At 42.4% G+C, this 112,513-nt stretch overlaps 5 protein-coding genes, 2 long non-coding RNA genes and 5 other non-coding genes across 14 annotated transcripts; 6 read left to right on the forward strand and 6 right to left on the reverse strand.

Moving 5' to 3' along the window:
* Positions 1-1,561: 1,561 nt before the first annotated feature.
* Positions 1,562-7,670, reverse strand: LOC122817782 (uncharacterized). The gene is made up of 2 exons (XR_006367354.1): positions 6,830-7,670; positions 1,562-1,972 (listed from the first exon to the last, which is right to left on the reverse strand). It is a non-coding gene; the product is annotated as an uncharacterized LOC122817782 (long non-coding RNA).
* Positions 7,671-8,251: 581 nt separating this feature from the next.
* On the forward strand, positions 8,252-20,668 carry LOC108027396 (homeotic protein deformed). The gene is made up of 5 exons (XM_017098834.3): positions 8,252-9,562; positions 10,630-10,730; positions 10,796-10,973; positions 18,792-19,168; positions 19,882-20,668. The coding sequence occupies exons 1-5, from the start codon at positions 8,773-8,775 to the stop codon at positions 20,176-20,178; spliced, it is 1,743 nt and encodes a 580-aa protein (XP_016954323.1). The 5' UTR covers positions 8,252-8,772; the 3' UTR covers positions 20,179-20,668.
* Positions 20,669-22,250: 1,582 nt separating this feature from the next.
* On the forward strand, positions 22,251-23,175 carry LOC108027125 (uncharacterized). The gene is made up of 2 exons (XM_017098342.3): positions 22,251-22,630; positions 22,979-23,175. The coding sequence occupies exons 1-2, from the start codon at positions 22,350-22,352 to the stop codon at positions 23,064-23,066; spliced, it is 369 nt and encodes a 122-aa protein (XP_016953831.1). The 5' UTR covers positions 22,251-22,349; the 3' UTR covers positions 23,067-23,175.
* A 7,252-nt stretch (positions 23,176-30,427) lies between these two features.
* On the reverse strand, positions 30,428-37,197 carry LOC108027418 (uncharacterized). Its single transcript, XM_017098860.2, has 3 exons — positions 36,904-37,197; positions 31,058-31,285; positions 30,428-30,933 (listed from the first exon to the last, which is right to left on the reverse strand). Exons 1-3 carry the CDS (start codon positions 36,979-36,981, stop codon positions 30,808-30,810), a joined length of 432 nt encoding a protein of 143 aa, XP_016954349.1. The 5' UTR covers positions 36,982-37,197; the 3' UTR covers positions 30,428-30,807.
* A 2,536-nt stretch (positions 37,198-39,733) lies between these two features.
* LOC108027117 (uncharacterized) lies at positions 39,734-40,907 on the forward strand. Its single transcript, XR_006367366.2, has 3 exons — positions 39,734-39,871; positions 40,041-40,357; positions 40,415-40,907. It is a non-coding gene; the product is annotated as an uncharacterized LOC108027117 (long non-coding RNA).
* Trnak-uuu (transfer RNA lysine (anticodon UUU)) lies at positions 40,429-40,501 on the reverse strand. The gene has a single exon. It is a non-coding gene; the product is annotated as a tRNA-Lys (tRNA).
* Positions 40,908-41,110: 203 nt separating the features above from the next.
* Positions 41,111-41,183, forward strand: Trnak-uuu (transfer RNA lysine (anticodon UUU)). The gene has a single exon. It is a non-coding gene; the product is annotated as a tRNA-Lys (tRNA).
* Positions 41,184-41,973: 790 nt separating this feature from the next.
* Trnak-uuu (transfer RNA lysine (anticodon UUU)) lies at positions 41,974-42,046 on the reverse strand. Its single transcript has one exon. It is a non-coding gene; the product is annotated as a tRNA-Lys (tRNA).
* A 3,136-nt stretch (positions 42,047-45,182) lies between these two features.
* Positions 45,183-45,255, forward strand: Trnak-uuu (transfer RNA lysine (anticodon UUU)). The gene has a single exon. It is a non-coding gene; the product is annotated as a tRNA-Lys (tRNA).
* Positions 45,256-46,047: 792 nt separating this feature from the next.
* Positions 46,048-46,120, reverse strand: Trnak-uuu (transfer RNA lysine (anticodon UUU)). The gene has a single exon. It is a non-coding gene; the product is annotated as a tRNA-Lys (tRNA).
* Positions 46,121-46,212: 92 nt separating this feature from the next.
* Positions 46,213-74,095, reverse strand: LOC108027353 (homeotic protein Sex combs reduced). Of its 3 annotated transcripts, none has more exons than XM_017098772.3 (3): positions 73,678-74,095; positions 64,979-65,958; positions 46,213-48,716 (listed from the first exon to the last, which is right to left on the reverse strand). In XM_017098772.3, the coding sequence occupies exons 2-3, from the start codon at positions 65,922-65,924 to the stop codon at positions 48,409-48,411; spliced, it is 1,254 nt and encodes a 417-aa protein (XP_016954261.1). In that variant the 5' UTR covers positions 65,925-65,958; positions 73,678-74,095; the 3' UTR covers positions 46,213-48,408. The 3 variants fall into 3 exon arrangements, with proteins under 3 accessions (XP_016954261.1, XP_016954262.1, XP_016954263.1); XM_017098773.3 differs by lacking the exon at positions 73,678-74,095 and adding an exon at positions 71,987-72,573; XM_017098774.3 differs by lacking the exon at positions 73,678-74,095 and adding an exon at positions 71,690-71,823.
* A 16,245-nt stretch (positions 74,096-90,340) lies between these two features.
* Positions 90,341-92,112, forward strand: LOC108027051 (segmentation protein fushi tarazu). Its single transcript, XM_017098259.2, has 2 exons — positions 90,341-91,109; positions 91,229-92,112. Exons 1-2 carry the CDS (start codon positions 90,365-90,367, stop codon positions 91,714-91,716), a joined length of 1,233 nt encoding a protein of 410 aa, XP_016953748.1. The 5' UTR covers positions 90,341-90,364; the 3' UTR covers positions 91,717-92,112.
* The last annotated feature ends 20,401 nt before the right edge of the window (positions 92,113-112,513 follow it).

Genomic DNA, 112,513 nt, shown 5'->3' on the forward strand with positions numbered 1-112,513 from the left:
AAGATAACCCTTAAAAATTTGCAAAGGGCGAGACGGAAACCTCGAAACTAAGCTTCACCTGTCTGTCAACTTGGTGTCTCACATTTCGGGCGGAGAAATGGAAACGCGACAGTCTTTGGCTTTGGGGGCGGATGAGTGATGGTCTGGGGAGCGGGCTTCTCCAGTTTCCAGACAGATAAAAGATATGCCAGGCATCTGCTCAGATGCAGTCGCCAGCAGATGCACCTGGAAAATGGAAATGGAAACGGAATCGGAACCTTGATCTTCAGGGTGCGGGAAAAGTCTTTCTCTCACGTGTCTCTGACGTACGCACGTCACGTTTGTTGCCGGAGAAAAGATACGGATACAGAAAAGTGACAGTTTGCCAGGAGCTGGGAAAGAAAGATGGTGAAATCCACAACCAAACAGTCGATGGACATGCTGGCGGTCCAAGTTCTTAGGGAGGGAGACATGGGACCTACACCAATGCGTAAATATGGAGCACATCATTAATTACGCCCCTGGGCCTGTGTTTGCCGCTGAGCCGATTTATCTGACATTTTTTGGTATTGAAAAGTTCTTCGTGGCTCGGCCGCTCTTCCTGTGGATTTCTTCCCAACAAAAATAAAAGAATTTCACCCGCCTGGGTTCCTCCTGCGAGTCGAGATCATTTGTTTCCCGGGCGACACATGCCTGGACCTTTGGACAAGCACTTACAAAAGTTACTCCTCCCGAGATGGGAAACACAGAGTGCATTTGGCCGAGGAGATCAATTGGATTTGGTGCTAGGACTTTATTAGGGACTGCCGAGAATGTTCCCTAAATTGAGCTGTTTTTAATGGCATCTCCTAAAGTCATTTCAGAGAAAGCACTGACCAACACTACCATTGTCCACAGACCAACCAAGCATTCCGGGAGGTTTACCAAGCATTTCTTATCATTCAAAGTAAAAAAAGCCACACTATAATAAGTTTAAGTATTTTTAAAAATGACTTTTCTTACCAAAAAAATTATTCTAAGAAATTTTAGTAAATGAAATACATTTTTAAAAGGGATATATCGGCTTTTGGAGTAATCTGGTTTTTCTGCTTAATACCAATCTTATCTCGACAAAAGTAAACCAATTTTAGACCTAATAAAAACGTGTTTAGTTATTATTTGATTACTTGTTAATAAAAACATTGCTTTTATGGCTTAAAATGATTGTACAAAAAAAGGTAGCAGTCCTGATATACTGTTTCCCAATATTTTATTTATCCATAGAGGGCACTTTTAAAACGTAGGAAAACCAAGGAAATCATTCGAGTTGCGTGACTCGAAAAAGCGAATCGAAAAAGTGCAACCTGAGCATCCGACAATTAGGCTTTGTTCATTAATTAAGGCGGCGAGCTCCGAACTGCAGTTGCAAGTGCTTTGCGGGCCTCCAATCTGCACATTACAGACAAGTACTTATCGCTATGACGGGCCAAATGAATTGCTCAATTGCGAGGCGCGATGATAATTGCGAGTGCTTGAACCGAGCCTGAACTTGATCGGATTTCTAGGTAGGAGCGGTGCGAGAGTCGCGTCGTGAGCATTGCAGTCAATTAAATAAACATTTATTAGGCGAGCCACTGCACAAAAGCTGTTAACAAAGCCATTTGGCCATTTCAGAAAATGAAAACGTTCTCAAAGGTGTTCGTGAGTTGGGCTGGCTGTTCCGGAGATCGGGGATGGGGGACCGGGGTCGAGGGGCCAGCAGCGGCGACCGAGAGTGTCTCTGTGTCTCTGGGTCCGGGAAAAAGCGGTAATTGATGGTCTTGGCCAGGACGGCGAGTGCAGTTGTTGCTTTCGACCAGCATGGAGCCCACATGCATTTGCAGTCGCCCTCTCTTTTTCTGGGCGTATCGCCGTCCCACTCCTGGCTCGATTTCACGCATGGAACTCGGTCGGCGTCCCGTCTGGTTCGCCTTACACTCGGAAAAAGAGTCAAGTGCTTACTCCGTTTCTAAATCTAGCATAGATCGAATTTTGGGGAAGATTAATTCATATAAACAAAAAAGGAAAAGGAATTACGTTTCTAAAAATACGATAACATAGGTTCTTTCTACTAACATGCTAGGGAATTATATATATTATATTTGTTGATCGAAAAATATATCTTTATAGACAGAAAATGAATCAAATCAATCGAGGTGTTTTAAGTTCAACTTAAGAGCACATTCTTACGGAACTCTAATAGCTTTCTTTCTATACGGTGGCTATTTACCATCTCAATGCTTTACCACTCAAGCGAGGACTTCACTCCGATCCTCTTCTTCGAGTGTGCGTTCGGTTTTTTCGGCGAGTCCCAGGTTCCAATCCCTCCCGGGCCAAATACATAGTAAATTCGAATTGAATTTTGGCGGCTCGTTCATTAATCATTATTTCAATCATGAAACAAATGTGCTCGCTTGGTGCTGATGCTAGTTGTTGTTCCCCCTGCGATGTATCTTGTGAAATTTCGTTGCTGTTCTGCCAGCCCCGCATCCACAGTCCCATCCCCCACCCCAGCCCCTCCCTTTCGCTGGCCATCTCCGATGCGCTTCAAAGATTGATAATCCCTGGGATATCTTTAAATTTAATTAGTCACATTCATAACAGACCGCCAGCCAGCGAGCCGTACCAAATTACATGTTACAACAAACCGGGCCTCGCTTTTAGCCATGTTTATGCTCCTCCCCTTTTCCCTCAGATTTACTAGATGCTCCCGATCCACGAGGAGATACGTGTGAGAAACCGAATGCTCCGGTCTCCGGTCTCCGGTTTCTTCTCCGGAGCTGGAGCTGCCGTTCGATATTTCCCTGGCCCTTTAATGAAAAATCGCCGTTGTTACTAATTATGATTGACACAGACGTAATTGGAAATTTGAGCACAGCTTTTCGGCCCTACCGCTTCCATCCCATCCCATTCCCACTTCTGGCATTTCGGCTTCGACTTCGGCAGTCTTCAAAAAGTTTCACTAAATTAAAGGTTTTTGGCTCGAACTAACCGAAAAGAAAAACTTTCTTTGATGGATAAGCGCGAGTTTTGGGGGATACCTCAAACTTGGTGTGAAAAATATTTAAAGAAAGTTTAGTAACTTCCTGGATCATGGTATTTGGGTCAATCGATGGAAATCTGATTTAGATACAACTTATGGGGTTGGTTTCAACTTTATACAACAGGGAATCTAGTGTGTAGTTTGTGTTCGTAGTTTGTTTTAAATTTGCAATCGATAATTCTAGAAAGGGTCTTAAAACAAAAAAAAACATAAAAACGACTTTAAGTTACCAGATTTTACTTAGTATGTTTGCTTTCAATTAATGCAACCACTCAAAACGGAAAATAACGAAAGGATTTATATATTTATAATTATTTATTTTAAATATTTTTAAATGAAACGGTTTAAGAAATGGTATATGAAAAATTAAAATTAATTTTGATCTTGCCTACTCATCATTTAATTACCATTTATTAAAAACTTGATAAACAATATTATTTCTAGCCTATCGAATGCTTCAATCAATTCAATTCAATTTCCTCAATCAATTCCATCATTAGATGAGTTTCATTTTGATTCTGTTGAAAAAATATTACAGTCATTTACAAAATTATGGATAATTGCTGAGAGCTTATGAGAGATGAGGTTCTTAAAAGCAATTATCCTTTTATTGTTGCTAATTTGATGGCTTAATTACGACATTGGGAATGACAAATTTATAGTGATATGTGAATATTTTAATGGCCCTTCAGATGAAGGGCTCGATAAGGCGGCTTCCCAAGCCCCAGAGATCTTCTCACTTTCTTGCAAGAACTCAGAGACGCGGTATTTCCAAAAAATGGTAAACAGCTAGCATCATTAAGCATCATTTGGAGGAGATTTCTTAAGTTTTCGGAGCTAATGCGAGGCAATTAGGGTTTCATCTTTTCCAACCAATTGGCGGCAAAAGGCGATCGATGGCCTGCTTTTGGCCCGAAGCCTTAGTCTGGTCCACATGCAGCAGATATCGCCGAGGTACTCCGAGTCCCCATCGGAGGCTTCATTATGGTGAGTTGTGCAGCAAAATTAAATCAATCAGAGATAATCTGTCATGGTAATGGGTGCCTGTCCAGTTCCAGTCTCCGCTTTTTCGTATAGCCCCCAGAGCGATCGGCTTCGACTCATTTAAGAGATTCGTGTAATTATTTTAAACAGCCGCAGTGTAAATTTCGTTAAACATTCATCTCCGCTCGGGACTTGGAGTTCATCTAGGCCCGATTTGGGCATAATATGACAGGTAAACAGTTGAGACCGGTGATAAATGGCCAGAGTTGTTTTGAACCACATTTAATTGTTTCAGGTCTCTGGGGAAGTGAGAAGGTAAATGCAAACTTTCGATTGGTATTGTAAATATGACTTTAATGACTATAAAAGTCAAAACTGGCTTTAATTCTGAGAGCCACACACTTGAAGGGCCTTCAGTAAGCTAGTCAGTCAATCATTAATCACTCAATCAATCATTTGGCAAACGATTCCTGGCAGCCTTCATTGTCCTGCTGTTTTCGTTGGAAGAACCTCCAGCTTTTCGCCTGGGTCTCGAGCTAATCAACATCCCTGATTCTCCCGTTCCCGGTCGTATCCCCAGAGTTCCCCTGGTTAGGCGAAATCTTCGTCGACTTGTCAACATGTCGTTAACACAATTTCCATACCAGATTGATTGGAATTCCAGTCTCTAGCTGAAGGCTGTCTATGTGGGGGAAGTGGGTGGCTTGGGGGTGGCGCAAACAGAAGGGATAACTTCAAGATTCCTCTAGGTATAAAAGTTATCTTAGGGAAACTCTTTTGCTAAGACTTTTTGAAACTACATACAATTTTTTGTTGGTTTGTCTATTATACTTCAAAAATATGTATCATTGTATGTGTACAGTAAACATTGATGCTTTATATTGACCAAAATGGATATTCATTTTGAGAATAGTATTATTTATTAAGTATTTGCCTGCTACTATTAATAGTACACCGACTATTAAATTACAATTGCAACTAATTATAAAATGGTATAGCGTAGTTTGTTGCGAGAGTAACTTATGGGCCAAACTGAGAATTTAATGGTTTGGGTACACTCAATTACTATTAATTAGAGGTCTATTTGGCCACTTTTTATTTTTGTGTTGTAAATGGCTAAGTTCTTAACTTATTAATACCATATTAACTTATTATTCATATTTATAAACGTAGCTTACAATAAAAACATTTATCGAATTTCTAGAAGAAGGTTCGAGAAGATAAAATTAGCTTAAGTTTACCTTAAAGAAAAGAAGTCTGTTATATCACAAAAGAATTTGCGTGCCCCTTCCCATGATTAGCATATTCCAAATTGCTGGTATTAGTCAACTAATCACTGGCTGTGGATACCTCCCATTTCGCAAAGTATTGTTCGATCACACACTCCCGTCTTCTTAATTTTATATCACAAACTTTTGATGGCTGGCTTAAAGAATCGAGCTGAAAACAAAGAAAATCCTATTCTCAAGGCATGGTGGCTCCCTATATATACACATATTCGCATTGGTGGTCGTAATGTGTCTCGGTGGGTGAGGATGCGACATCATTAATCACGTTTCTGTGTGTTGCCTCGTGCAGCAAGTGAACTTCCTTCTGCCGCCGCCTGACAGTCGCAACTGATTGCTGGATCTGAATTGGGATTTCGGACTCAAATGCCCCGGACAAAGAGCAGGCAATAGCAACAAACACGCATTCCCCCTTCGGAGCCGTCCTTCCTGTACCACATCGCACCCCCCGCCGACGAAAAGCTCTCAGCGAGTCCTCATCCCTCCGAGTCCGGGAGGGTAACCCAACCACCCACCTCGGGCTTCCATCCACCTAAGGAGCTCTGTCAGAGCTGGGAAAATTCAATGTAGCAGCCACTAATGCGAGTGAGCTCGGTAGTTCATCGGCCAACGTCTAGGAAGGATATAATATGCTAAGGGTTCAATGAAAACGACTCAAGAAAAGGCTTTAATTCGAAAATGGGATAAAGAAAATTCAAATATAACCATAAAGTAATTTAAGGGCCAAGTCACTCAAAAGGTTTGGATTAGTTTTAAAATGGTACTCTTTAGGAAAGCCAAAATCAAACATATTTAAAGAAGCTTTTAATCAAATTTAAGTGTTCTTAAATGAGCAATGTAAATTTTAAAGAAGCTGAAAACATATAAGCTGTGTTATATGGATTGGAATCAATGGTAAACAAAAGAAGCGTAATGAACCACACAATAATAATAGTTAACATGCAACTCCCTTTAGTTAACATTGGCTAGTCAATTAATTCGAACACTTTAACGTGGAGTGAATTCCTAAACCAACATTTACACCCATGAACTGGCCGACGAGTAGCAGACTAAATTTAAGTTTTATTCACTTAACTGGCCTAATGACGTTTTGATGGTGACCATCAAAATCGAATCAGTTGGAAGTCGATTAATTAGTGGCCCAACCTCCTCCATCGCCTTCCTCCCGATAACATATGGTATTGACGGCGGAGGTGGCGCGGCACGTGGACCCATTTGTGAGGGGGTTAAGATATTTTTGGTCAGTCTATGGGCGGTTCCATTATTCGGCAATTAGCCGAAGTCACATCCAGGAACACACTCCAGAAGTGTGGCACGAATTTATGTTGCTATTAGAGCACACCCCTTTCGTCAATTGGTTTATCTAAAATACATTCCTGAAATCTCCGACCGTCCAACTTATTGGAAAATAAAATTAACGGAAGGTAAGGATTAACTACCTTCTGAGTACGGAATATTTTTCAAAAACAATACAATTTTGATATCTCAGTAAGAATTCTAAGAAACAAGCATTTATCACCTTAACTCGACCACATCCATCTTGACGCGCGTTCTGATTCTGTCTAAATATTTACTAAAAACAATATTAAAGCGTTAAATGCCCGACCTTCTCGACGTGCATTATACAACAATCATTCTATCGATTTTCCATGTTTTGCCTGCTTCATTTGAATAAGTGCCCGTCATCGCCATAACAACAGCTTCGGAGGGAAAATCACGGTAGTAATGATAACAACAATAACAGCCTTAACCCCAGCGAGACCACAACAATAATCACACAGGAGAACATTGTGCCAAAGTGATATTCGTCGGTTGTTCAATTGAAATTATTGCAAGTCAGCCCAGACTCTCCAGCTCGGTAGCGGGATTCAGTCGGAGAAATCGGCATCCAGTAGTTCCTTTCCCCTCTTCAAGATCAATGCGGCTGTTATCCAAGAGTTCGCTGCATCTCCACTCGCTCCTATAGGAACCCACTTCCGAAAGTGGAAAATAAATGGTCTGGTCCATATCCACACTTTCGTCTTGTCGGGGATCGATGAAAGCCTCTGAAAATGGGCGGTGCTTCTGGAGCCAGACGACTTTTTCGCCGACTTCAGTTTTCGAGCGTGCGCCATGGCTGCCGACCTACCAACACAGGCGCAGCCAAAAGCATCCAAAATGTTGTATCTGTGAGAGGGTCGTACAGTCGAGGCTGGGTAAATAGGCAAGTATCAGCATACAGTGGTGGGCGAAATTTAAAACAAAGACTAAATAAACTATTATAGTTTAATTTAAGAGTGTATTTTAAAGTAGGCAATATACATTATTTTTCTGAAAGCTGCACGGAAAAACGCTTATAATTTATTAGTTATTAAAAAATATATTCCTTAAAACTCTTTTTATTTAAAAAAGTATTTTTTTAGTCTCTCTATCCTTTTTCATTTCTAAAGAATGGAAATAAATTATTTTACAATAAATCCGAAGTAATAGATGTAATTTATTTTATAACTCATTAAACCAAGAATACGAGAATAATTTAACAAGAAACTGTAAATGTAATAAACACAAGATCCCAAATGAGCACCCTGAGTTTTCTTAAGTAGTACTTCTTTTAACTGTATCAATATTCGAGGCCCTCACTGTGCCGGCGACTCTGAATGGGTGTGACTAAAGCTCTTGCCATCTCGCTCTGGCCGAGGTGCTCCCTCTCCTTCGCACACGGGAGAGAACGCCGTGCGGTGGTGGAAAATGGCGCCCGAGGAGGAGGGTGAGAAAAGAGCGAGCAGCATGGCTGCGACATGCATGGCTCTCCTTCCATCGCGCTGCGTGTGTGTGTGGGCCGTCCTTCGAGTGCTGCCGCAGTGAAAACCCGTTTTGATGGCAATGGCGGTGGGAGAGAGCGAGCGAGAGAGCGAACGGCCGAGCGAAGAGTGGCGAAACAGGTTCGCTCGCGCGGAGAGCTGTCGCCAGCGAGCATAACAAAAAATCGGCTCGAATGGAACGGTTCGTGTTCGCAGCGCACTCGTAAACCGAAGCGTCCGACTTTTCTCCCAGTGTGTGTTTTAAATTGATGAAAACCGCTTTTTGTAACCGGAAAAGCGCTATAACCGAGTTTCTCAGAATCCCAAGGTTCAAAGGCTTTCGAAAGTGCCAAAAATCAGTGCAACTCAGGCTTAAAAGTTTTTAAAACGATTCAAGTGAACAAGCAGTAGTGTTGCCTTAAGATAACCAAAATTCTTCCCTGTAAAAGTGGTTACAGTCTGAGGACAATCGTTCCGGTATAAAAAGCTTTCATTTTTAATAACCAATACAACCTGAAAGGAAATCACTACTCGGGATAGTGGTGCATCCAACCCATAGTTTATAACTAAAAGAAAAAGCTACAGAATATGTGCAAACCGAGTGAAAGTGCCCAAGAAAACGCCTAAAAATAAAAAGCCGAAAGAAATTCCCTCGGAGAACCACGACCCCCGATCTTTCGTCATGAGCTCATTCCTCATGGGTTATCCGCACGCCCCACATCATGTCCAGAGTCCCATGTCCATGGGCAACAGCCTGGACCCGAAGTTCCCGCCGGTGGCCGACGACTACCATCACTACAACGGTCACTACTCGATGACCGCTTCCACGGGTCACATGAGCGGTGCCGTCGGCGGCGGGGCAGTGACAGGTGTAGGGTCGGTGGGTGGCGCCGGAGCAGGCGGGATGTCGGGTCATCCGCATGCCATGCATCCGGCGGACATGGTCAGCGACTATATGGCGCACCACCACAACCCGCACAACCACTCCCATTCGCACAGCCACTCGCTGCCGCACCACCACAGCAACAGTGCGTTATCCGGGCACCACCAGCCATCCGCCGGCGGTTATAGCTCCAATTACGCCACCGCCACTCCGCCTTCACATCCGCACTCGCATCCGCACGCACATCCGCACCAGGGCCTCGGCTACTACGTGCACCACGCCCCCGAGTTCATATCCGCGGGGGCGGTGCACTCCGACCCCACGAACGGGTACGGTCCGGCGGTAAATGTCCAAAACACGAGCAACGGCAGTGGCGGCGGAAGCGGAGGAGTGGTCGGAGGAGGAGCAGTGGGTGGATCGGCAAATGGATATTACGGCGGATACGGCGGGGGCTACGGGGCGGCCAACGGGAGCGTCGGCAGCACCCACTCCCAAGGACACTCGCCGCACTCCCAAATGATGGACCTGCCCCTGCAGTGCAGCTCCACGGAACCACCGACGAATACGGCTTTGGGACTGCAGGAATTAGGTGAGTCAATATTATTATAGCCGTTGCTTTGCCTGTTCGATTAACATCTCTTTGTTAAACTTGTGTGATCCGTAGAATGCCGGTTTCGAAGCTCTACGATTCGGATTCTAATTGCATAGGAAGAATGTAACGAACAGACGTGTTTTTTGTAAAAGTTTTTATCTTGCCATTAAATTAAACTCAATGAACGTTCTCAAAATTGTTCTTAAAATTTAAAAATCAAGTCAATATCAACTAAGAATTAAGATGCATTCTCAAATCCTTAAAATTTATATGAGACTAAAAGGGACTCCTTTGATCTCAATTTCGCAAGCAAGATCAAAAGTTCTTTCATCTGGCTTTCAAGAACGTTTCTTCTCAAATAAGGCGAAGCCATTTTGTATACTTAAGAACAATTCATCTTGGCATTTATCCTCTCTCAATATTTTCTGGGTAAATGCATTTTAGTAATCAATTTCTCAGAAAACCTACTATATTTATCGTAATAAAAAACTCACAGAAACATTACATTTTGAAGTAACTAAGCATAATTTAAACTATTGGGTAATGGATTTGGGTTTAATCCACACCCCTTAAGTAAAAGTAATTGTATTATATTTAGTGGAAAAGATCGCACCCTCATGGTGACAAAAACATTTTGAAATAAATTATAGAAATAATTTAAAGGCGCTATTTTATTTTGCCTGTGACCTAAAAAGTTTTACCTTGAAATTGGTCGAAACTTTCATTAGAAAGCAAACGGTCGTCTAATAAAAATGTCCCTTGTAAAACCGAACTTTCAACTTCGAGACCAAATTTCAGGCGTACGCTCAATTTTTATTGTCTTGTTATGGATACAAATTGAATAGTATAGCTTCAAAGTGTTTTACTAAAATGTAGTACTCTTTAAGTTTTCAAGTCCCAATAGTAAGGTAATGGAAAACAAATCTTTTTCCTTTCGCTACGACAGAGCTTTCAAAGAATTATGTATTGACAATTATTCTACTCAATTCGTACTTTTAATTAGATTTTATCCTGCTCAAAAGATTTTTTCTGTACCAAAATAAAGCAATATGCGTTTCCTGCAGGCTTAAAACTAGAGAAACGCATTGAAGAAGCTGTACCTGCTGGACAACAACTGCAAGAGCTGGGGATGCGATTGCGCTGTGATGATATGGGATCCGAAAATGTAAGTATCCTGAAAAGATACTCCAAAAGAGAACGCGTAATCGAGGTTTTGATTGACTTGTTTAGGACGACATGTCGGAGGAGGATAGGCTTATGCTGGATCGCTCTCCAGACGAACTAGGCTCCAACGACAACGACGACGATCTCGGGGACTCAGACAGCGAGGACGATCTGATGGCGGAGACCACCGATGGCGAACGGATCATCTACCCCTGGATGAAGAAGATCCATGTGGCAGGAGTGGGTAAGTCGAAAGTTTCTCTTTTCCCTCCTCCGTCCCCGCTGTGTGCGCCCCCATGGTGTGGCCCCTTTTTCGGGGTATGCTAATTAAATTACTTAGCTGCCAACACCCACTTGATCCACTGACAGGCCCCTGTAATGTTCGTTCTTTGGCGAAAACAAAAATGAAAATAAACAAAATAAAAGCCAAAGACACCAGCCAACCGGGTACCAGAAAAAAGAAAACTGCGACTCCAAGCTCATTAATCAAAATCAAGAGTGCCACGCCTTGTGTCGGGGGCCCACCGTGCTCACCAAATGACAAGTTCCTGAACATACTGCTCCTCTGTACTGCACATTTCGCCGAGTGTGTTCCATTCCCTGCAATCAGCACTTCAGGCGGCTCCTGGTAATAAGGCCTCTTCTGTGGTTCTTTCAGCACTCGAAGCGACTTAAAGTCAACTTTGACTGCTGAGTGGTTCGGTGCCAATTGAAATATCTTGTAAACCAGTCTGAGGAATACTGTACTGGACTGCGTGTAGAACCCTATACGTAATAAAACTGAACAGGAAGGAAAACATTTCTGTTGAATCAATAAGATCATCATTTGTTTACCCTTTGCAACACAATTTTCCACCAACCGACTGACTACCCTCATTCTTTAGGGCCAACAAGCAAAGCTTTTATGATTATTGTGCCGCTTTATTCCTGGTACAAAAACTGAATGCACCGTCGAGTAAACTCAGACGTGGAGAACAGGTTTCTCTTGGCTCCATTCACCAGATCCAGAGACCACTGAATGGGCTCCGCTGAGTTGAGGTGACAGTGTTGGCCTGGCAGATATAATTACCCTTAATTGTCGCGCCCAACACGGGGAATTCATCCAGCCATGTGTCGAGTGTGTTACCTGCAATATCGCCTGGCCAACTGGCGATCGTCGCCGCTTATTGTTTTAATAACCCCGAATTGGGGATGCCTCGGGCGGCAAGTAGGTGTCGAATGCATTTACAAGAGGATCGGGAGGAGGAACGAAAAACTGATAGATTGCTTTTTAATTAGCACAGCGTCGGGGTACTCCAGTTCGCCCATAACCTTGACCCAAATGGGTAATTATAACGTTTCGCTTAACGCCACTCTGACTCGCTCATTGTCAAATGGCTCATCGGTTCATCGGCTCCCCAGTACCCACTCCAGGTGTTGGTCTCACTGGGGATTTGTCGTTGCACTGTACAAAAATTGGCTGAAATCTGTAAGATCTAAGTCTATAGGGAATTGTGTTTTAATTCCTACTATACGAGTATTACAAATTACTTATATTGTAATGTTTTTAAAATATTACATTTTCAAAAATGTACGTTTGATATATGCACAGTTGCGATTATATTTGATTTAATAAATGTGCTCCATAGATTTCTAAGGGTAATATTTAGTTCTTGGAGACCATGTATATTTTCTATGTTTTACAAATGTTTTCTTCAAGTGACGGCACCAAAAATCAAACTTCAAAATAACAAATCGAAGTAGTGCGGCGGACAGTGGGACAGACAGACAAGCGATCGCTCAGGGGCATTTTTGACACAGTCGCAAGGTATACTAAGCGACTCCGCTTCGGATTCGGATTCGGATTCCGATAGCGCACTCCCCTCACCGGCGAGGTGAAACTCCGACTGAGTGACGGATGGTCCGTGTCATTTGATGTTAATGTTGTGACATTTATCATGAGCGCACGACCAGAGAACAAGACGAAGCTTGATTATCGCCAGTGCATCATCTCAGCCAGCGTCTTGGCATCGGTCTCGTTATGCGCTGTGCCCCAAAACCCGTGACCCCGGATCCCCTCCGGTGTCGTGTGGTTCCCTTACAAATGACTACACTCGCTTAGCACTTGCCCGAAACTAAGGCCCATACTATGCCTCCGATGTGGCGTGTGGTCTCTTGCCCAATTTATTTTGTTTTGGCCCGAGGCGGCCCAAAACTTGTTCAAACTCCGTCGGCGGAAAGAGCGAGGCTAGGTGTGAAACTGACTTGGGGAGCAATTTGTGGATTATTTAATAGTTGCCATTAAAAGTGTTGAAAGGTAATGAAAAGCCAATGGAGTCGGTCTTCATCTGGGTCCGATTTAATTACGTCCTGAATTGTAATCGACTATTAGTTGAATTGAATGATGGTAATAATGTTAAAATAATACATATATTTAAATATGCAGTGTTATTCGGCCAAATCCAGCATTTTTTAGGGACTAAAAAATAATAATCATTATCAATATAATTGCTAAAAGTATGAAGTATGAAAATTAAAAGAGATTGGGGGTTACTGTAAAATTAATTGAGTAATACATTTTCAAGAAGATTTTACTAAGTAATACTAGATTTTGCTATTTATTTTGGTCATTAAAAATTAATATAGGAACCCTTGTTTAGGAAAATATGTAGTCACCTTGATGAAACTCCGTTCATATCTTTTAAAGTTATAGTGTTCACCGGATGAAAAGCGATTGATTTACGAATTAGGGTAAATTATCTAAATGACACCTTTTTCTCCCAAATTATTAGCCCAATTTGAATGAAATAAAGAATTTATGTAGGAAAAAAGACAACCAATATTTATTTTTCACCTAATAAAATGGTTTATAACTTTAATCATTATATTAAGAGTTTCGAAATGTAAATTATCTAAATGACACCTTTTTCTCCCAAATTATTAGCCCAATTTGAATGAAATACAGAATGTATATAGGAAAAAAGACAACCAATATTAATTTTTCACCTAATAAAATGGTTTATAACTTTAATCATTATATTAAGAGTTTCGAAATGTAAATGCAAATATGACCTTAGTTCTAAGTAATAATCTAGACAAATGTATCTCTGAAATATCTACTTTAGGGTCTCAAAGCGATATAAGGACTTATATTAGTTTAAAAGGTTTATTGACTTTAATCTAACCTAATGAGCAAGTAACATTCCTTGAAAATTAAGATAAGAAACCAGGCTTTGCATTTCTACCTTTTCAACGGGTATCCTTCTTTGAAATGATCTTAAATATTTTGCATTACTTTGAAGTAATAGCAGCCATATTTTACTGAAAACCATTTGAGAAACATTTTGAAAGATTCTGTGAGGGAGTTGACTAAAAAATATTGATTTCATGCACGACGTGGGCTCGAGATGAGGCGGCTAAAACCCGTACAATTTTCGTGTTTATACAGGGGATACACACAGCTACAGATACGGTGTAGCCGCTTTCAATGAACAGTGGAACGTGAACAGCCTTGTAACTGAATTTCAATGGCAAGTCCACGATTAAGTTTCCACCATGAGGCAGATTTGCCTGAGAGTCACAGTTACCCGATGACTTGCGGAAAAGCCTACGAGGCGGGCAAAAAAAGTGCAAGCCGCGGGTACAGATACAGATACAGATTCGGATTCAGATACACGCGGCCAGACACAGATGCTGTGTAGCTCGGAGGGAATTGCGCCTTTGCAAAAGTGCAAATCGGTGGGAAAGGGGGTGGTACGGGCGAGGAATCAGGGGAGTTTCACCGGCGGCCCATGGCATGACAATGATGAAAATGACGCAGTAAAAATTAAGAAGTTTGCCTTTATGACAGATGGGGCACGAACAGCTGAGTCTCAGCTGGGTTCTTCACAAAGCATAATTAGCGATCCCTGTGGCTCTCTCTTTCACTCCCCTCATTGCCGTCTCTGTTTTGGTTCGGCAATTTACGCCAATAAAGTTCTCTGGAGCTGTGCAAATTATTGAAATTGGCTTTAATTAGCGGAGCTTTTATTGCTGCTGCCACACTCTGCCCATTGTCCAGCTGGCCATTTGTGCAAGAGTATGAAACACACATCGACGCGGTGGGGTTTTGTGGGTTCTCGTCTCGAAAGCAACGATTCTCCAAGGTCGTCTTACGCGATCTCCATTGTTCGCCGGACTTCGAGCTTGGGTCGTGAGCTTCTTAGCTCGGCTTGTCTTTCTTCTGGCACTCTGCACTTTGGTGTCTTTTCGGTTTCGGTTTCGCCCGATTTCACGGATCCATTCTATTTCCATTTCGTTAGCACAACAAAACCAAACGATTCCGTCTTGGGACAAGTGCTGAGTTTTGGGCTTAGTTGAATAACAGGGTTGATGGTCATTCGACTGGCTTCTTTTATAGTTGGGTGCCAGAATCGAAAGTGAAGCGAATACTTTTTAAATAAGAAAACGACTGCTCCGAAGCTCAATCAAGTTGGTTTTGAGTTTGCTATGAAGATTTTACTTACACGAAATGGAAAGCATTTTAAAAGCATTGCTCTTTGTTTAGTTGGTTTCAATATAACTTAGATATTTTGTGATTTACTTATACAGCTTGGTTATTAAAGCTTACAAAAAGCTTATACCTTAATATTAAGAATATTCGGAAGAAGTCTCACCCTGAAACATTCAAGAAAACAAAACAAGCTTTTCACATATTTAAATAATTTTATACGCTCATAATAAAAAGCAGGAAATGGGTAAAATATTCCCCTTTCGTAATTAGATTTGCCTAGTATATGCCAAAAATCTCTTTCTGCAACTCTTTTAACTCTACTTAAATTAACATATTTTTCCATTTAGTTGTGCACTTGGCTTAAAGCCATTGAAAAGCGCCCAAAGTATTTGCGCTTCAACTAACAAATCTCGAGCTGGAGAACGATTCTCCCACAGCTCGACAACCAGTTCAAGTGCTGCGGGCACTTTACTTTGGATACACGATTCTACCCATGTGTAAGCATTTATATACGGTGTGGTATATATGTCCGAGGGTTTGGGTGTTCTGCCCGTACATGTGTAAGTAGCATGAGCTCATGTTTATTTTTATTATTTGCCTGCCACAAACTGCAAGTCACTTGACAAGCTGCTGATGCAGCTCCCGCTGTTGTTGAAATGTTGACTTGCCTTTTTCTTCTCCTCGTTGTTGCTGCCATGAGCTCACACACTTTAATAAAGAAACAAATTCACAAAAAACACCGAGCTTCGAGTAAAGTTTTAAACTTAGAACCCAGCTGGATAACGCGGCGTATGCGCAATCTCCGCCGGGGCATTCATTAGTGCAGACCAAAAATTAATTTCTAGCCATTTGTTAGCTGCATTCGAAATGCGATTTCCTCTAATAGGTGAACAGGTTTTGTCGTTTTTTCCACGCTGGCTCTAAGTGCCTTTGATGAATGTTTGTATAAATGAATTATGACAGCCGTTAAATATTTTGGCTGATTTCTTTCTATTTTTCATTACAACTTTTGAGGTTTGTTTTCGGGTTGGCACGAGTCAAATTTCTTTTTCGGATTAATCACAGACATTTACACACTCTCAGCTGATCGGGCCGGCAATAAATCATTTATATTCGGGCATCTTCTCGAATCGAATGCAAAATAAAAGAAGTAAATGAATCGAAGCCCGGAAGTTGTCTGGTGGCCACCGCACCTCAAAATCGGGTTGGCTTGAGCCCACAAATGAGGCCGCCAGACAACAGCGGATTATGAAATAATGCCTGACATAGTTTTCATCCGCCTCCCCGCCATGGCAGTATGAAAATGTAGAGTCACAAACGCATGATAAATCATATGAAATTTCGGATGGGACAAACATGCCGACAGCCCGATCCAGGGCCCAGAACGAAAGTGCGGGATCGAAAGGGACAGCTGCTGCCTACGCGCCAACCCACCCGGGGGCGCCAATTCTTTTTCACAGCTCTTTAGCGCTGTTCCACCTAACATCCCCTCCGAGGAGCGACTCTCTAGGGGCTTGTGCAATCTTGATTTCCTTGGCCTTGTATGATCTGGCGTTTTCATAAATTGGCTGCCATTCTTGCCGGTTTAAATGCAATTGGCACTCTTTCTCGTTTCGTTTTTCGTCTTAAGCCATGACACTGCGGTTTCCTTTGGACTGCCTAAACCGAAGTTCTTCCGCTTCGCGGGCCCGGCAGTTTCGTTGAAATGTTGAAATGAAATGATACGCACTTATTAAAAACGAATTAACGCAGCATGCCGCCAACGCCAGTGCCGAGTTTTCGAGCAGCTGACATTGAAATCGGTGTGTTGTTTCGTTATCTGATGTACTTCCCTGCTCCTTTGGGGTTTTTGTAATTGATATTGCAGTTGGCTCGCCTCAGTTCTTTTGATTCTCTTTTAATTTTCGATTCATGGTTTCTCCTGCAGCCCGAATCAATAACTGATGGATTAGCCTAACACGATGGACTTAAGCGAAATGTTGTCGATAAAGTTTAAGCTGTAAAACGTAATAGTGGCAGAGGTTTAAGAAAAATATTTTGATATCTTTCAAGGTAAGCCTGAGGCTAAACAAATGACGGGAAAGAAAGAATAGCTTGCAACTCTATATTTTTAATGAAAAACAATGTAAGAAAAAGTTCTCAATGATCACTCACGACTTTAAAACTACTTGAGTCTTCACAACTGTTCGTTGACTAGTAGTTATATTTATTCTTAACATAGTAATTTATAATGTGATATATTATATTTTCCATATTATCAACACATTTCATTCATTTTGGCTTGATCTAGTATCTTCTAGTGTATAGTATCTTCTTTTGGAACTCTCTTCGTTAATGTTATCTACTCGAATAGCCACATATTATAGACCTAATCATCCAGAATAGCTATTGCTGGTATACTATTTACTGGTACTAATTTATTTTCCATTGCTGACCCATTTGAATGATATCCTCAGAACTTTTAGATCCTATCTATTACCTCTCAAGAGGGAAACTTTTAACACTGTTTGACCTGTCACCACGACAGAAGGAAATAAAAATAAAAGTTGTCAGCAGCTCTTAGGCGCATCTGTTCCGCTCCCCTCTGTAGTTCTGCAGTGACCTGACCCATGTTAGTCCATCTTTTCTGATGGACCACCCAGCCCAATGCCCGCCCCTCCTCTTTTTGGGGGCCTGTCAACGGCTGGCTGGACACATATCATTAATCTAAGTTTCGGGCCGGCCTAGCTGGGATTGAAATATTTCTATCAAATCGAAAGCTGTCTGTCACAGAGCAATGAAATTTTTATAAATGCACAACTCCGGACGGGAAGTGCGAGGGCCTGTAACTCTGATGGAAACATCAGCGGAGACTGCAGCAAATTGAAATTGATGGAGCGTGTATAAATTTGGATGTCCATCTCGGACGGGCGGCAGGTGCACGGAATTTATCTGGCAACGATAAAAAGGAAAGAAAACGGGTAAGAAAGTGGTGGGGGAGGGGGTCAGCGGAAGGATGCAACCCCCAGATGTGTTTAATTTCCCAGCCGTGAAAACTAACTGCGGCCGCGTAATTTTTCGGGAGGCCCAAGGACAAGCCCTGACATCCTGGCAGTTGCGCGCCATTTGATTTTGATTAATTATGCCGGGCCCAACTGACAAGGCTCTTTCATGTGCCCGCGGGCTAGCCCTGTGACCCGCCCCCTCAGGCACCACCCCTCCCCACCGGCCTGTCCGGTTCCAAGGTGAAGGCGAGAAAAACTTTGGCGGGGCTTTTTAAGGGTTGTCAACTTATCTGGGAGATTTATTGAGAACTTGGCCTGTTATGAAACGCAGTTTGAAGTGTATTAATTGTGGTGCCCCACCCCACCCCCGAATATTGTTTATTTCTCCGATCATTAATTATGGAAATCCTGGGTTCTCCCCGCATGCGTTACACGGAGAGAACAGGGAACTCTTCGGAGATGTTTAAAATTATAATAATAATCACTAAGAAGTGTCTTGACCCATTTTTAATAATAATATTAACAAGTCGGTTATTGGCTGGTTTACTTGCGAAGCAAAGCTTATCTTTTATATTTATTTTGTTTTTTTTTTTCGTTTTCCGTGCAGCGAACGGGTCCTACCAGCCGGGCATGGAGCCGAAACGCCAACGCACCGCCTACACACGCCACCAGATCCTGGAGCTGGAGAAGGAGTTCCACTACAACCGCTACCTGACGCGTCGGCGGCGCATCGAGATCGCCCATACGCTGGTCCTGTCGGAGCGGCAGATCAAGATCTGGTTCCAGAACAGGCGCATGAAGTGGAAGAAGGACAACAAGCTGCCCAACACCAAGAACGTGCGCAAGAAGACGGTGGACGCCAACGGCAACCCAACACCGGTAGCCAAGAAGCCCTCTAAGCGGGCCGCCTCCAAGAAGCAGCAGCAGTCGCAGCAGCAGCAGTCGCAACAGCAGCAGTCGCAGCAGACCCCGGTGATGAATGAGGTGAGTGGAGCGTGCTGAAAGTGGACAGGAACAGGCACTTAGGACCATCCACTGCCCGAATCGGGACTTTGCGTGCCCATTTATTAAATGTTAATAGTACATTGAAGCAAATTACGCTATATTAACTTCGGTACACGCACGAAGCAGGCTTGCTCGTTAAATATGTTTTATTTATTAGCGCTGGTTAATAGTTAAACTATTTAAAAAAAAATATGTTAGTAAAAGCACACTTTGGGAGTCTATAACATTGTGGAAACCTAGTGGCTTTCATAGCGAATGAAGGAGTTTAAAATATTAAACATTTTTGAGAGTTTGATGGGAGTTTTAATGATGGGTAAGTAATGGACTAAAAATGGCTAGACTTGGCAGAGTTTAAGAACTAAATGAACTAACAAACTTAAGTCCATATAGCAGTCTATAAGCTCTTTGTCCCGTTTTTAGTCCTATATATATGGGAGGCACATTTTAAAGGCAGTAACCACAATGTTTACAATGTCTACTGTTCCATATCAATGACTTATTCCTTAGGTTGTAATATACAATTGGTGACTAATTACCTGAAACGCAAACATTGAATACATCTCAAAGAAACAGCTTTTAAGCTCGTTCAACCTATACGAATTACTGACAGTAAAGCTCCGTGTATAGATTACACAATCAATTGCTATGCAATCATATTTACTGAACTACTTTATCATTCTTTCCCCTTTCAGTGCATTCGCTCGGATAGCCTGGAGAGCATCGGTGATGTCAGCTCGTCCCTGGGCAACCCGCCCTACATTCCGGCGGCACCTGAGACGGCCAACTCGTACGCGGGACCTCAGCAGCACCACAGCAGCAACAACAATGGCAGCGGCAATAACAATAACAACAACAACAGCAACCTCAACAACAACAACAATCAAATGGGTCACACGAGCCTGCATGGACACCACCAGCAGCAGCAATCCGATCTCATGACCAATCTCCAGCTACACATCAAACAGGATTACGATCTGACGGCCCTGTAGGACTAGCAGGGAGATCTTCAAGATGACTTCAGCATTGTAAATTAGCTATCCCTATCATTCTTTGTAGAGTTTGGTTTCCCATTTCGAACCAATAGCCTTGCCCTCGAGGCAAGGTTACAGACAAATCGGAGTATACAGTGAACGTAGTTAGATAAGGACCGACCACTAGGTAGACGACCCACATTTATACAGTTGTAGTACCGATTCCCCACAAATGTTGTACATGAGTTCCACCTAAGCACCCTAGGATTCAGGTTTAAGAGTTGTATAAAGCCTAGAACGATTCGTCATAGCTATAAGTGGCATACCCTTAGCACTAGAATTGATTATTCGTATGACTATGGTAACTTTAAATACTATTAACGAGTGTAGTTGGCATCTGTTGTGCGTATCTAGATGTATGTAAGTTCGTACTTATTTTATTGATACAAATAAAAGTATAAAGTATATCAAAATAAAGAGAGTATATTGTAAATGCAAACGAAAATAAGCGGAAGCCTTTTACTTACAAAAACTAAAATGTACTGCTCCTGCTTAAAGTACTGTACCTTAGCCACATTAACTCAAAGAAGTATTCGATGAACACCCAGAACTTAGGAACCTTCGCGAAAGGCAGATTCCTGAATGGGTTAAACAGCCCCTTTGATTGATAGCCCCGAGGACAAGTTTCTTAGCCCGCCTACACGAGTCCGCGCAGAAGACTGCACACTTGTGAGCTCGCCTATAATCCGCTGATTCATCATCGCTCATTGTCAACTAATTAGGACAAATTTAAACATCATGGCCCAAACGCTGCTGGGTAGCCGAATCCAGAGTCGACTGGACCCGAGAGCCTTTTGTTGGGGGCTTTCGCGCTAAAGAATTCAACAGGCCTTTGTGGGCAAACAACTCGGCTGCAGGAGAGGAGCTGGGGTCGCCAAATGCTAACAAGAGTTCTTAATTAAAAATCGACTCGCCCATGATTGATCACAGCACATTGGCACCTGTTGGCTTCTGGAAACATGTCGAACACGAAATCCTCTCCGAGAGTGGGGATCCTCCGCCGATGGAGTGTGTGCGATAAACTGGTCTTAGCTCACTTCCCCCGAATCGGCTCGAATCGGGCTCCTATTGCGAATCGTGGCTGGTCAGTCAGGCGTGGCCTCCGTTGACAATGACCCGAGTCCGAGTTCGAGTCCGAGTCGCCGGGAGAGTGTCCACCGACGTGGGGACATAATCAATCTACCCCCGATCCCTGACAGTGGATTGTCGGGCGGGTACATGGAAACACTCTTAGCGCTTAATTTATCATTGCGAAATGATCAGCAGTGCTCCTCGGGACTCGGGACCCCGGACCCGAAACTGGAAATTGCGCGCCCTCGTCCCCAGCGATAAAAGGATTAAGACCTACTTATAGACCGGAACGAGCCCAGAACTCGTCGAGGGAGCCAGCTAAAAAACTGAGAGATTACGTCGAGGACGGGACGAAGTCGAAATTAGCAGCTCAAAGTGATTACGAGAGCATGAGCACGTGTTAGGGAAGTAATTTAACACTCTGACAGCGACTGCAGGGTCCTCCAGACAGGGGCAAAAGGACCGAAAAGGAACTCGTAATTATGACCAACGGTAGCTTCACTTGTCACTTGCCACTGGCGAAGGACCCACCGCAAACAGTTTTCAGGAGAGCGGGATTTATAAGAACATTTCTGAGTTTTTAATAAACAACGAACATTTTAAAGAAGGGGATAGGCATGACCCAAACACTTAAGTTTGTTTTTATAAATTTTATCATTGTACGTATTTTTAAATATCTCTTTAGATTTTGTGCGACATTGTGGCAAGTTTTAATGCAAAAGATCCACGACAGCGGGAGCAATAGCAACACGAGATGAATTTGAAAAAACATGTAAGGAAACGGATTCGGCAATGAAAGTGGGAAATATTTGTACTTCTTGTTTTCAAGTTTTTTTTCTATCGCCGCATGGCGATAGAAAATCGATAAGTGCAAGCAACCGCGATCAAAGTAGTAGTCTTTGTGCCGAACGTGTTTAGTTTTTGATTTTTTTTTTATTTTCGCTGAGCCAAAGCCCATGCAGTGCGAAAGCTTTTAGTTGCACTTCGTAGTTTGCAGTGGTCACGAGAGAATTTTTAACAACTGCGGTGTTAGTTTTCCCTTTTATATATAGTATATAATGGACACTGAACATGGGGACTCCCCATCGTATACATATTTTGCCACCTCTCCTTCGGCAGAGACGGTCCTGAACAAGCAGCCGCCCTTCAACCCTACGCAGGTTCCTCCACCGTCTCGGACTACGTCGATGACACGACCCGTACGGAACGAGATCCACATCACCATTCCAATCCATGCCAATCAGGGAATAGTTTGTCCCTCCTGCCAGATCCCCTATAGTGAGAAACCAGTCCGCACCATTAGGACTTACTTTTTCTCGGCGTTGCTCTGCCTTTTCCTGTAAGTACATTTGAACATTTAATAGCAACAAAAACACCTGAACGCCTAGACAATATATATGTATATATACACATGACGTCGGACAGCAGTCGTCACTCACTTTTCGATAAGCTCACAATTATGTCATTGTATTATTTACTTGCTGAAACCTCCTTTATGGATGCCCCCATTTTAACATATATATGCACACTTACAATCAAAACAAGATCTCATTTCCGAGATCTAAGCTTCTCCCAAGTTTGTGGACGTTACTGTATACCCTTTTAATCTACGATAATTTGCCATAAAATTTGTATTCGCCTATCGTGCCTGATAACAAACTTGTGTATTTTCTACTCTTTTCCCCAGTTGCTGGCCCTGCGTCTGCCTCCCTTGCTTGTTTAAACTGGGCTACAAAACTATAAAAGTCTGTCCAAAATGTAAGGAAAAATTGTGATCGTTTTGAAGACGCCAGCAATAACCCTCGACGATTTCATAGATACATATTCATATGTGTAAATATACATAAATACAAAGAATGAATAAAGAAAATATTAATTCATAAACTGAATTTATTTATTTATGATAGTCGAGGCAGTCGACTTTGTCAGTCGTTCCAGTAATGTTCGTTTGTCTACGTGTATACGTATACTGTATAGTAAGCTAGAAATTTTTCGCCTGCGCAATATTCTTTTAAGAAATCTGACATGCACTTTAGCTTCCAAAAATTTTTTGTGTGAACGGGATTTGTTTTGTGAATATGCAAAGCACTGAAGCAATCTAATCATTTAATAACAAGTTTTCACTAATCAAAGTTTCGGCTCTAGGGAGCACTTTGCATTTTAATTTTCCCCGTGTGTTCCTTAAATGTTTATGGATAGCATCAAAGACAATTGATACAAAAACAGATATTTATCCATGCTAAAGAGACATGCGGCATTTTGAAGCGAACTCAACCTAAAGAGATTAATAATCTTCTGGGATATTTCGTAATCCATTACCCCCACAGAACAGTCTCACACCTTCTGACAACAATTGGATGAGACCACAAATCCTGAAACCATTTGTTCTAAATGATTTTTAATAGACAAAACTCAGCGTAGCCATTCATGTGGCCATTTATATCCCAGTCCGGCCTCAAAGAGCCAATCCATTGCCTGGGCACTCGCATGCCCAACATAATACATGGGTTAATGGTTACAAATTAGGCTGGATCGGTTGCAGGCAGCCAACACGCAAGTGGAGGGAGTGGCAAGGTGGACCAACCGCAGGCATCCCTGCAAGAGTAGTGGGCACACAGCCTGGGTCGAAAAAATATATTTTATGTTCAAATATTGTTTATACTTCAGATGCAAAGTCTAGGACGCTTGTGAAAAATACAAAGTATTTAAAGATAAATAATCCTTTTTACGCAGAACATTTTATAGTTAATAATAAATAATTAAGTAAACTTTATACTTACACTTCAGTATTCGGTATTAGTTCTCTGATTGCAAGAGACACATCCATTGCTACAGGACTGACCCGAGGTGTGCGTGGAAGGAGACTAAGCTGCCAATTTAATAAATGGCCAAGCATTAATTAAATCGGAAAGGAGAGGGACACGCAAGAACAGGGAGGGAGGACTGGAGTTGCGACTTGAGTGATGAGACTTGATTGATTCCTGCCGAGGGCCACACTTGAGGTGCATTGTTGCACATAATTGTGGCTCTGGCCTTGGCTGCACACTGGCTTATTTATGCGGCGCGCTCTCCTTTGTCCCTGGAATTTGTTTCCAATTCAAACTTAATGAGAATTGATGCCTCTTCAGCTTTTTGATACCACTCGTTGTTTGTTTTGGCTCCGGGTTGTTTTGCCAATAAATGGCCTACTAATTGGCAAGGTGAAAACAATTAGTTGACATTTCTCGGAACAGTCGACCGGCCCCGGAGAAAAAACGGTAGCCGGCGAGGGCCAGCTATGTCCTGCGGCATTTATCAAACGGAGAACGGGCAGAAGGCTAGCTGGAGTCCCTGAATCCCGAATCCCATATCCCAGCACGAGAGCTGCGAGTCCTTGCCGTTCTAATCCCTTCACTAGTGCCGCCCGACGGCGCGTGGGCGTTTTCCGAGGGCGTGCCGCTGTTTCCGTATGCAAAAAAGGTTTGTCCGTCCAGCGAAATTAGCAACAGTAGACGCAGTTAATTGTTTCGCTTTGTTTCGGCCCTTTCAGCCTGCCGGGCTCTCACGAAAAATGTGGGTGCACATTTTGGGCCCTAATCAAAGGGTTGAGACAGTGGGCCGTGCCGTGTCCCTTGACTTCTGTTGGGATAATCCAGGATGAAAGAGGATGAGACTGGATTAGCCAGGGAGAGAAGGCTGTGACTGCCGCTGCGAAAAGTCAAAAGTTGGAAGAATTGAGCTGTTCGAAATCGAACTCAAAGTATTGGAAAAACAAGGGATTTGCGAGAATGTAAAATTGCATGGAGGCTCATTGATCATGTGCGGGGAATTCGATTGCACTTGCACTAGCCAGGCATATTTAATGATTAATTCAAGAAATATGTATGTGAAGTATAAATATTATAACGTGTAAGTTATTGGAAGCATACTAGACAACATTAGCTCCATTGTTTACAAAAATTATATTTCTGATCACATTTCTTCTATTCACTTAGGAGCAAACGCCAAATATAGTGCGCCTCCATCCTAAAACGGATTCCATTTGTTTTTGCGAGTTCTTTTTGGATGTGGAGTTGCAAAAGTATCTGCGGTAATTGACATTCGATCATTAATCAAACTGCACAATGCAGCAGCGCGTTTTCCTTTCGATTTACTTCAGTCCGTTTCCATTCGTTTGGCTTGGATTTTTTGTTCGCGCTGAAAGAAAGATTCCCAATGCGGTGGACACTTTTTAAATTTTTTACAAACTTAAGGTTTAGCCACCGGAACAGCCGTCAACACGTTTCTTAAGAAAAGCAGGAGTGTAGAAAAATAAACAACATCGTTGAAGATGTGGAATCCCCCAGACACTGAGGAAAGAGTATACCAACTTAAAAAAATTTTAAAATTAAATTCATTTAAAAATGTACCAAACTAAGATAAAGAAAACATACAATTTAAATTGCAACTACTTTTAGTTAGTCTCCTTATGGTCTAAGAACAAAATTAATCTGAAGTTGTTTTGCAACGAACCTCCATCGGATGCTTTTTAACTGTGTACGTATCATGGCTGCCATCTGAGGGCTTTGTTTTTGCCACTGACAGCCCCTTGACAAGGCTGTGGCAGCTGGAGAAGACCTGAAGGGTCCGCAAATCCTCATATATGATGTGTGCTCTCACCCTCATCCCTCACATCCACACTCGCTGGCTCGTCAGCCACCCTCGCCCTCCGGCTCCTTACCACCCCGGAGCCTGAGTGAAAGTGCCCCGTGAGCAGAGTCCAAAAAGGACCCAGATGAAAGCAGCAATTCCAACCATTTGCAATTCTTACCCTCGCGCGGAGTGTGTCTGTGACAGTGGCATTTTTGATGAAATTTTATTCCGTTCACATAGCCGTCAATGTCATTTCTGCCGCTCGCTTAGTCCTCTGCCTTTTTTAGGTCTTTTGTTGATTATTTCGTTGACGTGCTTCTGTCTCAAAGTCCGGGAAAAAAAGATACATTCACACACTCGCAACACCAATTTTTCGAGCTTTGCGGCGGAGCTGTCCTTAAAACCATATCCTAGGAAAATGGTGTTATAATATAATTAAGTAACAAAAATTATGTTATATATTTTTATCTTAAGGCACAAAGAAATTTAGGATTTAATTTATATTCCCATTGATATTCCTTTAATGTATAATTTTAATCACCAAAAATTAAGTTTTAAAAAATATATTTTACTTACTCCCTTTTGAAAATTGTGCAATGTCGAAAAGAAAACCAACACAAGATGGCGACCGAAGACATATTTGAGAAGTTTCTCAAAAAGCATCAAACACCTAATTTTCTTAAGTTCAATTCCCAACCGGCAACCAATTATTATAATTTTTTGTCTACAACGTATTTTGTTTATACAATAAAATTTCCCTAAATCTTTTAAACTCCCAGGGCTGCTGACTTGGTCCGAATAAGGTATGCTTATTTTTTCCTAATTGTTTGTTTATAATTGTAGTTTTCCGTACTTTAAGTTGTTTTTTATTATTTTTCACTGATTTTGAAAAGTTATTCATAAATATAATGGTTTAGGCGTTAAGGGCGCCATCTATTGGTATACTATTCTCAGGTGAATTCGCTCGGTTTCAATGGAATTCGCCCAGTTTCGTTTCAATTCGCTTGTAAGATGTAGAACTTTATAATCTCCATCTGACGTAATTGTCAAATGTAAGCTGCAGCCATGGTTGTGATCTTTGCTATCTGTCGGAAGTTTGGCAACGTTACAGGTGGTGAGTTTCCGAAGCACAAATAGATTTATTTGGTAGTGTTTTGTATACATAAGAAAAGACATTTCAGAAATGTGTAAAACTCTTCCGTTATCAAAAAATACAATAACTTGACGAGCGTAACAATTGTTTGAATTTATACTTCCTGACACATAAAGAGAGCTCATTAAATGCAAAAGAGATACCAAAAAATCGACGAAAATTTAGAAAAATTCGCAAAGTTTTGGTTGATGTTTTTCAACGACATTCTTCAAGCCTCCCAAAAAAATAATACTTACATTTTCTTAAGCTATCGGGTCATAATGCGTTGGATCTCTTACAATTGCTGGAGACAACAGCCGCGAATTTTTTGTTAAATTTTCAACTTTTGGAACAAGATATTTGTGGTGGTGTCTATTATTATTTTTGCAGATCATACTTCTGGTGAAAATCGTCCTTTTTTAAGACGGTCGGCCAAATATGGATTAACCCATCAAGGGTTAACACTGTACTCTAAAAAATAAAGGGCTGAAAATAGTATTTTTTGTCCAGTTTTGGTTAGACTGAGTAGTACGCCTTACATATCTTAGTTTTCAATTCAAGCGCCCGAACCATAAGGCACTTTTATTTATAGTTTCTTGCTCTATGCTTCTGGTATTTGAAAATCCCTCGATAATTTAACACGTGGCCCGATAGGTCACCTACATAATAGCCTATTCACACAACTCGCCCTAGCAGAATAAAAATATTCTACTTGAAAAATATCAGATTTTATTTGAGTGTTTTATAAAAATCAAATAATAAGGCCTATTCTTTCGGTCTTTTTATTTCGGTCTAAAATAAAACTCGAAATCATATTCATATATTCGGCACAGTTTTTTAAAAAGTTAATAGAAAAATTACCTGTTTTTATACCTTTGCAGAGGGTATAATGATTTCAGTCAGAACTTTGCAGCGCAGTAAAGGAGACGATTCCGAGCACATAAGGTATATATATTCTTGATCAGCATCACTAGACGAGTCGATCTAGCCATGTTCGTCTGTACATCTGTTTCTACGCAAACTTTAAAGCTATCGGGCTGAAACTTTTCCAAAAGTCTTCTTTCTATTGCAGGTAGTATACATGTAAGTCGGATCCAACCAGATCGGACAAATGTTTCTTATAGCTCCCATAGGAATATTAGGGAAAAAAATTAACAAAAATTATATTTTCGGTGTTTTTTAACATATAACCTCCTACGCTTGGAAATAAAATTTTTAAATTAGTTCTGAGTTTCGGATATAATTTTTTCAAAATCAAACGACTGTGTCGTAAAGCTGTCAAAGGACAGATCGGAAAATTGGTGGTAAAATAATATGAAACTAATTATAGGTTTGGTGTTTTTTGACATATCATTTTTTATGTTTTTAATAAGTTCGAATTAAGTTTAATTAAAACCTATAGCTGTCAGTGAAACGGTTAGAAAAATATGAAGTAATTTATTTCTAATATCACTGATGCTAGCAACAATCCTTAAAAATGTAACATGGTGTTACTTACGTTGATTATTTTTTAAAAGTGCATGGATATACAAACTTCGGCTTGCCGAAGTGAACTTCCTCTAAGCGTAAAAAGTAACTAATTGCGTCGGAAATTCTGACCATAAAAAGTACATATATGTTCTTTAACAGGATCACTGGGCGAGTTGATCTTGTCATTTCCGTCTGGAATACCCAGAATGTTGGGATTTGGCATGTGGGTTTTTTGGGCTGGTTATAATCGCTTTGCTGCTCCCAAATCTCTTTCTCCGTCGCACTTTCCTTAGCTGAGTAATGAGTATTTGACAGGCGACGGCGTTGTTTGACCTACAAATTACTATGGTGCAGTAAATAAAGCAACAATTGCAATATAATTTGTATAATATATATAATTTTTATTATTTACTACAATACAATTACATGCTATTACAAATAATTGTTTGTTAAAAAGTACACATCATTTTGTTTATGAACTTTTAAAATAGAAAATGTTTAAACCATTTTTATTTACCCTTTATAGCTAACGGTTGACGAACTTTATGTCTAAATAGGTTATTCTGAAGAAGAACTTCTGAATTTTCTTTGAGGCTTCCCAGGGACTATAGGTGCCCGTCTTACACGGACGAAATTTCTTTCGGAAACGTATAGATACCCGGGCATACCGCACAAAGGATGTGTCTCAAGTGGCGTCCTATGCAAATTGGGCAGAGTGCAGGGACATTTTCGGAAAACTGCAAGCTTCGACAATCCTGCCCCACGAGCTCGACCAGAAATCGACGCCACACAATCGACTTGACCCAAATGGCTTGGCTGGGCACTCACACACACGCATAGCCTGTGTAGAGGAACCGCACCCACACCCTCTGCGAAACTGTAATGGCAATTTGTATGCAAAATTGTGAAAATGTAAATTTCATGCAACACATCGCATAAATTGAAGTCGGCCGGAATATAAATGAAAGCGAAAGAATTCAGCAATAACAGCGCTAACTACCCCGTGTCCGGTAGCCAGAAACTTGAAATGTGGCGCTTGATTTAATTGGAGGATGTTCAAGTTCTTTGGGAAGACGGTTCGCCTGAGGGCTGGTGATAAGAAGTTTATTACTGACTACAAAATTAATGTGTTCCTTCAAAGTGTCACCCCAATGTGATTTGGTCGGTTTTCCCTTCAAAATGTAAATTTAACATCAATAAAACATGAATCATACATTGAGTTTTTAAATAAGCCAGTATTAAATAAGTATTTCCATTTATAAACTAATCCATTTCGGCAAGGAAGTTTAAAAGGATTACTGTTTCCTGCCGGACTTGTGACACATTGCTTTCGGTTCTTGGATTCCTTCGCCTCTGAATCATTGTCATTGAAAAGTGAAACTTTAATACGCAGAACCTTATCTATTTATGTAAGACGAAGAAATTGTGCCAAGACAGCGATTCATTATCATGGATTTTATGGTAAGCCCTGAAAGTTATCTATTACTTGGCAACAGTAATTGGTGTTATGGCTGGAAGTGAGTCACCCTGAGTAGGTGTAATAATTATATTATTATCTGGGCCCATTACTACACTTTATAGATGGTAAAAATAATCTTACCTCTATTTTGTAGTTTTTGTGTGTTTTTTGGTAATTTACATGAACTCCTTAATTAAATTCAATTACTAGTGAAACATGTTCTCGGGTTCACTTTATCACTCCATTTCTTTTTCACTCAAAATGCGTTTTACGATGGACATTGAACCACACAAACCTCTCTAGAACCGAATTTGTCCTTAAAGCTAGTATACAACAAATTCGGATCTACAGGGTAGACGTGGAGCAAACTGGAGGCGAGCAGTCGCAGGGGCGAAGGGAGCTCAGGGCGCGCAATCACGGCTGCAAAAAAGTGAAAATGTTAATAAACATATACAATGTGTGTGTACAGGGCGGGGTAATTTAGGCGGAGCGGCAATTACATGCGCCTCGGCAAATTATATTTATCGTGCCACACGTGATGCGGCGATGCCCGCGACTATACAAGCGCTTGCTTTATTCCTTTCGAAATTATGGATGACCCATAAATGTGATTACAAAGCTCGCGGGGCCCTGCCAATTAAATGGAGGCATTCGCGAGGTCTCCGTCTCCGAGACCGCGTCCGTGTCCGTGTCCGGAGAGTCACGGAAGCCTTGCCGCCGCGGTGCCAGCTCCGTGTTGTCTTCGCCCTCGCCTCTGGAAACCAACTGAAGCCAAGACCTCACCGAGGGCCCCGAGATTAGGCAGTAGTCCGAAAAAGCAGAGTGCGGAAAGTAAGGCCCGACCTTATCGGAAGAAGCGGCGATAAGATAAGATACAGCGATGTCTTCGGGAGTGCTTAGTGCGCTTGTATCTAATTGATTGCCCGCGGATTACGGCACTTTCTTCGCGTCGATAAAATGGGTGCGCGGCCTGGAAATTGGATAGACAAGAAACACATTTAATGAGTGATAGATCTGCCCGGGGCAGGGGCTGGCTGCGGGGCCCTCTGTTTGCACTGAAATCAATCAGAGAGTCGCCTCGCTAAGCTCCCGACCTGGATCGCCGTCGCCAGTGGAAGAAGCAGGGCCCAGCGTTGGGCGCCACTTCTTAAGCCCTCTCGTTCCTGCTCCAAATCGGCAAACGGGTAATGGGTAAATTGGTATATCGGTAACGAGGCGGCCGGTGATTCAGCACTAAGCCCTGCTAAGACTGCTGAGTAATGGCCGGAGGAGGACGAGGGGAGGGGGAGCTCCGGCAGATGCTCCGACGTAGTTCGTGCGTCCTGTAATGAAATTTCAATTAATTAATGACTTTTTAGCAGGATTCATTAGCACTAAACGGCTGGCCCTAGCCAGTACTAAGCTGGCAAAGTCAAAAACCTTTTCGGGGCCGGCGGGCCGGGGTTACCCTAGAAATCCCCGGATTAGGGGCCGTAATGGCAACAAATCTTGCGTAAACAAAGGAGAAAGGACGAATCGCTTGACTTCGCACACCCCTGATGCTCGCTCTCTTTCTGTCTGCCTGCGGTGCCTCTTTGTCTGCAGCCCTTGTTGTCCTTTTTGCAGCCTCAACATGGCTGCTCGGGGTTTTTACCCTGCCCCGCAGAGAGGGAGAGAGTGGAGAGCGCAGAGGGCTCTCCAAATGTGTACACACAGTCCACAAGGGGTAGCAAGGACTTCCTCGGGCAGCGAAACAGGGGTGAAGGACCACGCAGGCGAGAGGCAGCTGGGCCCAAGTCGCGTTGCCTCTGCGATCGCCCAGCTGAAGCTCGCTGGCGAGGTGCTCCACATCTCAACACCTTGCCAAATTAACGCCGACTTGCCAAAAGTCCGCAAAACGTATTACATCACCCCAGCCCAGCGGCACCCCCGAATCAGAAATGCTAATTGATTTCACGTGGTCAGAAGCCAACACTTAGCGCCAAATCGCCAGGAAATATACGGCCCAACGGCCTCCCGGGGCCCGCTAATGCAGTGCAAATATTTGGCAACATCAAATATATCACGGAAATAATACTCGCAGATCTGTCGATAATTAGTTGCGCCCGGGCGAGCGAAGGATTTTGCGGCTGGCGGCGTTGTAGGCTGACTTACAATTCACGGCCACTGGGTACAGTCATGCCGAGATGCTAATGAAAGTTGGGTTCTAGTGGGGCATTGTACAAGTATATTTTTAGACGGGGGTGTCACTCGGCTTTTTTCAAGATACCCAGTATTACAAGCGATTCCCCCTTATGACAAAGCAACACACTGAATTCAATATATTCGAAGTTTAAACCTGAACCTCCCATTTATTAGTTGGTTATTTCGAGTTCCCGGCTTTTATTTGTGTCACTTACTAGAAAGTTGGGGAAACAACATTAACCTTAACTATTTATTGTTAAGATTTATGCTTCCTATATTTTTTACTGCCCAATCATTTGGTTTTCCATCCAAATGGTTCGACTACTTGGTAGTGCGACAACGAAACTTTATATCTTGGCAACGTAAAACGTTCACCAATCGCAAAATGCCTTTTGTAATGGCCTTCATATATTTGATGTCTAATTTCATCTTTGACTCGAACACCGATTAAATCGCCCTTTGTTAGCTAGAAACATTGATTAATTAACTTACAAAGTGTTCCCCGATACCTCAGAGCCTATCTATCCTGATAAGTATGATGTACGAGCGAGTCCGATATAATTTCGGCAGTCTTTGGAAATTCTTTTGCTATTTTTGTTTGCTGATGGCCACACCGAAACGGTTTTCAATCGAGCCGCAGGCTTGGGAAGTCCATTAATTACCTTTGGCTAACCTAATAACTCAGTTTTGTAAGCCACATGAATCACTCAATCAACTCGGGTTTTCGTATGAAAGTTCCTAACTCCTCGGGCGCTTATGTTCTGCCTTCAGATGCAATACCGGGAGGAAGGTACAAAGAGAAACCCCAAAGCAATCCCCTCCGGAAGTAGCGCGGAAAGTGTACAAAAGGCGAGTAAAGAATGCGTATCTTCTCCACTCACCTGTGCACTTAGAAAAATTAGTAAAGTATCATTTATAAATTATCGGTAAATATAAAAAATATATTTCTCTTGTTTCTATGCGAACATGCAAAACTATAGCGGTGTTGTATTCATATATCATGTTAGAACTCCAGTAAATTATTTCATAACTTGGTATTTAGTGTTATATTTTTGGGCCTGAAATACATTACAATTTGGCATTTATCTTCGTTCTTTGGGTTCTAAACTTAATTTAGTAAGCTTGCTGAACTTAATTTACTAAACTTCAATTGAACCGACTTGTGAACAATAGGACTACCTATACCTAACACGATTTCGGGAATTTTCCCCAGTGTATCCCCTCCTGCCATCCTCTAACCTATTCCCTGACCAGACCCATAAACCATCGACCATCCAGCAACAGATACGCGGCACAAAGGGGCAATGACTGGCTAAATTTTCGCAATGTTGCTTTTAGCACATGAAGACAACTTCGCACATAAATCAAAGTCCCTGTCTGGGCGCGACGGGGTGTGGGGAGGTGGCGGATCATTTACCTTGGTCAGTTCGGTGCCAAGTGTCACTGTGCATCGAGCTCGCGCGTCACTATTCAATCGCCTTGCCCCACTGTACCTCGCCATGTTGAGCTGTTTGCATCGAGCGGAGCTCCGGAGGCCAAGGTTGTTTCAGCTTGCTGAATAATATTATTATTGCTACTTCACCTTCCTGCTATTCGCCGCGAGTATCGAGGGGCAGGTAGAAATGTTCAAAGAGAGCTGAGAAAGAAATTCCGAAAGCGGTTCGCGTTCGCGATTTTTTGCATTTATTTTGAACCTGCCCAGCTTTGCGGCATTTTGTATCTGTGCATCCGTATCTGAATCTGTGTGGGTATCGCTGCCTTTACCCCAAATCCATCGAATGGGGCTCACCGGTCTGCGCCTCCGTTTTATTCTATCCCGGTACTGTCGGTGTCTGTTTGTTGTTTACGAAAATACGCGCCTTCCCTCGCGATTCCTGTTGTTCCTTTGCCCCGCGCGTTTTATTTATTTTTAGTGTCTTAATTTATCTTTTCACTGGCCCTAATGAAAATGCGCGGGCAACAGAAATGTGCTCTCAGGTGGCGGAGTAAGGAACAGTGGTCCCAAGCTAGGGAATGCACAACAAAAACAGCTCGACTGCATTTGATAACTCATGACAGTTTAAACATTTGATAGTTCCTAGATACATATCAACAGAGAAGTCTGTAATGAGTTGCTAAACTTTCTAGTAATTATAATTTTATATACTTGATTTATTTAAGACTGACACACTTTATTAGCTACTTCTTTCGGTAATACTTTTAGTTTTGATCACTGTGCTCTCTACAAACTGCAGTTCCCAGGCCAGCCGCATTGCCCCGGCTGGCTGATTGTTTGAAATTAGCATGAAATTCCAATAAATATGTCATACTGCAGTTACCCCAATTTAGGTGGAAGCAGTTTTTAGCCCTGTTCGGTTCGGTTCTGAGTGGGGTTGTTTGAAGCGTAGTCCTGGGGTATGTTAATATCGGAAATTCGATAAGGAGGCATGTCATAAAAAATGCAGCATGTGGCAAGGTCGACTCCGAGGTGAATGTGTTTTCTCAGGGGGTTTTTGGGGCTACCAAAACGGTTGTGGTGCCTTGTTCTGACGTAAGAATTAAGATTGTAAACAGTTAGCAGATGAACCGGTTTGAAATCGTTAACTACAATTTTTATTGTTTGTTTGTTATTGTGGGATTTTTGTGAATCAAGTCAAAGTCAAGGCACTGCGCCATTTATTGAAATGCATTTCAGATTCAGAGTCTTGAATGAAACATAAAACTATTCATTGATTCCTCGCTTTTATGCTTGCACATCTGCACCTTATGACTTATGCAACATAGCCTCAATTGTTTGGTGACCCATTGACACAGAACAGTGTGAACTGTGAAGAGACTTCTCGTAAACAGTGAACAGATTCGCATCCGAAAACGCTCGACACTTTCCTCTGGCCTTTCATATTTATGAGCAGCACCCTCCCAATGCAAACCGTTAAAAATTCATATCTAATCTCAGGCATCCCTCCGCCCAGCTTTCCCAGCTTAGCTCCCTTGTAAACGCTTTTAATTGCCCAGAGGAATTTCAGCCAACATTGCATGCATTTGCGGGCCATGTGGACCAGCCGAATGGTTATACAATGGCCCAGGCAAATTTATGATTCATATTGAGGTCAAGCCCAAAGACAAGCAGACTTGTTGGCACAGCACCTTCATAAAGATACCAGCCTAGCTCCGAGACGAACAGGTCTCCGAATTTGTCAAAAGGCACAAAGCCCCTGGCCGGCTGTCCGCGGTTTCAATAGCCGACGTCAGCGAATGCATAAAATAGCCATAAAGTCTTATTTACTCGGCTTTTCCTACAAGCCTGTGACCCAGCAAGTTTCGAGCGCCGTCACCTGCTCATTAGGTTAGTCAGTTGCCGGTTTTAGTTCGAACCATTTGCATACTAAATGAGTAGAGAAACAATTGGTAAAATCGAAGAACGTAACACGGCCATTTGGTTTTTGGGTGCAACCGCTTTCTCCTAGTCTCGCGCTCATCCGAAAGAGGGGATTGTGGGGGTCTCCCGGAGCGAAAGCGTCGCCAAATGCTGCGCATCCCTGGCCAGAAATCGGATGACACGCATCTACGCGCAGCCCCACGCAAAAGCCGCACAGAAGCTCCATGTGAAGGGGTATGTGCAGCCCACACAGAGAAGATCGCCTTTCACGAAAACACAGAGGATGAAATAATAACTGCCTGGAAATGAAACCCAACAAAGTATCGATGTTGTATCTCAAAGTCGCAGTATTTTATAGTGCTGTTTTAGATAAACAAAACTTAGTTGGGGGTGAACGGAAAGCCGCAAGCCAAAATGGGCATATCTTTTTGCCTGTTTAGCTACCTATTGTAAAATATTTTTGCTCTATTTGGACAGTAAGTGACTAATAATTCCATCCAATAGTAAGATAAGTAATTCTTACAAAGTGCATTTTCAAATCTATCAGAAATAACACCTGAAATTCTTGGTACTTTGTTCTGCTTTTTCCCAGTGTGTGTAATGTATTGCGTATATTGTGTACGCACTCGCATTAAGTGCAGCCGCCGCAGGATTCTCGGGGATGGGTCACCGTCACCATCGCCACCGCCATCACCATCATCGCCATCCCGTTCTCATCCCGAGGCTTAACACTTTGCCACTCGGCGTATCTGGACCCGATAATCACCGTCTTGGCCACCCCACCGCCGCCCCCCGACGCCATTGCGGGACTATGATGGGTGGGTGGCCTGCAGCAGCTGTCGCCGCCTCCTTGGGCAGAGCCAGCGCCAGTATTTCGGTATACTGCTTAACCCATGCACTAAATGGCGGGACAAGTGTTTTCCACCAGGAGCGGGGAAGTTGAAATTGGTAAGCGGCGAGGGGAGTGGCGAGAGGGGAGCGGCGAGAGGGGGCCTGCCTCTGCCAGGGGTTGTGTTGCCGCTGATAGCGCGACAACGAGGCCGAAACTCGGTTTCGGGTTTTTCTCTTTTTCGCGCCCGACTTTCGGAACCGCAGGGGTGGGGAGAGTGTGTGTTTCTGCGCAAATGAAAAGTGGATGAAAGGAGCACATTTCCGGGCGTTCGCGACACTACCACACGCTCGACGCGCAGCACACAGATACACTTATGCAGAGGCGACGACGAGTCAAAACGAGGACAGGCGCAGGCTTTGGAAACGGCAATTGACTGTGGCCACCCACCAACCCCCAGCGCACCGCCCCCCAGCGCCCACTCAGCCCCCTTTGGTGCACATGCGTAGTGGCTCGGTGACTTTTGCTCAGCTTACATTTCAAAGAAGTTTTGCATAAATATTTGTACAGACGGGAACTACCAAACGTACCTGCTCGGAGGGCAGCCTTAAATCCAACTGACTTGGGTTCTGCAAGATGGGCAACCAATATATGCTGGGAAGACGCATCCCCGTATTTGAACACTTTGGCACCGAGTTTTTGTAGAATTTCTGGCGCTGCTGGCCCTTCGGCTTTCGCTTGCTCCGCAGCCATGTTAATTGCACGGCCCAGGGACCAGGTCGCAGCCTCCTGCAGGATAATGGCCGCTCTGCTGCGGCGACGCCAGCAGAAGCAGCGGCTGCCGACGGCCCTTTCAGTGAGCAGAACGCCCAACGTTCCGCCGCGCTCGGCGTCAAATTTCAAACTGAAACTGAAGTGAGCTCAGCTCACCATTTCAGCGCAGTCGACGGCCGCCGAGCGGTAAGCGGTGTTTTTGCCAAGTTGATAACAGCCATAGTGCCCGCTCTCCCGCTCCCGCTGCCACCCCTCCCCGCCCTGCCCTACCGGGATCTGGATCTGGGTTGTGTGTGGCCCGAGCCCGCCACTCAGGGGAAAGAGCCGGGAATCGGGGCAGGAGCGCTGCGCGGAGCGCTCGCGGAGAGAGCCAGGCTGCGGGAGAGAGCGCGCGAGCACACTGCAAGAAAATTACACAATAACTTCGCCAATTTTCTTTTGTGTGTTTTAGAGTTCGATGTGCAAATGGGTTTAGCGATTGACTCCTTCAGTGGTTTGGAATTAACATATCTCTCCAATATCTCTTGGTCATAAGTTTCCATTCTTTCTATAGGAGGGTGGTACACCACTTTCTGTTGATACTATTGCAAATTAGGGGCGTGCATTCATAATTTTCATTAGCACTCGTTAGTGCTTTCAACTTTCCGAATTATATGTTGGCATTAATTAAAATGATGTCATTAATCAATAATTTACTTTTCTAACCATAACTAGCCGATGAAAGAGCTAATCAAAATACTACAACTTCTTCAGGTGTTTATATAATTTCAACTATTAAACTCTGATTACAGCTTATATAATAATGATCGTTATAATGATGAGCTTTTACCTCATTTTACCTCATTGTTTAATGAAGTATTTTCCATAAATTTAATATGTTCTGCCATTAATTAGACCTACCATCATAGTTGACTTACACAATTGAAATATTTTGTTAAGAAATTAAACATTTATATTTAAATACAAAAGGCATACAAAATATTTTAAGATGGGCCAATGGTAATATAACCTCGAATCACTGCGTTAATGGAAGTTTTTAAAAGAATCTTCGCAGTATTAGGACAATCTCCTTAGCCGGTTTTTGTATTTTTGTCCTCATATTTGTATGTTTAATCCTTGACTGTTTCGCGGAGTGTAGCAACGCTTGTTTAAGGTTTTCCAGGACACAACACTGTGGGTTCGTTCTTGGGAGAGTTCGAGACCGTCCAGCTCGTTTGTAGACTTTTGTGGACTCTGTTTCCAGCGTTCTCAGTTGTCCAATGGACGTCCGTGTGTGTGCGCAGGAGGACCTCGGTTCACTCGGCGATTTACGAGGCCAGCTCAGCATTGTACATATACGTGTATCTATTTCAGTGCCACCTCCTCCGGCCCTTTTCGCACTCTCCAAACGAGCTGAGAGTCAATGAAACTTCTTTGTCGAGGAGCGGCGACGAGAACACTCCGCGTGTTTTCAGAATGAAATCAAAGTGGGATATTTAAAGCCTCATTAATCAGGCGGTCGCTTTGCTGAGGAAAGTCCTCGCTGGGGAGACGCGGGTCCTCGAGAGGTCCTGGAAGACCCCATTCATCTGGGGATGGATCAGGGCAGTGGGCGGAGTCTGGTGTTGATGCGCCCATTAAATTCAAATTTGTTGCACTGATAATTACACAGTTGGCCATCGAAGGGGACACCATTAACGGTGGCTATTTGCCAACTCAATTATGAAAGTCAATATGGGGAATATTTTAATTAGCCTCTTTTCAGTGGGAAGAAGTATTGGTTGAACATCGGAAAATGCAGCTTATTTTGGTTGCGTATTGTCTAAAAATACAGAACAACCATTACTTGCTCAATACTGGCTTTTATCTTTTAATCTTAGCATACTAGATTAAAGTCAAAGCCAACACTAATGAATGCAGTTAAAAAGTAAATAACTTACAAGAGCTAAAAGTCTTTTTTTAACTCAAGTCATTTTGCAATTAAAGGGTGTATTAACCTTCGACAAAATAAGGTTTAAAATGAATTGTTTTTCCTAAAAACTGTAGAAGTTGCTCATGACCATTTCTTACGCAACATTGTGGAGTCAACCCATTTAGTATACTCTGATAATTCCTCGCACTATCGTAAGGCAGATGCCATTCTAAAAACTTAGGAATATTTTGACAGTCGCCATTTGGTTTTGGAAATCTGTCATAAACGGCCGAAGAAAATTGTAAATGAGAAATGCAAGCTGTTCTCCGGGGCCAAAAAGGGAAACCCATTGTCTCGTTCTTGTGTGCCATTTTTAATTTATGGCCCATATTTCCTCTATGATTTTCTTTTTTATGCGATGGCTACCTGAACGTCCGGAGCCCGGGCCCAACAACAGGTAAAGGCCGCTAATGGTCGCAGCTTTGGTGGAATTTCTCCCAGCACATCATCCAACGTCATGGAACAGTTTTGAAAGGTCCCTTGACTTTGGTTTATCATCTAAATATTTGCGTTTGTTTTGTAGATTAGCATGCACACCAAACGTTTTCTCCTCTCGGGCTTCGTCCCGGCGGGGCAATTTGATGATTCGTCGTAATGAATGCTAATTAAACGCATTCGTTTTCTAGTTCACTTGGCAGGCGGCAACAAACAGCCAGCATCCAAGTCCGTGGCTAAATCGACCAGAGCCGCCACGATGTGGTATCGGTACAGACTATATGTACCCGCTCTCTTTGTCTTCGGCGGAAAGTGTGTCAAAAATTCTTGAGCGTGTCCAGTAGCACTGAAAAAAATGCCACGTCGCTTTACACGTGATTGGATAACGGAGCAACAAGGTAAAAGCTGGCAGTTCGCTAACTACTCTTACTTCTTATCTGTGGAATGTGTTAATTCTGTTTAAGCATTATAAAAACTCCATTTGCTAACGAGTCTACATTTTGAAGTCCCATGTATTTGCTTATATAAAATGTTTTTCTCTGTACTCCAAAAACGTCGAAAAATAAGAGCCGGATTCTTCGCTTTGCCGACGGAGTCTAGCAAACATCGCACTCACACAATCTCTAACGAAAACTCGCAGACACATATCCGTACGGCAGTATCTACAGATACAGAAAGCAGAGGGAACGCTGTACTGCACTCAATTTGGGTATATCCACGACGTCGACAGTAAATGGAAACTCAAATAAAAGGTGCTAATTTCATGAGGGTTCAATTAGATGTTGGCCTGGCTGCTGTGCGATTTCTCTTCGAGTTTCTAGTTTCGTTTCTCTGCTATGCACGACTTGCTAGGACAGAAAGATGGCTGAACGCATTGCACAGAGGTGATCTGAATTGAGATTTATATTTGACAAAGCCAAAAACAAAACATTTTTTGTTAGATTAAAAAAAGGGCCGCCCGAGCAGGGACTTGAACCCTGGACCCTTGGATTAAAAGTCCAATGCTCTACCGACTGAGCTACCCGGGCATTCCGCGCAGTCGTCGTCAAAGCTTCATATCTGGCAAGCATGAGAGCAAACCAACAATGTCAAGCTCGAAAAGCTTTCCGAGAGCTTTAGAAGCTGTCTAATTTTGGCGTAGACTATTTTCTGTAAGATATTATTATTTTACAATTTAAATATTAAAACTGCAAATTCTGTAGTAAGCAAAATATAAGGTTAATGACAATTCTGCATTATCTTTAATAATATGACGCTGTTTTAGTTACAAGGCAAGGCGATACTGGTATCATCCCTTTGAGTTATACCTTCCAGCAGATCGGGTGACTATATCCTACAGCTGCCAATGAGCAATACATTATCATATTACTATTTCTAAAGCAAATTCCAATAATATGTTCAGTGCAAGATATGGTCGAACAAATACATTTAATTAAAAAACTGTCCTGTTTGTAATTTTATTTTATTTTTATTTAATAATTGCCATATACTTGGCACATGCATTCCAATAAAAAGCAAATGAAGACAAAAAATAAAAATAACTTTTTATTATTTATGAAATATACAGTGATCTTGATTTGAAGAAAAATGAAATTGCGTTCCTGTAAGTAATGTTTTTGGGTAGCCATCGTTCGAATGCCCGGATAGCTCAGTCGGTAGAGCATTGGACTTTTAATCCAAGGGTCCAGGGTTCAAGTCCCTGTTCGGGCGGCACATATTTTTTTCTTTTTTTTGCAGCCCCTATCGCGAAATGGAAATTTGTATAACTGAAAATAGTGTTTCGCCATAAATATTATAAAGTTTTAAATAAATTACATGGGAGGAATATAGAGTTCCACTACACTGCGTTTTTCTTGTTCTGTTCGATTTGACCCCCAGGCGGGAAAGTACAAGAAATGAGATGACTTTGTGTTGAGCAAAAAAGCAAAAAGAAAACTGGTTGGAGCTGCAGCAACATGGCAAAAGGATTGTGGTCCAACCATATTGGTTGGGCTGATAACGGCAGTCCACTCCGGTACGCTATCCCACTACTGCCTACCACGGGAACTCTTGGCTGCTGGTTTTCACCCCTGGCCCGGTTCATCCCTCCTTAGCCAACCTGAATGCCACGGACTCCTCCATGGCACCCATATTGATGGCGAGCTTAGTGCGGACGTTCCGTCAACATGGGCTGGTCCGCTACACAGTAGATCCCAGCCTCAGGCCATCCCACAATCGGACCTCACAGAAGCGTGATTACAGAAGCTGCCAACCTTCCAGTCGGAGTGCCTGCGTCTCAAACTCAGCCACACGTCACCGCGTCGCTTCCATTCGAAGAACTGCCTTATCGGCGCACCACCTTATCGACGCGAAGCAGTTCGCCAACTGCTTGATCGCAGCCGCGTTGCCAACTGTGGCGGTGGAAGTACGCACGGCGGTACATTCTTTAGTGATTTATCTGGGTTTCAATAAAAAAATAAAATCAGAGTTTGAAAAACAAGAACAAAAAGAAAAAACGGATCGCCCGAACAGGGACTTGAACCCTGGACCCTTGGATTAAAAGTCCAATGCTCTACCGACTGAGCTATCCGGGCCTTGGGCGAATATGTAACAAACCGCCTGCGAACGTTCAGGAAACGGATTAAGTCGTATCCCTTTTCCTTTTAAGAAGGTATTCAACATTCTACAAAAACTTTATCAGCTGAAATCATGCGCGGATCTGTTGTGGAATGAATTCAAAAGCCAAAACAAACAAAATATAGAAAGGATATTACTACCAAAAAAGGTTGGTGATAATATATCAAAATATCAATATATCGATATTTATTTTGGAAAAAAATATATTTATATCGTAATAATTTTTCCAAATATTGAGATTGCGATATTTTTTTTATTTTCTGTTTTGTTTGTTGTGTTTAAGTATAACTTATATAACCTGTATCATTAAAAACTAGAAAATATGAAATTGGATTTGAAATTAAATGTTGTTATACCATATTATTTTTATTTGTTTAATTTAAATTATAATGAATTTTGAAATCTAAAGATCTATCATTTAATTTCTATTACATTTTATTCTAAGAAACTTTTTGGGAAACTAAAAAATATCAAAAATATCGATGTTTTATAAAGATATTATATATGTATATATATATTATTATATATATTATAATTATTATATATTATTTTGATATTTTTTAAAAATGAGAATATCGTCGACACGATATTTTAAAAATATTAGACTTTTCTAGTATTTTATCCCACATTTCTTATTTCTACTGAAAACATTTTTTTTATATCCCCCACAAATGAATCCTTAATCCGCCACTGACTGCATTAAAGTCTAAGAAAACTAAGACATTTCCCACTGATAAGGTCGGTGGCGCAAAACGTCTAATCGAACAAATTTCGGTGCGGACAACTTAGGTACTAAGTTGAATAAAAAACGCTGGAATGCTCAGCTATCAGATACGCGTTAGGGTGCTCACCTAGGGGCAATGACAATAATTGTTCATAATTTCTTAATGAGGGTATTGATTAAAGCCATTTTAAAATAGGTATTAATAATCAAAACATAATTCTATTTATACTTGTTCGAAATCTATAGATTGTGAGTTCCAGACAGATTTCAGCGCTATGGGTTCGAGTTATGGGTTAGAGTTAAAGGATGTTTACTTGATATGCGCTAGGGTGTGGTGCGAAATTTTTGGAACAGTAGCGTTGCTGCTTAACTGAGTAATGGGTATCTGATAGTTGGGCAATCGACTAGTGATTCCTTGTTATAGAGGGTAGATAGGTAGAGGGTAAATTGATTTCAGTCAGAAGCTTGCAACGTTTCCGACCCCATAGAGTATATATGTTCTGGATCAGCATCACTAGACGAGTCGATATAGCCGTGCCCGTCTGTCCGTCCATCTATCCGTTCGTTCTACGTAAACTAGTTTCTCAGTTTTAAAGCTATCGGGCTGAAACTTTCCCAAAAGTCTTTTTTCTTTTGCAGGTAGTATATAAGCTCCCATAGGAACTATCGGAAAAGTATCAGCAGCTATATGATATAGTCCTCCGATTTGATAAAACTTAATTCGAAATTCATAACAAATTAAAAAATGTTATTTCCAAGCGTAGAAGGTTATATGTTAAAAGAACACCAAAAACATATATATATATTTTTTTAATTTTTCCCCGATAGTTTCCATGGGAGCTATAAGGTATACATAGTTGTTTGATCCGGCTGGTTCCGACATATATTCTACCTGCAATAGAAAGAAGACTTTTGGCAAGATCGACTTGCCTAGTGAAGCTGATCAAGAATATATATACGTTATCGGGTCGAAAACGTCTCCTTCACTGCGTTGCAAACTTTTGACTTAAATCCTTATACCCTCTGCAAGGGTATAATATGTTTTGAAAAATTCTTTTTGCAGTTGATATTAGTTTGGTTAAGAGAAATATTTTGAATAAAAAGATTTAAGTTTTTAAGACGAGGAAAAAATTTTAAAAGTAGATTTTCAATACTAAATGGGTTAAAAAAGTAGTGCATCATTCAAGCGGCATTTAAATTACCTTTTGTTTCGTAAAAATACCTATGCCGACTAGTGTATTTGCGGCAGGGGACTTTATGTGATGTAACCCTTAAATACACTTTGACTATCAATATGAATCTTACAAAGTATTAAGTTACACATATTTCAAACTTAAGAAGAATAACAGGGATGAACGCTATAGTCGAGTGCCTCGACTATCAGGTACACGTTACTCAGCTAATGGGAGCAAAAGGGAAATGGAGCGGCAGCTATATTTTACGGCGCCACCTACCGGCTAATTCAGTAGATGTTATGGGTGCGGCAGAAAGATTTAAGTTCTTAAACCGTTTGTATGCGTTAGAGTGGACGTGGCACACGGCATATTTTGTATTTGATTTATAATTATTGAATTGATTTGTATTAAAGTATAGTCGATAAATTTAAAAAAAATGAGGGATGTCTTTCTATAAATTTAATTTTTCAATTCAACAATTTGATTTGTACTGTACTGGGTGGCATCTTTTAGATTTACATTTCCAAATAAAGTGTCAATAATATCGTTTAATTCATTGTGCATTAGCCAATGAGTTAAGACTCCCAATAATGTTTTATATCTGAACGTAAAGTGTATATAGTCGGTAAGCAACACACGGTATATGACGTGAAGATAATCAACACGATGACAACCGTATAAGTGTTATCCATATCCGGAAGTCTCTGAAATATTTGGCTGAAAGGGGCAGATTGAGAACGTTTTTGAAAACAGTTTTGTTACATATTTTATGGCTGTGTATATTGTTTTTAAAAAAATAAAACAATGTTCTTAATGTATCTTTGCCATTTCATATTTATATTCAATAGATCGCTTTGGCGTACCTACTGCAGCTAAAATTATGTTAACCTTTAAGCGCAGTATCGCTTGTATTTTCAGTTACTCCGGTAATGCGTAATAATGTACAGCTCCAAAGAGTCGCTGGAGACTGGCAGCCACGTCTCTAAGAGATCAATATTTTTAAATATTTCTTAAGATTTTAATCGTGACTTATTAAACACATAAAAACATTTTTACAGGCGATAAACACTTACCCAGGCTCTGCTGATTAATTGCGGAACTGCGCCACTGAAAAGAGCAAGGGATACGACTTTAATAGTTCTCTCACGTACACACAAGTACATGCCTAGGCAGTTTGCCGCGCTCTGGCAGAATGCCCGGATAGCTCAGTCGGTAGAGCATTGGACTTTTAATCCAAGGGTCCAGGGTTCAAGTCCCTGTTCGGGCGATCCGTTTTTTTCTTCTTGTTCTTGTTTTTCAAACTCTGATTTTATTTTTTTTATTGAAACCCAGATAAATCACTAAAGAATGTACCGCCGTGCGTACTTCCACCGCCACAGTTGGCAACGCGGCTGCGATCAAGCAGTTGGCGAACTGCTTCGCGTCGATAAGGTGGTGCGCCGATAAGGCAGTTCTTCGAATGGAAGCGACGCGGTGACGTGTGGCTGAGTTTGAGACGCAGGCACTCCGACTGGAAGGTTGGCAGCTTCTGTAATCACGCTTCTGTGAGGTCCGATTGTGGGATGGCCTGAGGCTGGGATCTACTGTGTAGCGGACCAGCCCATGTTGACGGAACGTCCGCACTAAGCTCGCCATCAATATGGGTGCCATGGAGGAGTCCGTGGCATTCAGGTTGGCTAAGGAGGGATGAACCGGGCCAGGGGTGAAAACCAGCAGCCAAGAGTTCCCGTGGTAGGCAGTAGTGGGATAGCGTACCGGAGTGGACTGCCGTTATCAGCCCAACCAATATGGTTGGACCACAATCCTTTTGCCATGTTGCTGCAGCTCCAACCAGTTTTCTTTTTGCTTTTTTGCTCAACACAAAGTCATCTCATTTCTTGTACTTTCCCGCCTGGGGGTCAAATCGAACAGAACAAGAAAAACGCAGTGTAGTGGAACTCTATATTCCTCCCATGTAATTTATTTAAAACTTGATAATATTTATGGCGAAACACTATTTTCAGTTATACAAACTTCCATTTCGCGATAGGGGCTGCAAAAAAAAAGAAAAAATGTGTGCCGCCCGAACAGGGACTTGAACCCTGGACCCTTGGATTAAAAGTCCAATGCTCTACCGACTGAGCTATCCGGGCATTCGAACGTCATGCAGCAGAAAACATTACTTAGAGGAAGGTACTCTCACGTCCTGCCAGCCCAAGATCACCACCAAAAGAGAGGATGCGTGTACAATTTAAAATAGTTTTTATTTTTTATGACATATTCATACATGTTTACATACGTGTTTTGTTTTCGTTATATTTGTATGGTTTTGTGGTTTCATAGTTGAAGTTTCTCCGATTTGTTTTCGATTCCATTTTGTTGTATTATAGTTGCCCTTGCAATCGCACCCGGATTAAGGTAATACATACATGCGAATTTCATTAAAAATTAGATGCGTAATTTATTTTTTACATGGAATGCAGTTAAACTCTTGCGCCCACTGAGTCCTGGCGGACGGTGAGTGCCCCTTAAACCGAAGACTTCAAATGGTGTTTCAATTCAATCGACAAATTGCGTGAAACAAACAATCGAGATGTACGAACTAAGGTTGAACAAATGTACAAAATGGGAAACAAAAAACGATTAATTAATTTGTGCTAGGTATTTTTGTTTGATTCTCTCATTTTCCATAGTTTGTTCGATTTGCTTCGCCTTGCTCTTGATTTGCTTTCTCTAAAATTTGTCTTGCTAATTCGATATACATAATTTAGGCTTACGAGCTAGGTTCACGTAGACTACCGATAGTTCTAGAATGCACTAACCTTAGCTTAGCGAAAAGTACAGCATAAATAATTACTTTACATTACGGTTATGGGTTTCCTTTAGCTTAGGCTTTAACAACGCTCGCCTCAATCAAATTTCGTTGGCTTGCTGTATCGATTAACTACCGAATTAAATATACAGACGTTGTGTGGAGGCCTTTGAATAAATAATGTGGAGGGTTCAGCTGCTGTTCTAAAGAAAATCCTGATTACCTATAGCAAGTTCTAGGCTAATTTGAAATATTTTACTTCCTGTTTGTCTTCCGAATTTGTTCTTCAGTGGAAATTAAAAACGATTGATTTTTGATAAAATTAGTAAAGCATTTTCCGAGCTGCTAGAGCACTTCAACAACACAAACGCGAACACACGAAATAAATTGAATTAAACAGTACAGATATTTCCAGATTTTCTCCATTTTCTCCAAGACGAAACACAAACATAAAAAGGCGGTCCCCGAGCCGGACCGCTCTGCTATTTACAAACTAAACAAAGCCTTATGTGGTTAACTAGCGTTAGGATCGCTACAAGCTAGGAATTAAGTACACTCTTTAGGACTCCCTGGAGGGTGCTGGGTGGGGTTTGGTAGGGATCGGGGTTGGGCGGTACAAACGAAGAACTAATGTTAGTTAGAAATCACTTTGAAGTTATTGCAGATATTAGTTTTGTTCAACTCGACAGCTCTGTCTGCCATCTGTGCAGCTTACGGGCTAGAATTATGCTAGGCTTACGAACTAACAGCTTTTCGAATACTGCTTAGAGAAAGAGATTCATCATACTGCAGGGACCTCGAGCACTCGCCTGGGCGCAACATACTCAAGTAACATCAATCACATCTGAACGAGCCCACTCCACATCGACATCAAATATCAACGAGAAACCGATTCATAAAGACGTGAAAAACATGGTCCTGATATGCAAAATGGAGCCCTTTAATTTTCGAAAGTGTCACCGCAACGAGGGACGGCGATTGCCCGGGGTTCCGCCTCCAGTATCATAAACCCAAACGAACCATGCGCATATGGCTCGTTTCTTAGCTTAACACGAATCAGTTGCAAACAAGAAACATCACTGGATGTTGGTTGATCGACGGGCGGCGACAGGCGGTAGGCGATGGGCGGTAGGTGGTAGGCGGCAGGAGGCAGAGGCGTGGCCTGGTCGGAGCTCAGCAGCAGGACAAATTGCAGCCGACAATGTCCGCCTTGAAGTCCAGCTGCAGCTGCGGATCGGGCTCACAGTCCGACCCCAAAAGCTGGTCAAGGCCCCGATCCTGGCTCCGATCGACGGGGTTATCCTGCCGCTGCTGCTGCTGCCTGATGATAACCTGAGATCAGAACTCCTGCGGATACTTGATGCAGTCGGGTGCCTGGGAGCCGGAGGCGGTGGAGGCGAACAGGGAGTTGGGCCCGTTGCCATTGGTGCCGCCGTTGGCCAGCGAGCCCGGCCCTCCCGCACCTGCCCCTGCTCCACCCACGCCCACTCCCACTCCCACCCCCACCCCCACTGAGCCACCGTCCTGCGACTGGTAGCCACTGGCCGCCGAGGCCGCCGCCGCCGTCTGATATGGTTCCTGATACAACTGATTGAGTCTCTAACCAGTACCCGAAAAGTGCCACGCGTCCTATGCGCTCAGGTGCGCGAACTGCGACGGATGGATATCGAACTGGTGGTACGGGTGGCCGTAGGGACCCATGTGGTAGGGCACGATGTTCATCGAGGCCATCTTGTGCTCCTTCTTCCACTTCATGCGCCGGTTCTGGAACCAGATCTTGATCTGCCGCTCCGTGAGGCACAGGGCGTGCGCGATCTCGATCCTGCGGCGGCGGGTCAGGTAGCGGTTGAAGTGGAACTCCTTCTCCAGCTCCAGCGTCTGGTAGCGGGTGTATGAGGTCCGTTGTCGTTTCGTCTCGCCATTGGCATTCACAGTACCTGCAGGGGAAATGGGATGCAATTATTAGTGGGGTTGGAAAACGCTCGGAGCCAGTTTATAAACTGGGAAATAAATATAGGATAATGATAATAATATATGTCCCAATGTTTTACCCAAACTTTAACATTCGATTTGTATTTATTTAGAGATAAATTAAAACTAAGTTCCTTTTGGGATTTGCAATATTTAAAGGACTCCCCTTGCAATATTTAAATACATCAGCCTAAGGCAAAACAATAGTTTAAGTCTTAACTATGTGGCAGTAGAAGCATAGTTTAATTAAGTAAAATCAATCACATTTAAGTATACACCTTCTGTTCAAATGTTCTTTCCCGACTTTTCCCTGCCGAACCGCCGAAAAGTATTTGTTTCTGCCAAAAAACCATTTGGAGGCGTTTCTAGGCAATCGTCAAAAGTTCAAGTGGACAACACCACCCGATCCCCCAGGCGCTTTCCCAGCTTTCTCGCCGCTCCGAGGCAGTTAATTTTCCCATTTATATTGTGATTTTCTGCAACGTTGCGCATTTCATAAATATGACGTGTCAAACCGCCATTTGGAGGCACCCGAAAAAGTTCATACTTGGTATTGCGCCCGGCCAAGAAAGGGAAAGGGCCGCGGGAAGTTTGGCGAAGGTATCTCGCCCCAGACAGATGTTTGTCGCTTGCCGAAAATTTCTATCCTTCTATCTGCAATCGTCGGAAGATAATGACAATTTCCCGTTCCTGGCGGTCGCCCCGAAAACTATTCTGTCATCTGTACCGGGGTTTTTGTGAGGCAAGGCGCACGAGGGCGTTCGCAGCGCGTCGTTCATAATGAGGGGGCGTGCTGTGGCAAAGTAGACTTTTAAAAGCCATTTACCGTGGCGTGTTATTACGGCCAACTCAATTGGCCCGCCCGCTTCGTTTTGGCTTTCCAATACTCGGCAAAGAGGTGAGGTTGGGGCAGCTCTGCCATAGACACTGTATCTGTATCTCTAGTATTTATATCTGTGAAATGTGTGGCAGTCAGTCAATGTGATAGACGGCACCGCTGACTTGTGAGTGCGTCCCGCTCTGTTTTCGGGCGACTGCTGTCTCGCTCGGCTCCAAGTTCCCCAAATTGTATGTGGGTCATGGCCCATTTGCTAAGTGGGGAGTAGTTTACGCTGGCTGCTTTATTATTAATCAAGAGTCGAGTTCACGTAGAGCAGTATCCTATTATCTAAACCCAACTTGCGGTACAAATTATTGATAAATTGTCTTAATAATTTTAGAGCTACTTAGTACAAAACAAATTTTTGTACCCTCACTATCTGTATGCTTACTGTATTACCTTTGAATACATAGCTTTGTAAACTTTGAATTTTATGTACCATTGTCTTCTACTCTATCTAACATAAAATGCTTTTACTTTGTCAATATAAATGCTATAATTAGAATATCATAATCATCTGTTTAAGTACTAACTTTGTTTTCTGGTAAGTTCTTGAATAAAATAAGTGAATCTAGGTTCTCCTTTAAATCAATGTGAAGTAGAGCTATAATTCGAACTTTTGCTTGCTTTAAACAAAAAGAGAGAGCCAAAACCACCAACACACTTCCGAAAGTTTTCCGCCGTTGTTGCTGCTGTCACAGTTTAGTGGTCTTCGATGTGACGTTAGCGGAAGATGTCGGGTCACATCAATCAGCGGCCAAAATCTAAATGGAATTTCTGATTAAAGTTGAAATTAATTACCGCTCGTTTAATTAAGGCGGCTTCAGCGCGGCCAGGGCGCGGAGAGGGCGCCGACTTCAAAGCTCCTGCACTTCCCTAGCTGGCTGCCATCCTGAATGGGCCCAAACTAATGACCAAGTAAACAGCGAGCAGACAGTAACCAGACAACGGGCATCGGCTCCATCAGTCATGTGGACCGGGGCAGTGGAGGGGCTGTTGGTGGGCCAACTGTTGTGGCCGTGGCCACAAATTGAATTGCACTAATCTTGACCCATTTCGTGTTGCTGCAACTGTCAGTCAGGCCATCAAATTGGATATTGCAAGTAATATTTCTGGCTGGCCATTAGAGGGTCCCCTCTTCTGCTGGGGAGTAAACTTTTCCCAAAACTTGGCAGACTTCCGACTTCTGATGCATGATGTGCAGACGTTTTCGAGTGCCCTTTGCTATTTTATAAGCAGGGATCCTGACCTTGCCCCCGGGTCCGGCCAAATCAATATGTCCTGTGGCCCTAGCTCTCCTCGGGGGTCACAGACATTTCTTTTTCGGGCTTTTGGTTTTTTATTTCCCCGACAGGGAGACAACAAAAGACAAGTGAACACTTGCACTGCCGCCAACCATTTACAATTGTCAAATGCTGCTGTCATATGTTGCAATTTGTTTACACCACTCAGGGCTGAATGGAGGGGAAAGTGCCGCCCAGGCCTCAGCATTGCGAAGTGTATCTTTGGGATGCGTGCTGCTATCTGCAAGATTTTGGGGCGGCTGGCAAAAATATTTAGTTGGGCTAATCTTTTAGTTATACAGCTTCTCGAAGCTTTTTAAATTTAAAAACTAGCTACCTAAAGGCGTTTTATTAGGGGTCCGGTATTTATTTAAATATTTGGTTTAAGCTATTTAAAATCACATAGTAATGTTTATATTACGCATATATTCACATGGAAAATAACAATTCACATAATCGACAATTTCCCAGAAATCAAAACATCTCTTTTGCCAATTTCGTGCTCTGCTCTTTTTGTCTGAATCAGCCCCATCATCTTGAATCCTCCTCCCTCCATCACAGGCATCACCAGCCACTAATTCCCACTCAGATTTCGTTTGATTTCCGACTAAAGATCAACACACATCCGCAACCCGTTGAGTCGCAGCCGAGTGTCAACACTACGGTCTCTGTTAGCCCTTCCCTAGTGGTCTTCCGCCGAATATGCTTATTTTGCCTATTTTTCGGTTAACTACATGCGAGTAAGTAGCGCATCGCTGTCGTCATGGCCAGGCGCAATGTCTAAGGCGAAAGCCCCAATGAGTTGACAGGGCAGAGGCAGGGGCAGAGGCAGCTCCATCCGCAGCAGCCCCATCGCACTCGCATCCAACGGCACCTGGCATGTCATATCACTGGTGCTTATATCACTTGCCAGGGGAGGGCCTTTCGAAGGGGCCAGAGCTCTTGACAGCGCCAATGAGCGAACATTCGAAGCGTTTTACAAGTTTGTTCCCATTTCCCTGCCACCTCGGTGGGATGGGATGGCATGGTTTCGCGTTGGGATGCGGATTGGGATGCCAGCGCCTCTGTCCGCGCTGCGTCTTTGTCTGGGTCTGGGCATTTGTGAAATACTATATAGACATATTGGATTTTGCATGTACAAACATATATGTGCACATGTTTTTTGGAGACAGAACGCCTGAGGAAAAGAATCTGCCTGTGTGTGACTTTTTTCTGGCGTTGGCTTCGAACATATACCCTTTACTTGTTTTTTTGAAGGAATGGCTACGATACCAATAGTAATGCGATTTTTAGACTTAGATTTCAGATTTGTTTCTTGCAGCACAAATATATCGTATCAACTCGAGTGACCACAAAAGGGCATTAATACTTCGGCTTGACCGCGCGTTTCACTACATTGTTGGTCGTTTCATTTGCATTTCGCGTAAGATGACGTCAAGTGTACTTGGCTAAGAGAGCCTGGGCTGACAGCCGCTTAACATATCAGTTGGAAATTTGAAATTTTCGGTGCATCCCATTCCGGCCTGCATGCAAAAATCTGTTGCAGAATTTATTAAGTGACGATCGGTGCTCGAAACTCCTTCGATCTCAGCGGCAGCGGATCGGTTCTGCAATTCAAATCGCCATTGTCTGGCCTGGACGCTCGTGTTCCCTGCGATGTTTCGCCTGTATCTCTTTGCATACTCCCCGATCGACCCGTGATTGACACGGGATTAGCATACTTTGCATCCATCGCTGGCAGGTTCAAAGTTAAGCTGAAAACCTTTGGCGTAGGTCAGACACCAACCAGTATATCTCTCGAGCCGAAGTTTAATTGTTTTCTGTTGCCGCGGCATAGAAATGAAAATACGACAAAAAGATACTTGCGGCTTGTCACAAACACTTGTACTGGTCATTTGTCAACGGTCTGGCGTCTGGTCAGGCGCAAAATAAAAAACACAACGACTGAACATCGTCATCGTAATCAGCAACGTGTGCGGCACTCCAAGATCCCAGCACCTGGGATCGCTTGGTGACGGCATGGTATTGTATGGAAGCGCGGGGAGCACGATCATCTGGCGGCCTCAGTTTTGATCTTATCATGCAAAAACAAATTTGAACTTGTTGCACTTTTTACAGCGAATTGTAAGTTTTACACAGGGAAAAAGAACGCAACACAAGATATCTTATCCCAACATAAGACTAAGGGCATATACAACAAGGAACTTCTTTATGAGGAATTGGACGGTATACCAAAAACCAAATACCCCATTGACTGATATTTTTCGCTGTGCAGATCTGCTTAGTCAGGTTGATGTCCAAGCGGAAAGTTCATAAATCAACGCACTTCCGATCATCGCTGCAGATCGGTGGCTACTTAAGGGCCCGTGGCTAATGAGTCGTTTAACCAAAAACCATTATCCACGTCACAATTCCGGTCGAGGGTCATTACTCATAAGAGGCGGGCGAGTCGAGAAAGGAATTTTGTCACAAATTGAACTAATTAGAGACAACAAGTGAACTTGGCCAAGATCGCTTGAACTGCTCGGAATTCCGAGCAGTTTTGCGGCTCTCTGAAAGCTGAAATTCCCTCAAAAATATGTTTCGAACTCGAACAGTTCCAGAAATAAATCAGACGTAGAGCCAGAGGTGCCACGCTTGAGGTCTGCTGGAAGAGATAAATCTTGGACCCTGGGACGATCCGATCGGTTAGGAACGGAACGGAGCGGAGGGATGTAGAATGCTGATGGAGGAGTCAAAAGGGCCGCCGCGGGGGTCGCGAAGGGGACATGTGCAGCGCGCGGGTTAATTTCTTTCGGAAAAAGAAAATTAATCAAATATGCGGTCGCCGGGGCTATCTGAGAATGTATCTGGCCCTCTATTCGGCAGGCTGTATCTTCGCTGTGCGTTGCATTCCTTAGGTGATAAATGATGCTGCCCGGCGGTTTGAGTCGTTTTGTGTGTGTTTTTTGGGGGCAGGCGACAAATGATGTGACATTTGTGATAATGAAAGTGTTACCATGGCCTCCACCCACTCGCTGCCATCCAGCACGCGCTGGACAACAGGTGTTTCGGGTCCATCGATGTCCACAGACCATTAAAGCGCTATTAAATCGTAGTCACAACTACTGTCTGCCCGGCCTGGGTATATATTTGTCACACCCTGCGAATGAGGGATGGATAGTGTGTGGAAATTCCCGAAAAAGGAGCAGAACAGCAGCCAGCTCGGTCATTAATCACAATTCAAATAAAGGAAGCGCTGCAGTCACAGGATGGTGGTCAGAGAAATGGCAAGAATATTAAAAACACTCCAAGAAATGGGATGCAGCCAATTTCTGGTGCCTCTGGGGGGAAACTTTGTATTGTTTTTCTTTCCTGTTTTGTGGTGCGAATTGTGCGTGGCCTTGCCCTGCCCCAGCCACTATCCACCCCATGCCCGCCCCCTCAGGTTTTTTGGGCATTCGCGTGGCTGCCTTTGCTTGGTTTCGTGAAAAATGGAAATTATGTCAAGAAGTAAATTGATTATTCGCTTTAAAGCATTTTTCAATTTATATTCCGTGTTTGTTGTCAACACGAACACATTCAGTTTCGGCAGCCCGACAGCCGCCACAATGCCCAGCGTTTTATTTCCAGCTCTTTTTCGCCGTTCCTTCACTTACTCAAAGGCACTCGAGTGAAATGACATCATGTGGCACAAAGCTCTAGTTCTCGACTTTTTGGGCAACAGCTGATGGTTCTTTGGCAAACCGAACCATCGGAACCTTGAAGGTTTGCGGGGGCAAACCGAAGACCTGGGACCTTTGTCCAGATAAGGCAGCATATGGTTTCCGGTCGGCAAAGACGACATCGATTTACATAACAATGTGCCAAATTAAAATTTTGCAGGCATTATAAGTTAATTTTTTAACTTGCGGTTTCAAAATGTGTGATTAGGCTTTTCAAGTATACTCGTAAAAGAATTCCAATTAGTTAAAAATCTCTTGAAGTGAAAATCCAAAAGAATTTATTTTTGTAAGCCCCTTCTTTAAATAATATAATTGAATTGTTTGTGAATTGCTACCAAGTTAACTTTAAAAAGAAATGCATTTGCTTTAAAGTCTTCAGTTTAAGGTACTCAGATTAAATTGTTAGCCTAAAAAAGTTTAATCAAAAACGCCGAAAGAAGCAAGCGTTACTTAACCCCAAATTGAATTTATTTCGGCCCCAATACCAACGTTTGCGACCTTTCAACTCTATAAACCTTCTTAATGTCTTGAACTCGGGCCCTCCCTTCAGCGAATCCCACCAATTAAGCCAACCATCGAAATCAAACTGTTAATTGGACACTCAGGAGCTAAGTGCTTTTCGGGGATTAAGCCAAGCAAACGCCCCCGGGAGACACGTGACGCCCCGTCCAACCCCCTTCACCTGTCCCCGCCCCTAAAACTTTCCTGTCCCCGCACTAGACAATCAACCCTTGGAGAGCTTTCCATAATTGTTTTCGATTCGAGACAGTTGCCAACCCCCAAACACCATTCTTCAATGCTCCGCTGGCATAATAAGCTGGGTAACAAATTATGCCGCTTGTAGCTTGTATTGTGTTGAAAATATAATAAATGAATTATCTGCATAATTAATGAGCTTTTAATTTTTAATGGCGCGTCGCAGGCTCCCAGGGTCCGGGAGTCGGGAGTCGGGAGTCCGCGAAGGCAGATGGACCGGCCGAGAGCCAGCATAAAACGCACCGAGGAGCCAAAAGCAACCGAGTGGTATCAGCCTGGCATATCTCTTAGATACAATTTTAATGTGACTTCTTGCAAATTATTTATGCGCGCCTTTTCGCTCAGATAATTATCGTTTATCTCTGATTTAAAGAGTTCTCTCCCGCCAGAAGAAGATGCTGGCCATGTACACACTTGCGGGGCGAGGAAGCGAGGAGGGAGTGTGTTCGTGTTCGGATCCAAAATGACTACCTCAGTTAATTATGGGGCTCCCGAGTAGGGAGCGAGCGTCGCGCATGCGCACATAAATTAGCCGAGCTGCGCAGGAAACCGGTTTGCCCGTACTCGCCCTCTCTCCTGCCCCGTGAAAAGACCGCGTAAACAGAGATACCCCTCTGCATCGAAGTACCCTGGATCGGCGGACCGGTGCACCGTGCACCCATTTTTAATGAGTGTCCTGTCGTCTGCAGTTGAATGAACGCGCTACAAAATGCGGCATTGTCGTTGTCTGGCTTCTGGACTTCTCGCTCATTTTCATTTTCCCGCAGCCCCATGATTAACTGCTCGGGGTCTTTGACTGGCGCTGATGACCACAGGTCCTGGCTCTGGCTCTGATTCTGGTTCTGTTTCCAGAGCCCCAGCCACCAAGTCAGTAATCAATCACGGGCACGTTGAAGAATTTTTTGCTCGGCGATTTTGATTTACTCGCGTCGCACTCATTGACTTTCCATTAATAACTTCCTTTGTAAATGGCATCCTGTGGCAATTGTTGTAATTGTGATGAATTCCTTATTAATGCAAAGTGCGGCGGGAGCGGGTTTCAGCTACTGTCAATGGCGTTAGGTTCAATTATCTTCCATATTTCTTGCGCCGCCGAGGCTGGGCAATTTATTCGCGATCCATCAGACGGCTGGCCAGCATTTTGCATTTGAATGTAAGTTCGCCCCCCGGATTCTCCACTATTTAATTTGCTAGTTAATGCGATTTTGATGAGGCATTTAAATTCAGTTATCTGATTGGGTGTGGGTTGCACAACAGCCACCTTGGGCAAACAGAACAGAAATTGAGGCATTTAAGCTAGCCTAGGTCAAAGGGGTTGAGATTGAGTGTTCTACATAAGCCATTAGCCGATATACTTATAGATCATTAATCAAGCTGAACGTATATTCAAATTACGGCTAATAGAGCTGTAGAGTGCGGTTTAATTCACCAGAACTCTTTTGACGATTATTTAAAGACGCTCTCTACCGGTTCTGGTCTCAAAAGAAGTGCTCAACCCACGGCTTAATATGGCTGCATAGTTAATTAAATGGAAATACGAAATACACAGCCGGCTCTGCCAAATTAACTTGAAATTTAACTTGACGCAGTAAGGAGATGTATTTGCAAGCTTCATTTTTAGAAAACAAAAGTATTCAACATGGCCGCCCCGGCAACATGTCAGAGAAGATGTGAACACGAAACAGTGTACAAAAAGCGAAAAGACGCAAAATTAAAACCCAAAGCAGCGACTCAGCGACGGAGGCTGAAACCGAGGCTGTGGTGATGAAGATGGAGATGGTGAAGTCAGGGCGCGGAACAAGTTTTCAAAACTTGCTACAAAGGTGTCTTTAAAAATCTTTTAATTTCGACTCATTCCCCTTTTTTGCTCGTTCGAGCAATGTGCAAATTTGCTGTCGTCAGTGGGGAACTGGAAACTGAAAATGGAGCTGGAAAAGGAGCTCAAAGGGCCTGGGAGCTGGGAGTCGCCGCCCGCCTTTTAATGAAGCGCGAAGTGCAGCAAATGTATCTGTATCTGTGACTGCACAAGGAAAAATATCTTATCCGGAAGGTTTAAATATGTAATATGTCATTTGGGAAACTAGCAATATGGTTTGAAAAAATATTATTGCAACAATAAAATTGTTTAGTAATGTCCCAAGCAAGTATGTTCTTGAATAAAAGAATTTGTGACCAACGCACGTAAAAAAAGAATTGCTTATTCTTAAAGCGTTGCGTTATTACAATTTTACTTTTAAATTATTTGAATTGGGTAATAAAATCATTTAAGTAAAGATTCACTATTAAAACAAAATATATCTTAGGTTTATGAAAATAAAGATTTACAAGATTGTTTTCAAAAGCAAGAAATCTGAAATTATTACATTTTTTTCGGTGCAACCCTGAGCGCATTGAAAGTAAAGCAAGCTCGGACTAAAGCGGTCCTGGCCCTCAGGGCAGAACGTTGCCAACAAATTGCAATTGTTGCCATTGCATTCGGGCTGTCACTGGAAAAGAGAGACAACAACACACACACAGCCACAGAGGGACGGCGAGGACCCAGAGCTGACCCCTGAACCCGGCGGTTTAGCACGCCATAAACAGGAAGAAAGCCCCAATTCAGGGCCTGGTACGAAATATGGCCAGGAAAAGCCAAGTGGAAGTGCCAGACATTTAAATCGAATTGGCTTCAGGTGGCACACCGGGCTGCCCGGTTTTAATCTGCGAAATGTAAGCCAGTTCGAGGCACGTAGCCGCAGACAGCAGAAACATATGTATCTGCCAGATACATTCGCACACACCCGGACCACGCGTGTAACTCAATTTTCAATGGAGGAGGTGGCAGCACACGTTCCTCCGCCCGAGTTGGCAAAATCCGAGGAGGGGAGCCCAAAAACACGGCTCACTTGTGGGTTTGTCTACTCAGCCAAATAGTTTTGCAGCCTGCATTAATAATTCACAATTTCATCTCGGATTGTATGCGATTTGTGATGGTTTTCGTTTATCTTCGGTTATGTTTGCTGCCCAGCTCCAAGGTCTGCGGTCGAGACCAGGTCCCACTGTACTGGATCCGCGCCTGTTGCTGGTTAGGCTGAGTAACAGTGGGCAGTAGGGCTTAGCAGGAAAATAAATGTCTTATGGTATGGATAGTTGAGAGCACTTTGAGTTTAAGGGCGTACAAGTTTCTAAAAATTCTTTTAAAACTAGTGACTTCTTAAAAAATTGCAAATTTATTTTTAAGGATCTCAAACTGAAAACTATATATTTAAAATGGTTCGAAAATCTATGATGATATATAACATTGACTTCAGTCATTTGTATTTGACTAAAGAAGATATTTGCGAAAATGTATTTCAGCTCGGATAATGGAAATTGATTTCGTTTTTAAAATTCTGTGTGTAGGTGTTAGGAACCGCTAGATAAAACTTTGTACTTATATTGCTAGATTTCAAATTATAAAAAACAATTCAGATAGTTTGAAAAATCTCCAGCAGCTTTCCCCGGATTTCCCAGAACTAAGCACTCAATTCTACCATGCGGCCCACTGTGTTCCGTTCGCTTATCGCCATTGCGTCATTTCATTTAAGTTAATGCGCAAAGAGATTAATATTCTATGCGTATCTCAGCGAAACCGACCAAAGGAAAAGGGGAAAACGGTAACTGGGTGAGAAGTGGATACTGGAGAGCTGGGGATCCGGCACTTGGGGATTCGGGAATCCGTGGCCATCTGCAGATGTGCGCCAATTTGCAACTGAATTTGATAAATTCGCATTGCAGCGCTGCCGTGACACTCGGTTGAATTTATGGCTCGCACTTTTTCACCATTCAAATCGCAATTACTTTGCTTGATTCGCAATTTAATTTCCCCCTCCCCAGCCGGCAATCGAGTATCTGGCAGATATGGATATACATATATGCACTGACCGATCCAGTAGTTCTCTAAACAATGGAGAAAGAGTAAACACATTTTGGATGCTGTGCAAGTCCATTAGAATGTCGCTGCAAGTGAAATGGTTCTCTGGGGGCTGGGGCTGCTTCCTAACTGTATCTGTGTCCGTTCCTGAGCTGCATCCGCAGATGTATCTATATCTATCAGCGCTGGCACATCATCAGTCATTAGTGGCGCCATTGTTGGCTCTTTAAATATTGCCGTCTTTGTTGCCGGCGAGTGGCCTCCATTGTTACTGTCTCCCTCGAATTCTACTCCCCTACTTCCCCCGTTTATGCGCTTTTATTAACTTTGGCCAAAATGTGGCCGACTGCCACTTGAAGGCATCAATGGGCAACTAAGTTTCATAAACAACAAGCTCTTCGGGCCATCATTCATCTTTTGTGTGTGTCGAGTTGAAGACGCTTTAAAAGCGTTCTCTTCGCCGACTGATTTGGACTGTACGATGAGTGATATTTTTGAGGCAGACAATGCCTTCGGGTGCATGTATATATAGAACTGCACTAGAGTTGACCTACAAAAAATCTAGTCGCTAATGAGCAGCTAATTTTAAGAACACTGTGCTGCATATTAAAGCATCTTATTTCAGATTGAAAAAAAAATGTAACGTACGCTTTTTGTACGTATTGTCTTTATGTTGAATTACTAAGCAATTCCAATAGTGTACAAACTTAATGAAACTAAATGGAAGAAGAGATGTTTGTTTGGTATCGTGAAAAGCACACACTACACTTCTATGTAGCCCAGTGTGATTAGGCGTTCGTTCCCTTTTCAGTGCCCGTATCTGACCGACTTAAAGTCGAATGAATTTCAATTCAAGCAGAGTGATGAGTTCGCTTAGCATCCCTCGGGAACTGAATGGTGCACCGCATTCATTAAGAACAATCGCCAGTAAAGACACTCTGCGTTTCGTGTGCCAAAAAGTTACGCTTGGTGCGAAACAATTCGACAGGCACTTCTGTTTTCGGGCTCCCATTAGCGGCCCAGAATACCCAGAGTTGGCTAATAATAGGCCTCGGCTTGGGCAAGAGCCATCCTCGCCATCTGGGAACCGGAGGAGCAGGCAAATAAATTTATGTTCTACTGCACTTTCAGCACCTTGCGATGATGCCTGGCATTTTGCATTCACCTCGCGCGGTGGTCATTATAAAAATCATTTTCATTTTGGGGGGACCTTAGAACGCGCAGAGCACCAAAATAAAAGTAATAACAATCATTATGATTAAACGTAGCTATTTGAAAAGTCGTGTTCCAAGTTAATGAAAATGTAATTGGGCAGCAAATGCCGGGCGCGTTTGTCTTCCTGGCCCTGGATCTTCAGGTTCTCCATCTGCAGCTCCGGGTTCTGTTGTCTGGTGTTTGGTGTTTCCATTTTATGGGCGGGGGCAGGCGCAAAAGCATTATGGCGGCAGGAGCTGGAGCTGCAACAGCAGGTCCACAGCAGACAGCGACACCCCAGACCCCAGACCATTTCCGAGATCGGGAACACAACCCCAGTGCCACACGCAGCAGAAAAGGTGCCCTATAGTAAAGCTATTCGAGTTGAAATATTAAAAAAGAAACAAACAAGTATTGCATTATTTTTCCCGATTGCAAATAAAATGTTATTTTAAATTTAAGAAAGCCTCTTTTTGATTTCGTAAGTAAAAACATTGTAGTTTGCCTTGAAGTGAATACGATTCTTACTTACTACTGCAGAATTAAGAAAAGATAATTATTTTTAGTTGAAGATTGTCAAGCGACTCCTATGTCCTGCAATATTTTCATTTTTAATTATTGCTCAAAAGGGGCAATATAAAATAATTATTCGATTTTTTAAGATCTAGCTCTGCCTTTTTAAAATATTCCTGTTCTTTTTCAACAAAAACTCAAAAGGATTTATTTTTAGTGCACTGGAAGTGCATTCTGCTGCCTTGCAGCGACCGTCGCGTATCTTGTATCTGGCGTTCAACTCGTTTGCAAACTATTAATTTTGTGTAACATCCTGGCATCTGCGGCATCGAGAGGCCAGAGCCTTCGGGTTGAACGGCACGATCGGAAGGGAAACAAAACTGCAGATATTTGCAATTTAGATTTAGAAAATAGACTTTTCGCTGGCAGTGTTTTCCACCGCGTTAGATTTATTTTCCCGGAGTTTCAATTTTTGGTAGAGCTTCTGTTCTGTTTCTTCTGTTACGTTACCATTATTGACACGATATTCGGTAATTATACGAGTTATGTGCAATTTATGGAAATTTCAAAAGCTAAAATAGCATGCAAGCCCCAAACATATTTTTATGTGCAATTAGGCACTAAAGGCTGTTGTGGAGCCACTCCAAAAAAAAAGATTTAAATATATGGCCAAACAGATTGTATAAATAAACAAACAGCCCACTAATTAGGGAGCGGCCTGTCTGAATAAAAAATGTTCAGAAAGAAATGTCAACAAATTGTTAAATTGAATGGGGAAAGGGGGAGAGGCGATCTAATAGGCATTTGACATTTCGGCAGGTAGCGCGAGTATCTTTGTATCTGAATCCAAATCTGCAGGTATCCGCTGGCTGCATCTTTTGATGATCTGCTTGGAGGTCTGCCAGCTTTGGTCTTGTCAATTAGGGAATGAATTCCGAATGCCAAGCGACTTCACAAGACTGCATGCGATATATTAACCAAACATGCAGCCATGTATTCTCGTGTGTGCTTATTGGCAGATACTTGATGCCAGGAGCTGAAAAACTCTTTTTGCGAAAAGTGTTTCGCGGAACTCAGACAGCCTCGTTCGCTCTTTTTCTCTCTGAAGATGGCGTTCGAGCTGGCGTTTTTTCTTTGCATTATAAAATGGTTGCCACAGTAACAACTTGACGTGATTATATGCAATCAGCCGGGCTCCCTGCCACTCCCCCTAGCCCTCCACCCCCCGCCCCATGAGCAACATGCACTCCAAATTTGCATAATTGTTAACATGATGTTGCTGTTGCCTTTCCTGCTGCTGCTGTTATTTTTACTGGACTTTAATCAGCGCCTGTTTCCGATGCTACCCTCCAGATTACCCTTTATTATTGGCATTTGCGCTGCTTGGCACCTGCAACAACGTTTTTTAATAGCGATTCTTAGATCGGTCGCAATTATAAAAATCCTGCACATGCCATCACGCCCGGCAAAAACTTCTAATAAAGACATTTGCTGTCGAAAATTGAGTTGTGCTCTGGACGCTGACGGGGCCAGCCTAATTGCCAGTCAGCAGGCTGTTGACTCTTGGGTTCCTAAAAAATATGGGAGTGGTCCCACATATCTGGAGCTAGGAAAAAATCCTAGCCTCTCTAATAATTGAAATCAAAAGTTTTCACGACTTAAGTAGTTGACCTCCTCAAAATGTTGGCAGTTATACATGAGTTTGAACAGTTCTACGGGGCTTAATGTGTAAATGTTCGTTGCCTGTACTCTAAATAGATACACCTGGATGTACAATTACTATGCAGATATAGTTACACAAAATTGTAAGGCCTCAATTTATTATAATTAACAGCTCCAAGAGCAAACTATTGTAGCTGTATCTAGAAGCTATAATTATATATTTAAAGATATAGCTGCACATAGTTGTATAGATGGCTGCCTTTCACATTGCCCTCAACCGAATATGATTAAGAAAGTAATTAAATCTCGGCGATGCATGAAAACTCAAGGAAAATGGCAAAGCCAGACGGAGATGCCCAGATACAAGAGCTCTCCCCCAGAGATACATGGTTTCCTGCGTTCTCGCACTGCGTCTTTTGCATATGTGATCTGCAAATGTATCTGCATCTGAGCCCGTTTCATTCATGCCTCTTCCAGGCGAAGTGAAGTTCATTACTACACCCCGCTGCAATCAATTTCTTGTGCGCTTCCACTTGCTGCAATTTGCATAACAAATACTCGCTGTTCTTGTTGTTATTGCCCGGCTGCCATGAGTAACAGATACATAAATAATAACAATGTGAGCCATTGATTGGAACCGAGCGGGGACGGGTTTCCCCACGAATCGAAATGGAAAATCGAGCCAAGTTGCTAGTCGATATGTATCTGTATCTGCTGACTTGCTGGCAGTGCGACTGTCTATAAATATGGGGCAGCACTTCAGCGTCTCTTTAATTGGCTGACATGTTGTGATTTGGGGTTGTCAAGAGCCGGTTGAACGAGCAAATATGGAAATGCAAAATGCAAGCCAGCAATTAACCCTTTCGTCGAGCGAAATCGCCTATATTAAATTCTTTATAGAATATTTTCAAGCGCTATTCGGTTATACTTCAACGAGCTAATGAGCGCGGAATGTAATTTATGCCAAGTCAAAAAACATTTCCCAGAACCTGAGTCGAGTGATTTATACGCGAACAGAAATATTTCATTATTTTTTAGCTAAAATAATAAACGAGCTGCAGGTAAGATTGCAGCCAGGTAGATCCAAGCAAATGTCAAACTATTTGCAACCCAATTAATCTGCCCCAACCGACGACGAATATGAAGAATCTTTTCAATAATTTGATTATACTTGGGATCCCCAAGACGACTTCGTGAGTTTGGCCTGTCGAAGGGTCAGAAAAGGTGGAAAAATTGGGGAATCCGAAAGGTGGCAGGGGGTGGCAGAAAGATAAATCTGTGTGCACGCCAGAGACATGATGAAAAATCACTGAACAATTTTTCGTTCACAATTTTCCAGCCCAACAAATTTCGGGTGGAAATTTGTTCTGTTAAATTTAAATATAAACCGAGCGAGGTGCTGAGATTTATATCAAGCCGCAGTATCTGTCTGCCTAGATTGCTATATATATCTGTATCGGTATCTGTACCTAGATATGCATCTGTATCTGCTGTGTTATGAGTTATTGTGGGAGTCAGCCGGCCTTAGCTGCGGGAGCGGATCGCCTCACGTTTGTTTACAAATTTTCACGAGCTACGATTTTCGCGGTCGAGTTTTTCACGCAGCGTTTCCCCTTTTTCTTCTCCTTCCTCTGAACTGGAGAAAATCCGAGAGCGTAAGTGCGAGGGAAATGTTGTTATTGTTTATGTATTTTGACAAGATTCCCCGCGCGCACAGTTTGCCAGACAATTTGGTGCTAAGCACTCGGCAACGTTTGCTGGCCAATGAATATGGATAGTTGGCTAGTTTCTGGTTGCAACACCCATTCGAGTGAGTGAGCCAAGTGTCTCGCAGAAGTGGTAATGAGCTCTGAATGAGGCAGCGATTGAGGTGAGCTATCGGCTTATACATGTTGATTTATGGAGCTCATTTCTAGCTAATTGTATCATAAGTGACGGTGAGTCCGTAAAGCGATACAGCACGTTATTAAAACAAAGGTTTAGAACATGGAAGAGCTTGTTCATAATGGCACCTAGCTATTAGCAAGAAGATTGCTTGAATTGATTTGATTTAATTTGTTTCGGAATAATAAGAAAAGCACTCCTGTTTGAGCACTTAGCAAATTAGCCAGTTGAATAAAAAATAATTTGAGCAAACAAAAATAAATACCTCCAATTTATAAATTATAAATAAATGTGCAATGCAAATGTAATTTGAGCAAGGCGTTTTCCTACGCTGAATAGGTAAGGATAGTTACATGTATTTACTTATTCCACATCTAATTATAAGGCCGAGTTAATATACTGTATCTTTGATCTGTGCCTTGAATAGTACAATGTACAATGTACATAAAAAAGTACTCACTCGTTCCGAGATGCACGCGCTTCATCCACGGATAGATCTGCGGCGGGTTCTTCTTGCCGTTGCCGCTGTTCTGGCTGCTGCCCGCCTCGTTGCCGCTGTCGCTCTCGGAGTCCGTGTCCCCGCCGCCCGGACTGTGCATCGGGACATTGACGTTCCCGGGACCGCCGGGCACTCCCGATCCGCTGTGGTTGTTGTTCAAGCTGGCGGCGGCGGCGGCGGCCGCCAGACTTCCGCCCAGGACGCCCTTGTTCAGCGACCGGGCCACGCTCTCGACCACCGAACTGGGCGACAGCTTGGGGGATATGTCCCTGGTGGACAGATCCTGTGGACTGGCCAGCGACTGGCTGTTGTTGTTGTTGTTGCTGTTGGAGCTGTTGTTGTTGTTGTTGCTGCTGCCGGGAACACCGCCTCCCCCACTGCCGCCCGGCGTCACAGGATCGTTGGCGTACTTGCAGCTGATGTTCGCCTGCTGCTGCTGCTGTTGCGGGTGTTGCTGCTGGGCGAGCTGCTGCTGCTGCTGGGCAGCAGCTGCTGCCGCCGCATGGGCGTGTTGCTGCTGCTGTTGCTGTTGCTGCTGCTGCAGGAGCAGTCGCTGCGGCTGCAGCTGTGTGTAGTCCACCATATCGGGGTTTCCCTGTCCGCCGTAGGCCGCCTGGTTGGCGTAGTGGGCCTGCGGAGTGTTCGGGTAAAGGTTGGGCGTGTAGGCTGCCGCGGCCGGGAAGTAGTCGTTGGCCCCCGGAGTGGCCGACCCCGCACTGCCCTGGCCCCCGTTTGACCCGCCACTAGGCACCACGCCCCCGCTGCCTCCCGCCCCGTTGCCGCTGGCGCCCGCACTCGAGTTGCCCGCTCCTGGGTGATTCTGCTGCGGGTTCATCTGCTGCGGATAACAGGAGGCCAGTGAGTTGACGAATTGGTACGAGGACATCGCAAAGCAGTCGGGATCCATTCTGAAGCCAGGAGTCCTAGTCGTGGATGCGAGTCTGAAAACCAGAGGGTAGGGGATTAGATACAATATCTTTAAACAGAAATAGATATATAAAGAGATAGAAAATGAAATACCATAGACTCTTAACATAACCATTCCCTTTCCTAATTTTAAATTCATCGCGATTTTTAATGATTAGCTCTTTGTAATAATGGTAACCATAATACACATATTAAAAATGTGCTTATTATTGATTGTTATACAGTCTCATCTTCGTTTTATGTGGATACATTTTACTGAGTAAGTCCCTAAGGAATGATAAAAAGATTAAGCGAACTGCAATAAACGATTTCTACCTTGGCTTCTCAAGTTTACTTTGAGATCTTACTTTGAGATTGGCAACATTGTATCGAAGAAGCTGTGCGGAATAAGCATTAGCATTTACCTTACGACAACTCGAATGAAAGCCTGGGCATGACTCCTGCTCTTTTCAAAAGGATCGCAAAATAAAGCCACAGGGGGTAAATACGAATTCTAAGATTAAAGCATTTATCAGTGATCAACAATTCAGGTTCACCCTATAAATAAATAATTCAGCAGTATAAATATCATAACTAAAGTATATAGGCATACTTTTTGTTTTTAGAAGACTCTATACTTTAGGTAAATCGCTATCGGTGGGTAAAAATACCTGTTGAAGAGCCGAGTTAAGCAAGCTGTTTTTAGGATTTCCAGCTAACAAAACCTCAAACACTGTATCTGACTCACGCCTCTTGATTGGTTCCTCCCTCGAAGTGTTCCTCTGCCCGCTGGTAATTTCACTTGCCTCTTACTTGGTTATTATTATTATTATTATTATTTTTAGAACGGTAAAGAGTCGGGTTTTTTCTTATTTTCCGCTGGTGGAGAGAGCTGGGGCTGCCTAAGCATGCAATTTAAGCGAGCCGGCCGTCGAAGTGGGTATTTTATATATATATAGGAGCTTTGGGCCGAGGAATGCCGAGGGACCGCCCACTCTTCTGGACACACTTGGCGGAAACTTCTTGCGGCTGCACTTGCTGGCAAGGCCCAAACCAAACCCCTTCTCCTCCGCCCATTGCAACCATCGCAGATACTGCAGTCTTGGTCTTGGGCATGTTTGTTCAATGGCGGAAAAACTCGTATTCTCCGCTGCGCAGATAGCAAACAAAAGCAATGACCCTCCGCTTCGAAGGAGCCGAAGGAAAGGAGCTCTCAAATCGCCCCAGAGCCGAAAAGTGCAAAAAGGCAATAAGGCAAAAGAGGCCAAGCGAGGCCGATGCACATGAACATGGCCAAAAACTAAAATCGAGATGGCAATACATCGCAACTGAGTCGAAACTTGTATACCCTAGCAAATATGAAAAATATTTGTTAAACCATATCAAGAAACTTCAAGACAGCGTTACAATAGATGCTAACTGAAAAAGGTTTGCTTAATATACGTTCTTAATATACGTTCATTTTAACTACTGCCATTTGGTTATCTATTCCAAATGTTTTCAAATATGTATTTTTATCAAAAGAGGTTCTGAAATATACCTGAATTAATATATTGTATCCCCATAGAAGGTATAAAAATAAGCGACAGCAGCAGAGTACTGAGAACATTGGCCAAAAACAATGCAACCAAATGCACACCCCGCTCTTCCCTGCCCTTTTTGTGGCTTGAAACCAATAATTTTGCTTCAGTGGGCAATTTAACCCTTTAGCATGTTGGGCAAATGAAAGGAGCTCTCAACTTGGGCTTAAATTAAAACGCCGTACGCTGTTCGAACTGGCCAGAACCCAAGGAGCGAATGCTCAACTTTGGACAGAGATTTATTTGATGAGCAGGGTTCTCGCGGAAAACACAACAAAAAAAAATAAAAATTAAGGAAATATTGTAAACTTGCCTTCAGGTCTCTGCACCCTTCTCCCCCTTTCCCTCTCTGCTCGGTCCAGCGATTATAGGCTTTAAGGCCCGGTAACGGTGCTTTGGAGAAAACCACTTCGAGCTGGCAATATGAGAATTATAGTTGTAGACAAGCGCCCGCGTTTAAGCCGAACAAGGCCGAAATCAGCGAAATTATAGGATCCGCCTCTCTGGCTGACTTTGAACCTTTGACTGGCGATATTTGAACAACCTATAGGTCGAATCGATTTGGTGGCATTCGCATGGAAGCGATGAAAATTGATTGGGTGAAAACCGCTGTTTTTAAGCTAACAAACCAGAAGTACGAAAGGCAGCCAAAATTGGCCAGCCTAAGTAATGGAAATTGATTTGCGAATTTCTCACAAGCTTTTATTTTCACACAGAAAGCAATGTGCTTAGGAAAACACATAAAACTCCCCATATTAATTTAGTAAAATAAGTTTTTTCTTTTGATTGTTTCAATGCAGATGCACTCATGAAAATCAAACTGGGGCTTCTGTCCTGATCACTTAAGGGCAAATTAAAAATTCCAAAAACTGTGGGAGGGGAAGGGAAGCCGAGGCCATAAATTAAACGAATTTTGAAAATTGTTTTCCAAATAGTTTGAGACGGCGCTGAGGCGACAAGCGGTTCAATTGGTGTTAATTAAATCCATGAATAATAAAAACGCCGGCGAATTTGCGGGCACGAAAGAGAAGGGGAACTGAAAAGAGAAAGAGAGGGAGGGACAGACGTTGCCTTAGATTGGCGATCGTCGGTCGAGCTCATAAGAAAGCCATAAATAATGGCATTCTTTCGGGATCGGATCGGTCTCAGCGACATTCTGGTCTCGGGCAACTGAGTTTTCCTTTGTTCTTCCTTTGTTATATAAACACTTTTAATATGCCTCCAAATGGGAGTGAAATTTCTCTTTTGCCCCGATACTTAAACCGCAGAACGAATTTCCTTTCCCGTCCTCGGCTTTCTCCGTTTCACATTGCCACAGGTAGGATCAGATCCCATCTAGATGTAGAGGAGGGTAAGAGCAGGGCAAGAGTAAATAAACAGCAATTGAGTTGCACATGCGTCTGCTGATGCCATAAATCAATTGGGGAAATATTCCAGTGCGACAGCTGAAAAGGGTTTTCCTACCCGAACCTCATTCAAGATGTTGACGTTCTGTTTCGGGGTTCGCGGGGTCTTGACTTTTCTATGCGTTCTCTGTGAGCTGGAAGCTGAGCATCTGCCCAATTAAGATGATTAACTTTTGCATATTCAATAATTGACGTTCGGATTTGCATATAACGAGAGTTCTGGTCAAAATTGATTGCCTCAAAGCTGTTTAAAAAACTTGATTTTCATTGGGCCATTGGTTTTTAGCTCATAAAACTAATAATACATAATGATTAATAATATACGTTGAATAAAAATGAAAAATTTAAGTATTTCAAAAGCTATCAAGTTTGATACCTCTTATTGCTACATTTGTAAGGGAAACAGTTTGAAATTGGGAATATTATTGAACTGTTTTGACATGGTTAAGCCTTGTGCACCCTTCCTTTTTCTCCGTTTCTTAACCTCACTGTAGACCACTTTCACCAATTCCAATTGCAGCCTAGCTAGACCCAAAGCCCGGTTCTGCTTGAAGACTCCATTCAACGGCCCATCGAAGGAACTGTCATCCATTGCCGAGCACTCCATCATCGTCATCGTCTACGTCATCGGCCCAGAGGCCACCATCTTAATTATGAGCCGAACAAAGCACCCAAAGCAGTTATTTCTCCTACGAATGTCGCCGGGCTGTTTGTCGTCACCATTACGGATTTGTACCCAAACGAGCCCTGTCCATAAATCATAATTTTTAATATTTGTTGTCAGCAGGGGCGTAGCTTGTGTGCATGTAAACACGCCGCTCTAGAACCCCAAGCTGCGGTACGCACGAGTTCAACTCTCGAAAAGAACGAAAAACAAGATAAATAAAGGTATTTGCGCACGCGCAGTCACACTCATTGGCAAGTCTTCTTGTCCCGCTCACTCGACAATAAACTGGCCGGGAGGAAGAGAGAGGGCCAGAGACTGTGTGCGGACCCATTAAAAAGTCATAAAAATTTGTAAGCACCTCATAAAAATAGTCATAAATATTATTCCTCCTCATCTTTTTGTGTCTTTTTTCTCACTCCCGAAGCATGCATCCATTTCTGCTGCGGCAACCCTCGTCACAGTTGCTGTTTGCGGTTTGTTTGTTTGTTTGTCATGGCTCTCATAATTTTTATGAGTTCTCCAATTGTTTTCCCAACTCAAAACCAATCATCGATCCCGATCCTCACGGCAAGCGGCCATTTGTGGCCCAGAGTGTCGTCTCATCTCGTCCCCGATAATTTACGATCTGTTGCGCAATGGTCGAGTGGAAGTTATCATTACAGTAGTCCTATTTCTGGTCAAGGACATCTCAATTGTGTAATATATCATGGTTTTGCCACTGTTCACCGATAATCCCTAATTAACTCGATTTGTGGATGAATTTTTGGAAAGGGGGTAGTGTTTTTTTAAGTCTTTGAATCTAATTTTCACAATTTATTATTTCTTATGGAATAATGTAATGAAAGAAATTTAGTATCATAATATGTTTTTCTAATCTAAAGATTTTATTTTATTTGTTATTTGGCTTGGAGTTTTGGTTTTTTTTCTTCTATTATTTATTGTTAACATTTCGCTTCCTGAAATGTCTGCCCTTTTTGCGGCCAATAGATCAACGACTCTAGCACAAATTTTCAGCTCGCGTGTTTGAGATTTTGATTTATAAATGTGAACAAGTGGAGTTGAAATATTTGAGGAGGGCGTTGGCGAGGGAGAGCCGGGGTTAGTCCATGATGAATGTCTCCGCCAGGCGCAGGCCAAATAAATTACGGCGCTGCAGAAGACACTCGAGGAACTTTGGACTTGCCTCCTCCCTCCAATTAGCCATTTGGAACTGGGAGTCGGAATGGGAACGTTACTGGGTCTGCAACTGTCTCAGTGTTGTGCCCACATTATGCAATCGGGGCAGCCAGCTCTTTGATCTTGGCCCACCCCCGGCGAGCTATGCGAATGAAAGTGACCTACATCAAGTGGAATTTCTTCCACTTACAGCCCATATGGGAGGCCATGCCGGGATGCGGAATACTGCCCAGGAGCATCGCTTCACTCGGTCATTGGCGAAGTCCCCTGAAGTTCCAGGCCAGTGCGTCAGTGCGTCTTCTTTTTACTTTACATAATTTCAGGTTCGCCCCATGGCGTCTTGGCCAGCAGGAGCTCGCTTCCCCGGGCAGGGGCCAAGCCTGTACGGTGGGTATTTCCCATCCCTATTCCAACTCGGGTTCGGTATATAGCGCTATGTGCCTGGATTAGCCGTCTATATGCGCCGCTTGTTAGGCATTTTTCATTCGCTGTGACATTTCGCCTTTGTGCCTCTTAATTATTTCAAAAGCGGCTGCATTTCGTTTTAATGAAGTGAAAATTCCTTGCGTTGATACCGCGCACGCAACCCAATGAAAAATTACTAAAACACAAGGCAAAAAACAGAAACAAAGGCCAGATATAAAGAAATATGTAATATATAAACAGTAGATTCGGGGTTCGGTTTTGGACAAAGAAACATATTTTATTAATGAATAAAAGATAGTCGCAAAAGATAGAATCGCAAATTCAGGATAAATAAATGAGTAAGTGAGTGAGTATGTACTTATTTGTTGTTGTCTTGAAATTAGTCTGGGAGTTAAGCTTTTAATGTTAAACTTTTTAATTTTTCAGAAAATTAAATTGTAATCTTTTACAATAAAAGACACCACCAAGTAGAAAATTAAAGTTTAAAAGATTGGCAAAAAAACAATCATACTTGTGAGTGTGCCACACGGTATACGTAGTTTGTAGTATTTATAAAGGCGATAAACAATTGTTTTTGTGTTTATTTCAAACACATTCAATTCAAATTAGCTCTTTTTAAAAAACAACGTTATTTGAAGAAAGAACCTTTTTAAAATAAGAATTTACTGCATTACTCAGCACATTAAAAAATTAACACAGAAAACACAAAACAAAAACTTAAAAATATACTATTTTAAACATCCAAGAACTATTTGCATCTTGCCCAAGGTGGAGTAACATTTTTCCGCCCTAAAACTCGCTTACTCACAATTTCAGTTAGCCGACGGCGTTCACCTCCGTTGAAGTGAGTTCTTTTTCTGATATTCACAGCACTGAACTACGAATTTCACTACAATTAAATGCGGAAATTGCAGTGGACAATAGCAAAGGTAAAATTGTCACAACCAGCCGGATATCTGGAGAGTTAATCCGATGGCATCCTGCTGGCAATTGGCTAGACTCTGGCGTTCTACCTGCAGGTTAATGTTTTGTATTGTCCTAAGGTAATTGGCCGCAAGGGCTAAGCGACGGATTTGGACGGCTTTTCGGTATCACAAAATCACACGCACTCGCGCAATTTGTCACGGATCGCGATAAGTATCTGCGGGATGGCCAAGTATCTAAGTATCTGCGCGAATTTCACGCCGAATTTATGACTGTCCATCAACGCCAGCATCGATGCAAGCACTTTGCAGCCCATCCATCTTCCGCCAATATCGAGTGTCTTTGTATCTTATTGCGCGGCACAGCTGTGTGTTGGATTGTTTGAGTTTCAGAGTGTTTTTTGTTTTTTATTTCGGTGTATCCGCGGATACGTGCTCGAAGCGCCAATGTCTCACTTTGACTGCTCGGGCATAATTCAAATATCTGAGCATCAATAAAAAACACACAGATACGCCAGCGCTTTGGCTCACTCACACTGCCCCATTTCCCCCGTCCAATTGTATCCGCGAGTACGAGCAAGTAGGGCTATGTAGCTACATATCGGCGACCAAGTGCAGCGTTCATTATTCGAAAAGTGTGCGAGCGAGACGGCGGCCACTGCGCCGCTCCGCCATCTCGCTCGCTCTCAGGCAATGGCTGAAACTACCTTCGCGGACGCGAAGAACGTTTCGAATCAACCGCCAAACCAGAAATTCGTTGCCACAAATTGTATCTCACGGATACGGGGACGGGGCTATGGTGTGTGTGTGAGTTCGAAAGAGCGCCAGTTCGAAGACACCGCTCTCCGCAATTCGAACAAGTTCTTATTGCTCTTACACACACTGTCTCTGGTGTGCGTGAGATCGTTAGTGCGAAAAAAACGTTTTCGAACTTCGACCCATCCAAAATTCTTATTGCTCTCACCGACACTGTCCGTGTGAGATCGATTCCGAGGGGTACAAATCATAAACATTCGAACTTCGAAATGCTGACCATCACGGAGCCTTTTCTGATTATATCAGGAGTGTTGGGACTGTTGGGGCTTTGAAAATAAAAGACCAAAGAACAAGCTCTGAAGGTTTAAAATAAGATGGATGGAAATACACAGTCTATGGGAATGTTATTCGGTTTTTTACGATTCTCTAATGCTCTGTAAACAGTCTCTCTTATATTTTAAAGATTATTGAATATTTATATTTTATTAAAAAAAATGGGCTTCTCTGCTTTTTAGAAATCTGGTAAAACTATTCAGATCATTGTTTTGTATATTATTTCTACCTCTGGCTTTTTTGAATTTGTTGCAGTCTGTATAAGTTTGTACGCAAAAATAAAAAAACTTATTAGGCCTATTTAAGTCTAACATAAGAAAAAAAAAAACTGTTCTTGAGTTTAATAAAGAAGTAATTTAACTAGTTTGATTAATACAAACCGGACATAAAATAAACAATTCCTTCTTACATGCGCTGGTCAAAATTTCCTATTCTCTTGTAATTTTCAGAAATAAATGCTTTTCCCTGCACTGCTCAATTTTCTTACCTTAGATGGACGAGTTCAGGAAATCCAATCGCAAGTTGGGAATGAGTTTTGTCAATTCAGTAAGTTTTTCTGGCAACACTTCACTGTTTACTTTGTATTTTCGATTGAATTGTATTTGCCTTTACCACTGCACTTCAGATTTCTTAGTTATGGATGAGCACTGTGAAATATTATTTCAGGTGGATATGAAATCCTCTCCTATGTAGAGAAGTTAGTCGGTAGAATATCCGCTATGGGGAGACCATGGCACCTTGCCGTCGCCAAAGAGCTTTCCATGGAATCGCAAGACAGGCTATCGAGCGCAGACTTCGCGGATTACGGGCGCGTACGAGTGCGATTACGAGTATCTGTATCTCTTCTGTGTTTTTCTGCAGGAGACCGAGCGCGCAGCTTGGCGACTGAAGTGCGCCACGTTCGATTCACGTTTGAGCCATAAGAACCGACAGAACGACCCTCTAGCCCGCTGCCTTTGTGTGCGTTTCGAACACTGTAAATCATCATGGGACTCGGTGATGGGTGCGAGCGAGAGGCCGGGCAGTGCGCATTTTCGAAAAGCAGGCCGTCCCGCTCGCACCCACGGCTGGCTCCGCCCCCTGCCTTGATTTATGCGCCGAGGGTGCCACGGCAACCGGCCTATGGCGCTCCAGCTTTTCACTCGATTTGGGGAAAAGCGCGCTGCCGGGAAAAGCGAGGAAAGCGAGAAAAAACAGGTAGTTGGCAGCCACTCCAGGACGCATCTGCCCCCGGTTCACGCTCCAGATTAGGCCGAAATCATCCTAGATTAGGCGTCGTCTCCCCCACTTTATTTGTATTCAATCGTGGCACTGTTCCGCTAAATCACCGTCACATTATTATTTCGCATTATTATTTTATAAACGTTTCGCTCCGCGTTCATTTCCATTTTTATTGGCCTGGCCTGGCCTGGCCGCCCTCGAAAATGCAAAGTCTCCTCCTAAAGCTGAAGCTACGTGTGTTCCTCCTTTAAAACGAGCTCGTTGGCAGTTGTCGCTGAATTTAAATTTATTGGTCTGTTTTCGGGGTTCCGGATCGGGTTCACTTTGGAGCCCGGCCAAGTTCAAGTTCCCATGATTCATTCTGTTTCGGGGCTTAACGATTTTGATTTGTTTGGCTAAATGCCTTAATTAAAAGTCGATTTCATATTTGCTACCAACATTCCAGATTCACATGCAGAGCTGAACAAATGTTGTTTGATTTCGGCGGCATTTGAATTTGAATTCGATTGATTAGTTTGTTTCGGTAAATTTGTATTTGATTGGCTATTTTTATCATAAGACTAGGTTGCTACTATAGACACACCCTATTCGGAGTCTCAGTGAGATTATGGCTTTTTTTTCGAACCAAATGGATTGTAGGATGGGCAACCTCATATTCACCTTGGTGCCATTTTGTTTTATATACTTTGAAGTGAAAATGCGTTAAAAGGCAGAAGTCACTTGACGGGAACGCTTTATTACAAAACAAAAGGCTTGAAATATCATTCTGAGAAAGCCACGAACTAAATTAAAAAAAAAAAACAATATAATTCATTAATGCAAATCTAATTTCAATGCAAATCTAATTTAATTTTCACAAATGCAATTGGTGTGCTTGCAAAGCAAAGAAATTTGTAGTATTAAGACATCAAAATGTTTAAACTTATTGAAAATGTTCTTAGTCTAAGGTCTTGTGTAATCATTCCACATGTGTCCCCTGCCTTTTTCAAGCACACATGTAACACACTCTGTTTGCTCTTCCTATTTGGCCCGCATATCATCCACAAAGCAAATAAAAATATGTACAAAAAACGAGGAGATGGAAAATAAATGAAAAACTAAAAAAAGAAATCATAAGAGAGACGCCTGCGTGTACTTCTGTAATTGGAGTTGATGTCGGCGATGCCAGCGGGCAGTCAGAGCCAGACTTTCGCATCCCAATCCGTAGCACAGCATACCATCCTCTCGGATCCCATTCCATTCCAGATCCACGGAGAGTCCCCTCAGCAGCATCCAACATGTTGCAGGCGATTTTTCATCATCGCTTGCATGTTGTTCCTCCGGTGTTGTAGTTGTTGCCCCTCGCACACACTCGCTCAGTTTTTAATATGAAACAATCAGTGGCGTTTGTAGTTTGTTTTTAGTTAAGGAAAACAGCGCTTGACGCGAAATGGGAATTTTCAAATTAAATGTGGGCATAGAACAAAAACACGGAGGAATATTTTCTATTTTCTCAACTAGGCCAGAGTGTTAGATAAGAAACAATGTTAAGGAATTTTAGATTCAAACATAAACATTTTCTTATAATTATGGTAATTGAGATTTTTTTAAAGTACCTTAATATTTGATGGGATATTCGATAGATAAATATTGTTATAATTTTATCTCTGTGCATCAACGGAACTAGAACTTCTGCAGTTTCCAATTAAACGATCCAAGAAAAATGAAGTCCCCTCCCCGGACCAAACTCACGACAATTCGTTAATACCTTGCCATTTGAGTTCTTCACGCATCCCTAATGGAAATGGGGTTTTTCGAAATAGGTTGGAGGATGGGTAGTCAGCGTCTACGAGTAGTTGATAAATACCCTCCATTTAGAGGCAAACACAAGTCGGTGTTAGCCGGGATATAAGCGATATCTGGAGCAGGGTAAACTCTCGGGGAACCAACTGCAGTTGGCGATGCATTGAGAGATGCATTTACATTAAAGGCCAATTTAAATTAATTTCCACTCTCTGCTTTTTGGCAGCTACCAGTTTTCAGTTCTCGGTCCTCGGAGCCCCAGTGTCAGTGTCAGTCCATTCACATTTGATTATGACAAACGTTGCTCAGCTGTCAGACATGAGCTACTTAGTTTGAACAAGATGGCTGGCGAAGTTGTTAGGTGAGGGGAGGACTTCTTGGTCTCGAGACTGGGTGAAGTGGTTCTGCAGGGAAGGGCCTTGGAGGTCATTAGGAGGAGACAGCAGCTGAGCTTAAGCGACGAGCTCGGGGAAGGAGTTTCTGCTGCAAGGCATGAGATCTAAAATATTTCGAAAATTGTTATAACATTCTAGCTTACGGCAAGGTCCAAGTGTTTTTAGTAAATATTATTTAAATTAAATGATGTTAATTAACCTCGATCTGTAAATTGATTTATTCTGCTAATTTAAAGTTTGATACTTATTGTCGTTAAATTTTTACTGGACTCACACTACAGACTTTAACAGCTTAAGTTTTAGATAGATTTATAAGTTTTAAATTATTTTTCCACATGTATATAGTATAATAAAGGTCAGTTAACTTTTAAATCTCTAGGGCTTCCACCTTTTAAATTTTGTAATCAAGTTTCGCCTTAAAAAGCATAAATAAATCAAGAGAAAACAGTGCAAATAGAACAGCAGCCAGCGCTGTGCAAACGCCATTTTGATTGAATTTTTATTCGCATACACACATCCCCCGAAATACACCCAAGGACCATAAGGACACATTTGCCAGCCAGCCAGATAGCCAAGCTTTATCCGCAGTGGGAAAAGCTTTAACTGTATATTGCTCTCGCTTTGGCCGCAGCTGCTGCAGGACGAGATGGTTTTCGGAGGGGGCGAAAGGGGACTCAGGGGGTCGGGGACTGTTGCGCATGTCCTTAGCCACAAGCTGCGTACTTAGGCGATGATTAATTCCCCAGGACAGCGGCGAAAGTTGCCAGGAACCTATGAGATACTTTAAAGTATCTTTAAAGTAAGTGTAAAAACTGAGGAGCGAATTATTTAAAAATGGCCGCCGAGGGATAAAAGACAGCTGCTCATTGCCAGGCAGCCCCTAGGATTCGTTCCCAGCTAAAATCCTGACAGCAATCAATCAGATCGCAACAATAGATATGCAGCCAGAAAAAAGAGAAGAAACCAAAAAATTCTATAAACTCCCGGCTGGCTGCTCTTGAAATACTGCGCCAAGGTCGAGCCCTCAGCTCGATGTCCTTCTAACAGGTCCTTCGGCATTGTTCGACATGTTCAAGTTGTAGTTTTTGGCAAATGCTTGCCAATTTCTTACCCGAAACTCCTTTTGCCCGATTCCGAATCGGATTTCGATGCCGAGGCTCATTTGTGTTCATTATCGACCTGCGGCGCGCCGCCAACGGAATCCTTCCACGCCGATTCCCTAGTTTCGTCCTTTCCTCCTTCGCCCACACTATGCGTGTGAACAATGCGGGCATTCACTTGTACGCAGGACTAAGCTACATGTGTCTCGATTGTGTCCTTTTGCTCTACATTTGGCCTCCTGCCGCCGCTGCTAATCAGCGCCGCTCTAATTAGTCCACCTTATCAAGGCCACATTAAAGGCGCAGAAGGATTGCAGCAGTGCTTGGGCTTGCAAATGAGTCACTTTCGTCACGGTTTAAAGGTAATCCTACAGCGGCGGAACTGCGGGTATGCTTCGAAGAAAAAACAGGTTTGAAATGTAATGGGATCAAGATCGATAGATCAGGGTTCTAAATAATATTATTAAATATCTCTTTAAACCAAGCTTTTATTAGATTTATATTTTAAGATAAAATGTGAAGGCGCTTTATATGTAGCCCTTTTAAATCTCCAATACAATGCCCTTGTCTTGTTTTTTTTTGAATAAAATTGTTTTCTCCTTTTCATTTAAAAGCTATGCTAAAAATTAAAAGGTTCACATGCTTAAAATATAATTAAGGACATTGGGTCACGACTACAATATCGTGACAAAGTCTTTAATAAAACCCCTAATCCAAACTTAAAGAAGCGCATGTTAATATTGCTTAGATATTTTTTTCTTTTAAACTTCCAGCTGAAACATCTCACAAATGTTGCATAAACTTAACTGCAACATTGCACTTTCAACATTTATTGCATGCCTCTGAAACGGTGTTGCCAAAAGGACAACTGCAAGCAGTGCATCCTGGCCCTGCATTACCATCGTGATAGTGGAGGTGGGTTTGTGTCCAGGAAAAACTGTTTTGTAGGATGTAAGTAACTATTTTTCTAATCAGAAGGATATAAAACTATATTCCTACCAATCCAACTGGAAATGCACTGGCCTATCTTGTTTCCGGACTCCTAGCCCCAGGTGACGCTCCTTGCCAGTTTCCAGCTTACGTTTTGCGGGCTCAACCTTTAAAGTCCAGTTGAAGTTCGAAACAAATTCCGAGCCCAAGAATACTTAAATGTTTCAAGAGTTTCGGAGCTCCCCTTTTGAGCTGTCAAATCGAACACCGACCTTGGCCATTAATCGTCCCATTCATGTCAAATTTGTACAATTCGAATGTCAATGGAGTGCGAGGAGGAGAAAGTTTCCAGCCAGCCTCTGGCGCGAGCAGAAAAATCAATAATTCCGAACGCGTGAATTTCCATTAACAATTTGTTTTGGCGAACTTGAAACGTGAAGCACACAAAACACGAAGAACCTTGAACCGATGCTAAAAAATAAATTAGAAAATTCCTCCGCACCCTCGGGCACATGTGCAGGAAGCCCCAGTTCAGTTTTCCACCTCCATCGCCGTTTAGCCGGGGCCATCGACTCTGCTCCTCAGAATTAGGGTTCACATGGGGTGTGGGAGGGGAAATCTGGGAGGCGGGCGCGTTGGCGCCTTGCCTAATTTGAATACATGCATAGGGAAAATTTGTGTGCGTCTGAAAATGGAAATTCTGTGTGCGATTCGCTCACTGACTGACTGACACATATTTGGGCATGATCAAAATTAATGACCCGGCACTCATATAGGCGCAGAAGCTCGAGCACGGAGACACCTTGGCACACACATTAAACTGATGCAGCACGAGCTCTGAAAATGGGTCAAAGGGGGTTAAGCCTTAGGTTACTTGAAAACTACTTGAAAACTATTCGGCTCTTATGTTAAAGTTTAAATTTATTCCACTCTTGTTAAATATTTGTCAGTTTGTAAGAAGGTTGGTAATATGAAAATATTTGTAAAATCAAAGCACAACATTGAATCACTCTTGCTTTGAAAGGGAAGTTGCATGTAAAAATCTATTTCGGTTACACAGAGGATTCAACAAAAAATAATTTTTAATTTGTTGGTTTTCCTGAATAATTGTGTTAGGTACACTATTCGGTAAATAACTAAGCTCAAACAATTGTATTAATTTAAAGTCTATATCTCCAGTACCTCCACTCCTAAAATACATGGATTCGAAGATAACATTTTTTCTTTTCTTTACACTTTGTAGGTTTTCTAAAACCAAAGCCTAAGTCTCCACACCACTGGGACTTGCATAAGCTTACAATTTTCTACAATCCGCCCAAAATGTTGCATTGAGGACAGCCCCCTGAACAAACCCGCCTGCCGATCATATCTGCGCCGCCCTTGTGTAAATATCATTTCGCTGACTCTTTTGCCGCCGTTTAGCGTCACATGCAATTCGCCATCATTCCGAGCTAAACGCTTTTTTTGACCTGAGCTGTCGGTTATTAAAAGTCATAATTGAATTTCTTGTAAACAGTTGTTGGTTGTGAAAGATGTGGCCCGAACATGCAAAATCCCACAAACGAGTGGCCGAAAGGGAGGATGGGGAATCCGGCCTGGCGCTGAAAATTTCGAAAGTATGAAAAAAACAATTAAAACTGAAATAATGAATTCTTTCTTTCGCCAGTCGCTGCCATGTTTCTGGCTCGAGGTTGGAGTTGAGTCCGGAGTTGGAGTTGGCTGGTTGGCTGCCTTACTGGCAAAGGGATTGGCCTTCGCCTCACCCGCCTCTGCCCTCTCGCCCAGAAAATTCCCCGGGCTGATTAGCATGAGGCGTAACAGTTTTTAATTGCAGCCACATTTTGCCGAGCCCCGAATGTGCAGCAACAGAAACACATAATGATAGCAACACTTATCTTGCCATCAGAAAGTTGAAAAAGTTTGTTCGCTTTTCCAATTTTTTTAACAATTACAAAAGTTTGTATGCGGCCGCTTTCCCTTGATTGGGATGGCTCTTGGTGATTCTCGGTTGACTGCTTTAATCAAATATTTGTTTGAACGAATTTACTTTTTTCATTTTGCTTGTCGTATTTGAAAACATTTTTATTTTATTACGATTTATTTATTTTAAAAAAATGTTAAGAATTTATTGTAAACTAAATGCTAACAGGGAGCACGAGTCTAATGGAGTCTAGTCTCTAAGAGTTTAGATAGTTAGTTATAAGAACATTGAAGCTTAAAATCATTGTAAACCTTTTTTAATGCCTTCAAATATTTTATTAAGAATATATTTTAAAGAACATTTATTAATAAATATTATTGCATATAATTAACATATTTTACTTACTTAAGACATTTATAAACGAAAACATATGTATGTTTGCAACCTTTTGTAAAGGATACATATACTTTTACAAGTTACAGAGCTTTAAATAACAATGAACATATTACAAATAAATCGCAGTTACAATAGATATAAATTCGATATAAATTCCAAAGATTGCAAAAATCACTATACCATCATGTCCTGCCCTACATCTAATTTAAGGACACCCATCGGGTGTTGACTGTCCTTAGCTGCAGTTCCATTATCTCCCTAAGGCTGTCGAGTTATCTACGCCGCTTGAGGCCATTGTCGATGTCTTCGCAGGAACTGCTACAAAAAATTGTGACAATTTACACTGATCTCCGGAGCCTGGCCCAGAGACCCGTCCTTGACTGCCATAAAGTCAGTTTCGCTAAAAATCGTCGTAAAATACTCCCGTGAACTAGAAAAAATAAAGCACACAAAAAATGTGCCTCAGTTCTAGTTTAGTTTTGAGAAATTCTCTGTTTGCGCGGAGGGAAAAAATGGAAACTAGAATACGCGGGACAATAAAAAAAAACGACGCGCTGTAAAAACATTTTAGAGCGAACTCGCTTTTGTGTGTCGCGCATTTTGGTCATTGTTAAAAAATTCGAGCATTTTTTTGGGTCGCGACACAATTTTTTGGCGTAGAGTCTCCTGGATTCCTCTTGGTCCTGGCCTCGATCCCAGGACTGGCCTCATTTTCCATTTAAAATGCGCGACGCACAAAAGTTTTTACACGAATTTATGATTTTATCGCTTTACGACCGGAGGTCCTAATAAACATTTATTGAGGCTGCCGACGCGTCGGCGTAGGAGCTCTGCTCGAGTTTCTTCCCGTAGAGGCCTCGTTTGGTAGCCTCAGAACTGTAGCAGGGTCAGGTTCCTCCGGACCACGCACATCCTGCGAATTAAGCCAGTCCAAGGACGCGCAGGGTTATGCAAGTCTATGCAACGGATGGGCTTGCATAATAAAGGCAAATATTTGTTTAACTGGGAACTGCTCTAGTTAGCATTGTCCGGGCGGCATTGTTGCAGCCCTCACCCCGGCACCGCCCACGAGCCGGGAAGAGAGTCAATAAAACGTCGCCTTCACCTCTTACACAATATTTCACAACGTCTCGCAAATCCGGGGATTAGGCGCACCATTCCGGCGTTCTCAAAAGGTTTCGGGCATCATGCCCGGCCGTAGTCGCCGTTTGCTCTAATTTAAATTACCATTCCGCATTGTTTCCGAGATGTTTCCTAAAAACCGACCTAATTTTCGCCACACACTTTTCTTTACACGTTTTCGAGTAAGTCTTTCGTTTTTACAACCTAAAAATGGTGAAAATTTCCGCGAATTTCCAATTATTTTTGTTGTGTAAGATTTTTTGAATAGGCTAAGTTGTGACGGATGCTGCATTCGGGAATCGGGGAATCGGGTTCGGGGAAGGAAACGGACTGATTAAAATTTTCAATAGACAAAGCACATAGTTGACCCACAGAGAATAATGTTTCATGGTCGTTAAGTTGCGCCGCACGTGTTGTGAAACATATTTTTATTGAAATATCTAGAAAAATGTCTGATTACTGATTTAAACAAGAAAGGAAGTTAACTTCGGCAAGCCGAAGTTTGTATACCCTTGCAGTTATAAAAAAAATTAATAATTTTATTAAATTGAATTCGAAATTCTTAAAAATATACAAATCTATCTTCCCAATATTATAAGAAAATATGTTAAAATGCCCCAAAGCTATAATTTGTTTCACATTATTTTCCACCAATTACCCCATCGTTCCTATGACAGCTACATGATATAGTCGTCCGATTTTGATAAAATTTAATTCGAAAATCAAAACCAAATAAAAATGTTATTTCCAAGCGTAGGAGGATATAAGTTAAAAAACACATGAAACAGGTGAAATTTTTCAATATTATTTTACAACTAATTTTCCGATTTTTCCTATGGGAGCTATATAATATAGTCGTCCGATTTTGATAAAATTTAATTCGAAATTCAGAACTAATTTAAAAATGTTATATCCAAGCTTAGAAAGGTATATGTTAAAAAACACCGAAGATATAATTTTTTTTTTTAATTTTTCCCGATAGTTCCTATGGGAGCTATAAGATATACTTGTCCAATCCGGCTGGTTCCGACTTATATACTACCTGAAATAGAAAGAAGACTTTTGGAAAAGTTTCAGCCCGATAGCTTTAAAACTGAGAGATTAGTTTGCGTAGAAACGGACGGACAGACGGACAATGCTAGATCGACTCGTCTTGTGACGCTGATCAAGAATATATATACTTTATGGGGTCGGAAACGTCTCCTTCACTGCGTTGCAAACTTCTGACTGAAATCATTAAACCCTCTGAAAGGGTATAAAAAAAGGAGCAACAACATAATGTTTTATCTAATATTTAAATTTGAATAGGAAAGTTAAAGTTAAGCGACCGATATAGTTACATAAGTCATGTAACTGAAAGCAGAAAAAAAATTAAACAGTACTTTTCAGAGTAGATAGATATCACTAGATTATCACTAACTTTGGAAATAAATTACATAGCATTAGAAAGCAGCGCTTAATTTTAGAAAATATACAAAAAGTTGAAGAAATTCAGGAAGTTATATAAAGTTGTAAATGGATTCTGACTGCTGGAGATGAAATCCTCCTCAAATTCTTCGTTAATAATAATAAAATAACGGGGGTAAAATTGAAATACAGTTGACTTGCCCAACTCGCAGACCCCAAGCCGCATTAAAATTAGTTTCGAGGAAATGGATCGTGGAAAGCAGAACTTTTCGGGACGATTGTAACGTAAGTCGGCACTCTGACATTTTAATCCTTTTCTTGACCAGTACAGTCATTACAACTCAATTTCCTGCGAGACGGGGGCGTTGGCTGAAGGAAAGTCTGTTTTGGGTAAACAGAGCCAAATCCCTTCCACCGCCCCCGCCTTCGAACCGGCCATTTCCACCTCTGATTTCTCTGATTTCCACGGCCGAATCAAGGCCTACCTGAGAAGGGAAGACGCGTGTGTCTCGCATTAGAATGATGTCCTGTTGAAGGACGAGGCTGGATCTGCACGACGAAGCCGAGGACGAGGCTCACGCGACTCGACTCGGACCGAATTGAGTCGTCTGTTTATGGATGGTAAATGCACCGTGTCATGGGTCCTTAAGCGTCTTAATTGCCCGCGTATCCTTCGCCGACGAGCAGCGCAATTGGTTTCCAAGGCGGAAATATTATTGGCACATCATAAAAGTATAAAACAGGCCGCAGGGGGCCCCCTTCCTCCTTTTCCCTGCCCAGTTCAGCTCAGTCCTACAACTCGGACGTCGAGCGCTGAGATTCAAACTGAGACCATCCAATGCCATCAGCGAATTCGGCGAATTCCGAGGAGCGCGCGCGCCTTCGATTCCCCGGCGTACGACTCGTCAGCGGAATCGCATTGACGGCCTACGCCGAACTCCCCGGAGACCTCCGTTTCAATCATTGTTAATGGACTTCGTCCTTATTAGCTGCTGATGTCCCTCGATGTCGAACAGCAACGGAACATATCTGTCTTTGCCTAAAATAGTTATGCTTCATATCTGCTGCAACGCACGTTGCAAGTTGCAGCACAGCGGTAAAAAAATGCGCAAAAACCTTCATAATATTTACAATAATATAATTAAATAATAATAATAATAAAGAAAACAATAACAATATTTTTACCCTTGCAAAGAGTATAATGATTTCAGTCAGAAGTTTGCAAAGCAAAGAGTATATATATATTTTTTTCTTGATCAGCTTCACTAGACGAGTCGATCCTGCCATGTCCGTCTGTCCGTCCGTTTCTACGCAAGCTAGTCTCTCAGTTTTAAAGCTATCGTGCTGAAACTTTCCCAAAAGTCTTCTTCTTTAGGTGGTATATAAGTCGGATCCAGCCGGATCATACAACTATATCTTATAGCTCCCATAGGAACTATCGGGGAAAAAATTTTAAAAAATCGGACGACTATATCATATATGTAGCTGTCATAGAAACGATGAGAAAATTGGTGAGAAAATAATATGAAACGAATTATAGCTTTGGGGCTTGTTGATATATTATTTTATATTGGGAATATAATTTTAAATATTTTTAAGAATTTCGATTTTACTTTAATAAAAATCGGACTACTCTAACGTATAGGTCTCTAAAAAATGGACTGAAAAAAAGAAAAAATTAATTTTTTTTAATATCAATGAAGTCAGGAACAATCCTTAAAAATTTCACATGGTGTTACTATAGTTGATTATTTCTGATAACTGCAAGGGCATACAAACTTCGGCTTCCCAAAGTTAACTTTCTTTTTTGTTTGACAATTATTTTATAATATTGAGAATATCATTCTTTATATTTTGATGACTTTCGAACTACATTTGTGTGAGTAGCACCCCGCTAAAACAAACTTGCTCTGCGCAGAAAGGACATGAATCTGCATGCCTAGCTTTTAAATTTTTCGAGCTCTCAGCATCCATACGGGCATGACTAGATCGACTCGGCTAGTGACCCTGATCAAGGATATATATACTATTATGGGGTCGGTAACGCACCCTTCTACCTGTTACAGTCTGTAGTCTCTCAGCTTTAAGTAATTTGTGCCAAATTACTACTGCGTTCATACGGACGGACATGACCAGATCGACTTGGCTAGTTATCCTAATCAAGGATAACTTCTTATAGGACCCGAAAAGCTTTTTTCTTCCTGTTACACAATTTCCAAAAGAATTCAGTATATACCTTTACGCAATGGGAGCAACTAAGAATTTTAAATAATTAAACAAAACTAAACAATTGGTATTGCAATCTTTGGCCCAGTAAGCTCGGTTGGAGGGTCTGACACAGAAGGTGTTAACAAGGCCCTAACTGGGTCTTGGGCCATTCGAAATTTATATCTCGGAGCCATAAACAGCCCATTGAAATGCATAATTCCCATTTCATTCAGCTTACGAGGTCATCATCGCTATTGAAGAGCGGCGGGACAATGCGAATAAGTGTGACAGGAGCAATTACAGCCTGATCCTGATGTCTCATATGTCAACACAACAGAGCTCGAAGACATCGCAGGCAGTTCAAAGATATCTGGGACGCACAGGACTGCGAACAGAAGCCAAGGACACAAGCGACGCGTGACGCATTGGGAAAATATTTGTACAAAACATTGAGGAAATCTGAAAAGGAGCACAGCGTCTCGGCATCCTTGACTTTGATTGGTGCCGATCCAAGGCCGAAATGCTATTCACCCATTGAGCTGACCTCGAGAGGAGTCGTCGGTGGGCCATCGAGCGAAGGTCACCGAGAAAACATATTCAGTCTGGCTTTCTCTTCGGTCCTAGCAGATATCGAGGAGCAGAAGATTATTTCATCTAGCCTTAGACATCTGGCCAATTCATCAACATGATTTCCCCAGCACAACGTTAACGACCCGATCTGCGTGCAATTTGATTGTTAACTCAAACAAATCGCATAACGCACACGAAAATTTTGAATAATTCTCGAGCATCGCTACTAATTAGCCGCCGATTGAGGCAATCAAATTGATTGCCTGCGATCCGGCCAAAGAAAACCTCACGCTGGGACCTCCGGACCTACGTTAGACGAATTGACGCTGATACTATATATAGCCGGTGTATCGGAATAGTACGGGGAATTTACACCAATAGCGAGGTGTACGTTTTGTTTGTTGATAATATTTCTCGGCCCTTTACCATTTTATACGCAGCAGGTCGTCGCCCGTTTCACTCTGATAATGAGTGCGATCCACTCGATTGTTTTTATCACCCCTTCTCCGTTTTCATGGCACTCGGTTTATAATGAGAAATGCCCCCGGAGGGGATCAGCAGCCACTTCAAAGGAAACCTAGCCACAGCATGTGACCGCGGAGCTTCACTCAAGATAGGAAAACAAACAAAGTCCGGGACTAACTGGCTCTGGAGCATCCTAATGGGATATCTTATGTAATGCCCCACCGTGGGGCAGGTGCGGTATTGATCCATTTTAAACAAGCCTTTGAAGTTTAAAATATTAATGAGCTCCGAGCAGCAGGTTTGCCAATTGATAAGCCAATAAAAGAAAACAATACTCAATTTTCAGTGTAAGCAATTAAATTTTACTTTGAGTGGGGGAATTTCGGTAAGGTCTTGAACATTTTCGAAGTCAGAAAAAGCGAAGAATATCGACTTAAAATATAAAAATATATATATAATATTGTAGTTGGTTAAAAATTACTTATTTATTTATTTTTGTCTTTCGAACTTGATAAAAATATGTGGTACATTTTATGACATTTTTTATTCGTATGATATATTCAACATTTTATTCGGTCTGGTTTCCTATTTGGCAAAAATAACTATTAGTAATGATATTTGTGGATGTCTATCTGCCAAATTTTTTTGCAAAGAACTGCAGTTTAGCTTCCTAATGATGTTGGTCACTAAAGTGTCGCTTGACCAACGGCAGCTGATGATGTGCTTCTGGGAAAAATAATGATGCGATTGACTGCAACATCCGCCAAAATATATCTGTGGGCTGGGAATTAACACATTCGCCTCCTCCAGGCGCGTGCCTGTTCCACCTTCCCGTGCATTTATCAAAAGTCCGACGGACCGACCCACCGGCGATATAGCCGCACATATAGATGGCTATCGGACTGGGGTTACCCTCATGGAAGTGCCAAAATGTGCAACGCCGTCAGCGGAAGAAAGGCAGGAAGGATGAACTGAGTCGGGGAGGGGATCGAACTTTGAAGGATACAAAGGACGAGGGACACGCAGCTACTCAGGCACAATGGGATGGCCCGATTCACTGTCAAGGTAATTTATTAATTCGACAATAAAAACGTACGAATTCTTGGGCTGAGCCCTGCACTCGCATTCTGGTATGGCTTGGGTTTGGGTCGGATTCGAGATGGGGTGTGTTGTGGTCGGACACTCGCTTGTGGGCCTTACAACTCAATTAAAGTTGCCTGGGTCCTGGCGCTGAGCCTGCTGCATTTCCTTGGATAGCGCAGTATTTTATGGCCATGTGTTGGATTCGGGCTTATCTGGATTGAGGCTGTAGCGAAACCCAATTGCCCGAAAGTGAGAAAGTTAAGTGGCCGATTAAATTCAATAAAAATTAAAAAAGGATTTAGTGGCAAAAAAACTACGCGCTTATTACAAATTATATCAATACTTTGCTACTAAACAGCATTTATAATTTTAGATACCCGCATTCGAGAAAGAAGGGTTTAGTGTAAGCGTTGTATTTTATGGTTCTACCGTATATTTAAAAAATAAATAACCCATTTTTTAGTTTAATTTAATCAATTATAAAATGTTCTTAAGCCACTGGTATATTGTTTGTAAATTTAATTTTATAGAAAGAAACTTCCTATTACTTTTGAGATGCATTTATTTATATGATGAAGGAAGAACGGAATAAAATGATTCATTTGTAACATGCTGTAGCTAAAGTGAGCTGAGTTTTATTTCCAAGTTTTTTTTTATATATTTTTTATCCTGTCGAAAATATATTCTCTCTCTCCAAATCACACACTGATTGTTAAATTTACTCTAAAACCAAAAGGCGGCTAGCACTCACTGCCAGTATAGCAATCAGAGGACATCGGGGAAAAGCGAACTGCAGTCTCTTCTGTCAAACTGAAAAACGCCATAAATTTTGTGCAACAAAAGAAGTTACCAGCGATGGAGATGGGGTATGTGTTGTTCGGGGAGGGGTCTGAGGGTGGGGGTAGATTTCGCACATGCACAACCGGCACACATATGTCAGGACTATCGATATGTGAGGGGTGTTCAACGGGGGTGGCTGATAAAATTTATCCCGGCCGCGTAAACCGATCAGAAAGTCATGTAAACAGAAGATGTGGCGGAGAAGTGAATGTTTTTTAGTTCTATGCAAACACCAGATAAGGCAGCATGTTAAGACTCTAAAGGTCATTCTAAGCACCATCCTTAGGATATCTTAGGAATTTTTTTTGGAAAAGCACTTCTGGACAAAATAAATAAGTATAATAAGGGTAGTAGAAACAGAAATACTGCTTTATTAAACCATTTATTTATTTTCGATGTTAAAACGTCGCCAAGCATGGCAAAAACAGACCGAAGAACTAAATACTGCTTTTAAGCACGAATTTTGGAGACCAAAATTAAGTATTGGAAACTGAAACGAAATAACGAGGTATACTCGTATTTAAATAATATCAATATTTTAAGTTACTTACGACTTATAATCAAGCACGTAAAATAAACAGTTGGGGATTTGGTTGTTGGCAGACGTTAAAATTCCAAAAAGTGCTCGATATCAGACATTTTTGAGCACGAACGTTCTTAAATATTGCAATGCATGCAGTTTTTCGTAAATCAAGGCTGTTTGTACGTGTTTTAGCAAGATGTTTTTCCCTCAGTCCACGTTTTTAAAAATACTTTTTATACAATGTATAAAATCTTAAAATAAATTAAATTCTTCAGTTAGAATGTCCCTAAGTTTCAGTTTACTATAGAAATTAAACAAGCTCCTCTGAAAGTATTTTAATTATCTAAAGGGATGTCGGTTGAAACTGTTTGTTTTTTGTTAGCTGTGTCAGTTTGGCCTTTCGGCTTTCGGGTGTTGGGCAAACACCAGGCACAGGAGTGAGTTTGCCGTGGGATCGGGAGTTGCGCACTTGCTGGCCACGAGGCAAACAAAAAGCGCAAACACGCGACCCTAGGCCACGCGCAATCGCAGTCTCCGGGATCGGACGTAATGTTATCCTTTGGCCGCCCAGTCCGCGAAATAAATTCGGAGGGAAAGGGCCGCGGATTCCGGGAACAACTGGCAGCCAGTCGTCGCTCTGCGCGCTGGCAAAAATCCAGAGAAATTTTTAGGGACCATAAACGGGCCGGGAAAAAGCCTCTAGCCCGGGGCAGAGTTTTCAGCAACAGTTTACGGTTCCTTTTTATGTCTTTATGATTATTGCAATTAGAGAGAGATCGGCTGCGCATCGCCCCTCCCGCTCTGCGCACCTCATAGGTAGGCATCTCATGGCCGTAATTACCGAACGGCGTCTCAAGGTCGCCGGGAGGGGAAGTGCGCGGGCGGATAACTCGCGATGATAATGGGCGCGATGGGTAGGTAATAAGCAGCGCAGCAGGTAGGCCCCGTACGGATAAGGCGGCCAGGACCTCGGATAACTTCCCCTCGCCGGGACTGCAAGGACACTTCCCCTGAGGGGTGGCTGCGAACAGCAGGCGGCAAAGCGTCATGCGCAGGGACATTTATGCGCTATAACAAGCGAGCGTGTGCCTAGAGCCCTCTGATTTTGCTATATATGCAGGATCTGCCGCAGGACCAGCTCATTCGCAAACTCAGCAGCGTTGCGTGCACATCGCAGAGTTAGAGAAACCATTGAAGCACACACATCCGAAATGGCCGCCACCAACAGCCAGAGCCACTACAGCTACGACAACATGAACATGTACAACATGTATCACCCCCACAGCCTGCCGCCCACCTACTACGACAACTCGGGCAGCAGCTACTATCAGAGCGGCGCCAGCTACCAGGGCTACCAGAGCTACTATCCCCAGGAGAGCTACTCGGAGAGCTGCTACTACTACAACAGCCAGGAGCAGGTGGCGCAGCCGCCCACTGCCCAGCCCACCACCCCGCCGCCCAAGGCCGCCAAGCGCAAGGCCGAGGAGGACGCCGCCGCCATCATCGCCGCCGTGGAGGAACGCCCCAGTACCCTGAGGGCCCTGCTCACCAACCCCGTGAAGAAGCTGAAGTACACCCCCGACTACTTCTACACCACCGTGGAGCCGGTGAAGAAGGCCCCCTCCGCGCCCTCCAAGGTCGCCGCCAGCCCCGCCCCCAGCTTCGAGCAGGAGTATGTGGCCGTGCCCACGCCCAGCGCCTCCGAGGACGTCGACTACCTGGACGTCTACTCGCCCCAGTCCCAGTCGCAGAAGCTGAAGAACGGCGACTTCGCCACCCCGCCGCCGACCACGCCCACTTCCCTGCCGCCCGTCGAGGGCATCAGCACCCCACCCCAGTCGCCGGGGGAGAAGTCCTCGTCAGCCGTCAGCCAGGAGATCAATCATCGAATTGTGACAGCCCCGAGCGGAGCCGGCGATTTCAATTGGTCGCACATCGAGGAGACTTTGGCATCAGGTAGGCATCGCACAGCAACCCCTAAACAAGACATGATCCCATATCTTTTCGATACTTCCAAACACTGCAAAATACTTGAATCGTAACTAACCCACCGCTTCTCTCCGTTTTGCTTACAGATTGCAAAGACTCGAAACGCACCCGCCAGACCTACACCCGCTACCAGACTTTGGAGCTCGAGAAGGAGTTCCACTTCAACCGCTACATCACCCGCCGTCGCCGCATCGACATTGCCAATGCCCTGAGCCTGAGCGAACGCCAGATTAAGATCTGGTTCCAGAACCGACGCATGAAGTCCAAGAAGGATCGCACCCTGGAGAGCTCCCCGGAGCACTGTGGTGCGGGCTACTCGGCGCTGCTGCCGCCCCTGGAGGCCAACACCTCCGCCACCGCCACGGCCACCACCGTGCCCATGTACCACCACCAAGCCAACGCCGCCTACCCCGCTTACAGCCACAGCCAGAGCCACGGCCACGGCCACGGCTACGGCCTGCTCAATGATTACCCTCAGCAGCAGACCCACCAGCAGTACGAGGCCTACCCACAGCAGTACCAACAGCAGTGCAGCTACCAGCAGCATCCGCAGGACCTGTACCATCTGCCTTGAGGTGCTCCGCTACTCGGTTTCTCGGTTCCCGAACGGAACCGAAATCCGCACCGCCACAGGCCCGAGCGCACTTCTCTCGACCATTTGTAGGTGACACGCAAATGGCAACCGCCGAGAACGAAGCTGCGAGGCGATGAGTCGCACAGTAGAGGCGCACTCCCTACGGTGCCCGGGACCTCTGGGCACGGGGCGAGTGCGCATGTGCAGAGGCAGACGGGCAGAGGCAGATAGGCAGAGGATCCTTGCTGCGAGCGGAACCCAGTGGCTGGCCATGATGGGTTCTCAGCGATCGATTAGCTGCGGCCAAACACAAGCCCAAACACTCACTGGGAGGCTGACAATGGCCAACAGATTGGAGACTGACACACGTTTTTGTACAGCTAGTTCTTAAGTTAACCTATGCTAGAATAATATTTATTTAAAAATATAGTACAGCCCAATATCGAATTTAAACAAACCGAATTGAGTGTTTACTGGGAATGAACTTTGGGGGTCGGGTGCTACTTGAGTGAAAACATAAGATATTTTATTGGCAAATAAAATGGGGCTTATTAAAAACGTTAAAAATATTAAAGAGATACCTACAACGCACCATTGTCCCTCACCTACTTTTGGAAGGGCTAAAGCCCAAGGAATAAATCTTCTGGCTTTGTTGGTTTTTGTTAAGTGTCGATTGTCATTTTTTAGTTTTGTTGCTTTATAGGTAATGTTTTATGTTTAAGCATTAGAATTAAGAAGTAAAAAATATAGTTGTTAAACGTCATTCTTTGCATATTATATTCCTGATCAGAGTTGCGTATAGTCTGCTACCGACTTGATTGAGAAACTTATTTGAACAATTCTAAGCTATCTTTTGATTTATTTATTTTAAATTGCATTCCTTGATCGCTGCAACCACCCGTCACATTTGCAGAACTTATACGAAAGGCAAACGCTTTAATGTTGAGCACGAATCGTGCCAATTCGAGCAGCTGCATTTTCTCGCCTTGATCCCCCTCATCGCCGACCCATTGCTATCTCCCGGATTTTCTGCAAAATTCACTCTTTTAGCCAGAGAAAACGTCACATTTTGGTCGGCCCGGTATATCCACCACCACATCCCCTGCTCCCTTCCTCCCCTCAGCCGCCCTTGCCGACCATTGAAGTGAGACATTGATTGGTCATTTTTCATTGCACACCCGTGACAGTTATGGGTAACGCAGCGCACAAGGAAAGCCGGATCCCGATTCGGGATTGGGATCGGAATCGGAATCAAAGGGAGCCATGTGCAGGCGCATTTTGCGCGGCATCATTTATCCGACCCATTAGACAAAAGTGGACAGTGGGTGAGCACGGAGTCGCATCTGCAGATTGCGTTAGGTGCGAAATGGAACTCGGTTAGTTTAGTGGTGAAACGCATCTATGCATTTGGAATTTAGGCTTAAGAAATTGAGAGATAGTTGAAAGGGGTTATGGATTTATAAAGCATTTTTCTTAAATTATAAAGATGGATTCACGAATGAAAAGCTGGAGAAAAACTATTTAAAGTATTTTCCTAACCACGATTAACAAGTGCACTGGCATTAAAAAATCAAGCTCAGAAACTTACAAATTATTATATTTAAGAATGCCATTATTTTTGAATGTTTTTTAATTATAAATGAATTAAAAATCCAATTTATTTGTAGTTTTTTTTGATATATTATTTTTATAAATTAAACATAAATAAAATAATTAATATTAATTCTTATTTTGAGCTAGTACCAATACCTAATACCGCAAATATGTAGTAATAAATTTATATTTAACTTTTGTATTTTTAACCTTTTTTACGCTCTTAATGGTTTGTGTACCTACGTGTACACTGTCCACTCAAACTGTTTTTATTGCTTCTAAAAGTCAACCTTTTCGTTGGTCAACATTAAGCAAGCCGATTTCAAAGGTCCTTTGTAATTTCCTTAAAGTCGCCTTCACTCGTTTTAGCCCTTTAGTCAACATTAAGCAAACGAAGTTGCAAGGACGGTTGTACGGTTTCCCAAAAGTCAACATTTCTTTTCTAAATGTTTCTCCAGAATTCTTAGCAACACCCTAGAAGAGGTAAAAGATTTACGTGTAAATTGCGAAAGAGTTACGTTAACTCTTCCCGAGTCCTTCTGCGAAACGAAGCCTTTTTATCCTTTTTATTCGCGTTTCGCTTTATTGGACAGCCTCGGAGTCGGTTCTTAACTCATTCGCGAACCATAAACCCCGAGATTCGCGGAAGGAGTCCTCGCTGTGGGCGGAATCCTTTGCAAACCCGGTCCAGTCAAGGCTGCAAAGTCAATCCTTTAGCATAATCCTTTAAATAGCCAAAATAAAGCCCGCCTTTGTCAAAACAAAGCGCTTCGCTCGCAGAATTCGCATTTGCGAATAGGCGTGCCATTGTGTCCACTTAGCCGGCAGGTACCGCCTCCCCGAAGACCTCGATTTCCGAAGATTCCTCCGCACGCATCCCTTTCCCTTCCGCCAGCCTCAACCATAACGATCGTAAAGTTATCCTTTCGCAAGCACGAGCACACGGTTACCTCCTTAGGCTGGCGAAGGAGTTACAAAGTCATAAAAACAAAACACCTTTGTCCGCGCAGCATTGTCGGTTGGCGAATTATCCTTTCTGTCGCCGCTGCCGAATCCTTAATCCGCGTCCTGTTTACAGCCGGTTAGAGGGAGATGGCCGAACCAAAAGACAGAGACGTTGAGAAATTCGCAAATGACTCGACCCTGGCGAAAGGGGAAGGAACACGACAGGCCAGAGCCAGAACCGGAATGCCAAGGGTCTCGCTGGATAAGCCTTTAGCTGGAAGGGATTAAATTACATTATCCTTATGTTAAAGATAAACACGGAGCGTCTAATCCAAAACATTGGATCAAGCGTGATATTCAAATTAACTCGGTTCACGAAAGTTTAGTTTTAAACTGTTTTGAAGGAAAAAGCCGAATATAACTAGCTTGTATAATATTTATCATTCAAAAAAGGCGCTTTTGTTGGGAATTGATAATTATCATTTGTATTATTTTTTATTAAAGTCAAGTCTCTTATAAATAGACATTATATACTAATTGATGAAATTAAATGGTCATTAAATAGATCAACTTAATTAATTATTCAATAAAATAATTCTAAATATATGCATAAGCCATTAAGTGTAGCGTTGCAAAATAAAATGTAATAAATTTTAATAAAATTCTGAATTGAACGAAGTTAATAGTGTCATCAAGAACGTTTCATAACGCTGACAAGGGTAGTTATGTAAAAACCACACACTTGAAAATCTCAGGGAAATTACAATCCTGTCATATTAACACCGAACATGAGATGATAATCGAGCTGATATGATGATACCCACACGACTTCGGCAAGTCGTCGTGGAGGTCAGCACTTTTGTTGCGGCCGCAGCCTTTGTTGTGATGGCCATATATTTATGGCGCTCAAAAAGCAATTAATTGTGACCCAAATCAACAATTTCCGAATGGCTGGCAATATCAACACGGCAGCCCGATCTAATGGCCCGGCAAATGCCACCGATCTCCACGGACCAAGACGTAGGAATAGGAGTGGATATCTGGCATACACGTAGTGGGAATGGTAATGAGATCGAGATCGGCATGGCCTGGTATGCTGCATGAGTTATGGCCACCGCGGTAAGATGTCGCTCCAAATGCTTCATTTCTATGCACACTAGGAAAAATCTGGGAATATTTTGGTTTTGTACCACAGTCTGTATGTTTTCTTATCCAATTTGTTGGACTTAATTTCATCGTATTAAACTCAATTGCATTACAATTGATATTTTAAATTCTTTAAAGAGCTCAAGCATTAATATAAAATGCCTTAAAGTAGCTGCTTTTTTCCCAGTGCATGAACTTAGTTCACGTTGTTTGTACTTTCCACGGAATCTCCAAGCCAGACTCCGATGAAATCAGCGCCAAAACCAAAACTAAACCAAACCTGATCGTCCGCCAGCGGCTAGATCAGTGCTGAACCCTGCCCCAGCCAGAGGTTAACATCAATATGGTAATAAGCCGTGCCACATCCACTGAGAACCCCCGATCCCAGACCATCCTCATGTGAGGCTGGGGGATTTATGAGTTCACCGAATGCTTTATGGTGTGTCGCCTTGACTAATTTATCTGCAAAAGGCGACGGCGCTGGCCACGAAATTTTATTGTTAATTTATGATTAAGCTGATTATACCCGAATTGGTTTCGATCCGGGTTTTTGTAAGGCATGTCCAACAAAGGGATTTGCCTGTTCAAGTTGAGGATTATACAAACTATATCGCTGCCGTTTGCCAATACTAAAAATAAACTGTGTAAAGGAAAGCAATAAATTGGTTCTATAATGATTTACTGAGAAAAATTTGTAAAGTTATTTACAGTTTAATTTAAACGCCTTGATTAAAGAAATAGGTTATTGAATAACAAAAAAGTAAACTTATAAGTTGCATAGCCTTTAAATGAAATTTAATTAACGAAACATGTTTTATGGATTAAAAATAAATCATTGCCGTGATTTGTGTGCATGAAGTTGCTGATTAAGTTCAAGAAACCATCAGTAGGATTTGAACTAAATAATCTGTACACACTCGTCGCCAAATTATAAAACAAAGAAAGCATCTTGTGAAGTAATCTTGCAGATATATTTCAATTATTGTTGATGCTTGCCCCCCAGCTAATGAAAAAGTCTTTCGTTATTCTGAAAATGAGAGCGACTGCGAGGAAATCTCTGGTCGGTTTATTTTAAATGGGCCGTAAAAGATAATTTTAATTTTTAATCAAACATATGCACTGCGAAACCCGCTCCGACGAGGACCGGCATTCACCGCGGACTTTTGTGTCAAAGATGCCGCCGAAAAAACATGTGAGAATGCATCCTCAGATTCAGCGGATGGCACCGCTCGACGTAGCACATCTTGAGTGCTCGAGAGCCCGATCTGCCACTGCCACCGCCTCCGCATCGGCACTATTTTGCTTTGGATATAGCTGGCATGATACTCACGTGCTCACGGCCAAGGCACTGCCACATAAAAACCTAAGGAAAGAAGAGCTTGAGTTTTTTTATTGGGTATAGCAAAAGCTTTTGCCGAGTTAATTCGAATATAGAAGTTTCAGAAAAATAGCAATGTCAATTTAATTTTTTAAAAATCACCAACAGCATTTTTAAAATATTGCACTAGCACTTTTTAACCATTCACTTAGATCGAAGATTGGGGGCAGCAGGGCGTTCTTTTAGTATACTAAATATATGAAAAATAGAGAAACATATATACATATGATGACTAACAATTATTAAGAGTCGCCTAGACGTCGTTGATTAAAAATCCTAAGTACATTGTGGTTAATTTTTTTTAATGCTACTCTTCTGGAAAGAGTTAATTCGTTGCAGCGAGAAAAATCAATAAAGCAATTTGTTAATAAAAACATTATACATTTAAAAAATTCAATACTCATGATCAATATTATTAAAGATTATGCACACAGCACCATCTGTAAGACAGTGGCGAAGACTCAAACTAGCCACATCTAATTGATAATATCAATATCACTTCCAATTAGATGATTTCAGATTAGATATCCTAGCTTGGTATCCTTTATCTACATGCCATGTATTTGGCATTGGTTTCTATCCAAGACAACAACCTTCGCTTCTTGCCTGCACTGCTTGTATAAACTGCTTGCAACATTGTTGCTGCGAAGAAGAATAGGCAACATGAGATTGAAATAAAATAAGCAACATTGTGAAACAACAACTTGAAACATAAGTTCTTAAGATTTTAAGTTGTTGGATTATGTATTTATTTGTCTATTAAGCAAATTAAAAGGTCTGTAACGCAATTAATACAATTATTAACGAGTTTTTATGTTTTTCTACAAGCATTTATGAAATAACACTTTTAATTTTGAGGATATTACACTACAAAGCAAAATGAATACTTTTAATACAAACAATTGGACGGGTACCCCTTTTTTATGTCACTATAAACATGTTATTCTATTTTTTCCTTAAATAAATTTGGGAATCTAAAAAAGGCTTATGCTGAATATATTTATAAGCCCACAAAACGATCATTTTGATTTTAGAAATTAACACTTGTGGTATATTGACTTTCAAGCGAACAAAGGTATTTTTTCAAGTCGTCTTGCTCTGATATACTTTGTAATCAAAAGTGGTATCTACATCCCCGTTTTGTTCTCCTAATTGCGGCCCATGAATGAGTTTCCACGGCCGCAAACAATAGTTGGGGAAAACACACAGAGACCGGTGCACTCACAGATGTCATTGTCGTTCGTCGCAACTTCAAAGATATCCGACATTTTTGTTTTGTCTTGCGTGAGTCGTGAGCGTGAGCCGGCTAAAGTTTTGTATGGCGCCTCTCTACAGTTGTTCCTCAATTAAACCTTCCTGTGCCTCCATGCTCCCTTCCCCGCAACTTCCCCCACAAGGCAAACACACAATGCGGGGTCTGGGTAAATATGGCGCAAGTAAACAAAAATATCTGGAAGATACAATTATACGCACGCAATTCGTCAATCAGAACGACATTTTTCTTTTATTTGCTCGCCGGTCATTAAGAGCCACAGCAACCTGAGAACGGGAGAACAAATGTAATAAAAGTGCCGCAAGGCGCTGCTTCTTTTTTTGATACCAAAGTCTGGGGGAATAATAACTTCTGTTGTGTTAGGGTTTGTTTTGTTTCGAGTTCAGGGCTTTCCTGGGCAATTATAATTCTGTTAGATTGAGTTGCTCTCTCCGGACTTCGCCGCTGCAGTCCGAATCGCTTGAATGCCGAGATGCTCGCACAAAAGGTAAACTAATTAATTGATTAATGGCCGCGATCACACGCCTTATCTCGCAAATTAATATTATTCAATTTAAAACTGACTTAAAGTCGTTTTCACCACAACTAAGAGTTGTCGCACTATAATGGCGCTCATTAATTTCCCCGGCCCCAAACAGAGAAAGAGGGCCATGACAAGGAAAGACAGAGAGAGCAGTCAGCAAGATCCTTTTGAGATCTTTATCGCCTCGCCGATCCCTCCGACCATCGATAGTCCCCGAATGAATCAGTTGCCGCTTGTCAACTGCGCCCAAGTCGGTCCTCAGATAATGCCAATGGATCGCATAACTCAAATCTCGGCTCTCGGGCCCGAGCCGCCATCCTGGTCACATGAGTCCCCACAATTAATTGAGCTGTTAAATGTAAGTCTCGGAGAAGCGAAAGGGAAAAATTAAAACTGACATCCCAATTAATATTTGGCTCGTTTGCATGTCGGGGCGACCAGAATACTCGGAACAGTTTACAGGTTCTACAGGTTTTTCCGTCCTCCAAGCCTTCGTCGAAGACTTTGTCTCGCGAGGCATCCCCGAATCGTATCGATTTCAATCAGTTAGGTGTGGATATTTCAATTTCGTCCTCAAATTACCCTTGAAATGATAAGCTCGAGATCGGTTGTTCGAGAAACACGGCCTGTTTAGCTTAAGAAATTATGAAGAAAGACGAAACAAGTAGACTTTTATGGTCTTTATAAGTTAATTCTGATTCTGAACTATTTTAATTAAAATATGAGAGTTTTATTTAAAGTACAGTATGAAGAAGGACGAAAAATCGTTCATATAATAAATTGCTTAATGAATATATTTGATAACTGTTTTTAGATATATTTACGGAGTTACTCGCTGAGAGATACCTACAGAGGGCGGAAACCAATTAGAAGATTGTAGTCCCCAATTCGCTGAATGTATCCCATAGATTAAAACATTTTAATTACACGCACCACTTGGCGGGTTTTCCCGGCTTTCCCAGCTCGCTGACTGATATGGATTTGTTCCACGCAACGTTCGGGGATCAAATATGTATAATGAAAACTTCAACGCCACCGAGGGTTCCTTACCTCTGACGGAATGCTGCCGGAGTTTGGCTGGCTTTTCGAGCCAGTCGTCATCGCCGTCATCCACCAAGATGGTAGGCATTTAAGGCCGGCACAAACACACAGACCGGGCCAGTCCGAGAGTATCCTTTTCGCTTCTTTCACTGGCTCGGCCTCCCTTCAGGGGCGTAGTGCATGATAAATGCCGGGGAATCCGTCAATGTCAAAATCAGACTGTTACAAAGCAGCAACGGCGTCCGCAGCTCTCCGAGGGGAATGAACAGGGCAGGGGGACAGGAGCAGGAGCAGGAGCCGGAGCTGAAAATGGGAATACGTCCAGGATGCGTGCAGGAGCATCCGCATCGCACACCACGGCAGCCGCTCCGGATCCGGAATCCCATTTCAATATCATGCATTCAATATTCACTTAATATTTCGCAACATGGTTGCCTTTATCGGGATCGCACATTTTGAGCATCAAATAAATTAACACTGCAAGAACTTTACATCATTTTGGACAAACCTTTTATCTATATCCAAGTTAAAACAATAATTTTTCAAAACACTACATTGACTTCACATTTCGATTGTGTTGGGTTGTTAGTTTACTCAAGTAAAGTATCACCTTTTCCTAGTGGTATCAACGTATTCCGACGAAAAATTTGAATTGGTGAAACTAATTCTATAATTGTAACAAAAATACTTATTCTGAAAAATAGCTTGTCAATAAACAAATACAAACATGTTTTCTCGCTGTGCATAAAGACAGTCCGGAACGTGCGTATATGCAGGCCCTGCAAATGCCAATGCAAAATCATCTAGCGGAAATTATGCTGACTAATTGGAGGCGATTAATCAGCTCCTGGCGCCCACACAGCAACAATGGCCATGTGAGGCGGCGTGTGCAGTCGTGGCTGTTGAGTAACTGGCTAGAATTGAATTTGATATGCTCCATTGGCACCTTACCTCGTGTCAGCCCAAGTCGGGATAAAGTAATTAAATTACTCAGTGGTGCAAAAGTGTTATATATTAGAGTTTTTAATTTGACTTGCAAACTGAGCGGGGTTGCTTCAAGAAAACGGAAAATGAGGGCCTTGTTAAGATAAAATTGACTGAAATGTTAGAAAATTAGTAATTCTGTTTGTAATTCCTTGACTTTCATTGTTTATTATTGTTTTAATGTAAATGTCCCCCTACGGGGACTAAAGCCTCCTAATATTTTGTTATATTACAGAATTTAAATGTACACATTCTAACCTCCTGAAACATTAAAGTTCATCTCAATGTTAAACAAATTCCCACATCACCACAAAAAGTAAACATTTTGTCCAGCTCGGGCGGACAAAAAACGAAATAAGCATGTCCATTGGCGAGTATTTTGACAAATTGCCCGATTGGACATTGAAACATTTTATCTGCCATGTCGTCGATGCCAATGGGCGTAGTCCTGTGGGCGGAGGGTGGCTTGTGGGTGGTGGTTGGAGGGTGGAGGGTGGCTGGCAGGCGAAGCGGGTGGAATCTGAGGCAGGGGATGGGCGAGGGCCAGTGCGTTGGGTCAGTGCGTGGCATTTTGGTCATTTATATGAACACTCGTCCTTTTTCATTGCCAGTTGGTGTCCCTGCCTCCCTGCGCCCCAAGTCTCCCTCTCCCTCGCTCTCTCGCTATCTCTGGCTGGGCACATGTGTGGAACTTCCAAACTCCAAACCAAACTCAACCCAACCGATCCGAAAGGGCCGCCTTCGGGAGCACATCATGGCGAATGACAGATTAGCAAAGTCCCAATGGACATTTGTAACCGAAAGGAGACTCGAGAGTGGGCGGAATTTTCACTGAGAGAAAAACGAATTTTACCCAAAGCTACAAAAATAATTCAGCCTTTTATATTCTTTCAGTACTTTGCAACATATCGATTATCAAAATTATGTATTTTATAAATATAAAATAGATAGAAAACATAAATCTTTATATTAAGATTACCATTTGCATGGAATTTTATTTTTAAATATTTCTAGTAAAAAAAAATTAGTTTAGATATGTTTAGTTTCTCTTTAGGCTTGAAACAAAAGTATTAAAAAAAACTTTTGGTAATAAAGATGCGTCGTATAATTAGAGGTCGATGGTTTCTTCGGGTGTCGACGAGTGGGATTATTTTGGGTGGTGGATGCGAGTGTAATTTAAATCGGCAGCCTGGCCGGAACGCAGCGCTTTTGACCGCTGCCCACCTTGGGGTCCCCGGAGACGCTCGCCGGTGGACGCTCCTTATCGGCCGTGATTACTTTCTAATCCGTGGCAGCATCGGAGGCAGTCGGCCCGGCGTTGACACAAACAAATGGCCAGTGGCAGCGGCAGTCGGAATGACAGGGCACATCAAACGGGCCAGAGTGAAAGGTATTAATTGCTGGCCGGAGTCGAGGAGTCCAGGAGTCCAGGTAGGCTGGCAGGACTCGTACTTGTGGTGGGTGAGAGTGTTTTTAATGTGAAAGCAATTTCATCAAATCCAAGCCGACTCAAACGAACTGCCGCCGCTCACAGGTACACGTGGAAATTCTTTAGTTATTATGACCAAAGTGGCCATAATTATTTCGATGTTGCTCTGCAATTAGTGTTCGATCAGCTGAATGAATGGGCAGGGGAGAGCCAGCCGGCGAAAGGGAAAGTGAAAAATTGCATTTCATGCGTGGCTGCCTCAACGAGGAAATTACGCACTTATTCCGACTGTTAGGAAAGTGAAATTCGGTTGGGTTCAACTAATTGCAGTCATTCGGTGCACTTGCAAAATGGCCGACTTTGGTGTAATGGCCGAAAGGAAACCACTGTAATCGATGGAAAGCAACATCCGAGGTAGATGATCTGTGGGCTAATGCAGTGCAGGAAGTGAGATGAGTTCGTGGATTGGCATCAGGGGGTTGGAAGTGCTCCTTTTATGCATTGGGGAAAATAAGAAAACTTAAAAGTTAGAGCACCGCTTAAGTGATACTATACAAATTGCACAGTGTGCGTTGAAAAGGTTTACTTATCAAGTAACCGAAGAATATAAATAATCTGGAAACTATATTAGAAGTAAAAATAAATAGGCACCTTCCTGGGAACACCCAATCACCTCCCACACCCCATCTGCTCGAACATCTGCTCGAACTGAATGCACCTAGAGGTTAAAGGGCGCCTGGGTCACGGAAATCTCCTGTCATTTGAATGCGCCTCCCTGTCGGCGGTTGAGTAATGGCCGCAACTCCCGTTGACGAGCACAACAAATTTCATTGCAACGTCTCATACTATCAATGTCGGCAATATGTCAAATATAACAGCGGCAGTCGGGATCGGGAAGAACGGGGGAGTGCTTGTGGACTGCGGGAGTGGCAGCCGCGTGATGCCAAAAGTAAAAATAACAAAATGGGAGCTGCAGAAGCTGCTGTGCGAGGCAGTGGCAGAGGCGCATAAAAATTCATTTTGAAAACTTCTGCTCCCGACAGCCGCTCCCGCATGCGAGGCACAAATTAATAATGACGCCAACGGCGTCGACGGCGCGACGAAGCTATGCAGCCGTATATCTAGATGCAGTCGGGTGGGCAGCAGATTGCACCTTGAGATGGGAGCTGGATGAACCATCAGCATCTCTAATAAGTCTATACTCAGAAGTTCATTGAGCATCATGTAAAAATAATAATTATAATAGTCTAAAAATAAATGTTTTCCAATTTTTATTTTAAGTTTTCATTATTTATAGCTTTTTTGAATGAGGTCCAGGCCTTACAAATACTGGTGCACTCATTTTACTCCGTTTTAATTTTAAAAACCTACGAGAATATAAATTGCATCCAACTTGTATCTTGTACGTTATATTTTTATAAATTAAATCTAAATTTTCTTGTCATCTTTTGTTTTTGATGTGTAATAATTTGCAAGCTTTCCCCAAATTCATTTTAAAAATCGTTATTCTTTGGAACAAAAATGTTATAATTTTTGTATCTTACTTAAAAGCAATCTGAAAATATTTAATACATTAGCATGTATTTGCAAGTGGTAAGTTTTACAGGTATAAACAAATCATAGTTATAGGATAAATTTTCACAATAAACTAAATTGTTTGAAGTTGATCACAATTAACTATAAAATTTATTTAAAATGCAGTAAATTGCTCTTATTCTGGGATCTTTTTCTAATGCCCGTTTCGAACTGATTTTCAAAATAAAAGTTACACCTGTTATGTTCCCTTTTTGAAGATCATAATGATCTTGTGATCGATAAGAAAAAAATAGTGTGTGTCAGAAACTTAATTCATTAAAAAATACAGTATATTTCAAATATTGTTATCTCTAAATTTCGTTGCCTCTGCCTATCAAAAACCTTTCCTGATTAAATTTAAAAATAAATATAATAGTTGCTGTGATATTTATTTCCGTTATCACTTTTTGTTGACTATAACTTTTCATAGATAAAAATACATCATAGAAAATATCTTGTTCACAGACTCGTGTCACGCTGTCATGTCTTTCGCGATTCGAGTGCAGTTTCTGACATCAAAGGGCTGGCGAATCGCTGTCTGACTTTTGCCATTGGCTTGTTTGAGTGACAGATCGTTGTGCAGGAGGCTTTGAAGTGGAACCCGTGGCAACCGTTTAAGATATAATTAACTCAGTGCACACGAAAATTAGCGAGGAGTAAGTGGAAGAGAAATTTGTTTTCAATATTCAAATGCCGCCGAGTGAATAACGAACAAATGACAAACACAATTCCCCATTATGTGGGAAATGTGTTAACAGAGGGATCAACAGAGTGAACAAAAGGCAACCAGAAAGCCGAATCAAATGACAGCCGAACGATGGGAAGAATCAAAACTTGGCCCTCCGACAAGCCACTCAACCCATTGACATTGAAAACAACAACGGCCTGGCCAAACAAACTCACACAAAATTAGATTAATTTGGGTAATTTGAAGTTTCGTTGTAATGAGTTTGGTCGGTCATTTGGCTTTGACGCTTTCGTTCATTTGGCTTTGTTGTCTTCATTTCGAGGCTCCGCGACTTTGTCAACGATTTTCTTATCCCCCGCCTAGAGAAAACGCGTCAGAAAACCGAACTCGGACCCAAAGTTTTATTCATCTTAGAATTTTCGTCATAACGTTGCCTCGGGTGCTGTTTGCCGCCTGCTCTTTATTTATTCGGCTGCCCGAAATGCTGAAGTTGCCCATTTTTTGAGTGCCCCGGGCGACATCAGTTCCGCATTCAGGGATTCCGATTCCAATTCCAATTCCGACCCGCCTGCAGTTGCATCTCCGGGTTCTGTGAGGAGCCGAGGGCCTGGGTTTCCAGGCGGGCAGGGGCGAACGTGTTTCTTATTATTTTTCGCTGATTAATCGATTGTCGGCTGCCTGTCGCTGTCTCTCCCTGCCTCCATATGTCATCCCAGTGCAGCGCCCAGTGATTCAGACACTTGTCACTGGAAAAATGTAAACATGAAATGCATTTATGTAGAAATGTGGAAAAATATCTGCGCGAAACACAAATATCCCCCCGTCATCTCGCGAGGGATGCAAAGTTGCTGTGGGTAAAAAATGGTTTGACATGGCGCGTCTCAGTCGAGAGAGTCGCTGGGATTGGATCGGGGAGCCGTTGCGTAAGGGAAAATGGATTGCTTGAATATCTGCGAATATTTCCCGAAAAAGGATGCAGGAGTAGAGCACGCACATCTAAGTGTCGCAAAGCTAATGCAGTATTTATGGCGTTGAAAGTACTTTCGTAATTTTAAAAGATTTTATTATTCAAGTTTAAAGTTTCGAATTGGTTTTATGTATGTGGTAGACAGAAAGATAGATAGACAGATAGACAAATAGATAGATAGATAGGTAGATAGATAGATAGATAAATAGTAATTAGGCAGATATATCGATCGATGTGTAGATGCATGTAGATAGATAGATTTTAATCAATATTGCACCGTTCAGGCTTTTACGGTGTAATATTTGCTTCAATAAAAACAAATTAAATGTAGTCCAATTTAATTTCAATTTGAATTTTACATCTTAACTTACTAACAGACAACATCTAACAAAAAGAGATATTTGGCAATACAATGTCTCTAGCATGGTAAAAAACGATAAAAAAGTTGTGTTATCCCCAAAAGGTTACTTTTTCAAACAGAGCCCAAAGTTTGAACTGGAGAAACCGAAAGCGAAATATTCAACAATTCCCAAACGTTACATTTTTTCCAGGAGCAGGCCCGCAATTTGAGCCGCATGGATTGGATTTCCTTCAGAGCCTTTGGCATTGGCCTGCTCATTGTTTTCCGAGTGCCTTGGCCCTGGTTCCCAGATCCCAGATCCCAGATCCCAATTCCCGGTTCCCAATCCCTTCTCCGGATTCAGCCCTCCCTGCTGGCTCTGCAGAGCGCACTGGCTCCCCTCGGCCTCAGATCCCGGCTGCTGGCTCGGTCTGCTGGGCTGCTTTTGACGATGATGGCATTTCCTTTGGTAGTTGCGTACGTCATAGATTAATGGCAGCAATCCATCAAAATCACTCGATGGACATGACGAACAGCCGAAATTCAGAAGTAGCAGCCAGTCCGTCCAGCAGCCCCGAAGGAGCAAGTGAGACGGGCAATGAGGGAGAAAGGGAGCGGGGTGGTTTGCCAGCGTGCCAGTCAAAAAAGGCACAAATTTGGGTTTTTTGTTTACTGCGTTCTTGTGCTTGGTGGATATTTTGTTTGTTACCAGCTCCTGGATTTGCTATGAATTTTGTTCAGGCTGTTCGCCCACCAAAGCTTAAACTGGATTTATTTTTGTTTAAGTTAGGCTTCTTTATGGTTAAAACCAACTTTTTTAACAAGAAACAGAACGATTTCTAAATGTGCCTGTTTTTTTAACGTTGCACTTCAAAATGTATGCTAACTATTTTATAGATATTTAAGATTATTCATTTAGGTTAAGAAATACTATCTTTGCAGGCAAATAATATTTTTGCAATTTAGATTTAAAAATTATTAAGCAACAAGACCTGAAACAATAGAATTATCGTATTCGATACGATGCTGAAATTTAAATCTGTATGCCTTATACAATGCGTCTATCGGACGACTTTTGACCCTGTATCGAATCGGATTTGAAGATTCCCATTGAATCGAGGGCGTCAAAGTGCATCGCCCATGCCGACGCAGTGATCAATCAGTTGCCGGAAGAGCTGGCAACTCGCGGCAAGGTCCAATGACAACGCTTCTATGAATAGACCCCAGATCCCAGCCATCGCCAGCACACTTACCAACGAGATCGAAGAGCACACCACTTAGCATGAATCCGGCATTAGTGGGAAGGCATCGACATCCCCAGAAGACACTTGAGATTGGCCGTGGGAGAGAGGAAAATCGGGAAAGTGGGAAATTCGGGGAGAGACTGGCGTTCGCTTGCCACGTTCAATTAACAACAAAAGTGTGACTGCGACACGTCCTCGGTGCTCGGAGTGCTCACTGTACACCTCTGCGCCCAGACATCTGTGAGTTTTATTCAAAACTCTTGTCTCCTGGTCGTCGGAATTATCGGAAACTGATTAATAACCTTTGTCGGGCTACGACTGCATTCCCAAAGTGTGAGTTCATGTTCCCCGCTCCCAGGCCCCCTTTAGAAAGCGAAGATCTTGTTCCGAACTGTGTACTTTGTCTTGATCTGCGAGGGGTTTCGGTTGCTCATTAGGCATCTTCCAACCAGAACACGATCTGTGGATTCAAAAAAGGGCGGAAAATAATTATTTAAAGTGAGTTTTTGTAAGGCATCCAATGTTTGGCGGTTCATTATTACATTTATATAAAAATATACAAAAACACTTTTAATTTGAAGAGTTCAGAATTTGTGGTAACGGGAGACACAGAAATAACTACAGCGAAGTATACTGTGCAAAGTTTTTGGTTTTCGGAAGTTCCTAAAATTTTTAGTTCGGAATCTTAAAGTCCTGACTATGAAATGATTTTGGGAATCAGTTGGATTTATTTCATTTTAGTTCATCATCATTGTGGGTATTAATAGTGCTCATAAAAATCCAAACAAACTTCTTGAAAAAATTGGATAAGAATTAAAGTCTTTACAAATCCAAAATGTATTGTCCAGATTCGAAAAGATTTTTTTAGAAGTTTATATCCTATTAATATTATTAATATAAATTGCACATAAATTTAAATGTTAATATAGTAATATGAACTGTTTAAATTAAAAACAGAACTAGATGCTAAACTGAGTTACGGAAATTTTCAGGACTATTTTCGTTCATTAATCAATCAAAAACTTAAGTTAGACAAGGGCATTTATTAGGGGGATCAATGCAGATGTATTTCAAGCCCATAAATACAATTTTATTGTTTTTTAAGTGCCGCACAAATAACATTATCACGTTCGGGAAAGCCAAGAGCCTTAGACTGGGATTCAGAGTCGAATTCTGAATTGGTTGGCTCCTTTTCGGGGATGGGCATGTTTTCTGCGCTGGCTCTTGCGATTATTCGTCTGTTTTGGTTGATAAATGCTTTTATCACCGCATCGAGTTCATTCAGTGCCGGCAGCGCTTAATCTGAATGCCATCGCCAACTGATGGCAGGGCATTAGTTTTCCAGGGGCGTCCAGGGGCAGGGGCCTCATCTGGGGCTTGCCAGCGGAAGTTTCATTACGTCGCCCAAAGGAGGAAATGAAACGATGCCCGCTCCTGCGAAAGCGCTGAAATCGATGCGTATCTTGAGCGATGATTTGCGGTGTGTGCGGGTTGAAACTCTGTGAAAACCATAAAATAATTAACACTTGATTATTATTCGGGGAGCGATGACTGGACGAAAGTTCGGCAACTCCGCTTAAGTGCCGACATGGGTGACATCGATTTAATGTGCTCGCCAACTCCGAAACTATTCCGCTGCAATCTAAAAACAGATTTAGACTTTGCCGCTGTCAGCAGCAGAAAGTGCGGAAAGCAGCTGAGATTTTCGGGGCGTTGGGGGATGCAAATTTCTGCACAGCAAGATGGATGCAAACCTTAATTTATCAAAAAATTCCACACCCTCGTCGGTGTTTTTCGCGTCGCCTTTGTTCTTTCTAATAAACTTAAGTGCAAGTTGCAAGCCGGCTACAAAAGAAGCCAAGACAAAAGGAGCAAGAATAAAAAATTAACGTCAAACAAAGAAAATCCACCATTATTATGTGCCACGCACACACACACAAATGCGAGTGAGGGAAATGCGGTTTACTTTGTTTTTCCGGGGCGGCTTCAAAAGTTTGGAAGAATCCCATATACTATATTGCGAGTTTGAGTCCTCTGCTTTAATTAAAGCCAGCATATTTTACGTCGATACTTACTATATGTAATTTTAAATTTGTTAGGTGTTAAATAATTATTACATGAAAAAATAAAAATAAATAAATATTTGTTTGCACGTAACTTTGAACTTTTTTATAGAAAAAACTTTGTCTGCACTGGGATCTTCAATAAATATATTTTATTTTCATTTGATTTTTTTTTTTATATAATAATTTTCTTAAATTCAATGAATTAGTTATCCTTTTCAAGTATTGACAGATGCCCATTTTGTTAAGTAGTAACGCAATCTGTTACGATTAAAATTGTATTTTCAAATTTACGGAATTATACTTCGCCTGTTACAATTGACCAGGCGGTTTGCCTTTGTGAACCCTTAAAACCGCCCAGGACAAAGCGTGAAAAAATCCGCTTTTCATCCCTCCGAGGATATTCTTTTCGGGAAACCATAGTTCTCTGTTACTGTTTTTTTTGTGCTCTGGGGAAACAAGGGTGACATGATGGACAGACGTCGACGTTTTTCATCAGCGGTCGTCATCTTGTGTCATCGTCAGACGGCGACTTTTACACTGAGAGAAAAAGTAGCCAAAAGTGGCCATTGAATTTTTCTTTTGAATGTTATATTATTTGGATTAATCACATAAATATTCAACTTAAGGCCGCGCAATTGAGATAACGACTCCTTACTTATTATAATTCTGTTATTAAATAATAATGATATCCAATTGAACTGTTAGGGCACTATGGTTTTATATAATTTGAAAAGACATTTTTCACCAAATGGTAAAAATAAAATATTGAAAATTCTTTAATTGACTACTTTTAAGTTTTCTTTTAACACAACCTTTTTTCCTTCCATCCTAAAGTGATGGTGTTTGTAAGCCATTATACGCCAAAGGCTTGGTGTATGCGTGGGTGATTTTAGCTTTTTGACGGATGTTTCATATGCAACATAATTGGAATTTGTTTGTAATGTCTTTTCTTAATTTTTCTCCCGGTGCACCCTGCCTCTACAGAGACTCACGCACCCAGAATCGTGCGTATGGCGGCCATTGGCATCATGGCGGTGCTACGGTGGTGTCATGGTGGTGGTGCTGCGATGGTGGTGGCAGTTGTGCGTATTTTTGTGTCACATTCCAATCTATATCAATCTTGTGTTTGCAATGACGGATGGCATTTGTCAATGTCAGACATTTTCGTTTTCCATTTGAGCCTCTAATGGCAGACGGACAGAGAGGCAGCAAGGCCGGAACAGGAACGCGGGCAGGGTCCTGTGTTCCGGATCCTGCTCAGTGTTCAGTATTGTCCTGGGCCTTAAAGTCACTCTGCCACTTGCCGAAGTCGTCGCCCACGCCCACCCCGCCCACACCACAACCCACCATCCACCACCACCCTCTTACCACCCAAACGCCCTCGACGCATGAGTTTGACGAATTTGATGTCAAATATTTTCCTTGTTTCCCTCGACATTTTTTATGAAAAGCATTTTCTGAGAATTAGAATTGGCTTCTCTGGGTGCCTTTTCCCCAGAGTCAGGGGAAAGTCTTTTGTGCTGGGGGTGCTTGTGTTTGTTCCCTTCCCTTCTCATATCAGTGTTTTCGGGAATCAGTGTGTTGTGCCGGAAATCAGTAAATGTGTTTGCATTAAGTGTTTTCGATTCACAAATATTTGCATTCTTTCGGGGATCCCAAGCCTTTATAGTTGGGGAGTTTATTTGAGTGTTCTGCAAGTATAAACATAGAGATGGGGGTTGGGTTAGACTATTGAAATAAAATATGTAAGGGAAGTCACGCATCTAATATTAATACGTTATAGGTAATTCATTTAAATTCCCCTTTTTAAATGGAAAGTTGGACGGTTAAGCTTCTAACTATATTTATTTATGTTCCCATTTATGAAAAAAGCATGTTCTTTGATAAATAGTTGCTCAATCCCAGGAATAATACAACAAATTAAATTAAATATTTCGCAAAATCGCGTGTTACTCTTGTCCATACCCAATACCAAATCTTCGTTACACTTCTCCTCTCGAAAGGAGTTACTCACAACAAATTGGAAATTCATTAATCACAGTGCTAAATGTTTAATTTGGCAGGCCCGGCAGGACAGTCGCCGTCAAAACAAACACTCGACATCATTCAACATTAAGTAATGATAAACCGAGACCTGCGTGTCCCTATAAAATATGAAGAACAACTGAAACCATGATGAGGTTGAGCAGAGTAAACAGAAACCACCCGCCAATGTGTCAGCGGCCAAAGGGAAAACAGTCCAAACATCCAAACCAAAACCAAAATAAAGCGAACCGAAGAGCCGCCGTTTTGTTGAACATCATTAATAACAAAATACAACGAGCGTAGCGGTCAGAATTAATGAAAGCCTTTGAGATGCCACTGCAAAGATGTGCTAAACGCACGTCCAGCCCAGAGAACTCGGTTCCACTCCGGTTCAGGCCCCTGCGAAGGATCGCATCCGTGGGCAGTCGGTCGGATCGGAAATTAATGAACTCGGCCAAAATTAAAACCGAAAACCAAACCGAAATGCATAAACTATTGAAAAGTGTGTCGACACAAGACGAGGTGATTGGGTGGTCGTAGAACTCCCGAACCGCGGTACCACGTCGTCTGCCTCGTTAGAGACTTTCTGTATCCTTAGCAGCACCTTAGTAGACTCCATGTCGACATAGGTTGTTTGATCGTTTCGAGTGGAGCGGGGCCGGGGTCGGAGTGGAGTTGGGTGATTGATGAAGCCCAAACGTGAATTTCACACCCAGCCGATATCGCATACAAATCGAATTAAAGACAGAGCCAAACGATGGCTAATTAATTTCCACCAAATATTGATTAATGACTCGCCGGCCAGCAATGCAAATCTTCAAACGAGGAAACCACAAAGTTCTTTCCACTCTGAAGTACGTTCCTATAGTATCTTTCTGATTCTGCCTTAGCGATCTTTAACTTACGAACTCTGCTCTTGTTAGCTTTTCAATTGAAGATATGGAAGTTAGCAACACTAAGCGATTTTAATTCCTAAATCGGTTACCATTTAAACAATTTGCCCAAGTGTTGCAGACACAGTTTTTAAAAGGGGATTAATAAGGAGTCAGAGCTTTTCATATTTTAGGTACTTATGATATTTGACCCATTATAAAAACTTTTTGCATTGTATATTCTTTGTTATATCAGAATTTTAAGGGCATAAGAGCTGAAAAATGTATTTCAGAATCGTATCTGTTGATATAAAGTGTACGACTATCTGGTCTGACTGTGCCTTGTCTTTGTGGCTTAGTTCCTCCGAGTGTAGTTGGATCGAGGGACTATAAATAGAGGACCCTTATAAATGATGTGCCGAAGAACGGCTTCAAGTGACGGGGGCAATTATGCGAGGAGCCAGCTGAGGTCTAAATGACAGGTCGATTGAGTTAACGTTAACGCTAAACGCTAACGCCCGCTGCCCTGCGAGCCAAGTGGATGAGCCGAAGGGAGGAGTTGCTGCACCGGCTACCAGCTATGTTTGTGGCTATTTCTGTAGCAGCGTTCGGCTGGATCGGCCCACGATCGATCGCCAACCATTAATAATCCATTGGAACAAGGTCTTATGGCAGAAGCAGTCTTCGGCGGAGTAGCGCGGACCAGGG

The sequence above is a fragment of the Drosophila biarmipes genome, chromosome 3R (assembly GCF_025231255.1).
Source record: "Drosophila biarmipes strain raj3 chromosome 3R, RU_DBia_V1.1, whole genome shotgun sequence".
Classification (NCBI taxonomy): Eukaryota; Metazoa; Arthropoda; class Insecta; order Diptera; family Drosophilidae; genus Drosophila; species Drosophila biarmipes.

Excerpts from the sequence above, each read along its gene's own strand:
- LOC108027396 (XM_017098834.3), top strand. The coding sequence starts at position 8,773 with ATGAGCTCATTCCTCATGGGTTATCCGCACGCCCCACATCATGTCCAG. Across the intron at positions 10,974-18,791 it reads GATCCATGTGGCAGGAGTGG|CGAACGGGTCCTACCAGCCG; the intron begins GTAAGTCGAAAG and ends TTTTCCGTGCAG. Across the intron at positions 19,169-19,881 it reads AGACCCCGGTGATGAATGAG|TGCATTCGCTCGGATAGCCT; the intron begins GTGAGTGGAGCG and ends TTCCCCTTTCAG.
- LOC108027418 (XM_017098860.2), bottom strand. The coding sequence starts at position 36,981 with ATGCGTCTTCCCAGCATATATTGGTTGCCCATCTTGCAGAACCCAAGT. Across the intron at positions 31,286-36,903 it reads TAAGGCTGCCCTCCGAGCAG|GACGCACGAACTACGTCGGA; the intron begins GTACGTTTGGTA and ends ATTTCATTACAG. Across the intron at positions 30,934-31,057 it reads CACTGGCGACGGCGATCCAG|GCCGCGCACCCATTTTATCG; the intron begins GTCGGGAGCTTA and ends TCCAATTTCCAG.
- LOC108027051 (XM_017098259.2), top strand. The coding sequence starts at position 90,365 with ATGGCCGCCACCAACAGCCAGAGCCACTACAGCTACGACAACATGAAC. Across the intron at positions 91,110-91,228 it reads CGAGGAGACTTTGGCATCAG|ATTGCAAAGACTCGAAACGC; the intron begins GTAGGCATCGCA and ends TTTTGCTTACAG.
- LOC108027353 (XM_017098772.3), bottom strand. The coding sequence starts at position 65,924 with ATGGATCCCGACTGCTTTGCGATGTCCTCGTACCAATTCGTCAACTCA. Across the intron at positions 48,717-64,978 it reads GCGCGTGCATCTCGGAACGA|GTACTGTGAATGCCAATGGC; the intron begins GTGAGTACTTTT and ends TTTCCCCTGCAG.
- LOC108027125 (XM_017098342.3), top strand. The coding sequence starts at position 22,350 with ATGGACACTGAACATGGGGACTCCCCATCGTATACATATTTTGCCACC. Across the intron at positions 22,631-22,978 it reads GCGTTGCTCTGCCTTTTCCT|TTGCTGGCCCTGCGTCTGCC; the intron begins GTAAGTACATTT and ends TCTTTTCCCCAG.